Consider the following 143,621-nt stretch of genomic DNA (forward strand, 5'->3'; position numbering starts at 1 on the left):
TTCAGCAATACGGTGGAGGAGGATTTCCTGGACTGTATTCAGGATGGTTTTCTAGACCAATATGTCGAGGAACCAACTAGAGAGCTGGCCATCCTAGACTGGGTGTTGTGTAATGAGAGAGGATTAATTAGCAATCTTGTTGTGCGAGGCCCCTTGGGGCAGAGTGACCATAATATGGTAGAATTTTTCATTAAGACGGAGAGTGACACAGTTAATTCAGAGACTAGGATCCTGATCTTAAAGAAAGGTAACTTCGATGGTATGAGACATGAATTGGCTAGGATAGACTGGCGAATGATACTTAAAGGGTTGACGGTGGATAGGCAATGGCAAACATTTAAAGATCACATGGATGAACTTCAACAATTGTATATCCGTGTCTGGTGTAAAAATAAAACGGGAAAGGTGACTCAACTGTGGCTAACAAGGGAAATTAAAGATAGTGTTAAATCCAAGGAAGAGGCATATAAATTGGCCAGAAAAAGCAGCAAACCTGAGGACTGGTTTTAGCAGAGGAGGACAAAGGGTTTAATTAGGAGGGGGAAAATAGAGTATGAGAGTAAGCTTGCAGGGAACATAAAAACTGACTGCAAAAGCTTCTATAGATATGTGAAGAGAAAAAAATTAGTGAAGACAAATGTAGGTTCCTTGCAGTCAGAATCAGGTGAATTTATAATGGGGAACAAAGAAATGGCAGACCAATTGAACAAATACTTTGGTTCTGTCTTCACTAAGGAAGACACAAATAACCTTCCGGGAATATTAGGAGATCGAGGGTCTAGCGAGAAGGAGGAACTGAAGGAAATTCTTATTAGTCAGGAAATTGTGTTAGGGAAATTGATGGGATTGAGGGCTGATAAATCCCCAAGGCCTGATAGTCTGCATCCCAGACTACTTTAGGAAGTGGCCCTAGAAATAGTGGATGCATTGGTGGTCATTTTCCAACATTCTATAGACTCTGGATCATTTCCTGTGGATTGGAGGGTAGCTAATGTAACCTCACTTTTTAAAAAAGGAGGGAGAGAGAAAACAGGGAATTATAGACCGGTTAGCCTGACATCGGTAGTAGGGAAAATGTTGGAATCAATTATTAAAGATGTAATAGCAGCGCATTTGGAAAGCAGTGACAGGATCGGTCCAAGTCAACATGGATTTATGAAAGGGAAATCATGCTTGACAAATCTTCTAAAATTTTTTGAGGATGTAACTAGTAGAGTGGACAAGGGAGAACCAGTGGATGTGGTGTATTTGGACTTTTAAAAGGCTTTTGACAAGGTACCACACAAGAGGTTAGTGTGCAAAATTAAAGTACATGGTATTGGGGGTAATGTATTGAGGTGAATAGAGAACTGGTTGGCAGACAGGAAGCAAAGAATCGGAATAAACGGGTCCTTTTCAGAATGACAGGCAGTGACTAGTGTAGTACCGCAAGGTTCAGTGCTGTGACCCCAGCTTTTTACAATATACATCAATGATTTAGACGAAGGAATGGTATGTTGCCTCCCTGGTGCAAGGGTCAAGGATGTCTCGGAGCGGGTGCAGGACATTCTAAAAAGGGAGGGAGAACAGCCAGTTGTCGTGGTGCACATTGGTACCAGCGACATAGGTAAAAAAAGGGATGAGGTCCTACGAAACGAATTTAAGGAGCTAGGAGCTAAATTAAAAAGTAGGACCTCAAAAGTAGTAATCTCGGGATTGCTACCAGTGCCACGTGCTAGTCAGAGTAGGAATCGCAGGATAGCGCAGATGAATACGTGGCTTGAGCAGTGGTGCAGCAGGGAGGGATTCAAATTCCTGGGGCATTGGAACAGGTTCTGGGGGAGGTGGGACCAGTACAAATTGGACGGTCTGCACCTGGGCAGGACCGGAACCAATGTCCTAGGGGGAGTGTTTGCTAGTGCTGTTGGGGAGGAGTTAAACTAATATGGCAGGGGGATGGGAACCAATGCAGGGAGACAGAGGGAAACAAAAAGGAGACAAAAGCAAAAGACAGAAAGGAGATGAGGAAAAGTGGAGGGCAGAGAAACCCAAGGCAAAGAACAAAAAGGGCCACTGTACAGCAAAATTCTAAGAGGACAAAGGGTGTTAAAAAAACAAGCCTGAAGGCTTTGTGTCTTAATGCAAGGAATATCTGTAATAAGGTGGATGAATTAACTGTGCAAATAGATGTTAACAAATATGATGTGATTGGGATTACCGAGACGTGGCTCCAGGATGATCAGGGCTGGGAACTCAACATCCAGGGGTATTCAACATTCAGGAAGGATAGAATAAAAGGAAAAGGAGGTGGGGTAGCATTGCTGGTTAAAGAGGAGATTAATGCAATAGTTAGGAAGGACATTAGCTTGGATGATGTGGAATCTATATGGGTAGAGCTGCAGAATACCAAAGGGCAAAAAACGTTAATGGGAGTTGTGTACAGACCTCCAAACAGTAGTAGTGATGTTGGGGAGGGCATCAAACAGGAAATTAGGGGTGCATGCAATAAAGGTGCAGTAGTTATAATGGGTGACTTTCATATGCACATAGATTGGGCTAACCAAACTGGAAGCAATACGGTGGAGGAGGATTTCCTGGAGTGCATAAGGGATGGTTTTCTAGACCAATATGTCGAGGAACCAACTAGGGGGGTGGCCATCTTAGACTGGGTGTTGTGTAATGAGAGAGGATTAATTAGCAATCTCGTTGTGCGAGGTCCCTTGGGGAAGAGTGACCATAATATGGTGGAATTCTGCATTAGGATGGAGAATGAAACAGTTAATTCAGAGACCATGGTCCAGAACTTAAAGAAGGCTAACTTTGAAGGTATGAGGCGTGAATTGGCTAGGATAGATTGGCGAATGATACTTAAGCGGTTGACTGTGGATGGGCAATGGCAGACATTTAGAGACCGCATGGATGAACTACAACAATTGTACATTCCTGTCTGGCGTAAAAATAAAAAAGGGAAGGTGGCTGAACTGTGGCTACCAAGGGAAATCAGGGATAGTATTAAAGCCAAGGAAGTGGCATACAAATTGGCCAGAAATAGCAGCGAACCCGGGGACTGGGAGAAATTTCGAACTCAGCAGAGGAGGACAAAAGGTTTGATTAGGGCAGGGAAAATGGAGTACGAGAAGAAGCTTGCAGGGAACATTAAGACGGATTGCAAAAGTTTCGAGAGATATGTAAAGAGAAAAAGGTTAGTAAAGACAAACGTAGGTCCCCTGCAGTCAGAATCAGGGGAAGTCATAACGGGGAACAAAGAAATGACGGACCAATTGAACAAGTACTTTGGTTCGGTATTCACTAAGGAGGACACAAACAACCTTCCGGATATAAAAGGGGTCAGAGGGTCTAGTAAGGAGGAGGAACTGAGGGAAATCCTTATTAGTCGGGAAAGTGTGTTGGGGAAATTGATGGGATTGAAGGCCGATAAATCCCCAGGGCCTGATGGACTGCATCCCAGAGTACTTAAGGAGGTGGCCTTGGAAATAGTGGATGCATTGACAGTCATTTTCCAACATTCCATTGACTCTGGATCAGTTCCTATCGAGTAGAGGGTAGCCAATGTAACCCCACTTTTTAAAAAAGGAGGGAGAGAGAAAACAGGGAATTATAGACCGGTCAGCCTGACATCGGTAGTGGGTAAAATGATGGAATCAATTATTAAGGATGTCATAGCAGCGCATTTGGAAAGAGGTGACATGATAGGTCCAAGTCAGCATGGATTTGTGAAAGGGAAATCATGCTTGACAAATCTTCTGGAATTTTTTGATGATGTTTCCAGTAGAGTGGACAAGGGAGAACCAGTTGATGTGGTATATTTGGACTTTCAGAAGGCTTTCGACAAGGTCCCACACAAGAGATTAATGTGCAAAGTTAAAGCACATGGGATTGGGGGTAGTGTGTTGACATGGATTGAGAACTGGTTGTCAGACAGGAAGCAAAGAGTAAGAGTAAATTGGGACTTTTCAGAATGGCAGGCAGTGACTACTGGGGTGCCACAAGGTTCTGTGCTGGGGCCCCAGCTGTTTACACTGTACATTAATGATTTAGACGAGGGGATTAAGTGTAGTATCTCCAAATTTGCGGATGACACTAAGTTGGGTGGCAGTGTGAGGAGGATGCTATGAGGCTGCAGAGCGACTTGGATAAGTTAGGTGAGTGGGCAAATGCATGGCAGATGAAGTATAATGTGGATAAATGTGAGAGACAGACTATTATCTGAATGGTGACAGATTAGGAAAAGGGGAGGTGCAACGAGACCTGGGTGTCATGGTACATCAGTCATTGAAGGTTGGCATGCAGGTACAGCAGGCGGTTAAGAAAGCAAATGGCATGTTGGCCTTCATAGCGAGGGGATTTGAGTACAGGGGCAGGGAGGTGTTGCTACAGTTGTACAGGGCCTTGGTGAGGCCACACCTGGAATATTGTGTACAGTTTTGGTCTCCTAACTTGAGGAAGGACATTCTTGCTATTGAGGGAGTGCAGCGAAGGTTCACCAGGCTGATTCCCGGGATGACTGGACTGACCTATCAAGAAAGACTGGATCGACTGTGCTTGTATTCACTGGAGTTCAGAAGAATGAGAGGGGACCTCATAGAAACGTTTAAAATTCTGATGGGTTTAGACAGGTTAGATGCAGGAAGAATGTTCCCAATGTTGGGGAAGTCCAGAACCAGGGGTCACAGTCTAAGGATAAGGGGTAAGCCATTTAGGACCGAGATGAGGAGAAACTTCTTCACCCAGAGAGTGGTGAACCTGTGGAATTCTCTACCACAGAAAGTTGTTGAGGCCAATTCACTAAATATATTCAAAAAGGAGTTAGATGAAGTCCTTACTACTAGGGGGATCAAGGGGTATGGCGAGAAAGCAGGAATGGGGTACTGAAGTTGCATGTTCAGCCATGAACTCATTGAATGGCGGTGCAGGCTCGAAGGGCCGAATGGCCTACTCCTGCACCTATTTTCTATGTTTCTATGTTTCTATGTTTCTATGTAATATCTCCAAGTTTGCAGAAGACACTAAACTGGGTGGCAGTGTGAGCTGTGAGGAGGATGCTAAAAGGTTGCAGGGTGACTTGGACAGGTTAGGTGAGTGGGCAAATGCATGGCAGATGCAGTATAATGTAGATAAATGTGAGGTTATCCACTTTGGTGGCAAAAACAGGAAGGCAGAATATTAACTGAATGGTGACAGATTAAGAAAAGGGGAGGTGCAACAAGACCTGGGTGTCATAGTACATCAGTCATTGAACATTGGCATGCAGGTACAACAGGCAGTGAAGAAGGCAAATGGCATGTTGGCCTTCATAGCGAGAGGATTTGAGTATAGGAGCAGGGAGGTCTTACTGCAGTTGTACAGGGCCTTGGTGAGCCACATCTTGAATATTGTGTACAGTTTTGGTCTCCTAATCTGAGGAAGGACATTCTTGCTATTGAGGGAGTGCAGTGAAGGTTCACTAGACTGATTCCCGGGATGGCAGGCCTGACATATGAAGAAAGACTGGATCGACTAAGCTTATATTCACTGGAATTTAGAAGAATAAGAGGGGATCTCATAGAAACATATAAAATTCTGACGGGATTGGACAAGTTAGATGCAGGAAGAATGTTCCCGATGTTGGGGAAGTCCAGAACCAGGAGGTCACAATCTAAGGGTAAGGGGTAAGCCATTTCGGACCGAGATGAGGAGAAACTTCTTCACTCAGAGAATTGGGAACCTGTGGAATTCTCGACCACAGAATGTTTTTGAGGCCAGTTGGTTAGATATATTCAAAAGGGAGTTAGATGTGGCCCTTATGGCTAAAGGGATCAAGGGATATGAAGAGAAAGCAGGAATGGGATACTGAAGTTGCATGATCAGCCATGATCATATTGAATGGGGTACAGGCTCGAAGTGCCGAATGGCCTACTCCTGCACCTACTTTCTATATTTCTATGTAACATGAGGAGGAAGAGGAGGAGAAACCTGAGGTGCAGATGGCATCAGCATTGCTGCTCGGGACACCAGGCATGGCCTGATAATGGCCATTTTTACTTGATGCACCAGTGCACCCATACATCTTCCAGATGGCATACTACCACCTCCCCCCCCCCCCCACTCCCGCTCTCATCCCCCTACCCTGCCAACAACACCACAAAGCAGTCCTACAATGACCAAGCCATTCCTGTCACTCAAACTCTCATGGCTCAAGGTTAAGTCATGTCTCACCATTCACTCCGAGTGACAAATCCACTTCCCAGGCGGGAAAGTTGGGCAAGGATTTAAATTGGTGTGTGTCATAAATATAATTGAAACTTAACATTAACATTTTTTCTTGCACCCATGTGCATACCCTTGTGCATCTAGGAATGTGCTTCTACAGGTGCAACCCCTTTGGTTTCAGCAGAGGTAGAGGCAGGCTGCTCACTTCCCTGCTGCGACTGCATAGACACTTTTGGTCGACGTCCTCTGGGACCCCTTTCTCCCCACCTCGCCCCAAATCATTACGCATCAAATCCCATCAATGGCAAATATATTTCATGAAAACCTATGTACCTCCCTACTCTTCATGCCCTTTTAATCATAAACTCTTGTCCTCACTGCTATCTCAGTGGCTCTATTGTGCTTGCAACACCTGCTTTTTCTAGGTGGTCTCAAATACTAACTAGACCTAACTTCAAGGACACCCTCAAAGCCTCCTGGACAAAGTGCAACATCCCCACTGACTCCTGGGAATCCCTGGCCCAAGAAGCATCCGGGATGGTGCCGAACACCTTGAGTCTTTTCGCCGGAAGCACCCAGAAGCCAAGTGCAAACGGTGAAAGGAGAGTACGTCAACCCAGGCTCCCCAACCACCCTTTCCTTCAACCACTGTCTGCCCCACCTGTGACAGAGACTATAGGACCTACATTGGACTCCTCAGTCACCTGAGAACTCACTTTTAGAGTGGAAGCAAGTCATCCTCGACTCCGAGGGACTGCCTATGATGATGATGATGATGATGAGACCTGACTAACTTCCAAGATTAGGTGCATCCACAACAGTGCAGTTGGGGACACTCTTAGTAGCAGAAGCTTCTGAGATGATTGACGCTTTCTCTCAGAAGCCTTGGAGAACTGAGTATCTTTGGTTGTCACCAAGGCTGTTTTCCCTTTCAAGAAGAGTGTGATGACATTCTGCAGGTCAACATTTCGAATGCAACCCAGGTGTGAGTAAGCATTCCTCAATGGCATAATGACAGGTGTAGGAAATGAGCAACTGCACATTGTATGAGGTTTTGACTGCCTCACTAAGTGTGAGGGAAGGAACACGTGCGGAGGACAGAAGGTATTGCGTTACCTACTGCACATTGCTAGTATATTTTAGATAGTGTTCAAGACAATGAGGGGAAGGTGGCTGGAAATCAGAAACATGCATACTAGATGCATTGTCACAAGGTTTGACTGCCTCGTGTTACCTTGGCTGCCCTGGAAAGGTTAGTGAACTACTTCTGGGATTGAGTAGCCATGTGCTAAAAGTGGCACTCACTGCCAGGCCCACCTCCTTCTAGTGAGCCTGGATCGTGCCCCTTATGGACGACATTCCCTCGGTGCCAAAAAGTTGGGTCCTCCTTTGCTGGATTTCTATCTGTAGCAGCTCAGCTGAAAACTCTGCAAATGTCGTGGCTTTGAAGAAGCACCAGGCTCAGCCCTTGCGGTGATTGAAATTGCTTCAGGCACAAACTGACTGCCATGTCCCTTTAAACTGCTGCAGCAAGCAGTTAGACCCTGCAGGATCACAGAGTTCCCCTCCAACACCTCTTTGCCAAGAGTTCAGCTGACAATAGAGGGCGCAGATAACGCTAGCAGTCCACCCATAATATTAAGATCAGGTTGACCAAGGAAAATAGGATGGGGGTCAATACTTATGGGTGGAAGTGCAGTTCCATGGGATCAAAGGTGATAGAGGAGAACAAAAGCTGAGTGTCACTGCAATATGTTTGAAAATTGGCCATGCGTACTGATGATGTGTCCGAGGGGTAACATTGATGCGAAAGAGGCCAAGGGTGGAACCTGGAACGGATCATTGAGGTACTGGAGGAGAAGCCATTGCAGGAGGTGTACTGACTGGTCAGAAGGGCAATGCTGTGAAATTCCATTCACGGATAGTTTGGATTGCGGGAGAGCAGAATCCAAGTGCTGACTTCCCATGTTTACATTGCTAAACCAAGCATCCTGATCCAAGTGGCAGAATCATAGGTCCACCTTTTGGTGGTTCTTCCCAGTCAGTTCCAGCCAATGTTTAAAAAAAAACGCAGTATGATAATTCTTTGAAATTGTTAGTTTCTTATAAAGGACTACTGATGATGAGGCCCACTCATTAAACATGTACAAAATACTGTTTAGAAGTATTTTAGAAACTTATAAATGAGATATTCTTTTGTTCCCAGATTACTTCTATCGGTTTTCAACTAGATTGCCATCGGTGGCCGGGCTGTTATATGAGGACCTCAGCAATTGCTGGTGAACATTGTTTGGAAGAACTGTTAGGACAATTTTTTTACAGTGGATCAGTGCAACTACTTCAGCTGTTGTTAAAATAATGGAAGGCAAAAGAAAGAGAATGACCATATCTATACCAAAAGTGTAATTCTGAATTTATATGATTATTCAGTTTCTCATTGTATTCTGGGTTGCACTGTTGAAAAGTTCTTTTCATTTTACCAATTCCTTATTGAAGCGAGCAAGTCTTGGCAAAACTGATGGAGTTTTTGTTTTATCTGCAAAAAAAATCCACGGGTTGTTGTAACAGCTTTAAATCTATTCTTCGGATGAGCTAGACTTGGAAAAATGCTAATTAGCAATTTTTTATTTTTAATTGATTTGAATTTATTGAAGGGTAATACTTTTATTTACATCATGCCTTATAACATTAAAAGTGCTTCTCACAATTAATTACTTTGAAATGTAGAGACCGTTATGTAGGTAAATATGGCAGCCATGATCTGCACTGGTAATGTCGCACAAACAGCAATGAGATCAATGTTTTATTGGTTGAAGGAGGCGTGACCTTTAACATCGACAAGCACATGTAAGTGGGACCTCACTTGAACACCTCATGCGACTGATGGCATTTGTAATAATGTGACCATCACTAATGCGCTGGGCAGTCAGTCTAGGTTATATGTTCAAGCTCTGTATAGGGTTTAAACCTAGGACTTGCTGATGCAGAAATGGATTGCTGTCAAACGAGCCGACCTGTGCATTGCTTCCAACTTTAAAAAATAATTAAAGCAAAAAGTAAACAGAAAACGTTGACCATATTGAGGAGTTCTGATAAAGGGTTGCAGCTGAAACACTAGGCTCAGTTTTCCCGAATGCCGTTTTTTGGCGTATTTCAAGAATTACGCCCGACGACTCCAAAATAATAACTTGCAAGTTTCCCCTGATGTCGGCGCCAAAAAAAGGATGCCCCCCCCCCTTCTGTGCATGCTATGGGCGCGCATGCCCAGTACACCTCCCGGTCTGCATTTAGCCATTTTTAAAGAGCCACTTGTGTGAACTGTGTGGGAACTTTCCTTCTCAGTGGAAAAATCGGAGCTGCAATATGCAACGTGGCTCATGGACCAAGAATTTCTCATGAGGAAGTGGAAGCACAAGTTATTGTAATTGAGGCCAGATGGCACGAGCTGGACACCAGCAGAGGTCACATAAAAGTTTCACCAAAAGAAATGAAGAAACACTGGAACCAACTTGCAGGAGATTACTGTGCAATGGTGACCATCCCGAGGTCTGGAGGGCAGTGCAAAAAGAAGAGCCAGGACCTGTGTAAGTGATATTTTCATTTATTCAATGGAATTGCAATTGTAAATGTGACCATCTGTATACGTCCCACCCAGCAGAAAGGCAACATCTCTAAAAAGTTATATTTGCATCTTTGCAGAGGAAGGTGGCACACAACAAATAAGAGCGAGCTCGAACAGGAGGAGGCCCAACAAATCTGCACTCATTGACACCCTTGGAAGACAACGTCGCTGCTTTGACGGGTCCTGCCTGGAGAAAAGCAACCACGACTGCACAAGCTGGTTCCACACTCGAGGGAGAGGGTAAGTCCTGCAAGTTCCACAGTCTGGTTTTGCTAAAAGTTAAGTACTGCGCGGGCTAGCCATGCTTCAGTTCATGGGGATGTCACCATCAGCTACGCTTCAGTTGATGCAATGTGCTATCATTCATTGTGGTCCTTCAAATCAGCCTGCTGCCTGCGCTGTGTGAGCCTACTCATGCCACCCTGCCCTCTCCCCTGCTGCTAACCATTTGTCTGTTCTGTTATATTTTGCAGAATTTGAGGCCAACACTGACAAGTCTGAAGCCGATGCAGAAGAAGATTCAGACGCGGATGAGCCTGAAGAGGAGAACATCTTCCAATCCCATCTTCCAGACCAAGAGCATGGGGATGAGGGTGAGGGGGAGTGATAGATGAAGCCCCCGCTGTTGTACGCACTCTGGAGGAGGTGCAAATGCCGCTCATTGAGGTGCCAGGTGCTTTCCTGAGTGGTACAAGTGTTGGGACATTCCATGGTTTCGCACAGTCCGAGGCTGGGGGTTCCAGTGGGGTGCAGCGAGCCACACCCAGTGTGAAGAGGGGAAGGAGAGCTCGACAACGCTCTCCTATGGTAGGATGTAACAGATGTGGTTCAGATGATGGCAATGAGTGCGGAGAGCATTGACCTTACTCCTGGACACCATCAGTGGGGTGGGTGATGAGGTATCAGGACTATCGGGAGAAGTAACAACACTCTCACGAGAAATGGGAACACTGTCCGGGCACATGAGGGAGGGAATGTCGCAGGTAGCTGATACACTGTCGGTGAACATGAGGGAGGGAATTTTGCAGGTAGTTGAGACACTGTCAGGGCATATAAGAGAGGGAATGTCGGAAGTAGCTGCTGCAATAAGGGAACACACCGAAACTTCGCGGCCATTAACAGAATCAACTGCCACTACCACTCCAATACCCAGATCAGCCTCTGAAGAGGCCCAAGCCGGGCCTTCCACATTACCACCTGCCCACGCTCCCCATGAAGAAGTGCGCATTGCCCCTGATGCTCGAAAGAATAAGCTTGGTACCAACCTGAGAAACGCTACGCCACTGCCCGCGGGCAGGGATGAAATCACCCAGACCAAGTGCAACGGGCGATCTTAGAATAAGATGTAGAGAGATGGATGCAGACTTTCTTTGCTGCTGTTGTTGTTGTTGTTGTTGTTATTTTTATTGTTGTTACTGTTGTAACTTTTCTCAAATTAAAAGTTTTTTGTAAATGATGTAAATTTGCAAGTTTAAAAGTTTGTAAGTGATCTTAAAGTTTGTAAGTGATCTTAAGTAAAAACTTTAAAGTTTGATACAAGAATGTTTTTATTAAAATTAAATTAAGTACAAACAAATGTTAAACTTTTGAATAAAATATATTTTAAATTATAACTGAATCATTTCCATTATTTGTCCATTATTAACACAACATTTTGAACTAAAGAAGAATAATTTCCATTATTTGTTCCATTAACACAAAGAACATTACAGAACAGCTCCAAGCAATAAACATGGTACATGTGGAATAGTTGCCGCTGAGCCTTCAGGCAGCAAAGTGTTCACGGATGAGCTGCTGGCGCAAGGCTCGAGCAATCATCAAAGGCCCACCTTCCTCCGCCGTTGTGCTCAGGGTTCAGGTAGTTGCATGGCTTCCTCCTCCTCCTCATCATCATCATTTGCATCTTCCTCCTCATCATCAACCACTCTCACCTCAGGTGGGTCTTCTACTACCAGCTGCTGCTGCCTCATGATGACTAAGCTAGACAGCATGCAGCACACAACAGTGAACTGACCGACAATCTCAGGGGAGTATTGCAACTAGCCTCCAGAATGGTCCAGGCATCGGAAACACAGTTTCAACATGCCAATGGTCCTCTCTATTATGCTGCACATTGCAATATATGACATGATGACATGTTGTATTCCCGGTCAGCTTCTGTCCGGGTTACGCGTAGGGGCGTCATGAGCCAGGTGGCGAGGCCATACTTTTTGTTCCCCAGCAGCCAGCTCTGCTTTTCTGGCTGCTGTTGAAACATGACAGATATAACGCTCTCACATAGGATGAACGCATCATGGGTACTCCCAGGGTATCTTGTATCAACTGCCATGATATGATGCATGTCGTCACAGACGAACTGCACATTCATGGAGTGGAAGCCTTTTCTGTTCCTGTACATCTTGGAATCCTACAAAGGCGCTCGCAAGATGATGTGGGTACAATCAGTGCAGCCCTATACCTTTGGGAAGCCAGCAATCCTGGAGAAGTCCACAGCCCTGACACACATTGCCTGGATAGTCATGGGGAACTTTATGTAGTCATTCCTCCGGGCATATAGTGCAGCTGTCACCTGCTGCATGCAGATACGTGTTGCATGTTGAGAAATGGCGCACACATCCCCTGTTGTGGCCTGAAATGATCCCGATGCATAAAATGAAAGTGCAACTGTAACCTTCACTTCAACTGACAAAGCAGTCCTGCTGACACTTCTAGGGTGCAGGTCTGCTTATATTAACTCACAGATCTCGGTTACAACTTCTTTGTGGAAACGCAGCCTTCTCACACAGTCTGCATCACTCAGGTGCAGGTATGAACGCCGGTCTCGATATACCCAATGTGGGTAAGGCCACCTGCCCATCACCCTACATGCTCTTAGGTTCCTCAGGTGATGCTGCCTAAACAATCTTCTCCTCCACAGCACAATCATACAGTAGCCTTGCACGAGGTATGGCATTGTCAATATTGCCCCCATAATTTAATTGTAGCTTTGCAACAAGCTCAAAATAGCAGGAGAAATGACAGCACTCAAACCTTCTTTCCTCTCTCTCTCCCCAAGGTCGACGCCCTAGTATGGACCACACGCTGGTCTGCGCATGCGCAATAGGCTTGCTTAGAACGGGAAGCTACGCATTCAATGAAGGAACAAAGTCTAATACAATTCTTTAATTTTTGATTTTTTTTAAAGTACCACCCCGTCACCAACTGAATGTCTCCTCACTGGACTTGAGGGTCGGCCGGCTGTATTGCTCCCTTGCCCGGACACAGGGGCTCGGCATCTATCCTCCGGGCTTTTTTTTTAAGCTGCTGTATAGTCTATGGGTTCTCATCCCTTCAGTTCGGTTTCCACCCCATCCCTCCCTGCCCAGGCTTCTTTTGAAGCTGAGCCCCGAGCCCCTGTGTCCGGGTGAGGGAGCGATTCTGCCGGCCGACGCTCCGACCTTTGAGCCCGATGAGGTGATGTTCGGTGGTGGCATGGTACTTGAAAAAAATCAAAAATTAACGAATTGCATTGACTTCCATTTTCTCCCTTTTGACGTTGAAAAAATTAAACTTCATGATGCATATTCTCTGCCTTCTTGACTCCCTCCAAAACTTTGCCTAAAAACAATGGTGTCTTTCGGTGCCGATTTTTTAATGTGCGCTGGTTTTTCTTAAGTGTCCAGAAGGTTATTGGGAGTGGTCACATACGCCATCCTAGGAAAAATGTAAGTTGGTCAAACTTGCTTAAATGGGAAAAACCGGCGCAGACATCGGGTTACGCCCCCTATGACGCAAAAAAATACTTACCTAAAATAATCGTAACTGAGTTACGTTGGTGCAGAAACTTTGGGGAAATTAGGAGATTTTAAATTATGCCAAAAAAAGCGGCGCGTGCCAAAAAAACGGCACAGATAACTGGGGAAAATTGAGCACCTAAATTTGACTTACCTCTTTATAGATGTTCAGCTGTGTAATTCTAGCATTTTATTTCAGATACCCAGCCTTTCGAGTTTTTTTTTCCTTAGATGAACAGTCAGGAATTTTCCCTTTACGTATACATATACATTATAATATATATACAAACTGTAATGATTCCATGATCTGGCACTCCTACGGAGAGTGTTGGATCACAAAATCACCCCCTATATCCTCTGTCAAATAGAAGTGCAAATGCTTGAAAGGTTTTCCTCAGAACTGATATATGATGATGTAAAGCTTTTGGCTGATGTTTGGTTCTGCTCAGGGCAGTAATGGCGGCGGGGCGGTAAAGTTTATGCCCAGGAACAGTTTGCGCCTCAGTCATCAAAATTCATCAGCTAGGGCCCAAGTGTGGGGCAGAGTGCTCTCTTAGGGCGCTAGGCCGGATGAGCAAGTGAAAATCCCGAGCTAAACAGCAGGCCTCGAGCACTCTAAGAGAGGCCTGGGGGGGGATGTGGGGGGATGGGGAGGGGGGGGGGGTGGGGTGGGGGGGGGTGGGAAATAAAAACCTGAAAAAAACCCACCGAAAACGTTCCCAATAAATAACTCACACCACCACAACATAAATCGCAAACAAAATAAAATAATTAACAATCACACTTACCTCAGACGGACATTACTTACCTCACTGCGGCTGCGACAGTTCGGACCGCCATCTTTCACAGGCGTTCCCAGCAGGGGGGCGCTACAGATCGGGCAGCAGACCAAAAACGAGCCGGTGTCACAACCAGGGGTGTTGCACACCAGCTCACCTCTTCCGGACGGTAGTGCTCCACACCCCCTCGAGACTGACACTGAAAGTCCCGGCAGGACGCTGGAAGCTGGCCGCCCACCGCAGCTTACCGCAGCCATTGCTGCTCCACCGGGGTGCTAACAGGAGCGACCTTGGGCAAAAATCCAGCCCTTTGTGTTACTTAATGTTGTGATCTTGTGAAATTTTATATAGTACAGAGATTTCTGCCCTTACAAACACAATTTTTCATTGACACAGAACTGTTGAGCAGATTATTTTTAAGAGTTTTGCCTTCAAACTGAAATCCACAAAGGCTTTTTGAACATTTTCTTTCAGCCGTACATTTGGAATGTGAACAGTAGATGGCAGCACTGACTTGCGCTATGGAAATTATGGTGCTTCAAAGAGGCACCGCCCCTGTGCTGAACTCTAAATCTTTCAGCCCTGCTGCTCACATTCTGGTGGATGCCTCTGCATAGTTAGCGTTCACTACTTGTCTCGTTTAAACTTGACTTACACTAATAATTAAAAAAATACAGTGATTGCCACAGGATCTTTTAATAACAGCATTGTACAAGCTTTTACACTGTTTGCGAAAATTGAAGAAAATTCCCTTTTGAAGTATCTGAATTGGGTTGAGATGAATAATGAGATTGTTTTTAATAACCTTAAAGTGCAACCTTTGCAAATTTAAGAGTGAGTTATGAGCTAGTAAAGAGTGGGAGTGAGGAATATTGGATGATGACATAAACCGCAAGGGTGCCTCAAGGTCAGTTTGTAAATCCCATCCAAACCTACAGATAGAATCTGTGCTTTTTAAGTGAAAGGTAATTGTCAGGGTAAGCACTGTGAATTGCCAGGGTAAGCACTGTGAGTTGTCAGGGTAAACACCGTGAGTTGTCAGGGTAAGCACTGTGAGTTGTCAGGGTAAACACCGTGAGTTGTCAGGGTAAGCACTGTGCATTATCTGACCATCCCACACAGGTAAATATAATTTACAATTACAAGGATAGTTAGCTTAAAGACTTCAGTTGCAGCTCGTGAAGTTGCAAATTCTATCAGCTATCTTGGCCTTGGCTTGCTATCGGAGCATGGGGAGGGGTAATGAGCGGGTGTAAATGGTTCAATGCAAACCACTTTCACCCAAATCTGTTCCTGCGTAGGTTTTTAGCCTGTTAGAGGAAGAGGAATGATGAAGCGATAGGCGTAGTTGGGAGCGATAGCTGTGGATCTTTATGTAGGCTGTACCATAGTATGGTTATGCAGTGTTGCATATTGAGGATGCAATATGGTTCAGCAGCATCCTGGATGACTAAGGAATCATATTTATGGCTAGTATTATTCACCGAATGTGGGTTGGGGGTTAGAAAAAATGCACTAAACATTTTTAGCCCACCAGTTGACCCCGCTTGGTAGAAAAGGCAGTAACAGAAGGGGCAATGCACAGGAACACGAGCTGACTCATTAATAGCAATACCGCTGCACTGAGCCAGAGCAGTTTGGCTGGTAAAGGACAACTAATAGGGGAGCAGCTGGAAGGTGATGGCCCTACCTCTTTCTGGTGTAGTTGGGAGAATTTGGCTTCTTGCCTTAGCCCCGTACTTATAACTTTGGAGGGGATTATAATTGTAACAGAATTATCCAAGGCTTTTAACACAGTCAGTGACTGCGGCAGTGACAGTCAGTGGGAACTCCTCTCTAAGTTTGGGTGCCCAGAGAAATTTGTCTGGATTCTGCGTCATCTCCATAATGACATGCTTGGCTGAGTGGGGTTCTGTCTGAGCTTCTTGCCATCAACAGTGAAGGCTGTGTGCTTGTATCTAGCCTCTTCAGACTCCTTTTTTGTGGCTTTGATTGATGACGCAACTAGGTGCCAAAAATGGATAGTAATCTGGTTACAAAACAGAAAAAAAAACAGAGGAGGGGTTAAAGATCGTTACTTAGACAAGTGGTGCTTCACAAGGATCGTTGCTGGGACCTCTGTTGTTCACCATTTACATAAACGATTTGCAGAAGTACAATTTCAAAATTTGCAGATGACCCAAATTGGGAGTTATCGTTAATACTGAGGAAGGCTGCGACAAAATACATGAAGACTTAAATAAACTTTCAGAATGGGAGTGCAAATGGCAAATTAATTTCAATTTGGAAAAGTATGAGGTGCTGCATTCTGGTAGCAGGAAAAAGGAGGCCACATACTCCTTGGAGAATCAGAGTCTAAATGGGGTAGAGGAGCAGAAGGATCTGGGGATACACATTGACAAATCATTAGATATAGCAACGCAGGTTAACAAGGCCATTAAAAATGCAAACAAAGCACTGGGGTTCATTTCTAGAGGAATAGAATCGAAAAGCAGAGAAGTTATGTTAAACTGTATAGAACCTTGGTAAGACCACACTTAGATTTTGCCCCCATATTACAAAAAGGATATAGAGCCACTGGAGACAGTGCACAATTATTTACGAGGATAATACTAGAACTGAGAGGTTATAACTATCAGGAAAGAGTGACCAGGCTAAGGCTCTTTTCACTAGAAAAGGGAAAGCTGAGAGTCAATCTAATAGAGGTCTTTGAAATTATGAAGGGGTTCGATAGGATAAACGTAGAGAAGATGTTCCCACTAGAGGCCATAAATATAAGATTGTCACTAATAAATCCAATAGGGAACGCAGGAGAAACCTATTTACCCAAAGAGTGGGTAGAATATAGAGCTCGCTACCACAAGGAGCAGTTGAGGTGACTGGCATAGATGCCTTTAAGGAGAAGATAGATAAAGACATGAGGGAGAAAGGGATGGAAAATTATGCTGATCGGGTTAGATGAAGAACAGTGGGATGAGACGGGTGTAGCGCATGGACCAATTGGACCGAATGGCCTGTTTCTGTGCTGTACATTCTAAGTAATTCTATGTAATTCTATGTGGATGTTCACATCCATCCCACCTACTTGGGCAACCCCTCAACTTTAGTCGACAATGAGCCTTGACAAACAGCACAGAGGAGGCGAGCTTTTTATTTGTAGATAACGGTGTTCTAGAGGTGCATAGCTAGGAGGATCTGCAGGGCCCAGCAGCAAATGGCTGTGGCTTTATCATAAGTTTGAAGAAAACTAAAGCCAGGTATCAGGTAGCCACAGGAAAACAATAAGCCAAACCAACATCGGTGGGAGTGAAGTAAATGTTTTATCGGTTCACGTATTTGCGTAGCGTGGTATCAGACGGTGTGCTGATTGATGACGATGTGCAGTCTTGCACCGGAAAATGCAGCACCTCATTCAGAAGACTGAACAAGTGTTTGTAGAACCTGCCTAGGACCCAGCTCACAGCAGCGCTCAAAGAGTGCAGGGTTGTTGTCATTAGTACATATGGATGTGAATCCTGGACTCAGCAGCTTGTCAGGTTCAACCTCCAACAGCAAAGGCCCAACACGTGGCAGTACAAAATTGCCAACTGCGAGAGCCTCGGGCATGCTAAGACCAAAATGTTGAAGGACTCTGCACTGCAAGCTGAAAAAAGGGGGCAGAGCGACAGCCAAGATACGTACGAGGATGGACACAGAGGACATTCAGGCTACACAGACGTGGCAAAGATTAGGATAGATATTTCCTGGCTGTAAACGGAGAATACGGAGAAGACAATAGGAGAAAGGTAAAAGTTAAATCAGAGGTCCCCTGGTGGGATGAGGTTGACTTGCAGATAGGGTCGAGTCAGCTTGGAGCGCCGATGAACTTATGTCAAGGTGCAGAGACTGTGTGGCGGGTGAATGATTCCAGGAGCTATTTGAGGGGCAGAATATGAGAGGTATTCCCGTGGAAAATGAAATGCCAAGGATGTCCTATGTAATGTGCAAGAGAATATCTCTCATTCGCTTTATTAGTTAGTGCAATCATCAAGGCTGATCTATTTGCAACAAGATTGTTATCTTTGAGTACAACGGACTACTACAATCTTCTGGGTGGGAAAAGTTCCTAAATTTGAACTTCGTATTTGAACCCTTCTCCAAAGTGAATAATTTACCTGGAAAAATGTTGTTACTTCCCTTCTTAACACTGAAGGGCTTGATTGGATCCTCTTTGCAGCAGTCAGTTTGCTGGGCGCATTTGAAAAAAAAAATAGACTTACCATTTATATAGCGCCTTTCACTGTCTCAGGACATCCCAAAGTGCTTTATTGCTAATGAAGTACTTTTGAAGTGTAGTCACTTTAGTAATGAAGGAAACGCGGCAGCCAAGGTTCCACAACAGAATAAATGACAAGTTAATCTGTTTTAGTTGTTGGTTGAGGCTTAAGTGTTGGCCAGAACACCGGGAGAGCTCATCTGCTTTTCATTGAATAGTGCCATGGGATCTTTTACATCCACCTTCCTCGCATCTCACTTTTAACCAAATCTGTGTGTACCACCTCACCGTTAACATTAAAATGCAGAACCCTGGCCAATTTCGACTTACTAACTATCTTCACCTCTCGAGGATCCCTCCTCACACGCAACAATTCTCTTTTTACTGATCTATTTGTAGAATGCTTTACTGTTCTCTCCTCGTACTCCCTCCTTGCTTGCCTTATCTCTCTCATTCCTTATTTCCTCATATTCTCTGTTATTTTCTCTTGACTTTTACGTTCTCTACAATTTTATTTCTCACCTCCACAGCATTCTGAAACATGTAGCAGTCTCTTTTGTAACGGTATGCATATAAAATACAGGATATCCTTTACATTAGCATTAGAAATTAAATCATTGTTGCTGCCTTGGCTGGTTTTTTATCTCATTAGTCATGTGGCTGCCATAAACTCAATGAACTGGACATGTGAACCATGTAAACATATGTTCACTAGAGCCATTGCAGAATTACGGATTAAATGCATTTGGCAAAGATAGTTTGAAGTCCAAAGTGTAATCAATTTTGAGGAGGTGGGATTGTGTTTTAATACCACACCTAATCCCTCACAGAATAAGCTCCGCTACTCTGACCTTAAGAAAATAATTCACTGCATCTAACCCCTGTGATGTAGTGGGCTTCCTCGCCAGCCCTGGGATGAAGGAGTTGGGTCCGATCAATAACTTCACAGCAGACTTCTTGTAATCTCCTGCTGGTAAAACTGCTGCTCCCTGCTCCTTTCACAGAAGGGTCCCTTGAGCTTGCACAGGAATGTTTCCCATTCTTCATCTGGATTGCAAGGAGGTCTGATTGGTTTATACTTGTCCCATTTGCTGAGGTTATTGCACCATGAAAGACAATTCTTAAGTAACATTAAAGCGCAGTCAGCCTCTGTTGCTTGTGAAACTGGCTTGCTATGAATTTAGAAAAAGATTGAGTAGACTAGGCCTGTATTCTCTAGAGTTTAGAAGAATGAGAGGTGAACCCAATGGAACATACAAAATTCTACAGGGCTTGAGAGGGTAGGAGAAGGGAGGATGTTTCCCCTGGCTGGGGAATCTAGAACCAGGGGTCACAGTCTCAGAATAAGGGGACGGCCATTTAGGATTGAGATGAGGAGAAACTTCTTCACTCAGAGGCTGGTGAATCTTTGGAATTCTCTATCCCAGAGGGCTGTGGAGGCTTAGTCTTTGAGTATATTCAAGACAGAGAGTGATAGATTTTTGAATATGATATGGGATATGGGGATAGAGCAGGAAAGTGGAGTTGAGGTACAAGATCAGACATGATCTCATTGAATGGCAGAGCAGGCTTGACGGGCTGAATGGCCGACTCCTGCTTCTAATTCTTATGTTCTTTTGTACAACAGGCACCTCAAAACACAGGAGAAGCACCACCAACGCTGCCTCCGCAAAATCCTGCAAATCCATTGGCAGGATAGGCACACCAACATCAGTGTTCTTGCTTAGGCCAACATCCCCAGCATCGAAGCACTGACCACGCTCGATCAACTCCACTGGATGGGCCACATCGCCCGATGCCTGACACGAGACGCCCAAAGAGCTCTACTTGGAGCTCCAACACAGCAAGCGAGCCCCAGGTGGGCAGAGGAAACGCTTCAAGGACACCCTCAAAGCCGTCTTGAAAAAATGTAACAGCCCCACTGACACCTGGGAATCCCTGGCCCAAGACCGCCCAAAGTGGAGGAAAAGCATCCGGGAAGGCGTTGAACACCTCGAGTCTCTTCGCCGAGAGCGAGCTGAAGCCAAGTGTCAACAGTGGAAGGAGCGCGTGGCAACCCAGGCCCCCCACCCACCCATTCCTTCAACCATTGTCTGCCCCACCTGTGACAGAGATTGTAGGTCCCACATTGGACTCTTCAGTCACCTGAGAGCTAATTTCTAGTGTGGAAGCAAGTCATTCTCGACATCAAGGGACTGCCTATGATGATGATTTACAGATGTTAAGTGGCTAAAGTTAAGTTTTAAATAGACAAAATCTTGATTAAACACTCAACAGATCTCTCACAGCTTTACAGTCAGTCATATTTTACGCTGTTACAGCTGGGGTGGGGGGAGTGGTGGGGGCGACGCAGATAATATAGTCCTGGGGTTTGGAAGTGGTGCAACCTTCTACTGAAAGAATTCAGAAAGAAGTTTGTAAAAGATCTTCTCAGAGACGGTGACATAACTATTTCTGATTGGTTGCTGGAAAATGAATCGGCCTAGATTTTCCGTATAACCACTAGGGTTTTTTTTTTGCTCACAACACGTGACCTGCCACATTCTCCGCTTCACCCAGCCATTTCCTGGCGGGTGGATCTGATGCCCTAAGATATGCCTCCCGCCCATACATGGATGGGCATGTGCAAATTAAATAAAAATGAGATTCAGTTCTGATGTTAATATTTAGTGTAGTTTCCTGTTCAGTGATTTTGTTGGGAGGTCAAGCTAATGTGAAATTGTGGCAATATGCGCAGAAAATTGTCAGGTTATCTTGTAACCATTTGACAGTGAAAGTTTGCAAACTGCATCCAGATGTTTGCGAGACATCCAAGTGTCTCATACGTTTGTCGGCCTTTAAGTGAGCCTGGTGGTGCCGTAAATCTGTGCAGGTAGTTAAAACGCAAGATGGGAACCTAAAATGCCCGCCGAATGCATTTAATTATCTCACCTTTTCGAGCTGTGCTCAGGAAGCACCAGGGCCATTGGTTGTCTCCTTCTTGCATTGATGGCAAGCTCATATTATTCTCCTCCTTGGAGCGTTGGAACTGAAGATTTCATTATGGGCCTTGAAATTATGTTGTGGGACACTAGCAGATGAATAGCTATTCGGGATAATTTGAAATTCCTCTCTCCACTGTTATTTGTGGGTGTTAAAAGTCTGTTCATACCCGTGTGAATGTAGCAGAATTTCAGATGAACATGTGCAAAAACAGATTATTTCGAAGTAGTTTTTGAGGCCCTCACAGTTGACACAGTATCAAGTTCAACATGATTATTTTTGCTCACTGCTGTAGTTCAAAAGTCTATTACTGTATTTAGACCATAATTTATTCATCCACTGGCCGTTGATATGTTTTATTTTGAATTGTGTAGAATCTGCAAAACAGAAGCAGGCTGTTCAGCCTATCTGCTCTCTGCGATATTTATACTCCACACAAGCCCCCTTCCATTCAATTATCTCTTCCCACCCTGCCCCCTTTGCCTCCTATTCCCTTCTCCCTCGGGTGTGCATTAAGCAACAATGCTCTCTGCTTCAACCACTCCATGTGGCAGCAGGTTCCACATCCTCACCACTCTCCCTGTAAAGAATGCACTCCGATTGTATTCTAACATTTTTAAATGTTTCTTTGAGGTTATAATGAATAGAACAATCTTTAGGTCCTTGAATAAAGACTTGGAAGAAGGGACTGAGTGTAACGTAACCAAGTTTGCTGACGATACAAAGATGGGAGGAAAAGCAATGTGTGAGGAGGACACAAAAAATCTGCAAAAGGACATCGACAGGCTAAGTGAGTGGGCAAGAATTTGGCAGATGGAGTATAATGTCAGAAAGCGTGAGGTCATGCACTTTGGCAGAAAAAAAATCAAAGAGCAAGTTATTATTTAAATGGAGAAAGGTTGCAAAGTGCCACAGTACAGTGGGATCTGGGAGAACTTATGCATGAAACACAAAAGGATAGTATGCAGGTACAGCAAGTGATCAGGAAGGCCAATAATATCTTGGCCTTTATTACAAAGCGGATGGATTATAAAAGCAGGGAAGTCTTGCTATAGCTATATAAGGTATTGGTGAGGCCACACCTGGAATACTACGTGCAGTGTTGGTTTCCATTTTTAAGAAAGGATATACTTGCTTTGGAGGCAGTTCAGAGAAGGTTTACTAGGTTAATTCCGAGGATGAGGAGGTTGACTTATGAGGAAAGGTTGAGTAGGTTGGGCCTCTACTCATTGGAATTCAGAAGAATGAGAGGTGATCTTATCGAAACGTATAAGATTATGAGGGGACAAGGTGGATGCAGAGAGGATGTTTCCACTGATGGAGGAGACTAGAACAAGAGGGCATGATCTTAGAATAAGGGGCCCCCCATTTTAAACAGAGATGAGGAGAAATTTCTTCTCTCAGACGGTTGTAAATCTGTGGAATTCGCCTCAGAGAGCTGTGGAAGCTGGGACATTGAATAAATTTAAGATAGAAATAGTTTCTTAAACGATAAGGGGATAAGGGGTTATGGGGAGCGGGCAGGGAAGTGGAGCTGAGTTCATGATCGGATCAGCCATGATCTTATTGAATGGTGGAGCAGGCTCGAGGGGCCGTATGGCCTACTCCTGCTCCTATTTCTTATGTTCTTATGTTCTTATGTAATATTGCAGAACCATACTGGAAAAGCTTACACCAAATGGATTGAACCAGAAACCTCAGTCAGCTTTAAGACCCGTATCCCAGCATTAAAACTCCTTGAATGATGCACTAGAATTGTCAGTAGATAAAACCTGCACAATCCCACTTTTGAAACTTTCTTTTAAAGCAAGAAAGATTTGCATTTATATAGCGCCTTTCACAACCTCAGGACATCCCAAAGTGCTTTAAAGTCAATGAAGTTCTTTTGAAGTGTAGTCACTGTTGTAATTCATTGGCTGTAAAGCGCTTTGAGACGTCCGGTGGTCGTGAAAGGCACTATATAAATGCAAGTCTTTTCGTTTTAATGAAGGAAATGTGGCAGCCAATTTGCTCACAGCAAACTCCCACAAACAATATTATGATAATGACCAGATCATTTATTTTAGGTGTTGGTTGAGGGATAAATATTGACCAGGTAGTCCCAGAAGCCTCCTGTTCCAGCTTCTGCAAGACAGTGTCCTCAAAAGGAAAACCATGATATAGTTGCAGAAAACATGTTTTGTTAGTTTACAGAAATAATACATTAATAAATTGACAAAGAAAATGTTCGAGATCTAAAGACCTGTGGGCCCTCGAGCCTCCCTTGCAGAATCCGCCATGGTCTGGTTGGCTGCTGATTGTAGGGTAGTTGTCTTCATATCTTCTTTAATTACAAATGTATCTACTCACTTTTACTGCACTCCTCTTGCCATGGTGCAAACATCAGTTGTGCTCAGGAAAAGAAAAAAAAATTACCTCATCCCAAATGAACTTTTATTTAATGGCTTAAACATTAGGGGCCGAAATTGCCCCTACCGATGAGGCCTCTGGCAGCGCGGAATGGCCGCGGAGGGGCCGCCATTTTGGAAATTGCCCTTTTGTTTACTTTTGGAGTGGTGTAGGGGACCGCTCCACCTGTTTTCCATCGCTGCATGCATGCACTGACCCCATACCGACTGGCGGGGTCCCCTTCGCGGAATTGGCCCTTGGGAAATTGCCCTTTTCCTGGTATTGCCCCGCGGGAGCGGCCCGACCGCAGGACGATGCCCCCGACAGCTTTTGCTGTTGGTACACTCTCTGTGCCATGGCGGCTCGGCAGCCCTTAAAGGGGAGGGTGCACTGTCGCGGCCACCATGTTATTTTTTTTGTCGGCCGACTGCCAGTTTGGGCCAACAATTATGGCCGCGGGTTTGGCCGGGCTGCCAACAGGCCCTCTCTTGGATGCCAGGCCGCTGGCCCAGCCGAAACCCTCCCTGGTGGCCCAGTGTCTGCCACTAAAGTTGCTGCAGAGTTCGCAGCGGCCCTCCCCTTTAACTCAAGGGGAGGGACATTGTGACGCGCCAGCGCGAGGATGTCATCAGAGGGGCGCTGATGGCTGACAGTGTCGGCTACTCCGCCCCGCCCCCACTTCCGCCCCCATGATGAGGCCACTTCCACCCTGCTCCAAAAAAGTCCCCAAAGTGCTGAATTTTGACGGTTTGGAGCGGCCAGAACACATGGAAAATGGTAGGTGCACCTCATTGTAGTTCCAAGGCAGAAGGGTGAAAATTGTTAGTCCTACATCCCTGTGTCTCTCTTTCTCCACAGGCGCTAAGTGCTCCGATCCCATCTATCTGTTTCTCATGTGACGTTGCTTGTCTGGGTGTCCTGGAGGTCTTGAAGCTCCACAAAAGCAGGGTGGGCCGCATTCCCGCTGGGCATGTCTCTCACACGCACATGCACACTTTATCAACATCAGATGCAAGGCCCAACCAGAGGAAATTTGTGGCTCAAACTCACAGCACCAGAATGAAAGGCAAGCCTGTCTGAAGGAAACTTCTTGCAGACATTTCCAGCATTAATTGAACAATTTTATGCATAAGCTTGGTGGGGGGGCTTTTGTGGGGTTTTTTTGCCTGTATGTAATAAATGCTATTTCTATTTTATACTCTCACCTGAGTGAAGACAAAAATATTGTTTCAGCAATTTGATCGACTCTGTGACAGTCCCAGTTTGTTAGATTTTTAAAAATTGATCAAATTTTTGAAAAATTAACAATTGTTCCTTTTTTTTCTGCAGCTTACTCTAACTGATGACCAACTGAATCGAAGTGCTTCTGATCTGTTCACATACAGGCAAGTGACTATTGGGCGATTTAGCAGATCAGTTCCCATTCCGGTCAATCACTGATTCTGCCTTAGACATGATGCCCCAAAATGTGACACTTTCATGTATGCACTGGATACAAAACTGTTAATGATATGGACCGGTAGTGTTTCTTGTGCAATATCTTGTTGCAGGTGTGTGTTTTCAGCTGGCCTCGTTTGTCTTGCAATAGATTATTTTTTTCCCGGCCACATATCCACAGCATAACTAAAACCTCCGTAACATTGCCCACTTCCGCCCCTGCCTCAGCTCATCTGCTGCTGAAACTCTCATCCATGCCTTTGTTACCTCTAGACTTGACTACTCCAACGCAGTCGTGGCTGGCCTCCCACATCCTACCCTATGTAAACTTGAGGCCATCCAAAACTCGGCAGCACGTGTCCTAACTCGCACCAAGTCCCGCTCACCCATCATCCCTGTGCTCGTTGACCTACATTGGCTTCCGGTTAAGCAACGCCTTGATTTCCAAATTCTCATCCTTGCTTACAAATCCCTCCATGGCCCCGCCCCTCCCTATCTCTGTAATCTCTTTCAGCCTCACAACCCCTCGAGATGTCTATGTTCCTCAAATTCTGTCCTCTTGAACATCCCTGATTATAATCGCTCAACCATTGGTGGCCGTGCCTTCTGTTGCCTAGGCCCCAAGCTCTGGAACTCCCTCCCTAAACCTCACCAGCTCTCTTTCTCTTTCTTCCTTTAAGATGCTCCTTAAAACATACCTCTTTGATCAAGCTTTTGGTCACCTGCCGTAATTTCTTCTTATGTGGCTCGGTGTCAAATGTATCTGTTTTGTCTTATAACACTGCTGTGAAACGCCTTGGGACGTTTTACTACGTTAAAAGCGCTTTACAAATAAAAGTTGTTGTTGTTGTTGTTGTTGTTGTTGTTGTGATTTGTCAATATTTTTAGACTTGCCCTTTTTCTTTAATAAGGTAACAAACGAGGGACAATTGTGCACTAGGTTCAGTAGACCATTATTTAAGCTGGTAAACTGCTCGTGCGAAGTTTTCTATAGAGCTCTGTAAACATTGCTGGCTTTACCCTAGGGTTTATTGCACTTCAAAACTGATTTGCTTTGCAACATTTAACATTCTTGATTTAACTCTTATTGCACACAAGGAATGTTGCATTTTTTTTTATTTTCCAATAAAAACTGTGGGTGGTCTGACAACTCAAGTGGATTCCCAAGTAGGCAGTCTTAACTTTTGAATTCTCACCTTGAATGACCACTTGAACCTGACTGTTCCTAATGAGTGACCCTCCCTATTTATGAAGCTGGACTGCTCGAACAAAGGAAGAACTATTGGGACCAGTCCAGCACATGGGACAGCAGCACTGATTGTAGGTGTGGAAAATCGTGGCCTTCCAGTCAGCTCCACCCTCACAGGTAAAGGACGGAATGTAAGGATAATAGATGGGGACAGACTCAGCTGACGTTCTTTTCCTTTTTTATTTTAGCGGATGCATTAACTTGTTTAAAATAAACAGCAGAGCAATGAATTTCATGGGCAAAGCTTGTCCTCATTAACCTCCAGCCGTCAAGGCCATGGAGGCCATGCCATTTTACAAGAGACGCAAATTGTACAGATAATGCAGTCTGCTCTGTCCAACAAGTTAAATAGCTTGTTGAACTGATGTTGTTCATTAATTATTGCCAAAATTACAGTTGGGTAAATTGTAGCATGTTAAATCATCCAGCAAAAAGCTCTTGATTTCATGCCTCATAAGTAAAGGGGATAAAATAGTCATTCTCTGCACTTCTTGCATATGTAATGTTGCCAAAACATGCAATAAAGCTGTCCCTCAGATTCTCCATAAAGAACCTTGTGAATCGCACGTGGGTAATAGTTCAGACCCACAATAAACGGCAATTAAAAGTTAATATAATGTTTTTCACCTAGATGTCACAGCGCGCACCCCTCACATTGTGCTCACTGAGGCCACAGTTAGCTGTTCCCACCAGGATGTGGAGCACTTCTGATACACAGGTCCTTCAGCAGGCTGCAGTGTTATCTGTTCTGTGTGTGTGTATTGATGGCCCAGATTTTGTGGTGGTAATGACGGCAAAACTGTCAGCGTTCGCCGTCATTAACCTTCTGAAAATTACCCTAACTTCAGGATTTAGGATATGCGCAGATAAACGCAGAAACCCTGCAGTTGCGGTCAGTCATTCCCTGCTCCGCTACAGGCTACGTTGTGGAGTCCCCCAGAGCCAGCAATCAGTGAAATCAGTTGAACTGACAAAAACCTAAGCTTTTCCACTTTAATAGCACTGTTGAACGACCCATAAAAAGTTGAGCCTTGTTGGATTAGGTCTAACTGGGATTTTGACTGTGTAACAACCGTTCTAGCCCTGAAGTACTAATTTTATATTTGTGGAATATCAAATTTCTCCATTATGATAAAAATTACTAGATTTTTAAAAAAAATGAAAAATATATGGGCTCAAATTTCCCCAGGAGTTGACCTGCTTTTTTTGGAGCAAGTAGCTTTTTTTGGAGTAACTTAAAAATTGCAAATTTCCCCATTTAGCTTGCTCCAGTGTAAGTCAGTTAGTTAGGTTTTGTTTTAAGTTTCTTTTTTTTTCTCCAAAAGGCGGCGTGACCAGCCACTTACTCCTGTTTTGGCCGTAGAAACAAATTTTGTCAGCTGAAAGTTACTCCAAACTAACTTAGGCCAGTGTATGTGACCACTTTTGTAGGCACAGAAAAACCTTACCTACATTAAGAAATCAGCGCAGGTAGCCAGAGATAGGGGTGTGGGAGGGTATGGGTGGGGCCGGGGGGGGGGGGGGGGAAGGTGAGTTAGAGGATTCCAAAGCTCTAAAGACCTTCACAACATCAGCACAACATTACAACATCTTCAGCACAACAACTGCACAACATCACAAATAAATGAAAGATAAATCAGCTACTGAAAATAGAGCAGTCCTACCTTGCCGACTGCAGAATAGCTTTCCCGCCAGGGCTAGGGCGGCAGGCAAGCATGTCTGTAGGGGTGAGGGATTTTTACTTTTTATAGTTGATCCTAAATGACCCTAATGGAGGATGATCCAGTTTTGATGCAAAATATCTTTTATTGTGAATTTTACAGTGCACTTCAACGATACAAACAACAATAACAACAGCCACAGCAGGAAAGAAATTCTGCACCCATCTCTCACCCACATCTCGGGGAAAGTGAACTTCCTTACAGGGTCGGTGATGGTGGTGCGGGGGGGGCTGTTAGGGGCCCGGCTTGGGTCTGATCGGTGGCTGGTGCATGGAGTGAAGTGGGAGTGAAATTTGAGTATCCAGCCTTTGTACCCTAATTGCAGAAGCCAGCTCCCTCATGACATCTGCCATCGGCTCCGCACCCTCTGAAATGCCCGCCCTGACTTCCCGTCTTAGTGCAGAGATTTCACCCGATAGTGTGACCACCTCATCATGCACCCCACTGACGGCCGCCACGAGTGATCTTGTGAGGGCATTGGTCTCCTCACCCAATGAAAAAACCTGATTTACTTCTGCTGAGGGCTGCCTCACAGGAGAGACTAGTCGGCTTCTCCTTCCCCTCGTCTACCTAGTGGCACCCCTCCAGTGCGAGGTGCAGGCTGAGACAGTGGGGGACTGGGTGTCCCAAGATGCATTTCCCAACCGCCACTCGGACCTGCGACCTCGGAAGGTGTGAATCCATGGAAGGTTGCCGAGGAGCTAAAGGAGGGTTCTGGCTGTGTGATGCTCTGTGACATGTCCTGATCGATATCGCGGTCAGCATTCTCCTTAGATCCCTCCTCCCCCCACCCGCCTGGGTCTGCAGCGCACACATCTGCATCCTCAGGATCTTGAGGAGTGTCGTCTTCTTCTGCAAAAGACAACACAACAGTCAAATGGTTAGCAGCACAGGAGGGGGCAGGATGGGTGGCATGAGTAGTCTCAGGTGTAGCAGGCCAGTCAGCAGGTTGATTTTAATGACTCACCCTCACCCTCACCCTCGCGTGTGAGTCCAGTTTGTGCAGAGCTGATTCTTTTTCTGCCGGTGCGAATCGGCAAGACAGCAACCCTCTGTTCCAGGGGTGTCAGCTGGTGCAGATTTGGCGGACCTCCTCCTGTTCTAGTTCTCTCCCTCTTGTTGTGGGACAATTTCTTCTGTAAAGATGAAAATATTAATTATCAGACATGATGCACTTCTGATAGATGGGACACATACAGATGGTCACATTTTCCATTGCAATTCAATTTAAAGATGAAGATATTACTTACACTCACTACTTGACCAATGTCCTGCCATTTCATCTTGCACTGACTTCTAGATCTTGCGGTGTTAACCCCAGCGGAGAATTCTTCGGCAATGAGGTTCCATCTTTTCCTCATTTCCTTGGGGGATACCTTTGACGGACCACTCTTGCCGATATCCAGCTCCAGCCATTTCTCCTCAATAACCATTACTAATTTCTCCCCTTCCTCATGGAGGAAATTCTTGGTTCCTCTTGCACGCTCTTGCGCCATTCGTCTATTGGACTCAAACGCAGGTAACGTTCAAAGATCATACTTACACCTCTCTTACACCTATCCAGCACTCTTTTGCACTCCCTCAACCACACAAGCATCAATATTCAGACCTCACCTTTATATATGCTCCATAGCCACTTATTCTGAGGATGCTCTCCCTTTAATTGGCCGATTGCCAAGCTTCCTGTTACACTGCACATGCACGCAGACTGAAGCACCCGTTGCGCATGTGCGCACACTCAAATGGTCATGCGTGCCCTTGCCGGCACTGCACGACACGCTGGGCCCAAGCCCTGCCTCCCTGCCGGCTGCGCTGAGCAAGCACGGCCGAAGCGCCACCCCCATTCAGACTCTGCAGAGCGACGCCAATGGATCCCGACGACGAGGGAGCGGCCAAATTGCAAGGTAGATTTTTGGCACTTTTTTTCCTCCAGGAAGTCAGCACACCACATCGAGATACGCCGCTCTCAGCGGTTGGGGAAATTTGGGGCTTATATTTTTAAGTTTGTTTATGATATTTCAGCTTCTAACTTAACCCCATGTGTATATCCCAATCTTTATTTTACTCTCTAAATATTTGAAATAGTGAATTGAATCAGTGCCTTTTATTTCCTGGTTTGCTGTCTGTGAGAATTCTTCAATGTGATTGCTTAGACAGCTTGATTACATCACTGCTGCTCTATGCTGAGAATCTCCTTTTGACAGCACTGCAATCAAATTAAGGTCGAGAAAGCTAAAATTTTCACCACAGAAACTGAGATCTTTGTGGGCAGCTTTCTTCAAGGTCAGTAGCAATTGCCGTCGCCACTGACTGCAAATTCTGGGCCAATGTGTCTATTGGGGGCAAAACTTTTAGTCTGTAGTATTGTACATTGCAGGGAGAATTTGTGTCAGAAACGGGACTCAATGCATTATGGGAAAGAAAGAATAGTCAAACTGAAATTAGCTGCATAAGCATGTTCAGACTCCAAGGTCTGCTGACTTTGATTAACAAGATAAGGGAAATAAGACAATGGATGATTGAGCCGGCAAACAGGAATATGCTGCTTTTACTGATAACAAGAAACTGGCCACTGTTTTTCTGCTGATAAAGGGGAACTGACTCCGCGTACATGTACACTTGTAATGTAAGTTCATGCTGTATTCCCGTGTAAGAATGAAGCTTGCAGATCGCGGCCATGTAAGGCAAAGATGTGCCCTAACCTGAGATAATTGGATATTTAATGTATGGAGGCGGGGACGCCCCTAAGAGTATAATTGTAACCTAAAAGCTACGCTCGGGGAGAAGATGCTCACGGGGTTGTGGAACCTCTGTCTCTTCTCCCAGAGCGCTCTGTATAATAAACTGTGCATTTTCTTCACTGTACTTGGACTCGTGTGGAAAGTTATTCCCAACAGTATCCATATTTAACCTTGAACCATGTGTGTTATTAAGATTCTTTTTCCATGCGGAAAGTGGTGAGCCAGTATAAAAAGGTTGAATGTATACACACACAGGAAGAATTACTTTGGTAGAGATATCGGTCCTGAATTTGCAGTCGGAGGCTTCCCGCGGGGAAATGCATCCGTTCCGCCAATAAAATGCCCGCGTATCCGGTAGTCCGGGAGATATGGAGATTCGCGGTCCTGGGCCTCTCTGGGTACCTACGTATCCCAGGAGCGCACGGAGTTAACAAGTGCCCATGGGATCACGTGGACCGGCCCAACCAATAAAAGAAGGGAATCTCCATTCATGCTTATGGGTATAAGTATGGAAACCCCATAAGCATGAATGGGAATACTCCCAAAAAGGCATCAACACATCAAATAAATAAAAGAAAACAACATTACAATATTTACAATTAATTAAAATATCATTTAATTAAATATATAAAACAAAAATTTAATTTTTTGAAAAATTATATTAATGTTTTAAAGTGGCTAAAAATAAACTTACATTATTGTACAGATTTTTTAATGTATAAATGATTGAAAAAAATTATTTAAATGTTTTTTAAAACTCTTACACTGGTAAAAGCCGGCCTTACGCCTTTTACCAGGTGTCAGAATTTCACGGGCATTCGCTGGGCAAAAGTTGCCACTCGCAAGTGCTCTTTCCCCGGGGACGGGTTGGATCTGTTACGAAAATTCTTAACAGATCACATGTACGGGTTTTTGTGCCTTGCGTGTGAAAACCTGGAACTTATGCGGCCTTTACGGACATGAAGGCACCTCGACGCACCAGTAAGGGCCGCAAATTACGGGCCAACATAAACAAATTATTTTTGAATGCATTTACCGTGGCCCTACACATAATAAGCAGAACAATTCTTCCTCTGGGGTGCATTATGGACATTTTCCCACATTACAACAGTGACTACACTCCAAAAGTACTTCATTGGCTGTAAAGCGTCTCGAGGCGTCTGATGGTCGTGAAAGGCGCTATATAAATCCAAATCTTTCTTTTTTATTTCTGATGGTGCAATCACCTGCTGAAGACCTGATGTAGACTTGTGAAGTTTGAGGTGACAGTGGATATTAAAGACACCAGTGTTTTAATTCAAACACTGCTCCTTTTCTTTTTTGCTGCTTTCTGGCAAGAACCGAAGCTGAGTTTGCTGGCAGAAGTGTGATGAGATTAACTGCCGCTTCAATGTGCTGAGCCTGGTGAATTTTACAAGGTCAAAGCTCACATTTTAAATATTTTTGCCAGAGATATTCCTGCCTGTGCCTGAGAGCTCACCACTGGGGGAAAGGCGATGGGAAATTATGGCTTTAAGAGCCGTGCAGCATTCCCAGCTGCCAAGTAAAATTACACCCCAAATTCCTGCATTAACGGTATTAAATTCCTGCAGGCCTCTCTATTAAAGCGCCTGTGCCAATTCAGATTTACTTATGGCCTCCAACATGGGATACTGCTTGTACCAGTGTTAATGAGGTGGTGTTGATGGGGATATATAAATCATAGAATAGTAACAGCACAGAAGGAGGCCATTCGGCCTGTCGAGCCCGTGCTGGCTCTCTGCAAGAGCACCTCAGCTAATCCCACTCCCCAACCCTTTTCCCATAGCCCTGCAAATTTTTTTCCTTCAGGTACTTGTCCAGTTCCCGATTGAACCTGCATTCCAGATCCTAACCGCTTGCTGCATAAAAAAGTTTTTCCTCGTGTCGCCTTTGGTTCTTTTGCCAATCACCTTAAATCTGTGTCCTCTTGTTCTCGACCCTTCCACCAATGGGAACAGTTTCTCTCTATCTACTCTGTCTAGATCCCTCATGATTTTGAAGACCTCTATCAAATCTCCTCTCAACCTCTTCTGCCTTTCGGAGGTCCATGTACACCACATCAATTGCATTCCCTTATCAACCCTCTCTGTTACCTCATCAAAAAACTCAATCAAGTTAGTTAAACATGATTTGCCTTTAACTAATCTGTGCTGGCTTTCCTTAATAAATCCACACTTGTCCAAATGACTTAATTTTGTCCCAGATTATTGTTTCTAAAAGCTTCCCCATTACCAAGGTTAAACTGACTGGCCTGTAGTTGCTGAGTTTATCCTTACTTGTTTTTTTGAACAAGGCTGTAATATTTGCAATTCTCCAGTCCTCTGGTACCACCTCCGTATCTAAGAAAGATTGGAAGATTATGGCCAGTACCAAAGCAATTTCCACCTTTACTTCCCTCAGCATCCTAGGATGTATTTCATCCGGTCCTGGTGACTTATTTTCTTCAAGTACATCCAGCCTTTCTAGTACCTCCTCTTTATCAATTTTTATCTCAGTCAGTATCTCAACTACCTCCTCTTTCACTGACACTCATCTACCTCCTCTTTCACTATGACAAACTACAATATTACACCATTGTCACTGCTTCATCTTAATATATCCAATCATGTTTCAGTGGGCGCTTTCAACATTTGACAAAAGTGAGGTTGGAAAATTTGGATGAATTTCAGGTAAAAAATGAGCAATGAGTCTCCACTGGAATACTGCCTGAGATTTGGCCAGTATTCAGCGTAAAATCCTGCCTTATGTTTCAAGTATGTAGAGATTATTAATGAATTCTGTCTATCTTAATCACAAATGTTACTAAAGTTCAGACCGATTTAGAATGTTCTAAATCTACACATACACATATATATATACACATACATATATATATTCACATACATATATATACACATACATATACATATATATACATAATATATATACATATACACACACACACACACACACACACACATATATAATATATATATATATATACACATACATATACTTATGTGTATATATATATTAGAGGCACTCCACCTCAGAGGAGAATAAAAATAAGCAGGATCCTTTCCATTGGCAGGCACCATCCATCAGGGCATTAATAACAATTAGGACTGAAATCATGACTAAGGTCAGAGCATTTGGACTCTGGGTCAGGCAGCAGAATGGATAGCAAGCTGGCTACAAAACAAAAAACAGAGGGTTAGGCCATGATTTTGCCCGTGCTCAGCGGACCCAATTGGTGGCAGGTCAGCCTTAAAATGTAAAATGATTGACAGTGGGTTGGGAACCCACTGTCAAAACACGGCTGCATTTCCTGATGTTGGGTCTGCCAGTGCTGAGCAGACCCGACAGGCAGCGGCGAGGGACACACTTCGCATTATTAGTGGCTTGTTTACAGCCACTTAACAATGCTTTTTTTCCAGCTTTTTAACTTTCACAGGTCTCCCATGGGTTTCCCGTTGTACATAGACCACATCAGTGAAGCTGAGGCAGGAGGTCAGTGGCCATTGAATTAGCTGATGAGTTGACAGCTTCAAATGTCAACTCAAAGTTCCCAGCTGATTCAGATATCTTCCCTTAAGCACCAGCATTTCTAAACTGCAATTCCACTACAGATTCAGGATTCTGCAAGTCTTTACACAAGTCTCTATGCAGTCTGACCTTATTACCTCTCCCTCCATTGACAGATCGCTTCTGTCATCTCTACTTCACCTGCCATTGATTCCATCTGCATAGGTGCACTTTATACTCTCTCAGTTGGTCCTCAGAATCCCACCATGATCATCCCCAACACCAGCAGCATCAGGCACACCAGCAGCACCAACAACAACACCAACCTTCTCCGCAATCACCTGATGCTGCACAAGACAGAGGGCATCAGCACCTGACCACATTGCTATCCGGGACACCGGACGTGACCTCACCAAGGCCACATTTACTTCACTTGACGCTGCATACTCTGGCTGCCACATGGTACACCAGGGTTGGCACCACCCCACACCAACACCATAAAGCATACAATGCCCAAGCCATTCCTTTCACACTCATTGCGGGGTTACCGTTATGTATCACCATTCACTGCAACTCACTAAGCCACTTCCAAAGGTGCATGCAAATCTGTCCTAGATAGCAAAGTCTTGAAAATAAAAAATTTCAATGTTTGACAGCACATTAACAGAAACTTCACATGAACATTGGCTAAAACACCCAAGTGCCTAACCTTGTGTGTTGTTAGTTGGTATAATTGGGCTAGGATGAGGGTGAGTGTGAGGAGTGGTTAGTGAGATGGGGATGTGATAATATAGATAGAGGGATGGGTGGAGGTACAAGGTAAGTTGGTGTGAGTAAAGATGTGCAGGAGTCGGGTAGGGAAGGCAGAGTGATGCGGATGTGATGAGTGGCATAGCAGGATGAGGTTGAGTGTGGCTTTGCAGTAATGTTTTGTGATCCACTGAGATCATTAAAAGGTTTGCGCCACTGCAGACTGGTCCTCCTCATGACATCCCTTGTGCCCTCCTGTGCAATGTGCAACCAGGCTGTGTTGGTCTTCTGGGGAGGTCTCTTCTGCCCACTGGAAGGGAAGAGAACTTCCCTGTGTGCTGTGACTCCCTCCAGAACCATATGGGAGAGCGTGGGTGCAGCCGTGCACCTCTGTGCAGTGTTTGTCAGTGTTTGCAGCACCTCAATGCTGCAGAACACTGACAGCATAAATGTCAAATTAAAGTTAGCCATGGTCCCTTTATGACATCACCAGACCCGCTTCCTCAAATTGGCCGGGAAACGCGCTGGGTGGGCTTACCAAGCCCAATCATGGGAAAGTCATGTTGGAGGCCAGGATGGAGCCAGCAGCAGGGCCGAGAACCGTCATCGACATCGCCCACTATGGACCCGCCGAGGTCGGGAAAATCGGGGCCTTAGGGTTAAGGGCAGCTACTCAGACAGGCAAAAGGTGGAAGTGCTGTTCCACAGGGATCAGTGCTAGACCCACTATTGTTCATCATTTACATTAACTATTTGGGCTCGGGAATCGGAAGTATAATTTCTAAATTTGCGGATGGCACCAAATTGAGGGGGCGGGAGGTGGTGGTGCAGTAGTTCATACAAAAGAATTAAGTGACAAAATGCATGAAGGTGTTCATAAATTTGCAGAATGGGCATATAGTTGGCAAATGAATGTCAATATAAATAAGTGTGAGGTGGTGAATTTTGGTAGGAAGAATAAGGAGGCCACATACTGCTTGGATAATAAGTCTAAATGAGGAAGAGGAGCAGGGGGATCTGGGGTTACAGATACACAAATCACTAAAAGTTGTGACGCAGGCTGATAGGTCCATTTCCAAAAAAAAAAGCACTGGGGTAGTTATTTCTAGAGGGACAGAATTGAAAAGCAGAGAAGTTATGTTAAACTTGTATAGAGCCTTGGTTAGACTGCACTTGGAGAACTTGCATAGTTGTGGTCTCCATATTATATAAAGGATATGGAGGCATTGGTGAAAGTGCAAAAAAAGATTCACAAGGGTGATACCAGAACTGAGAGGTTATGCCCATCAGGAAAAATTGAACAGGCTGGGGCTCTTTTCTCTAGTCTCAAGAGTGATCTAATAGAGGTCTTTAAGATAATTAAAGGGTTTGATAGGGTAGATGTGGAGAAAATGTTGAAAATATAGAAAGAAAGAAAGAAAGCCTTTCACAACCACTGGACAACTCAAATTACCATTTTCACTGCGCTACCATTTTTAGGCCTAAATTTCGGCCATTACTTCGCATCGGTAAACGCGGCGTTGCATGAGAATTCAGGGCGCAAACCACGAGTTTCGGCAACTTCAGTCTGAGGCTGGTAGTGCTGCAAGAGAGGCCTTGGGAGGTGGAAAAACAAACAAAAACATTCACAAAACTCTTACCTAGTAAATCACTGAAAAATAATTAAAAAATAAAAACGTAAACTTACTTTTTTTTGCAGGTTTTCATACTTACCGCTGCTGGCAGGGCTGCCCCACAGGTTTGACCCGTCGGTATTCTGGGCGCGGTGGAGAGCAACGAAAATACGACAGTAACGCAATCGGCGGCATTGCACGTCGTTTCACGTTGGCGCACCTCTCCCCGGCGGTAAGTGGAAGTGCCACCGCAAAAAAGTGCCCGCTAACTGGTTTTTCGCCGTGGAGGGTCAAATCGTGGTGAAAACCCAGTCGCAAAGTCGGCGAAATTCTAGCCCTTTAAAGAGTGGTAAGAGTGTGGAATGCAGTACCACATGGAGTAGTTGAGGCAAATAGCATAGATGCTAGATAAGTTCAAAAGGGAGACAGGGATAGAAGGGTGTGCTGATGGGGTCAGATGAAGAGAGATAGAAGGAAGCTCTTGTGGAGCATAAATGCCAGCATCAACCAGTTGTGCCGAGTGGCCTGTTTGTGTGATGTAGACTCGTTGTAGATCTCCACTTGCCCCTCCCAGTCGCTATAATCTCCTCTGACCCTCCTAGAACTCTACGTTTCCTCTTGTCCATCCCCCGCCCCCCCCCCACTCTGACTTCCTTCACCCCACCATTGACGGCCGTGCTTTTGGCTGTCTAGCTCCTAAGCTCTGAATTTCCCTCCTGAAACGTCTCCAACTCTCGCTCCTACTTTAGGAATCGGCTTCAAACTTACCTCTGACCAAGCTTTCGATCACCTGTTCTAATCTCTCCTTCTTTGGATCGGTGTCAATTTTTGTCTGCTGTGAAGCACCTTGGAATGTTTTACTCTGTTAAAGGCGCTATATAAATGCAAGTTGTTGTTGTTGGCGTTAATCCGTTCACCTGAGGAAGAAAAGGTGACCGTGAACTTTTTATCAGGGTGCATACATATAAACAAATGTTGGAATGTAATTGTCACATTTCAGGACTTTTCGATTATGTTTCCACAAAAGGGATTTGAAAAAATTACTACTTAAAAAAAATATGTTTGAGGTTTTAAAGCAGGGTATTCACACTCGTTTAAAAAAAATACTGAGGTGAAAGGTGGTTACTATGCAAATGAGCTAGATCAGAGCTTTTTCCCAAAATTGTAAACGATAAGCATTTTGCTAGCCCAGATTGATATACGGTAAACGCCTCACACACATTGGGCCTGAAATTCCGGCCTCCCTGGGTCCATACGGAGCGTGTACAGACCCGGGAAGGCATTGCAAAAGCCGGTTTTCGGGGTGCGATGCACATGCGCTGAAAACCGGCTTTTCCGATTTGTCAAGTTCTGGCTTGACAGATCCAATGCATCTCGGCAGCAAGGACATTCGCGCGGGCGAGATTGGACTATTTGCCCATCTCTTGCCCAGCGAATGTCCTTAAAACTCTTGCACCTGGTAACAGCAGGTACATAGCCTACTTTTACCAGGGTAAGAGTTTTAAAACATATAAAAAACATATAAAAATAAAATTTAAAAACACAGTTTTATATTAAAAACCCTGCCCACTAAGGTAAGTTTATTTTAAACCCTAATTACAAAACGTAGGAAAAAAATATTTTTTGAATTTTTTAAAACATATTTATTAACTTTAATTTTAATTCATGTTAAATATGTGAGGTGTGTTTTTTATTTTTTATCTTGTGTTTAGTGTGTTTGCGTTTTTTTTTCTCATTATTAGCAATAAGAATTTCTAGATGCGGAGTTCTCATTGCTATTAATGAGAATATTGTACCTGATTGGTTGTGCAGTCACATGTGATTGTACATTCTGCGTCGGAACATTGAGGATGGGGGTACACTCCGAAGCGCGCCACCCCACCGGAATCGCAGGTGCCTCCGAGACCACGAGGTAAATTTGTTAAAAATTCCCGGGTCGGAAGTGTCCGTCGAAAGAAGCCTCCGACCGGAATTTCAGGCCCAATGTGTTTGGAAACCTCTGGTCCTGCGCACTTGGGAAGGATTGTCAGGCAGTACTTTGCCTTCTGGCTGTGACCACAGAGAAATAAAAACTGAGCCAAAATCATTTACTGACAATCCGATTCAGCAAAGGCTGCAAAGTAATTCAGATTTTAAGTAGCAAATTGCAGGGCAAGCTTTGGTCAGGATCAGAAAGAGAATGCAGGGACTCAGTTGGTTATTCAAGTCGAGCAAGACTGGCCACTGTTGTGGGAAGGTGCAGTGTGTTCGTTTTTTTTTATGATTACGCATATTCACTTGCTGTGAATAAAGTAACTTGGGGCATATGCGAAAGATACGAATACCTGGTTCAAATCACAAAGGGGTACAATTGTTACACCCCTGTGTTAGGCTATCGTATAGGTGCGCATCAACTCCTGCATGTGAGCGTGTGGGATCCACCTTTGGGAGCAATTGGCACGGCTGAATTCCAAATAATATTTGAAGCTTACCCCAGCCTCCTGGAAATTAAAACAATTCTTGGTATTGTAATATATATATATATATATTTATAGCTTCACCCAGTGGACTACTGTGGTAATGCAGCCATTGCTGTTTACAACAATAAAGAGGGAACAGGACACTTGACAGGTTCCTGAAGTTAGCAGCCATATTAAAGCCTGTGTGCTTGTGAGGTCACACCGAAAACATAACACTGGCGATGAAGGACAGGATTGCTGGATAATCTAGCTGAAATTTTTATTGGTGGATGATTCAGCCAACCGATGGAGAGACTTTGAGAGCTTCTTTGTTTTGATTAACAGCTAAAAATCCAAGGTAAATTACAAGCACACTTGACTGAACTGCCAAAGTCCAGATAGCCGCACCTATGGGAATAATAGGGCGCTTGGGTGAGTTTCAACGGGACCGTGAGACTTTCGGAGCGTATGTGGAGTGGCTAGAAATGTTTTTCACCGCGAATAGTATCATCGAAGTCCCTGAAGATGAAAACCATAATCGGATGATGTTGGAAAGAAAACGGGCTATTTTCTTAACTGAAGCAGGCCCCGAGGTGTATGAAACCCTGAAAAATGTGCTTGTTCCTGTCAAGTCAAAGGACATATCACTTAAGCAGAATTAGAACAGCACTTCAGTCCTGAGCCCCTGGAAATTGCTGCAAGTTATCATTTTGGAATATGAGATCAGTTAACTGATGAGGGTATCAGTGAGTACATTGTAGCATTAAAAAAGTTATCAATTTACTGTCATTTTGGAAACTTTCAGGACCGAGCATTGCGCAAACGCTTTGTTTGTGGGATTGAAAATACAGCGATCAGAAGAAAGTTGTTGACAACCCCTAACTTGACTTCTGATTTAGCTTGTCAGACAGCTATATCAATGGACATGGCTGACCAATATTCCTGAGAATTTCGAACCATTTCCAGTCATCAGACAACCGAGGTGAATCGCCTGCAGGTTAAAAGTAAAAGGCAGTTGGGCCCCAAGGCCTCAGTAACTGGCCAAGGTAACAATACATTGAAATCATGTTATTGGTGTCTGGGACAACACATTGCTCAAAGTTGTCCATATGTGAAGGCAGAGTGGTTTCTTCTGCAGGAAAACTGGGCATCTTGCAAAGGCATGCTGACTGAAGAGTAAACCAACTTTCAAGGCTATAAGTAGAAATTCCTAGAGACTACATAGCATGGAGGAAAAGCAACAGGATGAAGAGATACATATCATCAGGAGCACGAGCGCATTTAACTGTGATTCGAAAAGTATCATCATCCAAGTAGATTTTGCAGGAAACAAGATACCCATGAAAATCGACACTGGTGCATCCATGAGCGTAGTACCGGAATCACTATATCTCGACAATATGCGTGATTTCCCAATGGAGAAATCCAAGATAGAGCTGTGAGGCTACTCATGAGAGAACATTCCTGTGGTAGGGTGTATCACTGTACCGGCGAAATACAAGGATCAATTTCAGAGCTTGCCTCTCTTAGTAGTAGTGGCAGAAGACAAGCCTGCCTTACCAGGAAGAAATTGGTTGGGATCACTGAAACTGGATTGGAGTGAGATATTTTGTGTTGAAATGAGAGTTGCATCGAAGGATGTTGTCATCAAGAAATATCCGAAGGTGTTCTGTGAAACTGGCAGTCCAATCCAAGGATTCAAGTCAGGGTACAGAGGAGGCTAGACCAGTTAACTTCAAGCCACGTTCCGTGCCATATGCACTCAAGGAGAAAGTTGAGCAAGAACTCAAAAGACTAGAGATTGAGAACATAATCTCTAAAATAGATCTATGTAATTGGGCTACACCCATTGTTGCTGCACCTAAGTCAGATGGTTAGGAAAGGTTGTGTGGCGATTATAAAATAATTGTAAACCAGGTTCTAGAGGGTAATCTCCCCAATACATTGCCAAATGTAAAAGATTTGTTCACAACACTGACAGGTGGTCAGATCTTCTCAAAGTTGGATCTTACAAATGCCTACTTTCAACTTGAACTAGATGAGGAAACATAGAAACAGAAAAAATAGGTGCAGGAGTAGGCCATTCGGTCCTTCGAGCCTACACCACCATTCAATATGATCACGGCTGATCATGCACTTCAGTATCCCATTCCTGCTTTCTCTCCATGCCCCTTGATCCCTTTAGCTGTAAGGGCCACATCTAACTCCCTTTTGAATATACCTAACGAACTGGCCTCAACAACTTACTGGGGTAGAGAATTCCACATGCTCACAACTCTCTGAGTGAAGAAGTTTCTCCTCATCTCGGTCCTAAATGGCTTACCCCTTATCCTTAGACTGTGACCCCTGGTTCTGGACTTCCCCAACATCGGGAACATTCTTCCTGCATCTAACCTGTCCAATCCCGTCAGAATTTTATATATTTCTATGAGATCCCCTCTCATTCTTCTAAATTCCATTGAATAAAAGTCTAGTCGATCCAGTCTTTCTTCATATATCAGTCCTGTCATCCCAGGAATCAGTCTGGTTAACCTTCGTTGCACTCCCTCAATAGCAAGAATGTCCTTTCTCAGATTAGGAGACCAAAACTGCACACAATATTCAAGGTGTGGCCTCACCAAGGCCCTGTACAACTGTAATAAGACCTCCCTGCTCCTATATTCAAATCCTCTCGCTATGAAGGCCAACATGCCATTTGCCTTCTTCAACACCTGCTGTACCTGTATGTCAACTTTCAATGACTGATGTACCATGACACCCATGGAGTGTTGCACCTCCCCTTTTACTAATCTGTCACCATTCAGATAATAATCTGTCTTCCTGTTTTTGCCACCAAATGGATAACCTCACATTTATCTGCATTATACCGCATCTGCCATGTATTTGCCCACTCACTTAACCTGTCCAAGTCACCCTGCAGCCTCTTAGCATCCTCCTCACAGCTCACACTGCCACCCAGCTTAGTGTCATCTGCAAACTTGGAGATATTATATTCAATTCCTTCGTCTAAATCATTAATGTATATTGTATATAGCTGGGGTCCCAGCACTGAACCTTGCGGTATCCCGCTAGTCACTGCCTGCCATTCTGAAAAGGACCCGTTTATTCCTTCTCTTTGCTTCCTGTCTGCCAACCAATTCTCTATCCATGTCAGTACATTAACCCCAATACCATGTGCTTTAATTTTGCACACTAATCTTTTGTGTGGAACCTTTTCAAAAGCCTTTTGAAAGTCTAAATACACCACCTCCACAATTTGCTGACTAATAAGGATTTCCTTTAGTTCCTCCTTCTCGCTAGACCCTCGGTCCCCTCGTATTTCTGGAAGGTTATTTGTGTCTTCCTTCGTGAAGCTAGAACCAAAGTATTTGTTCAATTGGTCTGCCATTTCTTTGTTCCGCATTATAAATTCACCTGATTCTGACTGTAAGGGACCTACATTTGTCTTCACTAATCTTTTTCTCTTCACCTATCAATAGAAGCTTTTGCAGTCAGTTTTTATGTTCCCTGCAAGCATACTCTCGTATTCTATTTCCCCCCTCCTAATTAAACCCTTTGTCCTCCTCTGCTGAATTCTAAATTTCTCCCAGTCTTCAGGTATGCTGCTTTTTTTGGCCAATTTATATGCCTCGTCCTTGGATTTAACACTATCCCTAATTTCCCTTTTAAGCCACGGTTGAGCCATCTTTCCTGTTTTATTTTTACGCCAGACAGGGATGTACAATTGTTGAAGTTCATCCATGTGATCTTTAAATGTCTACCATTGCCTATCCACCGTCAACCCTTTAAGTAGCATTCGCCAGTCTATCCTAGCCAAATCATGTCTCATACCGTTGAAGTTACCTTTCTTTAAGTTCAGGTCTCTGAATTAATTGTGTCACTCTCCATCCTAATAAAGAATTCTACCATATTATGATCACTCTTCCCCAAGGGGCCTCACACAACAAGATTGCTAATTAATCCTCTCTCATTACACAACACCCAGTCTAGGATGGCCAGCTCTCTAGTTGATTCCTCAACATATTGGTCTAGAAAACCATCCCTTATACACTCCAGGAAATCCTCCTCCACTGTATTGCTACCAGTTTGTTTAGCCCAATCTGTATGTAGATTAAAGTCACCCATGATAACTGCTGTATCTTTATTGCACGCATCCCTAATTTCCTGTTTGATGCCATCCCCAACCTCACTATGACTGTTTGGTGGTCTATACACAACTTCCACTAGCATTTTCTGCCCTTTGGTGTTCTGCAGCTCTACCCATACAGATTCCACCTCATCCAAGCTAATGTCCTTCCTTACTATTGTGTGAATCTCCTCTTTAACCAGCAATGCTACCCCACCTCCTTTTCCTTTCAGTCTATCTTTCCTGAATATTGAATACCCTTGGATGTTGTTCCCAGCCTTGGTCACCCTGGAGCCATGTCTCCGTAATCCCAAGTCCAAGTCATGCTTGACTAAAAATACCCATCTGGGCCTATATCAATTTAATAGTCTACCATTTGGAGTGTCTTCCGCCCCTGCCATATTTCAAGGAGTGATGAACCAGATTTTGCAAGGCATTGAAGGGGTAGTATGTTATTTAGATGATACACTAATTTCAGCATGAAACAGGCAAATTCATAATATATTGAATGCAGTCCTCAAATGGCTGGAGAAGGACAGAGTACGAGTGACTGCTTGCAAGTGTGAGTTATTTCAAAACTCAGTGGTGTACTTAGGGCACAGGGTAGACAAAGATGGTTTACATCCAACAAAGGAAAACTGGATGCAATCAGAAATGCGCCCATTCCCAAGAATGTCACTGAACTTCGATCATTGTTGGGTCTTTTGAACTATTATGGGAAATTCCTACCAAATTTAGCTACAGTGTTACATCCACTGAATGAGCTGTTGAAAAAACAGGTCCATTGGAAGTGGTCAGAAGAATGCAACGCAGCATTCAAGGAGTGTAAATGCCAGTTGGTCGAGAGCACCATGTTAGTTCACTATGACGTATCTAAGGAGATCAAGCTAGCATGTGATGCCTCTCCGAATGGAGTTGGGGTAGTGATCTCTCATGTACTACTTAGTCGGGAGGAGGGACCAATTGCTTTTGCTTAATGCATTCTCAGTGCCAGTAAGCATAATTATGCACAAATGGAAAGGGAAGCTTTGACATTAATTTTTGGGGTTAAGAAGTTCCACAAATACTTGTATGGTCGTAAGTTTACCATCATTACGGACCATAAGCCCCTGACAGCAATCCTCCATCCAAAGTCCCTCAGTTCCAACATTAGCTGCAGCCCGAATGCAGAGATGGGCTTTGATTTTGTCAGCATATATATATATGATATTAAATACAGATGATCAGCTGATTACAGTAATGTTGATGCTATCTATAGATTGCCTTATCCATCACAAGTTACACCTGATAGGGAAGAAATGTGCTATTTTTCATACATTGATGAACTGCCAGTCACAGCTGAAGAGATTGGTAGAGCAACCAAACGTGACCCAGTTCTGTCAAAGATGTATGATTACATAGCAAATGGCTGGCCAAACCAGGTATCAAAGAACATAAGAACATAAGAACATAAGAACATAAGAACATAAGAACATAAGAACATAAGAACATAAGAACATAAGAACATAAGAACATAAGAACATAAGAATTAGGAACAGGAGTAGGCCATCTAGCCCCTCGAGCCTGCTCCGCCATTCAATAAGATCATGGCTGATCTGGCCGTGGACTCAGCTCCACTTACCCGCCCTCTCCCCGTAACCCTTAATTCCCTTATTGGTTAAAAATCTATCTATCTGTGACTTGAATACATTCAATGAGCTAGCCTCAATTGCTTCCTTGGGCAGAGAATTCCACAGATTCACAACCCTCTGGGAGAAGAAATTCCTTCTCAACTCGGTTCTAAATTGACTCCCCCGTATTTTGTAGCTGTGCCCCCTAGATCTAGTCTCCCCTACCAGTGGAAACAACCTTTCTGCCTCTATCTTGTCTATCCCTTTCATTATTTTAAATGTTTCTATAAGATCACCCCTCATCCTTCAGAACTCCAACGAGTAAAGACCCAGTCTACTCAATCTATCATCATAAGGTAACCCCCTCAGCTCCGTTATCAGCCTAGTGAATCGTCTCTGTACCGACTCCAAAGCCAGTATATCCTTCCTTAAGTAAGGTGACCAAAACTGCACGCAGTACTCCAGGTGCGGCCTTACCAATACCCTATACAGTTGCAGCAGGACCTCCCTGCTTTTGTACTCCATCCCTCGCAATGAAGGCCAACATTCCATTCGCCTTCCTGATTACCTGCTGCACCTGCAAACTAACTTTTTGGGATTCATGTACAAGGACCCCCAGGTCCCTCTGCACCTCAGCATGTTGTAATTTCTCCCCATTCAAATAATATTCCCTTTACTGTTTTTTTTCCCAAGGTGGATGACCTCACACTTTCCGACATTGTATTCCATCTGCCAAACCTTAGCCCATTCGCTTAACCTATCCAAATCTCTTTGCAGCCTCTCTGTGTCCTCTACACAACCCGCTTTCCCACTAATCTTTGTGTCATCTGCAAATTTTGTTACACTACACTATGTCCCCTCTTCCAGGTCATCTATGTATATTGTAAGCAGTTGTGGTCCCAGCACCGATCCCTGTGGCACACCACTAACCACTGATTTCCAACCCGAAAAGGACCCATTTATCCCGAATCTCTTCTTTCTGTTAGCCAACCAATTCTCGATCCATGCTAATACATTTCCTCTGACTTTGTGTACCTTTATCTTCTGCAGTAACCTTTTGTGAGGCACCTTATCGAATGCCTTTTGGAAATCTAAATACACCACATCCATCGGTACATCTCTATCCACCATGCTCGTTATATCCTCAAAGAATTCCAGTAAATTAGTTAAACATGATTTCCCCTTCATGAATCCATGTTGCGTCTGCTGATTGCACTATTCCTATCTAGATGTCCCGCTATTTCTTCCTTAATGATAGTTTCAAGCATTTTCCCCACTACAGATGTTAAACTAACCGGCCTATAGTTACCTGCCTTTTGTCTGCCCCCTTTTTTAAACAGAGGCGTTACATTAGCTGCTTTCCAATCCGCTGGTACCTCCCCAGAGTCCAGAGAATTTTGGTAGATTATAACGAATGCATCTGATATAACTACCGCCATCTCTTTTAATACCCTGGGATACATTTCATCAGGACCTGGGGACTTGTCTACCTTGAGTCCCATTAGCCTGTCCAGCACTACCCCCCTAATGCAGTGATTTTCTCAAGGTCCTCCCTTCCCACATTCCCGTGACCAGCAATTTTTGGCATGGTTTTTGTGTCTTCCACTGTGAAGACCGAAGCAAAATAATTGTTTAAGGTCTCAGCCATTTCCACATTTCCCATTATTAAATCCCCCTTCTCATCTTCTAAGGGACCAATATTTACTTTAGTCACACTTTTCCGTTTTATGTATCTGTAAAAGCTTTTATGTTTTATGCAAGTTTACTTTCGTAATCTATCTTTCCTTTCTTTATTGCTTTTTTAGTCATTCTTTGCTGTTGTTTAAAATTTTCCCAATCCTCTAGTTTCCCACTAACCTTGGCAACCTTATACGCATTGGTCTTTGATTTGATACTCTCCTTTATTTCCTTGGTTATCCACGGCTGGTTATCCCTTCTCTTACCGCCCTTCTTTTTCACTGGAATATATTTTTGTTGCGCACTATGAAAGAACTCCTTAAAAGTCCTCCACTGTTCCTCAATTGTGCCACCGTTTAGTCTGTGTTCCCAGTCTACTTTAGCCAACTCTGCCCTCATCCCACTGTAGTCTCCTTTGTTTAAGCATGGTACGCTCATTTGAGACACTACTTCCTCACCCTCAATCTGTATTACAAATTCAACCATACTGTTATCACTCATTCCGAGAGGATCTTTTACTAGGAGATCGTTTATTTTTCCTGTCTCATTACACAGGACCAGACCTAAGATAGCTTGCTCCCTTGTAGGTTCTGTAACATACTGTTCTAAGAAACAATCCCGTATGCATTCTATGAATTCCTCCTCCAGGCTACCCCGTGCGATTTGATTTGACCAATCGATATGTAGGTTAAAATCCCCCATGACTACTGCTGTTCCTTTTTCACATGCCTCCATTATTCCCTTGATTATTGCCCGCCCCACCGTGAAGTTATTATTTGGGGGCCTACAAACTACACCCACCAGTGACTTTTTCCCCTTCCTATCTCTAATCTCCATCCACAATGATTCAACATTTTGTTCATTGGAGCCAATATCGTTTCTCACAACTGCCCTGATATCATCCTTTATTAACAGAGCTACCCCACCTCCTTTCCCTTCTTGTCTAACTTTCCGAATCGTCAGATACCCCTGTATGTTTAATTCCCAGTCTTGGCCACCCTGCAACCATGTTTCTGTAATGGCCACCAAATCATACCCATTTGTAATGATTTGTGCCGTCAACTCATTTACTTTATTTCGAATGCTGCGTGCGTTTAGGTCGAGTGTTTTAATACTAGTTTTTAAACCATGATTTTTAGTTTTGACCCCTCCTGCAGCCTATTTATATTCAGTGGCCCTTTATGTTTTTTGCCTTGGGTTTCTCTGCCCTCCACTTTTACTCATCTCCTTTCTGTCTTTTGCTTTTGTCTCCTTTTTGTTTCCCTCTGTCTCCCTGCATTGGTTTCCATCCCTCTGTCATATTAGTTTAACTCCTCCCCAACAGCACTAGCAAACACTCCCCCTCGGACATTGATTCCGGTCCTGCCCAGGTGCAGACTGTCCGGTTTGTACTGGTCCTACCTCCCCCAGAACCGGTTCCAATGCCCCACGAATTTGAATCCCTCCCTGCTGCACCACTGCTCAAGCCACGTATTCTTCTGCGCTATCCTGCGATTCCTACTCTGACTAGCACGTGGCACTGGTAGCAATCCCGAGATTACTACTTTTGAGGTCCTACTTTTTAATTTAGCTCCTAGCTCCTTAAATTCGTCTCGTAGGACCTCATCCCTTTTTTTACCTATGTCGTTGGTACCAATATGCACCACGACAACTGACTGTTCTCCCTCACTTTTGAGAATGTCCTGCACCCGCTCCGAGACATCCTTGACCCTTGCATCAGGGAGGCTGCATACCATCCTGGAGTCTCGGTTGCGGCCGCAGAAACGCCTATCTATTCCCCTTACAATTGAATCTCCTATTACTATCGCTCTCCCACTCTTTTTCCTGCGCTCCTGTGCAACAGAGCCAGCCACGCTGCCATGAACTTGGCTGCTGCTGCCCTCCCCTGATGAATCATCCCCCTCAACAGTACTCAAAGCGGTGTATCTGTTTTGCAGGGGGATGACCGCAGGGGACCCCTGCACTACCTTCCTTGCACTGCTCTTCCTGCTGGTCGTCCATTCCCTAGCTAGCTGTGGACCCTTCACCTGCGGTAAGACCAACTCGCTACACGTGCTACTCACGTCATTCTCAGCATTGTGGATGCTCCAGAGTGAATCCACCCTCAGCTCCATTTCCGCAACGCGGTCCGTCAGGAACTGGAGGCGGATACACTTCCCGCACACGTAGTCATCAGGGACACCAGAAGTGTCCCTGAGTTCCCACATGGTACAGGAGGAGCATATCACGTGACCAAGCTCTCCTGCCATGACTTAACCCTTAGATACCCTTAAATTGGCAACAACAATGTTAACAGGTTACTTACTGATATAAAAAAGAAAAAGAAAAGCTACTTACCAATCACCAGCCAATCACTTACCCCCTTGGCTGTGACGTCACCTTTTGATTTCTTTCTACTTCTTTTTTGCCTTCTCTCCCCGCTGCAGCTGCACCGGCTGGGCCTTTATAGGCCTCACCAACCACAAACTCCCGCCTCTCGGACTGCCGCCGCCTCTCGCTGCTGCTGGGCCTTTATAGGCCTCACCAACCACGAACTCCCGCCTCTCGGACTGCCGCCACCTCTCGCTGACGCTGGGCCTTTATAGGCCTCACCAACCACGAACTCCCACCTCTCGGACTGCCGCTGCCTCTCTGCCGCTGAGAAAGATATTCATCCATTCTTCATTCATAGGAATGAACTTCCAGTCTATAAAGATTGTATCATGTGAGGTGCAAGAGTAGTTAAACCAAATAAATATAGGTCCAAATTATTAGGAGACCTCCATGACCAGCACCTGGGAATGTGCTTGACCAAGAGTTTTGCATGCAGTTACTTATGGTGGCCAGATCTAAATAAAGATATAGAATACATCGTTAGTCAGTGTACAACATGTCTGTAATCGGTAAGCAAGAAATCACTATCGGTGCCATTACAGCCATGGAAATGGCCTCCCAGGGTGTGGCAAAGGTTACATATTGATTTTGCTGAGCTAGAAGAACAGCAATTGTTCATTGTGATTGATAGCCGTTCGAAGTGGGTCAAGGTGTTTCCAATGCGGAAAATAATTTAAAACATTAAACATGTTGTGGATTGTTTTCTTCATTTGGCCTCCCAGAAGAAATTGTTTCTGATAATGGACTACAATATTTTTCAGAAGAATTTGCACAGTTCATGAGCAAAAATGATGTGAAACATACCACCCTGCTTCAAATGGTGCAGCAGAGCTCACAGTACAAATTGTAAAATGTGCCCTCATCGACCAGATGCTGGATCCCAATCCAATGAAACGATAGTTATCATTGGACTACAAATGGGCTAATTTTCTAATTATGTATTGTAATAATCCTCATACAACTGCTGGTAGAACACCAGCAGAGTTGTTTCTCAAACGACAACCACGAACCAGATTCTCATTGTTAAAACCAAACTTGGCACAGTCAGTAGAAGAGAAACAATTAAGTCTGAAGGAGAATCATGATAGCAGGAGAGTAAAAGAAAAAAGTGTGAAATTAAATCAGAAGATGAGAATGAAGAACCATCACCATAAATGGTTAAATTGGTTACTAGGAAGAATGGTGAAGACATGTGGTCCTTGCACATATTTGGTCAAGATGTTTGATCATGGACAGGTTAGGTTTGTTCACATTGATCATATTTTACCTGCAGATGTGGAAACAGTTGAAAGTTGGAATGTTTTGATTATGTCTGACTCATCAGATAGTCTTATTATAAGTATGGTTTCAGTAGAATATCCTATATCAAATGTACTAGAAACAGTTCCAAGAGAAAGTCAGAATTTAAGTCTGAGTCCGAGTCAGGCAGACAAACAGTCTGAAGTTGTAGAGAGTTCAAATGTAAATCAAGGTCATCCCTTGGAGGAAAACTTTCCTCAGGATCAGCCTAGAATGAGTCTAAGTTTGACACCATGTTTGGGAAGTTCTGTCGAAAGCAAAGTTATCCTCTTCGAAACAGAAAATAAGTTGTTAAACTTGATTTGTAAATATCGCAAAATAAGTCCATATCCTTTGTTATGTATAACCATGCAAGCTATGTATGCTAATTGTTTGTTATAATTACTTCTTCATTAAGGAGGGAGAAGTATAATATATATAGCTCCATCCAGTGGAATACTGTGGTAATGCAGCCATTTCTGTTTTCATTAATGAGGGAAAAAGTCACCTGACAGGATCCTGAAGTTGTCAGCCATTTTAAAGCCTCTGTGTTTGTGAATCAACTCAGGTATCAACTCGGAAAGTTTGTTTGATGGTAAATGCACTTTAATTTGTTTTCAACAATGAATTGACTTGCACGTACTTAGAAGAAGAAACCTTGGGGTATTGGAAGATTTGTCATGTGACCATTAGGCAGCTACCTTCCTTTGGTATTAATGATAATGATGGAGTCAATCCACAAGTGATTGGTCCCCTTTGTAGTAACCTTTCGACTTTGCGCTATTGGTGGGGACTCATTCTCAAGTTTTCAAATCAGTTTGGTCAGAAATTATGTACAGTTATGCTGTTCACTCCCAGTGGGTGAGGCACCCCACCAGCAGTACAATGTCAGGAGAGTGCCCCTTATATTTCAGACACCGTATTACTGCTCAAGCAGAAATCAGTTTGAGCATCTTTCAACATAGGACACTTGTCGGGTGGACATTGTATCCTGTCCTTTTGATCCTGTCTTTTTGTAGTTGGGCTACTGATCCTGACTGACTGAAAAAAGAGCTCTTATTTGTGTTTTGTGTATACCTTTGAACTGTGTAACCAAAGCTTCCAGTGCCCTAAGGTTTAATCTTTTAAGTACCAAAATTGTGGCTTGCGTACTTAACTCTTATCACAGAATTTGTTTCCACTTTATTAACAGAATGCTATCTCGACAGGATGCCGTTTGAATGCCATCCTGATCTCATTCTTTAATGATGCCTGTATGATGCTTTAGCAGGAACTCACAGTTTAGATATGCGCATGGCATTATCTGTAGAAATCCCCAGAAAATTCTGGTATTTAATGTTGTGTGTATAAAATTCTTCTCCACGTAGCCCTTGTTTAGAGGTATTGTCAGTATCTCGGCCACCTTCAGGTGTGGCTGAAAATTGGGTTTCAAGACTAATTTAAAAAAAATGTTTAAACGTCCAGAATTTTAAAATTGAGCTTGTGAGCATTGCTGTCCTAGTTCTCACAAAATGTACGTTTTGTATGTTTAAACCTTACCTCCTTGCTGTCCGGTGACCATTTGACAAAAAAAACAGAAATTGGTTTAGACAATAGCATGTTAGTTTGTCAGTAGTAGGACTATAGTTTATGGGTAATTTGCTGTTATTCCTAATAAATTGGCCTTGTGAAGCAATTTTAAGATTTAAGTTTTGGTTAGCGTGTAGAGAATGGATGGTTTTAAGGATGATGGATGGTCTTCCTGTCCATCCACGGAGTAGAGGAGGCCTGTACTTCATCAGACCTACAGTACATGCTGAGGTTTGTTTCTGTCCAGATGTACACCTTTGATAGGATTTTCTTCAGATGAAAATAGGATTTGTCCAGCTTTGTCTTGTGGACGGATCCCATTATAGTTCCCAAGAATTTCTTTACATCCAACATTCACCCAAGTTCTTCGGTAATCTAAATAGGTACGAGTCTATTTAAACTCCATTCTCTCTTTGATACTTCTTGAGTTCTTTTTTGGAACATTTTGTTACAGTTCAGACTTTATCCCAACACTTTTAACTTGTGCTTATGGCAGAAACATAGTTTCTGTGAACAGGCTGAGTGTCCCCTGAACTGAAACTTGCACATGTATGCCTGCATTATACAGGACTAACGATGGCCGACCTACTAATTGAACTATACCTAAACAAAGCATTGTGAGACTAGGACAAGTTGTGACTATCTATATGCTGTACCAAAGACCATTTTTTCCTGTGTACTCCTAATATTTGTAAATACCACAATCAGACCTTTACATTCAGGCTAAAACTAATGGTCAAATGTATTTGCAACAAAGATAATGGCTGTAATTGTCCCCTAAAAAAAAATGGGTGAGTTTGGAGCGTGGCGGCAGTTAAAGTGTAAAAATGGGATTCCCGACCTCCAACGCCTCCAACCCGCCCACTTCCGGTTTTAACGGCAGCGGGACTGGGGGTGGGGGGGTGCGGGGAGCCCACTCCCCTGGGGCAGTACGTAAATTTAAATATTGTAATGAGGCTGGAAACATTTTTTCACCTCCATTTTGAATCTAACTACATGAGGACAACTTTTACACAATTCGTGAAAACCGACAGTTAAACCAGGCGTCGAAGTGGTTTTTTTCTACCTCCTGGAACCCTACTTAACCTACCGTCATGATTAAAGAACCCACCATGAGGCCTCTGATCCCCATCCCAGGCCTCCGATCCCCAGCGATGATACTGAGGCCGGCCACAATCATCCGGTGGCCGGTCCTGATCCTCGCTCCCCACTGCCCCACCTCCCCGATCCCCCCCTGCCCCCCATCCCTGATCCTCTCCTGCTAATCCCCGATCCTCCCCTGCTGTTCCCCAAATCTAATCCCCCGCGATCCCTGATCGAGCCAGTCATCCTCCAACGCTCCCGCGATGCCCGACCTAGCCCCGAATGCTCCCACCGCTGAACCCTCTGCGGACCGACCCCTCGCTCCCTCTCCGCAACTGAGGCCTACCTGCCCGCAGCCAACCAGCCTCTCAATCTGGCTGGCTGCGGGCAGGAAACCAAGGCCTCACATGAAAATCAGACCCTGCAGTTAAAGTCGGCAGGGCCTGCGAGAAACCCAGCCTCCCGGGTTTCCCGCCTGCCTCGGAGGCCCCCCATCCCTCCCCAACCCCCCACACCTCTCCCTGCCCATCCCCAAGCCGTCTAACTGGACAAAATTCTGGCCAATTACACAGAAACAGCAAGACAGAAAGTTACTGATGGTACAAATACTTAGAAAGAAAGGTGGAAGCAATGCATAAAGGATTTCTAGATTATATTTCTTACAGTTTGTTACATGACAAGAATTTGGAAGAACCAGTCATGTAGAAAGAAGGAAAGAAAGATTTTCATTTATATAGCACCTTTCACAACCACTGGGTGTCTTAAAGCGCTTTACAGCCAATGAAGTACTTTTGGAGTGTAGTCACTGTTGTAATGTGGGAAACGCGGCAGCCAATTTGCGCACAGCAAACTCCCACAAACAGCAATGTGATAATGACCAGATAATCTGATTTTTTGTTATGTTGATTGAGGGCTAAATATTGGCTAGGGCACCAGGGATAACTCTCCTGCTCTTCTTCAAAATAGTGCAATGGGATCTTTCATGTCCACCTGAGAGGTTTAACATCTCATCCGAAAGACAGCACCTCCGACAGTGCAGCGCTCCCTCAGCACTGCACTGGAGTGTCAGCCTAGATGTAGGTGAACCTTCTGCTCCCCAAATGAAATGCAGCTGACTGTACTGAAAACAAAGACATGAGAAATCTCCAATTATTCTCAGCCTGAATATCTCTAAATAAGGAGTTGTCAATCAGTCGAATTCAAAGATATATTGAAGCATCCTGTACAGCAAGAAGGAATGATAAACACTTCCTCAGATTTTGCATTGGCCTCTCTTTATGCTTTTACCATTTAATGTTTTATTAGTACGTCACACGGAGCTAATCTTGGCTAATTTATAGATCAAACAACTTAGACAAATTTTCTGCAGGCCTCAATCTTGAAATTGAGCACAGGAAGTTAGCTTCCATTTTAACTTTGGTTCATTTCTTGTATGCAGCTACATAAAGTATGTAAAACAGAGTCAAGGAGATTCCCTTTCCATTATCGTCAGCCGAAACCTCTGGATTGAATGTATGCTGTCCATGTGAAGTTTTAACAATATATTACAGAAATGTCCTTATTTGATACAGGAGGACAACACTCCTTTCACCACATGACTCCCCCCCCCAGGCAAATGGTTAACCCCTGGTTCCACTTGCTTGTACTTGAGAATCGGTTTGGTGTCAAGCTCTGATGACCTACTCTGAAGAATGTTGACAAGTCTTTTCAGTTAAAGTGCTCCACAGGTAGAGTGAAAGGAGTGGGGGATGTGCAAGAGGCCAGAATTGGAGGAAGGCAAAGTTCTCTGAGGGTTGTCAGACTGGAGGAGGTTACAGAGATAGGGAGAGGCGAGGCCGTGGAGGGATTTGAACACAGGGATGAGAATTTTAAAATTGAAGTCCAAAGTAAGTCAGCAAGTACAGGGTGGGCAGGTCTTGAGTGGAGGTTAGAATTTGGGTGGCAGAGTTTTGGATGAGCTCAAGTTTATGTAGAGTCAAAGATGGGAGGCCGACCAGAAGTGCATTAGAATAGTCGAGATTAGAGATAACAAAAGCATGGATGAATATTTCAACAGTGTGATCTTCCTTACGACATCATAAACACACATTTTACAACTCTGGAACTTGTATACAGCATTAGTTGCATTACCACTGTAGTCCACTAGGTGGAGCAGTAGTCCATTAGCTGGAGCTTTATATTACACTTCTCTCTCCCTAATAAAGAAGTAATTATAACAAACAATTATCATACATAACTTGCCATATTTACAAATCAAACTTAATCACTTGCTTTCTGTTTCGAAGAGGATACCTTCACTTTCGAACAGAATCTTCCAAACATGGTATCGAACCTAGATTCATTCTCGGCAGATCCTGAGGAAAGTTTTCCACCAAGGGATAACCTTGATTTACATTTGAACTCTCTACAACTTCAGACTGTGTGTCTGCCTGACTTGGACTCAGACTTTAATTCTGACTTTCTCTTGGACCTGTTTCTAGTACATTCGATGTAGGATATGCTACTGGTGCTGTCCTTGTAATACGACTATCTGATGAGTCAGAAATAAATCAAATCATTCCAACTTTCAACTGTTTCCACATCTGCAGGTAAAATATGATCAATCTGAACAAACCTAACCTGTCCATGATCAAACATCTTGAACAAATATGTGCGAGGACCACATATCTTCACCACTCTTCCTGGTAACCACTTTAACCATTTATGGTGATGGTTCTTCACTCTAACTTTCTGATTTAATTTCACATTTCTCTCTCTTACTCCACCTCTATCATGATTCTCTTTCAGACTTAATTGTTTCTCTTCTACTGACTGTGCCAAGTTTGGTTTTAATAACGAGAATCTGGTTCGGTGCTGTCATTTGAGAAACAACTCTGCTGGTGTTCTACCAGTAGTTGTACGAGGGGTATTACAATATGTAATCTGAAAATTTGCCAATTGTCGTCATTTTGGATTTGGATCCAACATTTGTTTGTTGAGGGCACGTTTTACAAAATTTGTACAGTGTGCTCTGCTGCACCATTTGAAGCAGGGTGGTACGGTGGAACCTTGGTATGTTTCACACTGTGAACTGTTCGTGAACTGTTTCTGCTTGTGAACTGTGCAAATTCTTCTTAACAAAATTGTGGCCCATTATCAGACACGATCTCTTCTGGGAGGCCATATGAAGAAAATAATCTTCGCAAGTTGTTTTACTTGTTATTTTCCACATTGGAAACACCTCTACCCATTTCAAATGGCTATCAGCCACAATGAACAATTGTTGTCCTACTAGCTCAGCAAAATTGATACATAACCTTTGCCACACCCTGGGAAGCCATTTCCATGGCTGTAATGGTACTGATGGTGGTTCCTTGCTTACCAATTAACATGTTGTACACTGACTAACAATGTACTGTATATCTTTATCTAGACTTGGCCACCATAAGTAACTGCGTGCAAACTCTTGATCAAGCACATTCACAAGGTGCTGGTAATGAAGAACTCCTAATATTTTGGACCTGAATTTATTTGGTATAGCCACTCATCCACCCGACATGATACAATCTTTATCCACGGAAAATTAATTTCTATGAATGAAGAATGGATGAATGGGCCTGAAATTCGGGTCGGAGGCTTCCTTCGGACGAACGCCTCTACCTGAGAATTTTTAATGAAATTACCTGGTGGTCCCGGCGGTGCCTGCGATTCCTGTGTGGGGCCTTCTCTTCCTGTGCTTCGGAGCACGCTCCCATCCTTGAGGTTCGGACGCAGAAGGTGGAGTCACGTGTGACTCAGGTACAGTATTCTCATTGATAGCAATGACAGCTCTGTATCTCCGAGTTCTTATTGCTATCAATGGGAAAAAACAAACACATTAAACACAACATAAAAAATAAAAAACACACCTCACATAATTAAAATTTATTGAAATTAAAGTTCATTCAATATTTTAGAAAAAAATATATTTTTTGGATTTTTTAAAAGGGTTTAAAATAAACTTATCTGAGTGGATAGTGAACATAAAAATGAGTGGTTACAATTTTTTATATGTTTTAAAACTCCTATGCTGGTAGAAGTAGGCTATGCGCCTGCTTTTACCAGGCCCAAGACTTTAAGGACATTCGCCGGCAAATGTCGAGGCTGCGGGAATGCGGAGGATCGAAAAATGATCGAATTTCAGTGACATTCTTGGGAGTGGGTGCATTTCTAATTGCATCCAGCTTTCCCTTGGTTGGATGTAAACCATCTTTGTCTACTTTGTGTTCGAAGTACTCCACGGAGTTTTGAAATAACTCACACTTACAAGCAGTCACTCGTACTCTCTGCTTCTCTAGCCATTTGAGCACTTCATTCAATATGTTATTATGGATTTGCCTGTTTTGATGCTGAAATTAGTATGCCATCTAAATAACATACTACCCCTCCAATACCTTGCAAAATCTGGTTCATCACCCCTTGAAATATGGCAGGGGCAGAAGACACTCCAAATGGTACCCTATTAAATTGATATAGGCCTAGATGAGTATTTTTGGTCAAGCATGACTTGGACTCCTCATCTAGTTCCAGTTGTAAGTAGGCATTTGCAACTTTGAGAAGATCTGACCACCTATCAGCGTTGTGAACAAATCTTCTACATTTGGCAATGTATTGGGGACATTACCCTCTGGAACGTGGTTTACGGTTACTTTATAATCACCACACAACCTTTCCTTACCATCCGACTTAGGTACAACACCATTGGGTGTAGCCCATTTACATAAATCTATCTTAGAGATATTGGGCTAGAGTTTCCAAAAAATCCGCCACTGCTGGATTGCTGCCCAAATTACCGAAAGATTTTAAAATTACCGCGGATGAAAGATTCCACAAAAAAAAAGAAAAATTCCACCTGGCAGAAAAATTGAACCTTACACCCTGATTCTCGGTGGAAAACGCGATCCTGGACCGATTGGGTGGAACTTAATCTAATGGGGCGGTACTCACTAAAATTTAGACCGGGACGACAGGTTGTATTTCAAAATACAAAAAATAACTAACAACAACACATTCTCAGGATCCTTTTACACATAATCGCTGAAAAAGAAAGTAAAAGTCGACTTTAACTCATCCCTTTTTGCAGGGCTTCATATGCACTGCCCAGCTCCGGCTGGTTTCTCGTGGGCTACAGGTCACCGCTGGGACAAAAATCAGGCAATAGCGGTTTTTGGACAGTGTACGCCAGCAGTCCGCTCCCCAGCAGTATTTCGAGACCGCTGGCGGAACTGTTTTCCGCAATTTCCGGCGGGTGGTTTTCATAGAAACATAGAAAATAGGAGCAGTAGTAGGCCATTCAGCCCTTCGAGTCTGCATAGCCATTCAATATGATCTACCTCAACACCATATTCCCGCTTTTTCCCCACACCCCTTGATGCCTTTTTTTTTTCCAGAAATCTCCCTCTTAAATATATTCAGTGACTTGGCCTCCACAACCTTCTGTGGTAGAGAATTCCACAGGTTCACCACCCTCTGAGTGAAAAAGTTTCTCCTCATCTCGGTCCTAAATTTCCAATCCCAGCCAGGGGAAACATCCTCCCCGCATCCAGGCTATACAACCCAGTCAGAATTTTATACGTTTTAATGAGATCCCCTCTCATTCTTTTAAACTCGAGTGAATACAGGCCTAGTTGACCCAATCTCTCCTCATACGACAGTCCTGCCATCCCAGGAATCAGTCTGGTGAACCTTTGTTGCACTCCCTCTATGGCAAGTATATCCGTTCTTAGGTAAGGAGACCAAAACTGCACACAATACTCCAGGTGCGGTCTCACCAAGGCCCTGTATAACTATAGTAAGACATCCTTGCTCCTGTAGTCAAATCCTCTTGCAATGAAGCCAAAATACCAGTTGTCTTCCTAACTGCTTGCTGCACCTGCATGTTTGCTTTCAATGACTGGTGTACAAGGACACCCAGATCCCTCTGTACATCGACACTCTCCAAGCCATCATCATTTAAATAATACATTGTCCTTATGTTTTTCCTACCAAAGTGAATAACTTCACATTTATCCACGTTATACTGCATCTGCCATGTGTTTTCCCACTCAAACCTATCTAAGTCGCCCAGCTATTCACAATATATATAATCATTTGTATATATTGTGAATAGCTGAGGCCCAAGCACTGATCCCTGTGGTACCCCACTAGTCATTGCCCGCCACCCTGAAAAAGACACGTTTATTCCTACTCTCTGTTTCCTGTCAGTTAACCAATTTTCAATCCATGCCAATACATTATCCCCAAACCTATGTGCTTTAATCTTGCACACTAACCTCTTATGTGGGACTTTACCAAAGGCCTTCTGAAAATCCAAATACACTACATCCACTGGTTCTCCCTTATCTATTCTAATCAGTTACATCCTCAAAAAAACTCCAGTAGGTTTGTCAAACATGATTTTCCGTTCATAAATCCATGTTGACTTTGTTTAATCCCGTTGAAATTATCTAAGTGTGCCATTATCACATCCTTTATAATAGACTCCAGCATTTTCCCTAAATACTGATGTCAGGCTACCGATCTGTAGTTCCCTGTTTTCTCTCTCCCTCCGTTTTTAAATAGTGGGGTTACATTTGCCACCCTCCAATCTGCAGGAACTGTTCCATAATCTATAGAATTTTGGAAGATGACAGCCAATGCATTTACTATTTCCATGGCTACCTCTTTTAGTACTCTGGGATGCAGTTCATCAGGCCCTGTGAATTTATCTGCCTTCAGTCCCATTAGTTTCTCCAGCACTATTTTCTTACGAATCATCATTTCCTTTAATTCCTCGTGTTCATTAAACCCTTGGTTCCCTAGCATTTCTGGGACATTATTTGTGTCCTCTTCCGTGAAGACAGAACCGAAGTATTTATTTAATTGTTCTGCCATTTCCTTGTTCCCCATTACAAATTCTCCCATTTCTGTCTGTAAAGGACCTACATTTGTCTTCACTAATCTTTTTCTTTTTACGTACTTGTAGAAACTTTTGCAGTCGGTTTTTATGTTCCTTGCAAGTTTACTCTCATACTCTATTTTTCCCCTTTTAATCAATCTCTTGGTCTTTTTTTGCTGAATTCTAAACTGCTCTCAATCCTCAGGCTTGTTACTTTTTCTGGCAACTTTGTACAACTCCTCTTTGGGTCTAATACTACTCTTAATTTATTTTGTTAGCCATGGTTGGGCCATTTTTCCTTTTGTGTTTTTACGCCAAAAAGGAATGTATAACTGTTGCAATTCGTTCCTTAAATATTAGTCATTGTCTATCCACCATCATGCCTTTTAATGAATCTTCCCAATCTATCATAACCAATTTTTTCCTCATACCTTCGTGGTTTCCTTTGTTTAGATTTAGGACCCTAGTTTCAGATTGGACTACTTCACTTTCCATCTCAATAAGAAATTCAATCATGTTATGGTCACTCTTCCCTAAAAGACCCTGCACAACAAGACTGTTAATTAACCCCTTTTCATTACACAATACCCAATCTAGGATAGTCTGTTCCCTAGTAGGCTCTTCAACATACTGGTCTAAAGAACCATCTCGTACACACTCCAGGAATTCATCCTCCACAGTATTATTACTAATTTGGTTTGGCCAGTCTATATGTAGATTAAAGTCACCTACAATTACTGTAGTACCCTTGCTACATGCATCTCTAATTTCCTGTTTGATGCCATCTCCTACATTACCACTTTATAGACAACTCCCACCAATGTTTTCTGCCCCTTGGTGCTCCTTAGGTCCACCCAGACTGATTCTACATCTTGATTTTCTGAGCCAATATCCTTTCTCACTATTGCTCTGATTTCATCCTTTACTAACAATGCCACACCACCCCCTCTTCCTTTTTGCCTGTACTTCCTAAATATCGAATATTCTTGGATATTCAGTTCCCAACCCTGGTCACCCTGCAACCATGTCTTCGGAATTTCAACTATATCGTATCCGTTTACATCTATTTGCGCTGTTAATTCGTCTACCTTATTACAGATGCTTCGTGTATTCAAATACAATGCTTTTAAATTTGTCTTTAACATTATTAGACATCTTAAAATTATTTTGTACTATAGCCCTATTTGTTTTAGCGCTACTTTTTCTTACCTGGACCCTATTTGTTAGTGCACTCTTTTGTTTATATGCTCTGTCCCTTCCTGACATAATCTGGTTATCCTTACCACAATCACTTTCCTGCATTGCTTCCTTTTCTTTTCTATTTAGCATTCTAGATTGCTCTCTACTGCGACCGTCCTCCCCCCTCCTGTCCCTGACCACGTGTCAATGTATTTAATCTAGAGGATGTGGCTGCCTCCTGGAGCAAAAGGTCCAGCTAACTTTCTCCCTCCCTGATGTCTCGCAATGTCTGCAGCTCGGACCCCAGCTCCTCAACTCAGAGCCGAAGTTCATCGAACCGCAGACACTTTCGCAGATGTAGTCACCCTGGACTAAAACGTCCGGAAGTTTCCACATATTGCAGCAGCAACACATCTCCCGTTCTCCCATTAGTTAATTTAATTAATTAGTTTAGCGTTAATCAAGTATTTACCCTATATACTGTAGTTTATTAAATTAGTTAAACAAATAAAGGTTCGTTTTTAGTATTTAGTTATACGCTATATGTTAATTTAAAGAAAAACTGAGTCCACAATCACTACCAATCACTTACCTGCCTTACCTGTGATGTATCACAGCAGAGTTCTCCTCACCCAGAGCCGTGCGATCTCCTGGGAAAGGCAAACCAGATAAAAACCCAGGCCAATTGGGGAAAAAAATCTGGGAAACTTCCTCTCCATCCCAACCAGGCAATCGAAACTAGTCCAGGAGAGCACACTGGCCGTATGCTGTGGTCTGCTGTGGCCTCTATCCCCGCTCTCGGGACTCGGTCTGCTCCCGCTCAGGTACACCGCCGTTCAGCGGAAAAAGTTAGAAAAACAAAGCAATGCAACACCTCCCACCCCCACCCCGTCACCGAACTCTCCCACTGACCAAACTCTTGTTTTCTCACTCTGAGCTGAAGCACTCCGAGCTACCAGCACTAGCTTTGGGTTTTTAAACTGCTTGTGGCTCAGATGAGTTACCGCTGGTCAGATGTTTAAAGAACCGATTTGAACTAGTTTTAATTAACTGGCTATTTAGCAAGCTGCTGGACAGCGAGCTAGCTAGTTTGTCTCGACTTCAGCCTGAAAGAATCCTAAATATTTAACTGTTAATTTTACTTAGAAGCTACGAGCAATTGCCACTAGCCACCAAATGGTTTAAAAGAGATTAACCCTGAAGACTATCCCACTTACCAAACTCCTGTTTTCTCACTCCTACTGGGAGTTGGGCCCTGTCCCCTCACACTGGGAGTTGGGCCATGTCCCCTCACACTGGGAGTTGGGCCCTGTCCCCTCACACTGGGAGTTGGGCCCTGTCCCCTCACACTGGGAGCTGGGCCCGGTCCCCTCACACTGGGAGCTGGGCCCTGTCCCCTCACACTGGGAGCTGGGCCCTGTCCCCTCACACTGGGAGTTGGGCCCTGTCCCCTCACACTGGGAGTTGGGCCTTGTCCCCTCACACTGGGAGCTGGGACCTGTCCCCTCACACTGGGAGTTGGGCCCTGTCCCCTCACACTGGGAGTTGGGCCCTGTCCCCTCACACTGGGAGCTGGGCCCTGTGTTCTCACACTGGGAGTTGGGCCCTGTCCCCTCACACTGGGAGTTGGGCCCTGTCCCCTCACACTGGGAGTTCGGCCCTGTCCCCTCACACTGGGAGTTGGGCCCTGTCCCCTCACACTGGGAGTTGGGCCCTGTCCCCTCACACTGGGAGTTGGGCCCTGTCCCCTCACACTGGGAGTCGGGCCCTGTCCCCTCACACTGGGAGTTGGGCCCTGTCCCCTCACACTGGGAGCTGGGCCCTGTCCCCTCACACTGGGAGCTGGGCCCTGTCCCCTCACACTGGGAGTTGGGCCCTGTCCCCTCACACTGGGAGTTGGGCCCTGTCCCCTCACACTGGGAGTTGGGCCCTGTCCCTTCACATTGGGAGTTCGGCCCTGACCCCTCACACTGGGAGTTGGGCCCTGTCCCCTCACACTGGATGTTGGGCCCTGCCCCTCACACTGGGAGTTGGGCCCTGTCCCCTCACACTGGGAGTTGGGCCCTGTCCCCTCACACTGGGAGCTGGGCCCTGTCCCATCACACTGGGAGTTGGGCCCTGTCCCCTCACACTGGGAGTTGGGCCCTGTCCCCTCACACTGGGAGTTGGGCCCTGTCCCCTCACACTGGGAGCTGGGCCCTGTCCCCTCACACTGGGAGCTGGGCCCTGTCCCCTCACACTGGGAGTTGGGCCCTGTCACCTCACACTGGGAGTTGGGCCCTGTCCCCTCACATTGGGAGTTCGGCCCTGTCCCCTCACACTGGGAGTTGGGCCCTGTGTCCTCACACTGGGAGTTGGGCCCTGTCCCCTCACACTGGGAGCTGGGCCCTGTCCCCTCACACTGGGAGCTGTGCCCTGTCCCCTCACACTGGGAGCTGGGCCCTGTCCCCTCACACTGGGAGTTGGGCCCTGTCCCCTCACACTGGGAGTTGGGCCCTGTCCCCTCACACTGGGAGTTGGGCCCTGTCCCCTCACATTGGGAGTTCGGCCCTGTCCCCTCACACTGGGAGTTGGGCCCTGTCCCCTCACACTGGATGTTGGGCCCTGCCCCTCACACTGGGAGTTGGGCCCTGTCCCCTCACACTGGGAGTTGGGCCCTGTCCCCTCACACTGGGAGCTGGGCCCTGTCCCATCACACTGGGAGTTGGGCCCTGTCCCCTCACACTTGGAGCTGGGCCCTGTCCCCTCACACTGGTAGCTGGGCCCTGTCCCCTCACACTGGGAGTTGGGCCCTGTCACCTCACACTGGGAGTTGGGCCCTGTCCCCTCACATTGGGAGTTCGGCCCTGTCCCCTCACACTGGGAGTTGGGCCCTGTGTCCTCACACTGGGTGTTGGGCCCTTTCCCCTCACACTGGGAGTTGGGCCTTGTGTCCTCACACTGGGAGCTGGGCCCTGTCCGCTCACACTGGGAGTTGGGCCCTGTCCCCTCACACTGGGAGTTGGGCCCTGTCCCCTCACACTGGGAGCTGGGCCCTGCCCCTCACACTGGGAGTTGGGCCTTGTCCCCTCACACTGGGAGTTGGGCACTGTCCCCTCACACTGGGAGTTGGGCCCTGTCCCTCACACTGGATGTTGGGCCCTGTCCCCTCACACTGGATGTTGGGCCCTGCCCCTCACACTGGGAGTTGGGCCCTGACCCCTCACACTGGGAATTGGGCCCTGTCCCCTCACACTGGGTGCTGGGCCCTGTCCCATCACACTGGGAGTTGGGCCCTGTCCCCTCACACTGGGAGTTGGGCCCTGTCCCCTCACACTGGGAGTTGGGCCCTGTCCCCTCACACTGGGAGTTGGGCCCTGTCCCCTCACACTGGGAGTTGGGCCCTGTCCCCTCACACTGGGAGTTGGGCCCTGTCCCCTCACACTGGGAGTTGGGCCCTGTGTCCTCACACGGGGAGTTGGGCCCTGTGTCCTCACACTGGGAGCTGGGCCCTGTCCCCTCACACTGGGAGTTGGGCCCTGTCCCCTCACACTGGGAGTTGGGCCCTGTCCCCTCACACTGGGAGTTGGGCCCTGTCCCCTCACACTGGGAGTTGGGCCCTGTCCCCTCACACTGGGAGTTGGGCCCTGTCCCCTCACACTTTGAGTTGGGCCCTGTCCCCTCACACTGGGAGTTGGGCTCTGTCCCCTCACACTGGGAGTTGGGCCCTGTCCCCTCAAACTGGGAGCTGGGCACTGTGTCCTCTCACACTGGGAGTTGGGCCCTGTCCCCTCACACTGGGAGTTGGGCCCTGTCCCCTCACACTGGGAGTTGAGCCCTGTGTCCTCACACTGAGAGTTTGGCTCTGTCAGCTCACACTGGGAGTTGGGCTCTGTCCCCTCACACTGGGAGTTGGGTTCTGTCCCCTCACACTGGGAGTTGATCTCTGTCGGCTCACACTGGGAGTTGGGCTCTGTCGCCTCACACTGGGAGTTGGGCTCTGCCCCTCACACTGGGATTTGGGCCCTGTCCCCTCACACAGTGAGTTGGGCCCTGTCCCCTCACACAGTGAGTTGGGCCCTGTCCCCTCACACAGTGAGTTGGGCCCTGTCCCCTCACACAGTGAGTTGGGCTCTGTCCCCTCACACTGGGAGTTGGGCCCTGTCCCCTCACACTGGGAGTTGGGCCCTGTCCCCTCACACTGGGAGTTGGGCCCTGTCCCCTCACACTGGGAGTTGGGCCCTGTCCCCTCACACTGGGAGTTGGGCCCTGTCCCCTCACACTGGGAGTTGGGCCCTGTCCCCTCACACTGGGAGTTGGGCCCTGTCCCCTCACACTGGGAGTTGGGCCCTGTCCCCTCACACTGGGAGTTGGACCCTGTCCCCTCACACTGGGAGTTGGGACCTGTCCCCTCACACTGGGAGTTGGGCCCTGTCGCCTCACACTGGGAGCTGGGCACTGTCCCTCACACTGGGAGTTGGGCCCAGTCCCCTCAAACTGGGAGCTGGGCCCTGTCCCCTCAAACTGGGAGCTGGGCCCTGTCCCCTCACACTGGGAGTTGGGCCCTGTCCCCTCACACTGGGCGTTGGGCCCTGTCCCCTCACACTGGGCGTTGGGCCCTGTCCCCTCACACTGGGAGCTGGGCCCTGTCCCCTCACACTGGGAGCTGGGCCCTGTCCCCTCACACTGGGAGTTGGGCCCTGTGTCCTCACACTGGGTGTTGGGCCCTTTCCCCTCACACTGGGAGTTGGGCCTTGTGTCCTCACACTGGGAGCTGGGCCCTGTCCGCTCACACTGGGAGTTGGGCCCTGTCCCCTCACACTGGGAGTTGGGCCCTGTCCCCTCACACTGGGAGCTGGGCCCTGCCCCTCACACTGGGAGTTGGGCCTTGTCCCCTCACACTGGGAGTTGGGCACTGTCCCCTCACACTGGGAGTTGGGCCCTGTCCCTCACACTGGATGTTGGGCCCTGTCCCCTCACACTGGATGTTGGGCCCTGCCCCTCACACTGGGAGTTGGGCCCTGACCCCTCACACTGGGAATTGGGCCCTGTCCCCTCACACTGGGTGCTGGGCCCTGTCCCATCACACTGGGTGCTGGGCCCTGTCCCATCACACTGGGAGTTGGGCCCTGTCCCCTCACACTGGGAGTTGGGCCCTGTCCCCTCACACTGGGAGTTGGGCCCTGTCCCCTCACACTGGGAGTTGGGCCCTGTCCCCTCACACTGGGAGTTGGGCCCTGTCCCCTCACACTGGGAGTTGGGCCCTGTGTCCTCACACGGGGAGTTGGGCCCTGTGTCCTCACACTGGGAGCTGGGCCCTGTCCCCTCACACTGGGAGTTGGGCCCTGTCCCCTCACACTGGGAGTTGGGCCCTGTCCCCTCACACTGGGAGTTGGGCCCTGTCCCCTCACACTGGGAGTTGGGCCCTGTCCCCTCACACTGGGAGTTGGGCCCTGTCCCCTCACACTTTGAGTTGGGCCCTGTCCCCTCACACTGGGAGTTGGGCTCTGTCCCCTCACACTGGGAGTTGGGCCCTGTCCCCTCAAACTGGGAGCTGGGCACTGTGTCCTCTCACACTGGGAGTTGGGCCCAGTCCCCTCAAACTGGGAGCTGGGCCCTGTCCCCTCAAACTGGGAGCTGGGCCCTGTCCCCTCACACTGGGAGTTGGGCCCTGTCCCCTCACACTGGGCGTTGGGCCCTGTCCCCTCACACTGGGCGTTGGGCCCTGTCCCCTCACACTGGGAGCTGGGCCCTGTCCCCTCACACTGGGAGCTGGGCCCTGTCCCCTCACACTGGGAGTTGGACCCTGTCCCCTCACACTGGGAGTTGGGACCTGTCCCCTCACACTGGGAGTTGGGCCCTGTCGCCTCACACTGGGAGCTGGGCACTGTCCCTCACACTGGGAGTTGGGCCCAGTCCCCTCAAACTGGGAGCTGGGCCCTGTCCCCTCAAACTGGGAGCTGGGCCCTGTCCCCTCACACTGGGAGTTGGGCTCTGTCCCCTCACACTGGGCGTTGGGCCCTGTCCCCTCACACTGGGCGTTGGGCCCTGTCCCCTCACACTGGGAGCTGGGCCCTGTCCCCTCACACTGGGAGCTGGGCCCTGTCCCCTCACACTGGGAGTTGGGCCCTGTCGCCTCACACTGGGAGTTGGGCCCTGTCCCCTCACACTGGGAGTTCGGCCCTGTCCGGTCACACTGGGAGTTGGGCCCTGTGTCCTCACAATGGGTGTTGGGCCCTTTCCCCTCACACTGGGAGTTGGGCCTTGTGTCCTCACACTGGGAGCTGGGCCCTGTCCGCTCACACTGGGAGTTGGGCTCTGTCCCCTCACACTGGGAGTTGGGCCCTGTCCCCTCACACTGGGAGTTGGGCTCTGTCCCCTCACACTGGGAGCTGGGCCCTGCCCCTCACACTGGGAGTTGGGCCCTGTCCCCTCACACTGGGAGTTGGGCCTTGTCCCCTCACACTGGGAGTTGGGCCCTGTCCCCTCACACTGTGAAGTGGGCCCTGTCCCCTCACACTGGGAGTTGGGCCCTGTCCCCTCACACTGGATGTTGGGCCCTGCCCCTCACACTGGGAGTTGGGCCCTGTCCCCTCACACTGGGAGTTGGGCCCTGTCCCCTCACACTGGGAGCTGGGCCCTGTCCCCTCACACTGGGAGCTGGGCCCTGTCCCCTCACACTGGGAGTTGGGCCCTGTCCCCTCACACTGGGAGTTGGGCCCTGTCCCCTCACACTGGGAGTTGGGCCCTGTCCCCTCACACTGGGAGTTGGGCCCTGTCCCCTCAAAGTGGGAGTTGGGCCCTGTGTCCTCACACGGGGAGTTGGGCCCTGTGTTCTCACACTGGGAGCTGGGCCCTGTCCCCTCACACTGGGAGTTGGGCCTTGTGTCCTCACACTGGGAGCTGGGACCCGTCCCCTCACACTGGGAGTTGGGCTCCGTCCCCGCACACTGGGAGTTGGGCCCTGTCCCCTCACACTGGGAGCTGGGCCCTGTCACCTCACACTGGGAGTTGGGCCCTGCCCCTCACACTGGGAGTTGGGCCCTGTCCCCTCACACTGGGAGTTGCGCTCTGTCCCCTCACACTGGGTGTTGGGCCCTGTCCCCTCACACTGGGAGTTGCGCTCTGTCCCCTCACACTGGGTGTTGGGCCCTGTCCCCTCATACTGGGAGTTGGGCCCTGTCCCCTCACACTGGGAGCTGGGCCCGGTCCCCTCACACTGGGAGCTGGGCCCTGTCCCCTCACACTGGGAGTTGGGCTCTGCCCCTCACACTGGGATTTGGGCCCTGTCCCCTCACACAGTGAGTTGGGCCCTGTCCCCTCACACAGTGAGTTGGGCCCTGTCCCCTCACACAGTGAGTTGGGCCCTGTCCCCTCACACATTGAGTTGGGCTCTGTCCCCTCACACTGGGAGTTGGGCCCTGTGTCCTCACACTGGGAGTTGGGCCCTGTCCCCTCACACTGGGAGTTGGGCCCTGTCCGCTCACACTGGGAGTTGGGACCTGTCCCCTCACACTGGGAGTTGGGCCCTGTCGCCTCACACTGGGAGCTGGGCCCTGTCCCATCAAACTGGGAGCTGGGCCCTGTCCCCTCACACTGGGAGTTGGGCTCTGTCCCCTCACACTGTGCGTTGGGCCCTGTCCCCTCACACTGGGCGTTGGGCCCTGTCCCCTCACACTGGGAGCTGGGCCCTGTCCCCTCACACTGGGAGCTGGGACCTGTCCCCTCACACTGGCAGTTGGGCCCTGTCGCCTCACACTGGGAGTTGGGCCCTGTCCCCTCACACTGGGAGTTCGGCCCTGTCCCCTCACACTGGGAGTTGGGCCCTGTGTCCTCACAATGGGTGTTGGGCCCTTTCCCCTCACACTGGGAGTTGGGCCTTGTGTCCTCACACTGGGAGCTGGGCCCTGTCCGCTCACACTGGGAGTTGGGCTCTGTCCCCTCACACTGGGAGTTGGGCCCTGTCCCCTCACACTGGGAGTTGGGCTCTGTCCCCTCACACTGGGAGCTGGGCCCTGCCCCTCACACTGGGAGTTGGGCCCTGTCCCCTCACACTGGGAGTTGGGCCTTGTCCCCTCACACTGGGAGTTGGGCCCTGTCCCCTCACACTGTGAAGTGGGCCCTGTCCCATCACACTGGGAGTTGGGCCCTGTCCCCTCACACTGGATGTTGGGCCCTGCCCCTCACACTGGGAGTTGGGCCCTGTCCCCTCACACTGGGAGTTGGGCCCTGTCCCCTCACACTGGGAGCTGGGCCCTGTCCCCTCACACTGGGAGCTGGGCCCTGTCCCCTCACACTGGGAGTTGGGCCCTGTCCCCTCACACTTGGAGTTGGGCCCTGTCCCCTCACACTGGGAGTTGGGCCCTGTCCCCTCACACTGGGAGTTGGGCCCTGTCCCCTCAAACTGGGAGTTGGGCCCTGTGTCCTCACACGGGGAGTTGGGCCCTGTGTCCTCACACTGGGAGCTGGGCCCTGTCCCCTCACACTGGGAGTTGGGCCTTGTGTCCTCACACTGGGAGCTGGGACCCGTCCCCTCACACTGGGAGTTGGGCTCCGTCCCCGCACACTGGGAGTTGGGCCCTGTCCCCTCACACTGGGAGCTGGGCCCTGTCACCTCACACTGGGAGTTGGGCCCTGCCCCTCACACTGGGAGTTGGGCCCTGTCCCCTCACACTGGGAGTTGCGCTCTGTCCCCTCACACTGGGAGTTGGGCCCTGTCCCCTCACACTGGGAGTTGCGCTCTGTCCCCTCACACTGGGAGTTGGGCCCTGTCCCCTAACACTGGGAGTTGGGCCCTGTCCCCTCACACTGGGAGTTGGGCCCTGTCCCCTCACACTGGGTGTTGGGCCCTGTCCCCTCACACTGGGAGTTGGGCCCTGTCCCCTCACACTGGGAGCTGGGCCCGGTCCCCTCACACTGGGAGCTGGGCCCTGTCCCCTCACACTGTGAGTTGGGCCCTGTCCCCTCACACTGTGAGTTGGGCCCTGTCCCCTCACACTGAGAGTTGTGCCCTGTCCCCGCACACTGGGAGTTGGGCCATGTCCCCTCACACTGGGAGCTGGGCCCTGTCCCCTCACACTGGGAGTTGTGATCTGTCCCCTCACACTGGGAGTTGGGCCCTGTCCCCTCACACTGCGAGTTGGGCCCTGTCCCCTCACACTGGGAGTTGGGCCCTGTCCCCTCACACTGGGAGTTGTGCCCTGTCCCCTCACACTGGGAGTTGTGCCCTGTCCCCTCATACTGAGAGTTGGGCCCTGTCCCCTCACACTGGGAGTTGGGCCCTGTCCCCTCACACTGGGAGTTGGGCCCTGTCCCCTCACACTGGGAGTTGGGCCCTGTCCCCTCACACTGGGAGTTGGGCCCTGTCCCCTCACACTGGGAGTTGGACCCTGTCCCCTCACACTGGGAGTTGGGCCCTGACCCCTCACACTGGGAGTTGGGCCCTGTCCCCTCACACTGGATGTTGGGCCCTGCCCCTCACACTGGGAGGTGGGCCCTGTCCCCTCACACTGGGAGTTGGGCCCTGTCACCTCACACTGGGAGCTGGGCCCTGTCCCCTCACACTGGGAGCTGGGCCCTGTCCCCTCACACTGGGAGTTGGGCCCTGTCCCCTCACACTGGGAGTTGGGCCCTGTCCCCTCACACTGGGAGTTGGGCCCTGTCCCCTCACACTGGGAGTTGGGCCCAGTCCCCTCAAAGTGGGAGTTGGGCCCTGTGTCCTCACACGGGGAGTTGGGCCCTGTGTCCTCACACTGGGAGCTGGGCCCTGTCCCCTCACACTGGGAGTTGGGCCTTGTGTCCTCACACTGGGAGCTGGGACCCGTCCCCTCACACTGGGAGTTGGGCTCCGTCCCCGCACACTGGGAGTTGGGCCCTGTCCCCTCACACTGGGAGCTGGGCCCTGTCACCTCACACTGGGAGTTGGGCCCTGTCCCCTCACACTGGGAGTTGAGCCCTGTGTCCTCACACTGAGAGTTTGGCTCTGTCAGCTCACACTGGGAGTTGGGCTCTGTCCCCTCACACTGGGAGTTGGGTTCTGTCCCCTCACACTGGGAGTTGATCTCTGTCGGCTCACACTGGGAGTTGGGCTCTGTCGCCTCACACTGGGAGTTGGGCTCTGCCCCTCACACTGGGATTTGGGCCCTGTCCCCTCACACAGTGAGTTGGGCCCTGTCCCCTCACACAGTGAGTTGGGCCCTGTCCCCTCACACAGTGAGTTGGGCCCTGTCCCCTCACACAGTGAGTTGGGCTCTGTCCCCTCACACTGGGAGTTGGGCCCTGTCCCCTCACACTGGGAGTTGGGCCCTGTCCCCTCACACTGGATGTTGGGCCCTGCCCCTCACACTGGGAGGTGGGCCCTGTCCCCTCACACTGGGAGTTGGGCCCTGTCACCTCACACTGGGAGCTGGGCCCTGTCCCCTCACACTGGGAGCTGGGCCCTGTCCCCTCACACTGGGAGTTGGGCCCTGTCCCCTCACACTGGGAGTTGGGCCCTGTCCCCTCACACTGGGAGTTGGGCCCTGTCCCCTCACACTGGGAGTTGGGCCCAGTCCCCTCAAAGTGGGAGTTGGGCCCTGTGTCCTCACACGGGGAGTTGGGCCCTGTGTCCTCACACTGGGAGCTGGGCCCTGTCCCCTCACACTGGGAGTTGGGCCTTGTGTCCTCACACTGGGAGCTGGGACCCGTCCCCTCACACTGGGAGTTGGGCTCCGTCCCCGCACACTGGGAGTTGGGCCCTGTCCCCTCACACTGGGAGCTGGGCCCTGTCACCTCACACTGGGAGTTGGGCCCTGTCCCCTCACACTGGGAGTTGAGCCCTGTGTCCTCACACTGAGAGTTTGGCTCTGTCAGCTCACACTGGGAGTTGGGCTCTGTCCCCTCACACTGGGAGTTGGGTTCTGTCCCCTCACACTGGGAGTTGATCTCTGTCGGCTCACACTGGGAGTTGGGCTCTGTCGCCTCACACTGGGAGTTGGGCTCTGCCCCTCACACTGGGATTTGGGCCCTGTCCCCTCACACAGTGAGTTGGGCCCTGTCCCCTCACACAGTGAGTTGGGCCCTGTCCCCTCACACAGTGAGTTGGGCCCTGTCCCCTCACACAGTGAGTTGGGCTCTGTCCCCTCACACTGGGAGTTGGGCCCTGTCCCCTCACACTGGGAGTTGGGCCCTGTCCCCTCACACTGGGAGTTGGGCCCTGTCCCCTCACACTGGGAGTTGGGCCCTGTCCCCTCACACTGGGAGTTGGGCCCTGTCCCCTCACACTGGGAGTTGGGCCCTGTCCCCTCACACTGGGAGTTGGGCCCTGTCCCCTCACACTGGGAGTTGGGCCCTGTCCCCTCACACTGGGAGTTGGACCCTGTCCCCTCACACTGGGAGTTGGGACCTGTCCCCTCACACTGGGAGTTGGGCCCTGTCGCCTCACACTGGGAGCTGGGCACTGTCCCTCACACTGGGAGTTGGGCCCAGTCCCCTCAAACTGGGAGCTGGGCCCTGTCCCCTCAAACTGGGAGCTGGGCCCTGTCCCCTCACACTGGGAGTTGGGCCCTGTCCCCTCACACTGGGCGTTGGGCCCTGTCCCCTCACACTGGGCGTTGGGCCCTGTCCCCTCACACTGGGAGCTGGGCCCTGTCCCCTCACACTGGGAGCTGGGCCCTGTCCCCTCACACTGGGAATTGGACCCTGTCCCCTCACACTGGGAGTTGGGACCTGTCCCCTCACACTGGGAGTTGGGCCCTGTCGCCTCACACTGGGAGCTGGGCACTGTCCCTCACACTGGGAGTTGGGCCCAGTCCCCTCAAACTGGGAGCTGGGCCCTGTCCCCTCAAACTGGGAGCTGGGCCCTGTCCCCTCACACTGGGAGTTGGGCTCTGTCCCCTCACACTGGGCGTTGGGCCCTGTCCCCTCACACTGGGCGTTGGGCCCTGTCCCCTCACACTGGGAGCTGGGCCCTGTCCCCTCACACTGGGAGCTGGGCCCTGTCCCCTCACACTGGGAGTTGGGCCCTGTCGCCTCACACTGGGAGTTGGGCCCTGTCCCCTCACACTGGGAGTTCGGCCCTGTCCGGTCACACTGGGAGTTGGGCCCTGTGTCCTCACAATGGGTGTTGGGCCCTTTCCCCTCACACTGGGAGTTGGGCCTTGTGTCCTCACACTGGGAGCTGGGCCCTGTCCGCTCACACTGGGAGTTGGGCTCTGTCCCCTCACACTGGGAGTTGGGCCCTGTCCCCTCACACTGGGAGTTGGGCTCTGTCCCCTCACACTGGGAGCTGGGCCCTGCCCCTCACACTGGGAGTTGGGCCCTGTCCCCTCACACTGGGAGTTGGGCCTTGTCCCCTCACACTGGGAGTTGGGCCCTGTCCCCTCACACTGTGAAGTGGGCCCTGTCCCCTCACACTGGGAGTTGGGCCCTGTCCCCTCACACTGGATGTTGGGCCCTGCCCCTCACACTGGGAGTTGGGCCCTGTCCCCTCACACTGGGAGTTGGGCCCTGTCCCCTCACACTGGGAGCTGGGCCCTGTCCCCTCACACTGGGAGCTGGGCCCTGTCCCCTCACACTGGGAGTTGGGCCCTGTCCCCTCACACTGGGAGTTGGGCCCTGTCCCCTCACACTGGGAGTTGGGCCCTGTCCCCTCACACTGGGAGTTGGGCCCTGTCCCCTCAAAGTGGGAGTTGGGCCCTGTGTCCTCACACGGGGAGTTGGGCCCTGTGTTCTCACACTGGGAGCTGGGCCCTGTCCCCTCACACTGGGAGTTGGGCCTTGTGTCCTCACACTGGGAGCTGGGACCCGTCCCCTCACACTGGGAGTTGGGCTCCGTCCCCGCACACTGGGAGTTGGGCCCTGTCCCCTCACACTGGGAGCTGGGCCCTGTCACCTCACACTGGGAGTTGGGCCCTGCCCCTCACACTGGGAGTTGGGCCCTGTCCCCTCACACTGGGAGTTGCGCTCTGTCCCCTCACACTGGGTGTTGGGCCCTGTCCCCTCACACTGGGAGTTGCGCTCTGTCCCCTCACACTGGGTGTTGGGCCCTGTCCCCTCATACTGGGAGTTGGGCCCTGTCCCCTCACACTGGGAGCTGGGCCCGGTCCCCTCACACTGGGAGCTGGGCCCTGTCCCCTCACACTGGGAGTTGGGCTCTGCCCCTCACACTGGGATTTGGGCCCTGTCCCCTCACACAGTGAGTTGGGCCCTGTCCCCTCACACAGTGAGTTGGGCCCTGTCCCCTCACACAGTGAGTTGGGCCCTGTCCCCTCACACATTGAGTTGGGCTCTGTCCCCTCACACTGGGAGTTGGGCCCTGTGTCCTCACACTGGGAGTTGGGCCCTGTCCCCTCACACTGGGAGTTGGGCCCTGTCCGCTCACACTGGGAGTTGGGCCCTGTCCCCTCACACTGGGAGTTGGACCCTGTCCCCTCACACTGGGAGTTGGGACCTGTCCCCTCACACTGGGAGTTGGGCCCTGTCGCCTCACACTGGGAGCTGGGCCCTGTCCCATCAAACTGGGAGCTGGGCCCTGTCCCCTCACACTGGGAGTTGGGCTCTGTCCCCTCACACTGTGCGTTGGGCCCTGTCCCCTCACACTGGGCGTTGGGCCCTGTCCCCTCACACTGGGAGCTGGGCCCTGTCCCCTCACACTGGGAGCTGGGCCCTGTCCCCTCACACTGGCAGTTGGGCCCTGTCGCCTCACACTGGGAGTTGGGCCCTGTCCCCTCACACTGGGAGTTCGGCCCTGTCCCCTCACACTGGGAGTTGGGCCCTGTGTCCTCACAATGGGTGTTGGGCCCTTTCCCCTCACACTGGGAGTTGGGCCTTGTGTCCTCACACTGGGAGCTGGGCCCTGTCCGCTCACACTGGGAGTTGGGCTCTGTCCCCTCACACTGGGAGTTGGGCCCTGTCCCCTCACACTGGGAGTTGGGCTCTGTCCCCTCACACTGGGAGCTGGGCCCTGCCCCTCACACTGGGAGTTGGGCCCTGTCCCCTCACACTGGGAGTTGGGCCTTGTCCCCTCACACTGGGAGTTGGGCCCTGTCCCCTCACACTGTGAAGTGGGCCCTGTCCCCTCACACTGGGAGTTGGGCCCTGTCCCCTCACACTGGATGTTGGGCCCTGCCCCTCACACTGGGAGTTGGGCCCTGTCCCCTCACACTGGGAGTTGGGCCCTGTCCCCTCACACTGGGAGCTGGGCCCTGTCCCCTCACACTGGGAGCTGGGCCCTGTCCCCTCACACTGGGAGTTGGGCCCTGTCCCCTCACACTTGGAGTTGGGCCCTGTCCCCTCACACTGGGAGTTGGGCCCTGTCCCCTCACACTGGGAGTTGGGCCCTGTCCCCTCAAACTGGGAGTTGGGCCCTGTGTCCTCACACGGGGAGTTGGGCCCTGTGTCCTCACACTGGGAGCTGGGCCCTGTCCCCTCACACTGGGAGTTGGGCCTTGTGTCCTCACACTGGGAGCTGGGACCCGTCCCCTCACACTGGGAGTTGGGCTCCGTCCCCGCACACTGGGAGTTGGGCCCTGTCCCCTCACACTGGGAGCTGGGCCCTGTCACCTCACACTGGGAGTTGGGCCCTGCCCCTCACACTGGGAGTTGGGCCCTGTCCCCTCACACTGGGAGTTGCGCTCTGTCCCCTCACACTGGGAGTTGGGCCCTGTCCCCTCACACTGGGAGTTGCGCTCTGTCCCCTCACACTGGGAGTTGGGCCCTGTCCCCTAACACTGGGAGTTGGGCCCTGTCCCCTCACACTGGGAGTTGGGCCCTGTCCCCTCACACTGGGTGTTGGGCCCTGTCCCCTCACACTGGGAGTTGGGCCCTGTCCCCTCACACTGGGAGCTGGGCCCGGTCCCCTCACACTGGGAGCTGGGCCCTGTCCCCTCACACTGTGAGTTGGGCCCTGTCCCCTCACACTGTGAGTTGGGCCCTGTCCCCTCACACTGAGAGTTGTGCCCTGTCCCCGCACACTGGGAGTTGGGCCATGTCCCCTCACACTGGGAGCTGGGCCCTGTCCCCTCACACTGGGAGTTGTGATCTGTCCCCTCACACTGGGAGTTGGGCCCTGTCCCCTCACACTGCGAGTTGGGCCCTGTCCCCTCACACTGGGAGTTGGGCCCTGTCCCCTCACACTGGGAGTTGTGCCCTGTCCCCTCACACTGGGAGTTGTGCCCTGTCCCCTCATACTGAGAGTTGGGCCCTGTCCCCTCACACTGTGAGTTGGGCCCTGTCCCCTCACACTGGGAGTTGGGCCCTGTCCCCTCACACTGGGAGTTGGGCCCTGTCCCCTCACACTGGGAGTTGGGCCCTGTCCCCTCACACTGGGAGTTGGACCCTGTCCCCTCACACTGGGAGTTGGGCCCTGACCCCTCACACTGGGAGTTGGGCCCTGTCCCCTCACACTGGATGTTGGGCCCTGCCCCTCACACTGGGAGGTGGGCCCTGTCCCCTCACACTGGGAGTTGGGCCCTGTCACCTCACACTGGGAGCTGGGCCCTGTCCCCTCACACTGGGAGCTGGGCCCTGTCCCCTCACACTGGGAGTTGGGCCCTGTCCCCTCACACTGGGAGTTGGGCCCTGTCCCCTCACACTGGGAGTTGGGCCCTGTCCCCTCACACTGGGAGTTGGGCCCAGTCCCCTCAAAGTGGGAGTTGGGCCCTGTGTCCTCACACGGGGAGTTGGGCCCTGTGTCCTCACACTGGGAGCTGGGCCCTGTCCCCTCACACTGGGAGTTGGGCCTTGTGTCCTCACACTGGGAGCTGGGACCCGTCCCCTCACACTGGGAGTTGGGCTCCGTCCCCGCACACTGGGAGTTGGGCCCTGTCCCCTCACACTGGGAGCTGGGCCCTGTCACCTCACACTGGGAGTTGGGCCCTGCCCCTCACACTGGGAGTTGGGCCCTGTCCCCTCACACTGGGAGTTGCGCTCTGTCCCCTCACACTGGGAGTTGGGCGCTGTCCCCTCACACTGGGAGTTGCGCTCTGTCCCCTCACACTGGGAGTTGGGCCCTGTCCCCTAACACTGGGAGTTGGGCCCTGTCCCCTCACACTGGGAGTTGGGCCCTGTCCCCTCACACTGGGTGTTGGGCCCTGTCCCCTCACACTGGGAGTTGGGCCCTGTCCCCTCACACTGGGAGTTGGGCCCTGTCCCCTCACACTGGGAGCTGGGCCCGGTCCCCTCACACTGGGAGCTGGGCCCTGTCCCCTCACACTGTGAGTTGGGCTCTGTCCCCTCACACTGGGAGTTGGGACCTGTCCCCTCACACTGGGAGCTGGGCCCTGTCCCCTCACACTGGGAGTTGGGCCCTGTCGCCTCACACTGGGAGTTGGGCCCTGTCCCCTCACACTGGGAGTTCGGCCCTGTCCGGTCACACTGGGAGTTGGGCCCTGTGTCCTCACAATGGGTGTTGGGCCCTTTCCCCTCACACTGGGAGTTGGGCCTTGTGTCCTCACACTGGGAGCTGGGCCCTGTCCGCTCACACTGGGAGTTGGGCTCTGTCCCCTCACACTGGGAGTTGGGCCCTGTCCCCTCACACTGGGAGTTGGGCTCTGTCCCCTCACACTGGGAGCTGGGCCCTGCCCCTCACACTGGGAGTTGGGCCCTGTCCCCTCACACTGGGAGTTGGGCCTTGTCCCCTCACACTGGGAGTTGGGCCCTGTCCCCTCACACTGTGAAGTGGGCCCTGTCCCCTCACACTGGGAGTTGGGCCCTGTCCCCTCACACTGGATGTTGGGCCCTGCCCCTCACACTGGGAGTTGGGCCCTGTCCCCTCACACTGGGAGTTGGGCCCTGTCCCCTCACACTGGGAGCTGGGCCCTGTCCCCTCACACTGGGAGCTGGGCCCTGTCCCCTCACACTGGGAGTTGGGCCCTGTCCCCTCACACTGGGAGTTGGGCCCTGTCCCCTCACACTGGGAGTTGGGCCCTGTCCCCTCACACTGGGAGTTGGGCCCTGTCCCCTCAAAGTGGGAGTTGGGCCCTGTGTCCTCACACGGGGAGTTGGGCCCTGTGTTCTCACACTGGGAGCTGGGCCCTGTCCCCTCACACTGGGAGTTGGGCCTTGTGTCCTCACACTGGGAGCTGGGACCCGTCCCCTCACACTGGGAGTTGGGCTCCGTCCCCGCACACTGGGAGTTGGGCCCTGTCCCCTCACACTGGGAGCTGGGCCCTGTCACCTCACACTGGGAGTTGGGCCCTGCCCCTCACACTGGGAGTTGGGCCCTGTCCCCTCACACTGGGAGTTGCGCTCTGTCCCCTCACACTGGGAGTTGGGCCCTGTCCCCTCACACTGGGAGTTGGGCCCTGTCCCCTCACACTGGGAGTTGGGCCCTGTCCCCTCACACTGGGAGTTGGGCCCTGTCCCCTCACACTGGGAGTTGGGCCCTGTCCCCTCACACTGGGAGTTGGGCCCTGTGTCCTCACACGGGGAGTTGGGCCCTGTGTCCTCACACTGGGAGCTGGGCCCTGTCCCCTCACACTGGGAGTTGGGCCCTGTCCCCTCACACTGGGAGTTGGGCCCTGTCCCCTCACACTGGGAGTTGGGCCCTGTCCCCTCACACTGGGAGTTGGGCCCTGTCCCCTCACACTGGGAGTTGGGCCCTGTCCCCTCACACTTTGAGTTGGGCCCTGTCCCCTCACACTGGGAGTTGGGCTCTGTCCCCTCACACTGGGAGTTGGGCCCTGTCCCCTCAAACTGGGAGCTGGGCACTGTGTCCTCTCACACTGGGAGTTGGGCCCAGTCCCCTCAAACTGGGAGCTGGGCCCTGTCCCCTCAAACTGGGAGCTGGGCCCTGTCCCCTCACACTGGGAGTTGGGCCCTGTCCCCTCACACTGGGCGTTGGGCCCTGTCCCCTCACACTGGGCGTTGGGCCCTGTCCCCTCACACTGGGAGCTGGGCCCTGTCCCCTCACACTGGGAGCTGGGCCCTGTCCCCTCACACTGGGAGTTGGACCCTGTCCCCTCACACTGGGAGTTGGGACCTGTCCCCTCACACTGGGAGTTGGGCCCTGTCGCCTCACACTGGGAGCTGGGCACTGTCCCTCACACTGGGAGTTGGGCCCAGTCCCCTCAAACTGGGAGCTGGGCCCTGTCCCCTCAAACTGGGAGCTGGGCCCTGTCCCCTCACACTGGGAGTTGGGCTCTGTCCCCTCACACTGGGCGTTGGGCCCTGTCCCCTCACACTGGGCGTTGGGCCCTGTCCCCTCACACTGGGAGCTGGGCCCTGTCCCCTCACACTGGGAGCTGGGCCCTGTCCCCTCACACTGGGAGTTGGGCCCTGTCGCCTCACACTGGGAGTTGGGCCCTGTCCCCTCACACTGGGAGTTCGGCCCTGTCCGGTCACACTGGGAGTTGGGCCCTGTGTCCTCACAATGGGTGTTGGGCCCTTTCCCCTCACACTGGGAGTTGGGCCTTGTGTCCTCACACTGGGAGCTGGGCCCTGTCCGCTCACACTGGGAGTTGGGCTCTGTCCCCTCACACTGGGAGTTGGGCCCTGTCCCCTCACACTGGGAGTTGGGCTCTGTCCCCTCACACTGGGAGCTGGGCCCTGCCCCTCACACTGGGAGTTGGGCCCTGTCCCCTCACACTGGGAGTTGGGCCTTGTCCCCTCACACTGGGAGTTGGGCCCTGTCCCCTCACACTGTGAAGTGGGCCCTGTCCCCTCACACTGGGAGTTGGGCCCTGTCCCCTCACACTGGATGTTGGGCCCTGCCCCTCACACTGGGAGTTGGGCCCTGTCCCCTCACACTGGGAGTTGGGCCCTGTCCCCTCACACTGGGAGCTGGGCCCTGTCCCCTCACACTGGGAGCTGGGCCCTGTCCCCTCACACTGGGAGTTGGGCCCTGTCCCCTCACACTGGGAGTTGGGCCCTGTCCCCTCACACTGGGAGTTGGGCCCTGTCCCCTCACACTGGGAGTTGGGCCCTGTCCCCTCAAAGTGGGAGTTGGGCCCTGTGTCCTCACACGGGGAGTTGGGCCCTGTGTTCTCACACTGGGAGCTGGGCCCTGTCCCCTCACACTGGGAGTTGGGCCTTGTGTCCTCACACTGGGAGCTGGGACCCGTCCCCTCACACTGGGAGTTGGGCTCCGTCCCCGCACACTGGGAGTTGGGCCCTGTCCCCTCACACTGGGAGCTGGGCCCTGTCACCTCACACTGGGAGTTGGGCCCTGCCCCTCACACTGGGAGTTGGGCCCTGTCCCCTCACACTGGGAGTTGCGCTCTGTCCCCTCACACTGGGTGTTGGGCCCTGTCCCCTCACACTGGGAGTTGCGCTCTGTCCCCTCACACTGGGTGTTGGGCCCTGTCCCCTCATACTGGGAGTTGGGCCCTGTCCCCTCACACTGGGAGCTGGGCCCGGTCCCCTCACACTGGGAGCTGGGCCCTGTCCCCTCACACTGGGAGTTGGGCTCTGCCCCTCACACTGGGATTTGGGCCCTGTCCCCTCACACAGTGAGTTGGGCCCTGTCCCCTCACACAGTGAGTTGGGCCCTGTCCCCTCACACAGTGAGTTGGGCCCTGTCCCCTCACACATTGAGTTGGGCTCTGTCCCCTCACACTGGGAGTTGGGCCCTGTGTCCTCACACTGGGAGTTGGGCCCTGTCCCCTCACACTGGGAGTTGGGCCCTGTCCGCTCACACTGGGAGTTGGGACCTGTCCCCTCACACTGGGAGTTGGGCCCTGTCGCCTCACACTGGGAGCTGGGCCCTGTCCCATCAAACTGGGAGCTGGGCCCTGTCCCCTCACACTGGGAGTTGGGCTCTGTCCCCTCACACTGTGCGTTGGGCCCTGTCCCCTCACACTGGGCGTTGGGCCCTGTCCCCTCACACTGGGAGCTGGGCCCTGTCCCCTCACACTGGGAGCTGGGACCTGTCCCCTCACACTGGCAGTTGGGCCCTGTCGCCTCACACTGGGAGTTGGGCCCTGTCCCCTCACACTGGGAGTTCGGCCCTGTCCCCTCACACTGGGAGTTGGGCCCTGTGTCCTCACAATGGGTGTTGGGCCCTTTCCCCTCACACTGGGAGTTGGGCCTTGTGTCCTCACACTGGGAGCTGGGCCCTGTCCGCTCACACTGGGAGTTGGGCTCTGTCCCCTCACACTGGGAGTTGGGCCCTGTCCCCTCACACTGGGAGTTGGGCTCTGTCCCCTCACACTGGGAGCTGGGCCCTGCCCCTCACACTGGGAGTTGGGCCCTGTCCCCTCACACTGGGAGTTGGGCCTTGTCCCCTCACACTGGGAGTTGGGCCCTGTCCCCTCACACTGTGAAGTGGGCCCTGTCCCATCACACTGGGAGTTGGGCCCTGTCCCCTCACACTGGATGTTGGGCCCTGCCCCTCACACTGGGAGTTGGGCCCTGTCCCCTCACACTGGGAGTTGGGCCCTGTCCCCTCACACTGGGAGCTGGGCCCTGTCCCCTCACACTGGGAGCTGGGCCCTGTCCCCTCACACTGGGAGTTGGGCCCTGTCCCCTCACACTTGGAGTTGGGCCCTGTCCCCTCACACTGGGAGTTGGGCCCTGTCCCCTCACACTGGGAGTTGGGCCCTGTCCCCTCAAACTGGGAGTTGGGCCCTGTGTCCTCACACGGGGAGTTGGGCCCTGTGTCCTCACACTGGGAGCTGGGCCCTGTCCCCTCACACTGGGAGTTGGGCCTTGTGTCCTCACACTGGGAGCTGGGACCCGTCCCCTCACACTGGGAGTTGGGCTCCGTCCCCGCACACTGGGAGTTGGGCCCTGTCCCCTCACACTGGGAGCTGGGCCCTGTCACCTCACACTGGGAGTTGGGCCCTGCCCCTCACACTGGGAGTTGGGCCCTGTCCCCTCACACTGGGAGTTGCGCTCTGTCCCCTCACACTGGGAGTTGGGCCCTGTCCCCTCACACTGGGAGTTGCGCTCTGTCCCCTCACACTGGGAGTTGGGCCCTGTCCCCTAACACTGGGAGTTGGGCCCTGTCCCCTCACACTGGGAGTTGGGCCCTGTCCCCTCACACTGGGTGTTGGGCCCTGTCCCCTCACACTGGGAGTTGGGCCCTGTCCCCTCACACTGGGAGCTGGGCCCGGTCCCCTCACACTGGGAGCTGGGCCCTGTCCCCTCACACTGTGAGTTGGGCCCTGTCCCCTCACACTGTGAGTTGGGCCCTGTCCCCTCACACTGAGAGTTGTGCCCTGTCCCCGCACACTGGGAGTTGGGCCATGTCCCCTCACACTGGGAGCTGGGCCCTGTCCCCTCACACTGGGAGTTGTGATCTGTCCCCTCACACTGGGAGTTGGGCCCTGTCCCCTCACACTGCGAGTTGGGCCCTGTCCCCTCACACTGGGAGTTGGGCCCTGTCCCCTCACACTGGGAGTTGTGCCCTGTCCCCTCACACTGGGAGTTGTGCCCTGTCCCCTCATACTGAGAGTTGGGCCCTGTCCCCTCACACTGGGAGTTGGGCCCTGTCCCCTCACACTGGGAGTTGGGCCCTGTCCCCTCACACTGGGAGTTGGGCCCTGTCCCCTCACACTGGGAGTTGGGCCCTGTCCCCTCACACTGGGAGTTGGACCCTGTCCCCTCACACTGGGAGTTGGGCCCTGACCCCTCACACTGGGAGTTGGGCCCTGTCCCCTCACACTGGATGTTGGGCCCTGCCCCTCACACTGGGAGGTGGGCCCTGTCCCCTCACACTGGGAGTTGGGCCCTGTCACCTCACACTGGGAGCTGGGCCCTGTCCCCTCACACTGGGAGCTGGGCCCTGTCCCCTCACACTGGGAGTTGGGCCCTGTCCCCTCACACTGGGAGTTGGGCCCTGTCCCCTCACACTGGGAGTTGGGCCCTGTCCCCTCACACTGGGAGTTGGGCCCAGTCCCCTCAAAGTGGGAGTTGGGCCCTGTGTCCTCACACGGGGAGTTGGGCCCTGTGTCCTCACACTGGGAGCTGGGCCCTGTCCCCTCACACTGGGAGTTGGGCCTTGTGTCCTCACACTGGGAGCTGGGACCCGTCCCCTCACACTGGGAGTTGGGCTCCGTCCCCGCACACTGGGAGTTGGGCCCTGTCCCCTCACACTGGGAGCTGGGCCCTGTCACCTCACACTGGGAGTTGGGCCCTGTCCCCTCACACTGGGAGTTGAGCCCTGTGTCCTCACACTGAGAGTTTGGCTCTGTCAGCTCACACTGGGAGTTGGGCTCTGTCCCCTCACACTGGGAGTTGGGTTCTGTCCCCTCACACTGGGAGTTGATCTCTGTCGGCTCACACTGGGAGTTGGGCTCTGTCGCCTCACACTGGGAGTTGGGCTCTGCCCCTCACACTGGGATTTGGGCCCTGTCCCCTCACACAGTGAGTTGGGCCCTGTCCCCTCACACAGTGAGTTGGGCCCTGTCCCCTCACACAGTGAGTTGGGCCCTGTCCCCTCACACAGTGAGTTGGGCTCTGTCCCCTCACACTGGGAGTTGGGCCCTGTCCCCTCACACTGGGAGTTGGGCCCTGTCCCCTCACACTGGATGTTGGGCCCTGCCCCTCACACTGGGAGGTGGGCCCTGTCCCCTCACACTGGGAGTTGGGCCCTGTCACCTCACACTGGGAGCTGGGCCCTGTCCCCTCACACTGGGAGCTGGGCCCTGTCCCCTCACACTGGGAGTTGGGCCCTGTCCCCTCACACTGGGAGTTGGGCCCTGTCCCCTCACACTGGGAGTTGGGCCCTGTCCCCTCACACTGGGAGTTGGGCCCAGTCCCCTCAAAGTGGGAGTTGGGCCCTGTGTCCTCACACGGGGAGTTGGGCCCTGTGTCCTCACACTGGGAGCTGGGCCCTGTCCCCTCACACTGGGAGTTGGGCCTTGTGTCCTCACACTGGGAGCTGGGACCCGTCCCCTCACACTGGGAGTTGGGCTCCGTCCCCGCACACTGGGAGTTGGGCCCTGTCCCCTCACACTGGGAGCTGGGCCCTGTCACCTCACACTGGGAGTTGGGCCCTGTCCCCTCACACTGGGAGTTGAGCCCTGTGTCCTCACACTGAGAGTTTGGCTCTGTCAGCTCACACTGGGAGTTGGGCTCTGTCCCCTCACACTGGGAGTTGGGTTCTGTCCCCTCACACTGGGAGTTGATCTCTGTCGGCTCACACTGGGAGTTGGGCTCTGTCGCCTCACACTGGGAGTTGGGCTCTGCCCCTCACACTGGGATTTGGGCCCTGTCCCCTCACACAGTGAGTTGGGCCCTGTCCCCTCACACAGTGAGTTGGGCCCTGTCCCCTCACACAGTGAGTTGGGCCCTGTCCCCTCACACAGTGAGTTGGGCTCTGTCCCCTCACACTGGGAGTTGGGCCCTGTCCCCTCACACTGGGAGTTGGGCCCTGTCCCCTCACACTGGGAGTTGGGCCCTGTCCCCTCACACTGGGAGTTGGGCCCTGTCCCCTCACACTGGGAGTTGGGCCCTGTCCCCTCACACTGGGAGTTGGGCCCTGTCCCCTCACACTGGGAGTTGGGCCCTGTCCCCTCACACTGGGAGTTGGGCCCTGTCCCCTCACACTGGGAGTTGGACCCTGTCCCCTCACACTGGGAGTTGGGACCTGTCCCCTCACACTGGGAGTTGGGCCCTGTCGCCTCACACTGGGAGCTGGGCACTGTCCCTCACACTGGGAGTTGGGCCCAGTCCCCTCAAACTGGGAGCTGGGCCCTGTCCCCTCAAACTGGGAGCTGGGCCCTGTCCCCTCACACTGGGAGTTGGGCCCTGTCCCCTCACACTGGGCGTTGGGCCCTGTCCCCTCACACTGGGCGTTGGGCCCTGTCCCCTCACACTGGGAGCTGGGCCCTGTCCCCTCACACTGGGAGCTGGGCCCTGTCCCCTCACACTGGGAATTGGACCCTGTCCCCTCACACTGGGAGTTGGGACCTGTCCCCTCACACTGGGAGTTGGGCCCTGTCGCCTCACACTGGGAGCTGGGCACTGTCCCTCACACTGGGAGTTGGGCCCAGTCCCCTCAAACTGGGAGCTGGGCCCTGTCCCCTCAAACTGGGAGCTGGGCCCTGTCCCCTCACACTGGGAGTTGGGCTCTGTCCCCTCACACTGGGCGTTGGGCCCTGTCCCCTCACACTGGGCGTTGGGCCCTGTCCCCTCACACTGGGAGCTGGGCCCTGTCCCCTCACACTGGGAGCTGGGCCCTGTCCCCTCACACTGGGAGTTGGGCCCTGTCGCCTCACACTGGGAGTTGGGCCCTGTCCCCTCACACTGGGAGTTCGGCCCTGTCCGGTCACACTGGGAGTTGGGCCCTGTGTCCTCACAATGGGTGTTGGGCCCTTTCCCCTCACACTGGGAGTTGGGCCTTGTGTCCTCACACTGGGAGCTGGGCCCTGTCCGCTCACACTGGGAGTTGGGCTCTGTCCCCTCACACTGGGAGTTGGGCCCTGTCCCCTCACACTGGGAGTTGGGCTCTGTCCCCTCACACTGGGAGCTGGGCCCTGCCCCTCACACTGGGAGTTGGGCCCTGTCCCCTCACACTGGGAGTTGGGCCTTGTCCCCTCACACTGGGAGTTGGGCCCTGTCCCCTCACACTGTGAAGTGGGCCCTGTCCCCTCACACTGGGAGTTGGGCCCTGTCCCCTCACACTGGATGTTGGGCCCTGCCCCTCACACTGGGAGTTGGGCCCTGTCCCCTCACACTGGGAGTTGGGCCCTGTCCCCTCACACTGGGAGCTGGGCCCTGTCCCCTCACACTGGGAGCTGGGCCCTGTCCCCTCACACTGGGAGTTGGGCCCTGTCCCCTCACACTGGGAGTTGGGCCCTGTCCCCTCACACTGGGAGTTGGGCCCTGTCCCCTCACACTGGGAGTTGGGCCCTGTCCCCTCAAAGTGGGAGTTGGGCCCTGTGTCCTCACACGGGGAGTTGGGCCCTGTGTTCTCACACTGGGAGCTGGGCCCTGTCCCCTCACACTGGGAGTTGGGCCTTGTGTCCTCACACTGGGAGCTGGGACCCGTCCCCTCACACTGGGAGTTGGGCTCCGTCCCCGCACACTGGGAGTTGGGCCCTGTCCCCTCACACTGGGAGCTGGGCCCTGTCACCTCACACTGGGAGTTGGGCCCTGCCCCTCACACTGGGAGTTGGGCCCTGTCCCCTCACACTGGGAGTTGCGCTCTGTCCCCTCACACTGGGTGTTGGGCCCTGTCCCCTCACACTGGGAGTTGCGCTCTGTCCCCTCACACTGGGTGTTGGGCCCTGTCCCCTCATACTGGGAGTTGGGCCCTGTCCCCTCACACTGGGAGCTGGGCCCGGTCCCCTCACACTGGGAGCTGGGCCCTGTCCCCTCACACTGGGAGTTGGGCTCTGCCCCTCACACTGGGATTTGGGCCCTGTCCCCTCACACAGTGAGTTGGGCCCTGTCCCCTCACACAGTGAGTTGGGCCCTGTCCCCTCACACAGTGAGTTGGGCCCTGTCCCCTCACACATTGAGTTGGGCTCTGTCCCCTCACACTGGGAGTTGGGCCCTGTGTCCTCACACTGGGAGTTGGGCCCTGTCCCCTCACACTGGGAGTTGGGCCCTGTCCGCTCACACTGGGAGTTGGGCCCTGTCCCCTCACACTGGGAGTTGGACCCTGTCCCCTCACACTGGGAGTTGGGACCTGTCCCCTCACACTGGGAGTTGGGCCCTGTCGCCTCACACTGGGAGCTGGGCCCTGTCCCATCAAACTGGGAGCTGGGCCCTGTCCCCTCACACTGGGAGTTGGGCTCTGTCCCCTCACACTGTGCGTTGGGCCCTGTCCCCTCACACTGGGCGTTGGGCCCTGTCCCCTCACACTGGGAGCTGGGCCCTGTCCCCTCACACTGGGAGCTGGGCCCTGTCCCCTCACACTGGCAGTTGGGCCCTGTCGCCTCACACTGGGAGTTGGGCCCTGTCCCCTCACACTGGGAGTTCGGCCCTGTCCCCTCACACTGGGAGTTGGGCCCTGTGTCCTCACAATGGGTGTTGGGCCCTTTCCCCTCACACTGGGAGTTGGGCCTTGTGTCCTCACACTGGGAGCTGGGCCCTGTCCGCTCACACTGGGAGTTGGGCTCTGTCCCCTCACACTGGGAGTTGGGCCCTGTCCCCTCACACTGGGAGTTGGGCTCTGTCCCCTCACACTGGGAGCTGGGCCCTGCCCCTCACACTGGGAGTTGGGCCCTGTCCCCTCACACTGGGAGTTGGGCCTTGTCCCCTCACACTGGGAGTTGGGCCCTGTCCCCTCACACTGTGAAGTGGGCCCTGTCCCCTCACACTGGGAGTTGGGCCCTGTCCCCTCACACTGGATGTTGGGCCCTGCCCCTCACACTGGGAGTTGGGCCCTGTCCCCTCACACTGGGAGTTGGGCCCTGTCCCCTCACACTGGGAGCTGGGCCCTGTCCCCTCACACTGGGAGCTGGGCCCTGTCCCCTCACACTGGGAGTTGGGCCCTGTCCCCTCACACTTGGAGTTGGGCCCTGTCCCCTCACACTGGGAGTTGGGCCCTGTCCCCTCACACTGGGAGTTGGGCCCTGTCCCCTCAAACTGGGAGTTGGGCCCTGTGTCCTCACACGGGGAGTTGGGCCCTGTGTCCTCACACTGGGAGCTGGGCCCTGTCCCCTCACACTGGGAGTTGGGCCTTGTGTCCTCACACTGGGAGCTGGGACCCGTCCCCTCACACTGGGAGTTGGGCTCCGTCCCCGCACACTGGGAGTTGGGCCCTGTCCCCTCACACTGGGAGCTGGGCCCTGTCACCTCACACTGGGAGTTGGGCCCTGCCCCTCACACTGGGAGTTGGGCCCTGTCCCCTCACACTGGGAGTTGCGCTCTGTCCCCTCACACTGGGAGTTGGGCCCTGTCCCCTCACACTGGGAGTTGCGCTCTGTCCCCTCACACTGGGAGTTGGGCCCTGTCCCCTAACACTGGGAGTTGGGCCCTGTCCCCTCACACTGGGAGTTGGGCCCTGTCCCCTCACACTGGGTGTTGGGCCCTGTCCCCTCACACTGGGAGTTGGGCCCTGTCCCCTCACACTGGGAGCTGGGCCCGGTCCCCTCACACTGGGAGCTGGGCCCTGTCCCCTCACACTGTGAGTTGGGCCCTGTCCCCTCACACTGTGAGTTGGGCCCTGTCCCCTCACACTGAGAGTTGTGCCCTGTCCCCGCACACTGGGAGTTGGGCCATGTCCCCTCACACTGGGAGCTGGGCCCTGTCCCCTCACACTGGGAGTTGTGATCTGTCCCCTCACACTGGGAGTTGGGCCCTGTCCCCTCACACTGCGAGTTGGGCCCTGTCCCCTCACACTGGGAGTTGGGCCCTGTCCCCTCACACTGGGAGTTGTGCCCTGTCCCCTCACACTGGGAGTTGTGCCCTGTCCCCTCATACTGAGAGTTGGGCCCTGTCCCCTCACACTGTGAGTTGGGCCCTGTCCCCTCACACTGGGAGTTGGGCCCTGTCCCCTCACACTGGGAGTTGGGCCCTGTCCCCTCACACTGGGAGTTGGGCCCTGTCCCCTCACACTGGGAGTTGGACCCTGTCCCCTCACACTGGGAGTTGGGCCCTGACCCCTCACACTGGGAGTTGGGCCCTGTCCCCTCACACTGGATGTTGGGCCCTGCCCCTCACACTGGGAGGTGGGCCCTGTCCCCTCACACTGGGAGTTGGGCCCTGTCACCTCACACTGGGAGCTGGGCCCTGTCCCCTCACACTGGGAGCTGGGCCCTGTCCCCTCACACTGGGAGTTGGGCCCTGTCCCCTCACACTGGGAGTTGGGCCCTGTCCCCTCACACTGGGAGTTGGGCCCTGTCCCCTCACACTGGGAGTTGGGCCCAGTCCCCTCAAAGTGGGAGTTGGGCCCTGTGTCCTCACACGGGGAGTTGGGCCCTGTGTCCTCACACTGGGAGCTGGGCCCTGTCCCCTCACACTGGGAGTTGGGCCTTGTGTCCTCACACTGGGAGCTGGGACCCGTCCCCTCACACTGGGAGTTGGGCTCCGTCCCCGCACACTGGGAGTTGGGCCCTGTCCCCTCACACTGGGAGCTGGGCCCTGTCACCTCACACTGGGAGTTGGGCCCTGCCCCTCACACTGGGAGTTGGGCCCTGTCCCCTCACACTGGGAGTTGCGCTCTGTCCCCTCACACTGGGAGTTGGGCGCTGTCCCCTCACACTGGGAGTTGCGCTCTGTCCCCTCACACTGGGAGTTGGGCCCTGTCCCCTAACACTGGGAGTTGGGCCCTGTCCCCTCACACTGGGAGTTGGGCCCTGTCCCCTCACACTGGGTGTTGGGCCCTGTCCCCTCACACTGGGAGTTGGGCCCTGTCCCCTCACACTGGGAGTTGGGCCCTGTCCCCTCACACTGGGAGCTGGGCCCGGTCCCCTCACACTGGGAGCTGGGCCCTGTCCCCTCACACTGTGAGTTGGGCTCTGTCCCCTCACACTGTGAGTTGGGCCCTGTCCCCTCACACTGGGAGTTGTGCCCTGTTCCCGCACACTGGGAGTTGGGCCATGTCCCCTCACACTGGGAGCTGGGCCCTGTCCCCTCACACTGGGAGTTGTGATCTGTCCCCTCACACTGGGAGTTGGGCCCTGTCCCCTCACACTGGGAGTTGGGCCCTGTCCCCTCACACTGGGAGTTGGGCCCTGTCCCCTCACACTGGGAGTTGTGCCCTGTCCCCTCACACTGGGAGTTGGGCCCTGTCCCCTCATACTGAGAGTTGGGCGCTGTCCCCTCACACTGGGAGTTGGGCCCTGTCCCCTCACACTGGGAGTTGGGCCCTGTCCCCTCACACTGGGAGTTGGGCCCTGTCCCCTCACACTGGGAGTTGGGCCCTGTCCCCTCACACTGGGAGTTGGACCCTGTCCCCTCACACTGGGAGTTGGGCCCTGTCCCCTCACACTGGGAGTTGGGCCCTGTCCCCTCACACTGGGAGCTGGGCACTGTCCCTCACACTGGGAGTTGGGCCCTGTCCCCTCAAACTGGGAGCTGGGCCCTGTCCCCTCACACTGGGAGTTGGGCCCTGTCACGTCACACTGGGAGTTAGGCTCTCTACCCTCACACTGGGAGTTGGGCCCTGTCCCCTCACAGTGGGAGTTGGGCCCTGTCCCCTCACACTGGGAGCTGGGCCCTGTCCCCTCACACTGGATGTTGGGCCCTGTCCCCTCACACTGGGAGTTGGGCCCTGTCCCCTCACACTGGGAGTTGGGCCCTGTCCCCTCACACTGGGAGCTGGGCCCTGTCCCCTCACACTGGTAGTTGGGCCCTGTCCCCTCACACTGGGAGGTGGGCCATGTCCCCTCACACTGGGAGTTGGGCCCTGTCCCCTCACACTGGGAGTTGGGCCCTGTGTCCCCTCACACTGGTAGTTGGGCCCTGTGTACTCACATGGGGAGTTGGGCCCTGTTTCCTCACACTGGGAGCTGGGCCCTGTCCCCTCAGACTGGGAGTTGGGCCTTGTGTCCTCACACTGGGAGCTGGGCCCCGTCCCCTCACACTGGGAGTTGGGCTCCGTCCCCGCACACTGGGAGTTGGGCCCTGTCCCCTCACACTGGGCGTTGGGCCCTGTCCCCTCACACTGGGCGTTGGGCCCTGTCCCCTCACACTGGGAGCTGGGCCCTGTCCCCTCACACTGGGAGTTGGGCCCTGTCCCCTCACACTGGGAGTTGGGCTCTGTCCCCTCACACTGGGAGCTGGGCCCTGCCCCTCACACTGGGAGTTGGGCCCTGTCCCCTCACACTGGGAGTTGGGCCTTGTCCCCTCACACTGGGAGTTGGGCCCTGTCCCCTCACACTGTGAAGTGGGCCCTGTCCCCTCACACTGGGAGTTGGGCCCTGTCCCCTCACACTGGATGTTGGGCCCTGCCCCTCACACTGGGAGTTGGGCCCTGTCCCCTCACACTGGGAGTTGGGCCCTGTCCCCTCACACTGGGAGCTGGGCCCTGTCCCCTCACACTGGGAGCTGGGCCCTGTCCCCTCACACTGGGAGTTGGGCCCTGTCCCCTCACACTGGGAGTTGGGCCCTGTCCCCTCACACTGGGAGTTGGGCCCTGTCCCCTCACACTGGGAGTTGGGCCCTGTCCCCTCAAACTGGGAGTTGGGCCCTGTGTCCTCACACGGGGAGTTGGGCCCTGTGTCCTCATACTGGGAGCTGGGCCCTGTCCCCTCACACTGGGAGTTGGGCCTTGTGTCCTCACACTGGGAGCTGGGACCCGTCCCCTCACACTGGGAGTTGGGCTCCGTCCCCGCACACTGGGAGTTGGGCCCTGTCCCCTCACACTGGGAGCTGGGCCCTGTCACCTCACACTGGGAGTTGGGCCCTGCCCCTCACACTGGGAGTTGGGCCCTGTCCCCTCACACTGGGAGTTGCGCTCTGTCCCCTCACACTGGGAGTTGGGCCCTGTCCCCTCACACTGGGAGTTGCGCTCTGTCCCCTCACACTGGGAGTTGGGCCCTGTCCCCTAACACTGGGAGTTGGGCCCTGTCCCCTCACACTGGGAGTTGGGCCCTGTCCCCTCACACTGGGTGTTGGGCCCTGTCCCCTCACACTGGGAGTTGGGCCCTGTCCCCTCACACTGGGAGCTGGGCCCGGTCCCCTCACACTGGGAGCTGGGCCCTGTCCCCTCACACTGGGAGTTGGGCTCTGCCCCTCACACTGGGATTTGGGCCCTGTCCCCTCACACAGTGAGTTGGGCCCTGTCCCCTCACACAGTGAGTTGGGCCCTGTCCCCTCACACAGTGAGTTGGGCCCTGTCCCCTCACACAGTGAGTTGGGCTCTGTCCCCTCACACTGGGAGTTGGGCCCTGTGTCCTCACACTGGGAGTTGGGCCCTGTCCCCTCACACTGGGAGTTGGGCCCTGTCCCCTCACACTGGGAGTTGGGCCCTGTCCCCTCACACTGGGAGTTGGGCCCTGTCCCCTCAGACTGGGAGTTGGGCCCTGTCCCCTCACACTGGGAGTTGGGCCCTGTCCCCTCACACTGGGAGTTGGACCCTGTCCCCTCACACTGGGAGTTGGGACCTGTCCCCTCACACTGGGAGTTGGGCCCTGTCGCCTCACACTGGGAGCTGGGCACTGTCCCTCACACTGGGAGTTGGGCCCTGTCCCCTCACACTGGGAGTTGGGCCCTGTCCCCTCACACTGGGAGTTGGACCCTGTCCCCTCACACTGGGAGTTGGGCCCTGTCCCCTCACACTGGGAGTTGGGCCCTGTCCCCTCACACTGGGAGATGGGCACTGTCCCTCACACTGGGAGTTGGGCCCTGTCCCCTCAAACTGGGAGCTGGGCCCTGTCCCCTCACACTGGGAGTTGGGCCCTGTCACGTCACACTGGGAGTTAGGCTCTCTACCCTCACACTGGGAGTTGGGCCCTGTCCCCTCACACTGGGAGTTGGGCCCTGTCCCCTCACACTGGGAGCTGGGCCCTGTCCCCTCACACTGGATGTTGGGCCCTGCCCCTCACACTGGGAGTTGGGCCCTGTCCCCTCACACTGGGAGTTGGGCCCTGTCCCCTCACACTGGGAGTTGGGCCCTGTCCCCACACACTGGTAGTTGGGCCCTGTGTCCTCACATGGGGAGTTGGGCCCTGTTTCCTCACACTGGGAGCTGGGCCCTGTCCCCTCAGACTGGGAGTTGGGCCTTGTGTCCTCACACTGGGAGCTGGGCCCCGTCCCCTCACACTGGGAGTTGGGCTCCGTCCCCGCACACTGGGAGTTGGGCCCTGTCCCCTCACACTGGGCGTTGGGCCCTGTCCCCTCACACTGGGCGTTGGGCCCTGTCCCCTCACACTGGGAGCTGGGCCCTGTCCCCTCACACTGGGAGTTGTGCCCTGTCCCCTCACACTGGGAGTTGGGCTCTGTCCCCTCACACTGGGAGCTGGGCCCTGCCCCTCACACTGGGAGTTGGGCCCTGTCCCCTCACACTGGGAGTTGGGCCTTGTCCCCTCACACTGGGAGTTGGGCCCTGTCCCCTCACACTGTGAAGTGGGCCCTGCCCCTCACACTGGGAGTTGGGCCCTGTCCCCTCACACTGGATGTTGGGCCCTGCCCCTCACACTGGGAGTTGGGCCCTGTCCCCTCACACTGGGAGTTGGGCCCTGTCCCCTCACACTGGGAGCTGGGCCCTGTCCCCTCACACTGGGAGCTGGGCCCTGTCCCCTCACACTGGGAGTTGGGCCCTGTACCCTCACACTGGGAGTTGGGCCCTGTCCCCTCACACTGGGAGTTGGGCCCTGTCCCCTCACACTGGGAGTTGGGCCCTGTCCCCTCACACTGGGAGTTGGGCCTTGTCCCCTCACACTGGGAGTTGGGCCCTGTCCCCTCACACTGTGAAGTGGGCCCTGTCCCCTCACACTGGGAGTTGGGCCCTGTCCCCTCACACTGGATGTTGGGCCCTGCCCCTCACACTGGGAGCTGGGCCCTGTCCCCTCACACTGGGAGCTGGGCCCTGTCCCCTCACACTGGGAGCTGGGCCCTGTCCCCTCACACTGGGAGTTGGGCCCTGTCCCCTCACACTGGGAGTTGGGCCCTGTCCCCTCACACTGGGAGTTGGGCCCTGTCCCCTCACACTGGGAGTTGGGCCCTGTCCCCTCACACTGGGAGCTGGGCCCGGTCCCCTCACACTGGGAGCTGGGCCCTGTCCCCTCACACTGGGAGTTGGGCTCTGCCCCTCACACTGGGATTTGGGCCCTGTCCCCTCACACAGTGAGTTGGGCCCTGTCCCCTCACACAGTGAGTTGGGCCCTGTCCCCTCACACAGTGAGTTGGGCCCTGTCCCCTCACACAGTGAGTTGGGCTCTGTCCCCTCACACTGGGAGTTGGGCCCTGTGTCCTCACACTGGGAGTTGGGCCCTGTCCCCTCACACTGGGAGTTGGGCCCTGTCCCCTCACACTGGGAGTTGGGCCCTGTCCCCTCACACTGGGAGTTGGGCCCTGTCCCCTCACACTGGGAGTTGGACCCTGTCCCCTCACACTGGGAGTTGGGACCTGTCCCCTCACACTGGGAGTTGGGCCCTGTCCCCTCACACTGGGAGTTGGGCCCTGTCCCCTCACACTGGGAGTTGGACCCTGTCCCCTCACACTGGGAGTTGGGCCCTGTCCCCTCACACTGGGAGTTGGGCCCTGTCCCCTCACACTGGGAGCTGGGCATTGTCCCTCACACTGGGAGTTGGGCCCTGTCCCCTCAAACTGGGAGCTGGGCCCTGTCCCCTCACACTGGGAGTTGGGCCCTGTCACGTCACACTGGGAGTTAGGCTCTCTACCCTCACACTGGGAGTTGGGCCCTGTCCCCTCACACTGGGAGTTGGGCCCTGTCCCCTCACACTGGGAGCTGGGCCCTGTCCCCTCACACTGGATGTTGGGCCCTGCCCCTCACACTGGGAGTTGGGCCCTGTCCCCTCACACTGGGAGTTGGGCCCTGTCCCCTCACACTGGGAGCTGGGCCCTGTCCCCTCACACTGGTAGTTGGGCCCTGTCCCCTCACACTGGGAGGTGGGCCATGTCCCCTCACACTGGGAGTTGGGCCCTGTCCCCTCACACTGGGAGTTGGGCCCTGTCCCCTCACACTGGTAGTTGGGCCCTGTGTCCTCACATGGGGAGTTGGGCCCTGTTTCCTCACACTGGGAGCTGGGCCCTGTCCCCTCAGACTGGGAGTTGGGCCTTGTGTCCTCACACTGGGAGCTGGGCCCCGTCCCCTCACACTGGGAGTTGGGCTCCGTCCCCGCACACTGGGAGTTGGGCCCTGTCCCCTCACACTGGGCGTTGGGCCCTGTCCCCTCACACTGGGCGTTGGGCCCTGTCCCCTCACACTGGGAGCTGGGCCCTGTCCCCTCACACTGGGAGTTGGGCCCTGTCCCCTCACACTGGGAGTTGGGCTCTGTCCCCTCACACTGGGAGCTGGGCCCTGCCCCTCACACTGGGAGTTGGGCCCTGTCCCCTCACACTGGGAGTTGGGCCTTGTCCCCTCACACTGGGAGTTGGGCCCTGTCCCCTCACACTGTGAAGTGGGCCCTGTCCCCTCACACTGGGAGTTGGGCCCTGTCCCCTCACACTGGATGTTGGGCCCTGCCCCTCACACTGGGAGTTGGGCCCTGTCCCCTCACACTGGGAGTTGGGCCCTGTCCCCTCACACTGGGAGCTGGGCCCTGTCCCCTCACACTGGGAGCTGGGCCCTGTCCCCTCACACTGGGAGTTGGGCCCTGTCCCCTCACACTGGGAGTTGGGCCCTGTCCCCTCACACTGGGAGTTGGGCCCTGTCCCCTCACACTGGGAGTTGGGCCCTGTCCCCTCAAACTGGGAGTTGGGCCCTGTGTCCTCACACGGGGAGTTGGGCCCTGTGTCCTCACACTGGGAGCTGGGCCCTGTCCCCTCACACTGGGAGTTGGGCCTTGTGTCCTCACACTGGGAGCTGGGACCCGTCCCCTCACAGTGGGAGTTGGGCTCCGTCCCCGCACACTGGGAGTTGGGCCCTGTCCCCTCACACTGGGAGCTGGGCCCTGTCACCTCACACTGGGAGTTGGGCCCTGCCCCTCACACTGGGAGTTGCGCTCTGTCCCCTCACACTGGGAGTTGCGCTCTGTCCCCTCACACTGGGAGTTGGGCCCTGTCCCCTCACACTGGGAGTTGCGCTCTGTCCCCTCACACTGGGAGTTGGGCCCTGTCCCCTAACACTGGGAGTTGGGCCCTGTCCCCTCACACTGGGAGTTGGGCCCTGTCCCCTCACACTGGGTGTTGGGCCCTGTCCCCTCACACTGGGAGTTGGGCCCTGTCCCCTCACACTGGGAGCTGGGCCCGGTCCCCTCACACTGGGAGCTGGGCCCTGTCCCCTCACACTGGGAGTTGGGCTCTGCCCCTCACACTGGGATTTGGGCCCTGTCCCCTCACACAGTGAGTTGGGCCCTGTCCCCTCACACAGTGAGTTGGGCCCTGTCCCCTCACACAGTGAGTTGGGCCCTGTCCCCTCACACAGTGAGTTGGGCTCTGTCCCCTCACACTGGGAGTTGGGCCCTGTGTCCTCACACTGGGAGTTGGGCCCTGTCCCCTCACACTGGGAGTTGGGCCCTGTCCCCTCACACTGGGAGTTGGGCCCTGTCTCCTCACACTGGGAGTTGGGCCCTGTCCCCTCACACTGGGAGTTGGGCCCTGTCCCCTCACACTGGGAGTTGGGCCCTGTCCCCTCACACTGGGAGTTGGGCCCTGTCCCCTCACACTAGGAGTTGGACCCTGTCCCCTCACACTGGGAGTTGGGACCTGTCCCCTCACACTGGGAGTTGGGCCCTGTCGCCTCACACTGGGAGCTGGGCACTGTCCCTCACACTGGGAGTTGGGCCCAGTCCCCTCAAACTGGGAGCTGGGCCCTGTCCCCTCAAACTGGGAGCTGGGCCCTGTCCCCTCACACTGGGAGTTGGGCTCTGTCCCCTCACACTGGGCGTTGGGCCCTGTCCCCTCACACTGGGCGTTGGGCCCTGTCCCCTCACACTGGGAGCTGGGCCCTGTCCCCTCACACTGGGAGCTGGGCCCTGTCCCCTCACACTGGGAGTTGGGCCCTGTCGCCTCACACTGGGAGTTGGGCCCTGTCCCCTCACACTGGGAGTTCGGCCCTGTCCCCTCACACTGTGAGTTGGGCCCTGTGTCCTCACAATGGGTGTTGGGCCCTTTCCCCTCACACTGGGAGTTGGGCCTTGTGTCCTCACACTGGGAGCTGGGCCCTGTCCGCTCACACTGGGAGTTGGGCTCTGTCCCCTCACACTGGGAGTTGGGCCCTGTCCCCTCACACTGGGAGTTGGGCTCTGTCCCCTCACACTGGGAGCTGGGCCCTGCCCCTCACACTGGGAGTTGGGCCCTGTCCCCTCACACTGGGAGTTGGGCCTTGTCCCCTCACACTGGGAGTTGGGCCCTGTCCCCTCACACTGTGAAGTGGGCCCTGTCCCCTCACACTGGGAGTTGGGCCCTGTCCCCTCACACTGGGAGTTGGGCCCTGTCCCCTCACACTGGGAGTTGGGCCCTGTCCCCTCACACTGGGAGCTGGGCCCTGTCCCCTCACACTGGGAGCTGGGCCCTGTCCCCTCACACTGGGAGTTGGGCCCTGTCCCCGCACACTGGGAGTTGGGCCCTGTCCCCTCACACTGGGAGTTGGGCCCTGTCCCCTCACACTGGGAGTTGGGCCCTGTCCCCTCAAACTGGGAGTTGGGCCCTGTGTCCTCACACGGGGAGTTGTGCCCTGTGTCCTCACACTGGGAGCTGGGCCCTGTCCCCTCACACTGGGAGTTGGGCCTTGTGTCCTCACACTGGGAGCTGGGACCCGTCCCCTCACACTGGGAGTTGGGCTCCGTCCCCGCACACTGGGAGTTGGGCCCTGTCCCCTCACACTGGGAGCTGGGCCCTGTCACCTCACACTGGGAGTTGGGCCCTGCCCCTCACACTGGGAGTTGGGCCCTGTCCCCTCACACTGGGAGTTGCGCTCTGTCCCCTCACACTGGGAGTTGGGCCCTGTCCCCTCACACTGGGAGTTGCGCTCTGTCCCCTCACACTGGGAGTTGGGCCCTGTCCCCTCACACTGGGAGTTGGGCCCTGTCCCCTCACACTGGGAGTTGGGCCCTGTCCCCTCACACTGGGTGTTGGGCCCTGTCCCCTCACACTGGGAGTTGGGCCCTGTCCCCTCACACTGGGAGCTGGGCCCGGTCCCCTCACACTGGGAGCTGGGCCCTGTCCACTCACACTGTGAGTTGGGCCCTGTCCCCTCACACTGTGAGTTGGGCCCTGTCCCCTCACACTGGGAGTTGTGCCCTGTCCCCGCACACTGGGAGTTGGGCCATGTCCCCTCACACTGGGAGCTGGGCCCTGTCCCCTCACACTGGGAGTTGTGATCTGTCCCCTCACACTGGGAGTTGGGCCCTGTCCCCTCACACTGCGAGTTGGGCCCTGTCCCCTCACACTGGGAGTTGGGCCCTGTCCCCTCACACTGGGAGTTGTGCCCTGTCCCCTCACACTGGGAGTTGTGCCCTGTCCCCTCATACTGAGAGTTGGGCCCTGTCCCCTCACACTGGGAGTTGGGCCCTGTCCCCTCACACTGGGAGTTGGGCCCTGTCCCCTCACACTGAGAGTTGGGCCCTGTCCCCTCACACTGGGAGTTGGGCCCTGTCCCCTCACACAGGGAGTTGGGCCCTGTCCCCTCACACTGGGAGTTGGACCCTGTCCCCTCACACTGGGAGTTGGGCCCTGTCCACTCACACTGGGAGTTGGGCCCTGTCCCCTCACACTGGGAGTTGGGCCCTGTCCCCTCACACTGGATGTTGGGCCCTGCCCCTCACACTGGGAGTTGGGCCCTGTCCCCTCACACTGGGAGTTGGGCCCTGTCCCCTCACACTGGGAGCTGGGCCCTGTCCCCTCACACTGAGAGCTGGGCCCTGTCCCCTCACACTGGGAGTTGGGCCCTGTCCCCTCACACTGGGAGTTGGGCCCTGTCCCCTCACACTGGGAGTTGGGCCCTGTCCCCTCAAACTGGGAGTTGGGCCCTGTGTCCTCACACGGGGAGTTGGGCGCTGTGTCCTCACACTGGGAGCTGGGCCCTGTCCCCTCACACTGGGAGTTGGGCCTTGTGTCCTCACACTGGGAGTTGGGCCCTGTGTCCTCACACGGGGAGTTGGGCCCTGTGTCCTCACACTGGGAGCTGGGCCCTGTCCCCTCACACTGGGAGTTGGGCCTTGTGTCCTCACACTGGGAGCTGGGACCCGTCCCCTCACACTGGGAGTTGGGCCCTGTCCCCTCACACTGGGCGTTGGGCCCTGTCCCCTCACACTGGGCGTTGGGCCCTGTCCCCTCACACTGGGAGCTGGGCCCTGTCCCCTCACACTGGGAGTTGGGCCCTGTCCCCTCACACTGGGAGTTGGGCTCTGTCCCCTCACACTGGGAGCTGGGCCCTGCCCCTCACACTGGGAGTTGGGCCCTGTCCCCTCACACTGGGAGTTGGGCCTTGTCCCCTCACACTGGGAGTTGGGCCCTGTCCCCTCACACTGTGAAGTGGGCCCTGTCCCCTCACACTGGGAGTTGGGCCCTGTCCCCTCACACTGGATGTTGGGCCCTGCCCCTCACACTGGGAGTTGGGCCCTGTCCCCTCACACTGGGAGTTGGGCCCTGTCCCCTCACACTGGGAGCTGGGCCCTGTCCCCTCACACTGGGAGCTGGGCCCTGTCCCCTCACACTGGGAGTTGGGCCCTGTCCCCTCACACTGGGAGTTGGGCCCTGTCCCCTCAGACTGGGAGTTGGGCCCTGTCCCCTCACACTGGGAGTTGGGCCCTGTCCCCTCAAACTGGGAGTTGGGCCCTGTGTCCTCACACGGGGAGTTGGGCCCTGTGTCCTCACACTGGGAGCTGGGCCCTGTCCCCTCACACTGGGAGTTGGGCCTTGTGTCCTCACACTGGGAGCTGGGACCCGTCCCCTCACACTGGGAGTTGGGCTCCGTCCCCGCACACTGGGAGTTGGGCCCTGTCCCCTCACACTGGGAGTTGGGCCCTGTCACCTCACACTGGGAGTTGGGCCCTGCCCCTCACACTGGGAGTTGCGCTCTGTCCCCTCACACTGGGAGTTGCGCTCTGTCCCCTCACACTGGGAGTTGGGCCCTGTCCCCTCACACTGGGAGTTGCGCTCTGTCCCCTCACACTGGGAGTTGGGCCCTGTCCCCTAACACTGGGAGTTGGGCCCTGTCCCCTCACACTGGGAGTTGGGCCCTGTCCCCTCACACTGGGTGTTGGGCCCTGTCCCCTCACACTGGGAGTTGGGCCCTGTCCCCTCACACTGGGAGCTGGGCCCGGTCCCCTCACACTGGGAGCTGGGCCCTGTCCCCTCACACTGGGAGTTGGGCTCTGCCCCTCACACTGGGATTTGGGCCCTGTCCCCTCACACAGTGAGTTGGGCCCTGTCCCCTCATACAGTGAGTTGGGCCCTGTCCCCTCACACAGTGAGTTGGGCCCTGTCCCCTCACACAGTGAGTTGGGCTCTGTCCCCTCACACTGGGAGTTGGGCCCTGTGTCCTCACACTGGGAGTTGGGCCCTGTCCCCTCACACTGGGAGTTGGGCCCTGTCCCCTCACACTGGGAGTTGGGCCCTGTCTCCTCACACTGGGAGTTGGGCCCTGTCCCCTCACACTGGGAGTTGGGCCCTGTCCCCTCACACTGGGAGTTGGGCCCTGTCCCCTCACACTGGGAGTTGGGCCCTGTCCCCTCACACTAGGAGTTGGACCCTGTCCCCTCACACTGGGAGTTGGGACCTGTCCCCTCACACTGGGAGTTGGGCCCTGTCGCCTCACACTGGGAGCTGGGCACTGTCCCTCACACTGGGAGTTGGGCCCAGTCCCCTCAAACTGGGAGCTGGGCCCTGTCCCCTCAAACTGGGAGCTGGGCCCTGTCCCCTCACACTGGGAGTTGGGCTCTGTCCCCTCACACTGGGCGTTGGGCCCTGTCCCCTCACACTGGGCGTTGGGCCCTGTCCCCTCACACTGGGAGCTGGGCCCTGTCCCCTCACACTGGGAGCTGGGCCCTGTCCCCTCACACTGGGAGTTGGGCCCTGTCGCCTCACACTGGGAGTTGGGCCCTGTCCCCTCACACTGGGAGTTCGGCCCTGTCCCCTCACACTGTGAGTTGGGCCCTGTGTCCTCACAATGGGTGTTGGGCCCTTTCCCCTCACACTGGGAGTTGGGCCTTGTGTCCTCACACTGGGAGCTGGGCCCTGTCCGCTCACACTGGGAGTTGGGCTCTGTCCCCTCACACTGGGAGTTGGGCCCTGTCCCCTCACACTGGGAGTTGGGCTCTGTCCCCTCACACTGGGAGCTGGGCCCTGCCCCTCACACTGGGAGTTGGGCCCTGTCCCCTCACACTGGGAGTTGGGCCTTGTCCCCTCACACTGGGAGTTGGGCCCTGTCCCCTCACACTGTGAAGTGGGCCCTGTCCCCTCACACTGGGAGTTGGGCCCTGTCCCCTCACACTGGGAGTTGGGCCCTGTCCCCTCACACTGGGAGTTGGGCCCTGTCCCCTCACACTGAGAGCTGGGCCCTGTCCCCTCACACTGGGAGCTGGGCCCTGTCCCCTCACACTGGGAGTTGGGCCCTGTCCCCTCACACTGGGAGTTGGGCCCTGTCCCCTCACACTGGGAGTTGGGCCCTGTCCCCTCACACTGGGAGTTGGGCCCTGTCCCCTCAAACTGGGAGTTGGGCCCTGTGTCCTCACACGGGGAGTTGGGCCCTGTGTCCTCACACTGGGAGCTGGGCCCTGTCCCCTCACACTGGGAGTTGGGCCTTGTGTCCTCACACTGGGAGCTGGGACCCGTCCCCTCACACTGGGAGTTGGGCTCCGTCCCCGCACACTGGGAGTTGGGCCCTGTCCCCTCACACTGGGAGCTGGGCCCTGTCACCTCACACTGGGAGTTGGGCCCTGCCCCTCACACTGGGAGTTGGGCCCTGTCCCCTCACACTGGGAGTTGCGCTCTGTCCCCTCACACTGGGAGTTGGGCCCTGTCCCCTCACACTGGGAGTTGCGCTCTGTCCCCTCACACTGGGAGTTGGGCCCTGTCCCCTAACACTGGGAGTTGGGCCCTGTCCCCTCACACTGGGAGTTGGGCCCTGTCCCCTCACACTGGGTGTTGGGCCCTGTCCCCTCACACTGGGAGTTGGGCCCTGTCCCCTCACACTGGGAGCTGGGCCCGGTCCCCTCACACTGGGAGCTGGGCCCTGTCCCCTCACACTGTGAGTTGGGCCCTGTCCCCTCACACTGTGAGTTGGGCCCTGTCCCCTCACACTGGGAGTTGTGCCCTGTCCCCGCACACTGGGAGTTGGGCCATGTCCCCTCACACTGGGAGCTGGGCCCTGTCCCCTCACACTGGGAGTTGTGATCTGTCCCCTCACACTGGGAGTTGGGCCCTGTCCCCTCACACTGCGAGTTGGGCCCTGTCCCCTCACACTGGGAGTTGGGCCCTGTCCCCTCACACTGGGAGTTGTGCCCTGTCCCCTCACACTGGGAGTTGTGCCCTGTCCCCTCATACTGAGAGTTGGGCCCTGTCCCCTCACACTGGGAGTTGGGCCCTGTCCCCTCACACTTGGAGTTGGGCCCTGTCCCCTCACACTGAGAGTTGGGCCCTGTCCCCTCACACTGGGAGTTGGGCCCTGTCCCCTCACACAGGGAGTTGGGCCCTGTCCCCTCACACTGGGAGTTGGACCCTGTCCCCTCACACTGGGAGTTGGGCCCTGTCCACTCACACTGGGAGTTGGGCCCTGTCCCCTCACACTGGGAGTTGGGCCCTGTCCCCTCACACTGGATGTTGGGCCCTGCCCCTCACACTGGGAGTTGGGCCCTGTCCCCTCACACTGGGAGTTGGGCCCTGTCCCCTCACACTGGGAGCTGGGCCCTGTCCCCTCACACTGAGAGCTGGGCCCTGTCCCCTCACACTGGGAGTTGGGCCCTGTCCCCTCACACTGGGAGTTGGGCCCTGTCCCCTCACACTGGGAGTTGGGCCCTGTCCCCTCAAACTGGGAGTTGGGCCCTGTGTCCTCACACGGGGAGTTGGGCGCTGTGTCCTCACACTGGGAGCTGGGCCCTGTCCCCTCACACTGGGAGTTGGGCCTTGTGTCCTCACACTGGGAGTTGGGCCCTGTGTCCTCACACGGGGAGTTGGGCCCTGTGTCCTCACACTGGGAGCTGGGCCCTGTCCCCTCACACTGGGAGTTGGGCCTTGTGTCCTCACACTGGGAGCTGGGACCCGTCCCCTCACACTGGGAGTTGGGCTCCGTCCCCGCACACTGGGAGTTGGGCCCTGTCCCCTCACACTGGGAGCTGGGCCCTGTCACCTCACACTGGGAGTTGGGCCCTGCCCCTCACACTGGGAGTTGGGCCCTGTCCCCTCACACTGGGAGTTGCGCTCTGTCCACTCACACTGGGAGTTGGGCCCTGTCCCCTCACACTGGGAGTTGCGCTCTGTCCCCTCACACTGGGAGTTGGACCCTGTCCCCTAACACTGGGAGTTGGGCCCTGTCCCCTCACACTGGGAGTTGGGCCCTGTCCCCTCACACTGGGTGTTGGGCCCTGTCCCCTCACACTGGGAGTTGGGCCCTGTCCCCTCACACTGGGAGCTGGGCCCGGTCCCCTCACACTGGGAGCTGGGCCCTGTCCCCTCACACTGGGAGTTGGGCTCTGCCCCTCACACTGGGATTTGGGCCCTGTCCCCTCACACAGTGAGTTGGGCCCTGTCCCCTCACACAGTGAGTTGGGCCCTGTCCCCTCACACAGTGAGTTGGGCCCTGTCCCCTCACACAGTGAGTTGGGCTCTGTCCCCTCACACTGGGAGTTGGGCGCTGTGTCCTCACACTGGGAGTTGGGCCCTGTCCCCTCACACTGGGAGTTGGGCCCTGTCCCCTCACACTGGGAGTTGGGCCCTGTCCCCTCACACTGGGAGTTGGGCCCTGTCCCCTCACACTGGGAGTTGGGCCCTGTCCCCTCACACTGGGAGTTGGGCCCTGTCCCCTCACACTGGGAGTTGGGCCCTGTCCCCTCACACTGGGAGTTGGACCCTGTCCCCTCACACTGGGAGTTGGGACCTGTCCCCTCACACTGGGAGTTGGGCCCTGTCGCCTCACACTGGGAGCTGGGCACTGTCCCTCACACTGGGAGTTGGGCCCAGTCCCCTCAAACTGGGAGCTGGGCCCTGTCCCCTCAAACTGGGAGCTGGGCCCTGTCCCCTCACACTGGGAGTTGGGCTCTGTCCCCTCACACTGGGCGTTGGGCCCTGTCCCCTCACACTGGGCGTTGGGCCCTGTCCCCTCACACTGGGAGCTGGGCCCTGTCCCCTCACACTGGGAGCTGGGCCCTGTCCCCTCACACTGGGAGTTGGGCCCTGTCGCCTCACACTGGGAGTTGGGCCCTGTCCCCTCACACTGGGAGTTCGGCCCTGTCCCCTCACACTGGGAGTTGGGCCCTGTGTCCTCACAATGGGTGTTGGGCCCTTTCCCCTCACACTGGGAGTTGGGCCTTGTGTCCTCACACTGGGAGCTGGGCCCTGTCCGCTCACACTGGGAGTTGGGCTCTGTCCCCTCACACTGGGAGTTGGGCCCTGTCCCCTCACACTGGGAGTTGGGCTCTGTCCCCTCACACTGGGAGCTGGGCCCTGCCCCTCACACTGGGAGTTGGGCCCTGTCCCCTCACACTGGGAGTTGGGCCTTGTCCCCTCACACTGGGAGTTGGGCCCTGTCCCCTCACACTGTGAAGTGGGCCCTGTCCCCTCACACTGGGAGTTGGGCCCTGTCCCCTCACACTGGGAGTTGGGCCCTGTCCCCTCACACTGGGAGTTGGGCCCTGTCCCCTCACACTGGGAGCTGGGCCCTGTCCCCTCACACTGGGAGCTGGGCCCTGTCCCCTCACACTGGGAGTTGGGCCCTGTCCCCTCACACTGGGAGTTGGGCCCTGTCCCCTCACACTGGGAGTTGGGCCCTGTCCCCTCACACTGGGAGTTGGGCCCTGTCCCCTCAAACTGGGAGTTGGGCCCTGTGTCCTCACACGGGGAGTTGGGCCCTGTGTCCTCACACTGGGAGCTGGGCCCTGTCCCCTCACACTGGGAGTTGGGCCTTGTGTCCTCACACTGGGAGCTGGGACCCGTCCCCTCACACTGGGAGTTGGGCTCCGTCCCCGCACACTGGGAGTTGGGCCCTGTCCCCTCACACTGGGAGCTGGGCCCTGTCACCTCACACTGGGAGTTGGGCCCTGCCCCTCACACTGGGAGTTGGGCCCTGTCCCCTCACACTGGGAGTTGCGCTCTGTCCCCTCACACTGGGAGTTGGGCCCTGTCCCCTCACACTGGGAGTTGCGCTCTGTCCCCTCACACTGGGAGTTGGGCCCTGTCCCCTAACACTGGGAGTTGGGCCCTGTCCCCTCACACTGGGAGTTGGGCCCTGTCCCCTCACACTGGGTGTTGGGCCCTGTCCCCTCACACTGGGAGTTGGGCCCTGTCCCCTCACACTGGGAGCTGGGCCCGGTCCCCTCACACTGGGAGCTGGGCCCTGTCCCCTCACACTGTGAGTTGGGCCCTGTCCCCTCACACTGGGAGTTGTGCCCTGTCCCCGCACACTGGGAGTTGGGCCATGTCCCCTCACACTGGGAGCTGGGCTCTGTCCCCTCACACTGGGAGTTGTGAACTGTCCCCTCACACTGGGAGTTGGGCCCTGTCCCCTCACACTGCGAGTTGGGCCCTGTCCCCTCACACTGGGAGTTGTGCCCTGTCCCCTCACACTGGGAGTTGTGCCCTGTCCCCTCACACTGGGAGTTGTGCCCTGTCCCCTCACACTGGGAGTTGGGCCCTGTCCCCTCACACTGGGAGTTGGGCCCTGTCCCCTCACACTGGGAGTTGGGCCCTGTCCCCTCACACTGGGAGTTGGGCCCTGTCCCCTCACACTGGGAGTTGGGCCCTGTCCCCTCACACTGGGAGTTGGGCCCTGTCCCCTCACACTGGGAGTTGGACCCTGTCCCCTCACACTGGGAGTTGGGCCCTGTCCCCTCACACTGGGAGTTGGGCCCTGTCCCCTCACACTGGGAGTTGGGCCCTGTCCCCTCACACTGGATGTTGGGCCCTGCCCCTCACACTGGGAGTTGGGCCCTGTCCCCTCACACTGGGAGTTGGGCCCTGTCCCCTCACACTGGGAGCTGGGCCCTGTCCCCTCACACTGAGAGCTGGGCCCTGTCCCCTCACACTGGGAGTTGGGCCCTGTCCCCTCACACTGGGAGTTGGGCCCTGTCCCCTCACACTGGGAGTTGGGCCCTGTCCCCTCAAACTGGGAGTTGGGCCCTGTGTCCTCACACGGGGAGTTGGGCCCTGTGTCCTCACACTGGGAGCTGGGCCCTGTCCCCTCACACTGGGAGTTGGGCCTTGTGTCCTCACACTTGGAGCTGGGACCTGTCCCCTCACACTGGGAGTTGGGCTCCATCCCCGCACACTGGGAGTTGGGCCCTGTACCCTCACACTGGGAGCTGGGCCCTGTCACCTCACACTGGGAGTTGGGCCCTGCCCCTCACATTGGGAGTTGGGCCCTGTCCCCTCACACTGGGAGTTGCGCTCTGTCCCCTCACACTGGGAGTTGGGCCCTGTCCCCTCACACTGGGAGTTGCGCTCTGTCCCCTCACACTGGGAGTTGGGCCCTGTCCCCTAACACTGGGAGTTGGGCCATGTCCCCTAACACTGGGAGTTGGGCCCTGTCCCCTCACACTGGGAGTTGGGCCCTGTCCCCTCACACTGGGAGTTGGGCCCTGTCCCCTCACACTGGGAGTTGGGCCCTGTCCCCTCACACTGGGAGCTGGGCCCGGTCCCCTCACACTGGGAGTTGGGCCCTGTCCCCTCACACTGTGAGTTGGGCCCTGTCCCCTCACACTGGGAGTTGGGCCCTGTCCCCTCACACTGGGAGTTGGGCCCTGTCCCCTCACACTGGGAGTTGGGCCCTGTCCCCTCACACTGGGAGTTGGGCCCTGTCCCCTCACACTGGGAGTTGGACCCTGTCCCCTCACACTGGGAGTTGGGCCCTGTCCCCTCACACTGGGAGTTGGGCCCTGTCCCCTCACACTGGGAGCTGGGCACTGTCCCTCACACTGGGAGTTGGGCCCTGTCCCCTCAAACTGGGAGCTGGGCCCTGTCCCCTCACACTGGGAGTTGGGCCCTGTCACGTCACACTGGGAGTTAGGCTCTCTACTCTCACACTGGGAGTTGGGCCCTGTCCCCTCACACTGGGAGTTGGGCCCTGTCCCCTCACACTGGGAGCTGGGCCCTGTCCCCTCACACTGGATGTTGGGCCCTGCCCCTCACACTGGGAGTTGGGCCCTGTCCCCTCACACTGGGAGTTGGGCCCTGTCCCCTCACACTGGGAGCTGGGCCCTGTCCCCTCACACTGGGAGTTGGGCCCTGTCCACTCACACTGGGAGGTGGGCCATGTCCCCTCACACTGGGAGTTGGGCCCTGTCCCCTCACACTGGGAGTTGGGCCCTGTGTCCTCACATGGGGAGTTGGGCCCTGTGTCCTCACATGGGGAGTTGGGCCCTGTTTCCTCACACTGGGAGCTGGGCCCTGTCCCCTCACACTGGGAGTTGGGCCTTGTGTCCTCACACTGGGAGCTGGGCCCCGTCCCCTCACACTGGGAGTTGGGCTCCGTCCCCGCACACTGGGAGTTGGGCCCTGTCCCCTCACACTGGGAGCTGGGCCCTGTTACTTCACACTGGGAGTTGGGCCCTGCCACTCACACTGGGAGTTGGGCCCTGTCCCCTCACACTGGGAGTTGGGCCCTGTCCCCTCACACTGGGAGTTGCGCCCTGTCCCCTCACACTGGGAGTTGGGCCCTGACCCCTTACACTGGGAGCTGGGCCCTGTCCCCTCACACTGGGAGTTGGGCCCTGTCCCCTCACACTGGGAGTTGGGCCCTGTCCCCTCACACTGGAAGTTGGGCCTTGTCCCCTCACACTCGGAGTTGGGCTCTGTCCCCTCACACTGGGAGTTGCGCTCTGTCCCCTCACACTGGGAGTTGGGCCCTGTCCCCTCACACTGGGAGCTGGGCCCTATCCCCTCACGCTGGGAGTTGGGCCCTGTCCCCTCACGCTGGGAGTTGGGCCTTGTCCCCTCACACTGGGAGTTGTGCCCTGTCCCCGCACACTGGGAGTTGGGCCATGTCCCCTCACACTGGGAGCTGGGCCCTGTCCCCACACACTGGGAGTTGTGATCTGTCCCCTCACACTGGGAGTTGGGCCCTGTCCCCTCACACTGGGAGTTGGGCCCTGTCCCCTCACACTGGGAGTTGGGCCCTGTCCCCTCACACTGGGAGTTGTGCCCTGTCCCCTCACATTGGGAGTTGGGCCCTGTCCCCTCATACTGAGAGTTGGGCCCTGTCCCCTCACACTGGGAGTTGGGCCCTGTCCCCTCACACTGGGAGTTGGGCCCTGTCCCCTCACACTGGGAGTTGGGCCCTGTCCCCTCACACTGGGAGTTGGGCCCTGTCCCCTCACACTGGGAGTTGGGCCCTGTCCCCTCACACTGGGAGTTGGGCCCTGTCCCCTCACACTGGGAGTTGGACCCTGTCCCCTCACACTGGGAGTTGGGCCCTGTCCCCTCACACTGGGAGTTGGGCCCTGTCCCCTCACACTGGGAGCTGAGCACTGTCCCTCACACTGGGCGTTGGGCCCTGTCCCCTCAAACTGGGAGCTGGGCCCTGTCCCCTCACACTGGGAGTTGGGCCCTGTCACGTCACACTGGGAGTTAGGCTCTCTACCCTCACACTGGGAGTTGGGCCCTGTCCCCTCACACTGGGAGTTGGGCCCTGTCCCCTCAAACTGGGAGCTGGGCCCTGTCCCCTCACACTGGATTTTGGGCCCTGCCCCTCACACTGGGAGTTGGGCCCTGTCCCCTCACACTGGGAGCTGGGCCCTGTCACGTCACACTGGGAGTTAGGCTCTCTACCCTCACACTGGGAGTTGGGCCCTGTCCCCTCACACTGGGAGTTGGGCCCTGTCCCCTCAAACTGGGAGCTGGGCCCTGTCCCCTCACACTGGATTTTGGGCCCTGCCCCTCACACTGGGAGTTGGGCCCTGTCCCCTCACACTGGGAGCTGGGCCCCGTCCCCTCACACTGGGAGCTGGGCCCTGTCCCCTCACACTGGGAGTTGGGCCCTGTCCCCTCACACTGGGAGTTGGGCCATGTCCCCTCACACTGGGAGTTGGGCCCTGTCCCCTCACACTGGGAGTTGGGCCCTGTCCCCTCACACTGGGAGTTGGGCCCTGTGTCCTCACATGGGGAGTTGGGCCCTGTTTCCTCACACTGGGAGCTGGGCCCTGTCCCCTCAGACTGGGAGTTGGGCCTTGTGTCCTCACACTGGGAGCTGGGCCCCGTCCCCTCACACTGGGAGTTGGGCTCCGTCCCCGCACACTGGGAGTTGGGCCCTGTCCCCTCACACTGGGAGCTGGGCCCTGTCACTTCACACTGGGAGTTGGGCCCTGCCACTCACACTGGGAGTTGGGCCCTGTCCCCTCACACTGGGAGTTGGGCCCTGTCCCCTCACACTGGGAGTTGCGTCCTGTCCCCTCACACTGGGAGTTGGGCCCTGACCCCTCACACTGGGAGCTGGGCCCTGTCCCCTCACACTGGGAGTTGGGCCCTGTCCCCTCACACTGGGAGTTGGGCCCTGTCCCCTCACACTGGAAGTTGGGCCTTGTCCCCTCACACTCGGAGTTGGGCTCTGTCCCCTCACACTGGGAGTTGCGCTCTGTCCCCTCACACTGGGAGTTGGGCCCTGTCCCCTCACACTGGGAGCTGGGCCCTATCCCCTCACACTGGGAGTTGGGCCCTGTCCCCTCACGCTGGGAGTTGGGCCCTGTCCCCTCACACTGGGAGTTGGGCCCTGTCCCCTCACACTGGGAGTTGGGACCTGTCCCTGCACACTGGGAGTTGGGCCCTGTCCCCTCACACTGGGAGCTGGGCCCTGTCCCCTCACACTGGGAGTTGAGCTGTGTCCCCTCACACTGGGAGTTGGGCCTGTCCCCTCACACTGGGAGTTGGGCCCTGCCCCTCACACTGAGACTTGGGCCCTGTCCCCTCACACAGGGATTTGGGCCTTGTCCCCTCACACTGGGAGTTGGGCACTGTCCCCTCACACTGGGAGCTGGGCCCTGTCACCTCACACTGGGAGTTGTGCCCTGTCCCCTCACACTGGGAGTTGGGCCCTGTCCCCACACACTGGGAGTTGGGCCCTGTCCCCTCACACTGGGAGTTGGGCCCTGTCCCCACACACTGGGAGTTGGGCTGTGTCCCCTCACACTGGGAGTTGGGCCCTGTCCCCTCACACTGGGAGTTGGGCCCTGTCCCCTCACACTGGGAGTTGGGCCCTGTCCCCTCACACTGCGAGTTGGACCCTGTGTCCTCACACTGAGAGTTGGGCTCTGTCACCTCACACTGGGAGTTGGGCTCTGTCCCCTCACACTGGGAGTTGGGCCCTGTCACCTCACACTGGGAGTTAGTCTCTGTAACCTCACACTGGGAGTTGGGCCCTGTCCCCTCACACTGGGAGTTGGGCCCTGTCCCCTCACACTGGGAGCTGGGCCCTGTCCCCTCACACTGGGAGTTGGGCCCTGTATCCTCACACTGGGAGTTGGGCCCTGTGTCCTCACACTGGGTGTTGGGCCCTTTCCCCTCACACTGGGAGTTGGGCCTTGTGTCCTCACACTGGGAGCTGGGCCCTGTCCCCTCACACTGGGAGTTGGGCTCTGTCTCCTCACATTGGGAGTTGGGCCCTGTCCCCTCACACTGGGAGTTGAGACCTGTCCCCTCACACTGGGAGTTGGGCCCTGTCCCCTCACACTGGGAGTTGCGCTCTGTCCCCTCACACTGGGAGTTGGGCCCTGTCCCCTCACACTGGGAGTTGCGCTCTGTCCCCTCACACTGGGAGTTGGGCCCTGTCCCCTAACACTGGGAGTTGGGCCCTGTCCCCTCACACTGGGAGTTGGGCCCTGTCCCCTCACACTGGGAGTTGGGCCCTGTCCCCTCACACTGGGAGTTGGGCCCTGTCCCCTCACACTGGGAGTTGGGCCCTGTCCCCTCACACTGGGAGCTGGGCCCGGTCCCCTCACACTGGGAGCTGGGCCCTGTCCCCTCACACTGTGAGTTGGGCCCTGTCCCCTCACACTGTGAGTTGGGCCCTGTCCCCTCACACTGGGAGTTGTGCCCTGTCCCCGCACACTGGGAGTTGGGCCCTGTGTCCTCACACTGGGAGCTGGGCCCTGTCCCCTCACACTGGGAGTTGTGATCTGTCCCCTCACACTGGGAGTTGGGCCCTGTCCCCTCACACTGGGAGTTGGGCCCTGTCCCCTCACACTGGGAGTTGGGCCTTGTCCCCTCACACTGGGAGTTGTGCCCTGTCCCCTCACACTGGGAGTTGGGCCCTGTCCCCTCATACTGAGAGTTGGGCCCTGTCCCCTCACACTGGGAGTTGGGCCCTGTCCCCTCACACTGGGAGTTGGGCCCTGCCCCCTCACACTGGGAGTTGGGCCCTGTCCCCTCACACTGGGAGTTGGGCCCTGTCCCCTCACACTGGGAGTTGGGCCCTGTCCCCTCACACTGGGAGTTGGGCCCTGTCCCCTCACACTGGGAGTTGGACCCTGTCCCCTCACACTAGGAGTTGGGCCCTGTCCCCTCACACTGGGAGTTGGGCCCTGTCCCCTCACACTGGGAGTTGGGCCCTGTCCCCTGAAACTGGATGTTGGGCCCTGCCCCTCACACTGGGAGTTGGGCCCTGTCCCCTCACACTGGGAGTTGGGCCCTGTCCCCTCACACTGGGAGCTGGGCCCTGTCCCCTCACACTGGGAGTTGGGCCCTGTCCCCTCACACTGGGAGTTGGGCCCTGTCCCCTCACACTGGGAGTTGGGCCCTGTCCCCTCACACTGGGAGTTGGGCCCTGTCCCCTCACACTGGGAGTTGGGCACTGTCCCCTCACACTGGGAGTTGGGCCCTGTGTCCTCACACGGGGATTTGGGCCCTGTGTCCTCACACTGGGAGCTGGGCCCCGTCCCCTCACACTGGGAGTTGGGCTCCGTCCCCGCACACTGGGAGTTGGGCCCTGTCCCCTCACACTGGGAGCTGGGCCCTGTCACCTCACACTGGGAGTTGGGCCCTGCCCCTCACACTGGGAGTTGGGCTCTGTCCCCTCACACTGGGAGCTGGGCCCTGCCCCTCACACTGGGAGTTGGGCCCTGTCCCCTCACACTGGGAGTTGGGCCTTGTCCCCTCACACTGGGAGTTGGGCCCTGTCCCCTCACACTGTGAAGTGGGCCCTGTCCCCTCACACTGGGAGTTGGGCCCTGTCCCCTCACACTGGATGTTGGGCCCTGTCCCCTCACACTGGGAGTTGGGCCCTGTCCCCTCACACTGGGAGCTGGGCCCTGTCCCCTCACACTGGGAGCTGGGCCCTGTCCCCTCACACTGGGAGTTGGGCCCTGTCCCCTCACACTGGGAGTTGGGCCCTGTCCCCTCACACTGGGAGTTGGGCCCTGTCCCCTCACACTGGGAGTTGGGCCCTGTCCCCTCAAACTGGGAGTTGGGCCCTGTGTCCTCACACGGGGAGTTGGGCCCTGTGTCCTCACACTGGGAGCTGGGCCCTGTCCCCTCACACTGGGAGTTGGGCCTTGTGTCCTCACACTGGGAGCTGGGACCCGTCCCCTCACACTGGGAGTTGGGCTCCGTCCCCGCACACTGGGAGTTGGGCCCTGTCACCTCACACTGGGAGCTGGGCCCTGTCACCTCACACTGGGAGTTGGGCCCTGCCCCTCACACTGGGAGTTGGGCCCTGTCCCCTCACACTGGGAGTTGCGCTCTGTCCCCTCACACTGGGAGTTGGGCCCTGTCCCCTCACACTGGGAGTTGCGCTCTGTCCCCTCACACTGGGAGTTGGGCCCTGTCCCCTAACACTGGGAGTTGGGCCCTGTCCCCTCACACTGGGAGTTGGGCCCTGTCCCCTCACACTGGGTGTTGGGCCCTGTCCCCTCACACTGGGAGTTGGGCCCTGTCCCCTCACACTGGGCGCTGGGCCCGGTCCCCTCACTGGGAGCTGGGCCCTGTCCCCTCACACTGGGAGTTGGGCTCTGCCCCTCACACTGGGATTTGGGCCCTGTCCCCTCACACAGTGAGTTGGGCCCTGTCCCCTCACACAGTGAGTTGGGCCCTGTCCCCTCACACAGTGAGTTGGGCCCTGTCCTCTCACATAGTGAGTTGGGCTCTGTCCCCTCACACTGGGAGTTGGGCCCTGTGTCCTCACACTGGGAGTTGGGCCCTGTCCCCTCACACTGGGAGTTGGGCCCTGTCCCCTCACACTGGGAGTTGGGCCCTGTCCCCTCACACTGGGAGTTGGGCCCTGTCCCCTCACACTGGGAGTTGGGCCCTGTCCCCTCACACTGGGAGTTGGGCCCTGTCCCCTCACACTGGGTGTTGGTCCCTGTCCCCTCACACTGGGAGTTGGGCCCTGTCCCCTCACACTGGGAGTTGGACCCTGTCCCCTCACACTGGGAGTTGGGACCTGTCCCCTCACACTGGGAGTTGGGCCCTGTCGCCTCACACTGGGAGCTGGGCACTGTCCCTCACACTGGGAGTTGGGCCCAGTCCCCTCAAACTGGGAGCTGGGCCCTGTCCCCTCAAACTGGGAGCTGGGCCCTGTCCCCTCACACTGGGAGTTGGGCTCTGTCCCCTCACACTGGGCGTTGGGCCCTGTCCCCTCACACTGGGCGTTGGGCCCTGTCCCCTCACACTGGGAGCTGGGCCCTGTCCCCTCACACTGGGAGCTGGGCCCTGTCCCCTCACACTGGGAGTTGGGCCCTGTCGCCTCACACTGGGAGTTGGGCCCTGTGTCCTCACAATGGGTGTTGGGCCCTTTCCCCTCACACTGGGAGTTGGGCCTTGTGTCCTCACACTGGGAGCTGGGCCCTGTCCGCTCACACTGGGAGTTGGGCTCTGTCCCCTCACACTGGGAGTTGGGCCCTGTCCCCTCACACTGGGAGTTGGGCTCTGTCCCCTCACACTGGGAGCTGGGCCCTGCCCCTCACACTGGGAGTTGGGCCCTGTCCCCTCACACTGGGAGTTGGGCCTTGTCCCCTCACACTGGGAGTTGGGCCCTGTCCCCTCACACTGTGAAGTGGGCCCTGTCCCCTCACACTGGGAGTTGGGCCCTGTCCCCTCACACTGCGAGTTGGGCCCTGTCCCCTCACACTGGGAGTTGGGCCCTGTCCCCTCACACTGGGAGCTGGGCCCTGTCCCCTCACACTGGGAGCTGGGCCCTGTCCCCTCACACTGGGAGTTGGGCCCTGTCCCCTCACACTGGGAGTTGGGCCCTGTCCCCTCACACTGGGAGTTGGGCCCTGTCCCCTCACACTGGGAGTTGGGCCCTGTCCCCTCAAACTGGGAGTTGGGCCCTGTGTCCTCACACGGGGAGTTGGGCCCTGTGACCTCACACTGGGAGCTGGGCCCTGTCCCCTCACACTGGGAGTTGGGCCTTGTGTCCTCACACTGGGAGCTGGGACCCGTCCCCTCACACTGGGAGTTGGGCTCCGTCCCCGCACACTGGGAGTTGGGCCCTGTCCCCTCACACTGGGAGCTGGGCCCTGTCACCTCACACTGGGAGTTGGGCCCTGCCCCTCACACTGGGAGTTGGGCCCTGTCCCCTCACACTGGGAGTTGGGCCCTGTCCCCTCACACTGGGAGTTGGGCCCTGTCCCCTCACACTGGGAGTTGGGCCCTGTCCCCTCACACTGGGTGTTGGTCCCTGTCCCCTCACACTGGGAGTTGGGCCCTGTCCCCTCACACTGGGAGTTGGACCCTGTCCCCTCACACTGGGAGTTGGGACCTGTCCCCTCACACTGGGAGTTGGGCCCTGTCGCCTCACACTGGGAGCTGGGCACTGTCCCTCACACTGGGAGTTGGGCCCAGTCCCCTCAAACTGGGAGCTGGGCCCTGTCCCCTCAAACTGGGAGCTGGGCCCTGTCCCCTCACACTGGGAGTTGGGCTCTGTCCCCTCACACTGGGCGTTGGGCCCTGTCCCCTCACACTGGGCGTTGGGCCCTGTCCCCTCACACTGGGAGCTGGGCCCTGTCCCCTCACACTGGGAGCTGGGCCCTGTCCCCTCACACTGGGAGTTGGGCCCTGTCGCCTCACACTGGGAGTTGGGCCCTGTCCCCTCACACTGGGAGTTCGGCCCTGTCCCCTCACACTGGGAGTTGGGCCCTGTGTCCTCACAATGGGTGTTGGGCCCTTTCCCCTCACACTGGGAGTTGGGCCTTGTGTCCTCACACTGGGAGCTGGGCCCTGTCCGCTCACACTGGGAGTTGGGCTCTGTCCCCTCACACTGGGATTTGGGCCCTGTCCCCTCACACTGGGAGTTGGGCTCTGTCCCCTCACACTGGGAGCTGGGCCCTGCCCCTCACACTGGGAGTTGGGCCCTGTCCCCTCACACTGGGAGTTGGGCCTTGTCCCCTCACACTGGGAGTTGGGCCCTGTCCCCTCACACTGTGAAGTGGGCCCTGTCCCCTCACACTGGGAGTTGGGCCCTGTCCCCTCACACTGGGAGTTGGGCCCTGTCCCCTCACACTGGGAGTTGGGCCCTGTCCCCTCACACTGGGAGCTGGGCCCTGTCCCCTCACACTGGGAGCTGGGCCCTGTCCCCTCACACTGGGAGTTGGGCCCTGTCCCCTCACACTGGGAGTTGGGCCCTGTCCCCTCACACTGGGAGTTGGGCCCTGTCCCCTCACACTGGGAGTTGGGCCCTGTCCCCTCAAACTGGGAGTTGGGCCCTGTGTCCTCACACGGGGAGTTGGGCCCTGTGACCTCACACTGGGAGCTGGGCCCTGTCCCCTCACACTGGGAGTTGGGCCTTGTGTCCTCACACTGGGAGCTGGGACCCGTCCCCTCACACTGGGAGTTGGGCTCCGTCCCCGCACACTGGGAGTTGGGCCCTGTCCCCTCACACTGGGAGCTGGGCCCTGTCACCTCACACTGGGAGTTGGGCCCTGCCCCTCACACTGGGAGTTGGGCCCTGTCCCCTCACACTGGGAGTTGCGCTCTGTCCCCTCACACTGGGAGTTGGGCCCTGTCCCCTCACACTGGGAGTTGGGCCCTGTCCCCTCACACTGGGAGTTGGGCCCTGTCCCCTCACACTGGGAGTTGGGCCCTGTCCCCTCACACTGGGAGTTGGGCCCTGTCCCCTCACACTGGGAGTTGGGCCCTGTCCCCTCACACTGGGAGCTGGGCCCGGTCCCCTCACACTGGGAGCTGGGCCCTGTCCCCTCACACTGTGAGTTGGGCCCTGTCCCCTCACACTGTGAGTTGGGCCCTGTCCCCTCACACTGGGAGTTGTGCCCTGTCCCCGCACACTGGGAGTTGGGCCATGTCCCCTCACACTGGGAGCTGGGCCCTGTCCCCTCACACTGGGAGTTGTGATCTGTCCCCTCACACTGGGAGTTGGGCCCTGTCCCCTCACACTGCGAGTTGGGCCCTGTCCCCTCACACTGGGAGTTGGGCCCTGTCCCCTCACACTGGGAGTTGTGCCCTGTCCCCTCACACTGGGAGTTGTGCCCTGTCCCCTCATACTGAGAGTTGGGCCCTGTCCCCTCACACTGGGAGTTGGGCCCTGTCCCCTCACACTGGGAGTTGGGCCCTGTCCCCTCACACTGGGATTTGGGCCCTGTCCCCTCACACTGGGAGTTGGGCCCTGTCCCCTCATACTGGGAGTTGGGCCCTGTCCCCTCACACTGGGAGTTGGACCCTGTCCCCTCACACTGGGAGTTGGGCCCTGTCCCCTCACACTGGGAGTTGGGCCCTGTCCCCTCACACTGGGAGTTGGGCCCTGTCCCCTCACACTGGATGTTGGGCCCTGCCCCTCACACTGGGAGTTGGGCCCTGTCCCCTCACACTGGGAGTTGGGCCCTGTCCCCTCACACTGGGAGCTGGGCCCTGTCCCCTCACACTGGGAGCTGGGCCCTGTCCCCTCACACTGGGAGTTGGGCCCTGTCCCCTCACACTGGGAGTTGGGCCCTGTCCCCTCACACTGGGAGTTGGGCCCTGTCCCCTCAAACTGGGAGTTGGGCCCTGTGTCCTCACACGGGGAGTTGGGCCCTGTGTCCTCACACTGGGAGCTGGGCCCTGTCCCCTCACACTGGGAGTTGGGCCTTGTGTCCTCACACTGGGAGCTGGGACCTGTCCCCTCACACTGGGAGTTGGGCTCCGTCCCCGCACACTGGGAGTTGGGCCCTGTCCCCTCACACTGGGAGCTGGGCCCTGTCACCTCACACTGGGAGTTGGGCCCTGCCCCTCACACTGGGAGTTGGGCCCTGTCCCCTCACACTGGGAGTTGCGCTCTGTCCCCTCACACTGGGAGTTGGGCCCTGTCCCCTCACACTGGGAGTTGCGCTCTGTCCCCTCACACTGGGAGTTGGGCCCTGTCCCCTAACACTGGGAGTTGGGCCCTGTCCCCTAACACTGGGAGTTGGGCCCTGTCCCCTCACACTGGGAGTTGGGCCCTGTCCCCTCACACTGGGAGTTGGGCCCTGTCCCCTCACACTGGGAGTTGGGCCCTGTCCCCTCACACTGGGAGCTGGGCCCGGTCCCCTCACACTGTGAGTTGGGCCCTGTCCCCTCACACTGGGAGTTGGGCCCTGTCCCCTCACACTGGGAGTTGGGCCCTGTCCCCTCACACTGGGAGTTGGGCCCTGTCCCCTCACACTGGGAGTTGGGCCCTGTCCGCTCACACTGGGAGTTGGACCCTGTCCCCTCACACTGGGAGTTGGGCCCTGTCCCCTCACACTGGGAGTTGGGCCCTGTCCCCTCACACTGGGAGCTGGGCACTGTCCCTCACACTGGGAGTTGGGCCCTGTCCCCTCAAACTGGGAGCTGGGCCCTGTCCCCTCACACTGGGAGTTGGGCCCTGTCACGTCACACTGGGAGTTAGGCTCTCTACTCTCACACTGGGAGTTGGGCCCTGTCCCCTCACACTGGGAGTTGGGCCCTGTCCCCTCACACTGGGAGCTGGGCCCTGTCCCCTCACACTGGATGTTGGGCCCTGCCCCTCACACTGGGAGTTGGGCCCTGTCCCCTCACACTGGGAGTTGGGCCCTGTCCCCTCACACTGGGAGCTGGGCCCTGTCCACTCACACTGGGAGTTGGGCCCTGTCCACTCACACTGGGAGGTGGGCCATGTCCCCTCACACTGGGAGTTGGGCCCTGTCCCCTCACACTGGGAGTTGGGCCCTGTCCCCTCACACTGGTAGTTGGGCCCTGTGTCCTCACATGGGGAGTTGGGCCCTGTTTCCTCACACTGGGAGCTGGGCCCTGTCCCCTCAGACTGGGAGTTGGACCTTGTGTCCTCACACTGGGAGCTGGGCCCCGTCCCCTCACACTGGGAGTTGGGCTCCGTCCCCGCACACTGGGAGTTGGGCCCTGTCCCCTCACACTGGGAGCTGGGCCCTGTCACTTCACACTGGGAGTTGGGCCCTGCCACTCACACTGGGAGTTGGGCCCTGTCCCCTCACACTGGGAGTTGGGCCCTGTCCCCTCACACTGGGAGTTGCGCCCTGTCCCCTCACACTGGGAGTTGGGCCCTGACCCCTCACACTGGGAGCTGGGCCCTGTCCCCTCACACTGGGAGTTGGGCCCTGTCCCCTCACACTGGGAGTTGGGCCCTGTCCCCTCACACTGGAAGTTGGGCCTTGTCCCCTCACACTCGGAGTTGGGCTCTGTCCCCTCACACTGGGAGTTGCGCTCTGTCCCCTCACACTGGGAGTTGGGCCTTATGTCCTCACACTGGGAGTTGGGCCCTGTCCCCTCACACTGGGAGCTGGGCCCTGTCCCCTCACACTGGGAGTTGGGCCCTGTCCCCTCACACTGGGAGTTGGGCCCTGTCCCCTCACACTGGGAGTTGGGCCCTGTCCCCTCAAACTGGGAGTTGGGCCCTGTGTCCTCACACGGGGAGTTGGGCCCTGTGTCCTCACACTGGGAGCTGGGCCCTGTCCCCTCACACTGGGAGTTGGGCCTTGTGTCCTCACACTGGGAGCTGGGACCTGTCCCCTCACACTGGGAGTTGGGCTCCGTCCCCGCACACTGGGAGTTGGGCCCTGTCCCCTCACACTGGGAGCTGGGCCCTGTCACCTCACACTGGGAGTTGGGCCCTGCCCCTCACACTGGGAGTTGGGCCCTGTCCCCTCACACTGGGAGTTGCGCTCTGTCCCCTCACACTGGGAGTTGGGCCCTGTCCCCTCACACTGGGAGTTGCGCTCTGTCCCCTCACACTGGGAGTTGGGCCCTGTCCTCTAACACTGGGAGTTGGGCCCTGTCCCCTAACACTGGGAGTTGGGCCCTGTCCCCTCACACTGGGAGTTGGGCCCTGTCCCCTCACACTGGGAGTTGGGCCCTGTCCCCTCACACTGGGAGTTGGGCCCTGTCCCCTCACACTGGGAGCTGGGCCCGGTCCCCTCACACTGTGAGTTGGGCCCTGTCCCCTCACACTGTGAGTTGGGCCCTGTCCCCTCACACTGGGAGTTGGGCCCTGTCCCCTCACACTGGGAGTTGGGCCCTGTCCCCTCACACTGGGAGTTGGGCCCTGTCCCCTCACACTGGGAGTTGGGCCCTGTCCGCTCACACTGGGATTTGGACCCTGTCCCCTCACACTGGGAGTTGGGCCCTGTCCCCTCACACTGGGAGTTGGGCCCTGTCCCCTCACACTGGGAGCTGGGCACTGTCCCTCACACTGGGAGTTGGGCCCTGTCCCCTCAAACTGGGAGCTGGGCCCTGTCCCCTCACACTGGGAGTTGGGCCCTGTCACGTCACACTGGGAGTTAGGCTCTCTACTCTCACACTGGGAGTTGGGCCCTGTCCCCTCACACTGGGAGTTGGGCCCTGTCCCCTCACACTGGGAGCTGGGCCCTGTCCCCTCACACTGGATGTTGGGCCCTGCCCCTCACACTGGGAGTTGGGCCCTGTCCCCTCACACTGGGAGTTGGGCCCTGTCCCCTCACACTGGGAGCTGGGCCCTGTCCCCTCACACTGGGAGTTGGGCCCTGTCCACTCACACTGGGAGATGGGCCATGTCCCCTCACACTGGGAGTTGGGCCCTGTCCCCTCACACTGGGAGTTGGGCCCTGTCCCCTCACACTGGTAGTTGGGCCCTGTCCCCTAACACTGGGAGTTGGGCTCTGTCCCCTCACACTGGGAGTTGGGCCCTGTCCCCTCACACTGGGAGTTGGGCCCTGTCCCCTCAAACTGGGAGTTGGGCCCTGTGTCCTCACACGGGGAGTTGGGCGCTGTGTCCTCACACTGGGAGCTGGGCCCTGTCCCCTCACACTGGGAGTTGGGCCTTGTGTCCTCACACTGGGAGTTGGGCCCTGTGTCCTCACACGGGGAGTTGGGCCCTGTGTCCTCACACTGGGAGCTGGGCCCTGTCCCCTCACACTGGGAGTTGGGCCTTGTGTCCTCACACTGGGAGCTGGGACCCGTCCCCTCACACTGGGAGTTGGGCTCCGTCCCCGCACACTGGGAGTTGGGCCCTGTCCCCTCACACTGGGAGCTGGGCCCTGTCACCTCACACTGGGAGTTGGGCCCTGCCCCTCACACTGGGAGTTGGGCCCTGTCCCCTCACACTGGGAGTTGCGCTCTGTCCCCTCACACTGGGAGTTGGGCCCTGTCCCCTCACACTGGGAGTTGCGCTCTGTCCCCTCACACTGGGAGTTGGACCCTGTCCCCTAACACTGGGAGTTGGGCCCTGTCCCCTCACACTGGGAGTTGGGCCCTGTCCCCTCACACTGGGTGTTGGGCCCTGTCCCCTCACACTGGGAGTTGGGCCCTGTCCCCTCACACTGGGAGCTGGGCCCGGTCCCCTCACACTGGGAGCTGGGCCCTCTCCCCTCACACTGGGAGTTGGGCTCTGCCCCTCACACTGGGATTTGGGCCCTGTCCCCTCACACAGTGAGTTGGGCCCTGTCCCCTCACACAGTGAGTTGGGCCCTGTCCCCTCACACAGTGAGTTGGGCCCTGTCCCCTCACACAGTGAGTTGGGCTCTGTCCCCTCACACTGGGAGTTGGGCCCTGTGTCCTCACACTGGGAGTTGGGCCCTGTCCCCTCACACTGGGAGTTGGGCCCTGTCCCCTCACACTGGGAGTTGGGCCCTGTCCCCTCACACTGGGAGTTGGGCCCTGTCCCCTCACACTGGGAGTTGGGCCCTGTCCCCTCACACTGGGAGTTGGGCCCTGTCCCCTCACACTGGGAGTTGGGCCCTGTCCCCTCACACTGGGAGTTGGACCCTGTCCCCTCACACTGGGAGTTGGGACCTGTCCCCTCACACTGGGAGTTGGGCCCTGTCGCCTCACACTGGGAGCTGGGCACTGTCCCTCACACTGGGAGTTGGGCCCAGTCCCCTCAAACTGAGAGCTGGGCCCTGTCCCCTCAAACTGGGAGCTGGGCCCTGTCCCCTCACACTGGGAGTTGGGCTCTGTCCCCTCACACTGGACGTTGGGCCCTGTCCCCTCACACTGGGCGTTGGGCCCTGTCCCCTCACACTGGGAGCTGGGCCCTGTCCCCTCACACTGGGAGCTGGGCCCTGTCCCCTCACACTGGGAGTTGGGCCCTGTCGCCTCACACTGGGAGTTGGGCCCTGTCCCCTCACACTGGGAGTTCGGCCCTGTCCCCTCACACTGTGAGTTGGGCCCTGTGTCCTCACAATGGGTGTTGGGCCCTTTCCCCTCACACTGGGAGTTGGGCCTTGTGTCCTCACACTGGGAGCTGGGCCCTGTCCGCTCACACTGGGAGTTGGGCTCTGTCCCCTCACACTGGGAGTTGGGCCCTGTCCCCTCACACTGGGAGTTGGGCTCTGTCCCCTCACACTGGGAGCTGGTCCCTGCCCCTCACACTGGGAGTTGGGCCCTGTCCCCTCACACTGGGAGTTGGGCCTTGTCCCCTCACACTGGGAGTTGGGCCCTGTCCCCTCACACTGTGAAGTGGGCCCTGTCCCCTCACACTGGGAGTTGGGCCCTGTCCCCTCACACTGGGAGTTGGGCCCTGTCCCCTCACACTGGGAGTTGGGCCCTGTCCCCTCACACTGGGAGCTGGGCCCTGTCCCCTCACACTGGGAGCTGGGCCCTGTCCCCTCACACTGGGAGTTGGGCCCTGTCCCCTCACACTGGGAGTTGGGCCCTGTCCCCTCACACTGGGAGTTGGGCCCTGTCCCCTCACACTGGGAGTTGGGCCCTGTCCCCTCAAACTGGGAGTTGGGCCCTGTGTCCTCACACGGGGAGTTGGGCCCTGTGTCCTCACACTGGGAGCTGGGCCCTGTCCCCTCACACTGGGAGTTGGGCCTTGTGTCCTCACACTGGGAGCTGGGACCCGTCCCCTCACACTGGGAGTTGGGCTCCGTCCCCGCACACTGGGAGTTGGGCCCTGTCCCCTCACACTGGGAGCTGGGCCCTGTCACCTCACACTGGGAGTTGGGCCCTGCCCCTCACACTGGGAGTTGGGCCCTGTCCCCTCACACTGGGAGTTGCGCTCTGTCCCCTCACACTGGGAGTTGGGCCCTGTCCCCTCACACTGGGAGTTGCGCTCTGTCCCCTCACACTGGGAGTTGGGCCCTGTCCCCTAACACTGGGAGTTGGGCCCTGTCCCCTCACACTGGGAGTTGGGCCCTGTCCCCTCACACTGGGTGTTGGGCCCTGTCCCCTCACACTGGGAGTTGGGCCCTGTCCCCTCACACTGGGAGCTGGGCCCGGTCCCCTCACACTGGGAGCTGGGCCCTGTCCCCTCACACTGTGAGTTGGGCCCTGTCCCCTCACACTGGGAGTTGTGCCCTGTCCCCGCACACTGGGAGTTGGGCCATGTCCCCTCACACTGGGAGCTGGGCCCTGTCCCCTCACACTGGGAGTTGTGATCTGTCCCCTCACACTGGGAGTTGGGCCCTGTCCCCTCACACTGCGAGTTGGGCCCTGTCCCCTCACACTGGGAGTTGTGCCCTGTCCCCTCACACTGGGAGTTGTGCCCTGTCCCCTCACACTGGGAGTTGTGCCCTGTCCCCTCATACTGAGAGTTGGGCCCTGTCCCCTCACACTGGGAGTTGGGCCCTGTCCCCTCACACTGGGAGTTGGGCCCTGTCCCCTCACACTGGGAGTTGGGCCCTGTCCCCTCACACTGGGAGTTGGGCCCTGTCCCCTCACACTGGGAGTTGGGCCCTGTCCCCTCACACTGGGAGTTGGACCCTGTCCCCTCACACTGGGAGTTGGGCCCTGTCCCCTCACACTGAGAGCTGGGCCCTGTCCCCTCACACTGGGAGTTGGGCCCTGTCCCCTCACACTGGGAGTTGGGCCCTGTCCCCTCACACTGGGAGTTGGGCCCTGTCCCCTCACACTGGGAGTTGGGCCCTGTCCCCTCAAACTGGGAGTTGGGCCCTGTGTCCTCACACGGGGAGTTGGGCCCTGTGTCCTCACACTGGGAGCTGGGCCCTGTCCCCTCACACTGGGAGTTGGGCCTTGTGTCCTCACACTGGGAGCTGGGACCTGTCCCCTCACACTGGGAGTTGGGCTCCATCCCCGCACACTGGGAGTTGGGCCCTGTCCCCTCACACTGGGAGCTGGGCCCTGTCACCTCACACTGGGAGTTGGGCCCTGCCCCTCACACTGGGAGTTGGGCCCTGTCCCCTCACACTGGGAGTTGCGCTCTGTCCCCTCACACTGGGAGTTGGGCCCTGTCCCCTCACACTGGGAGTTGCGCTCTGTCCCCTCACACTGGGAGTTGGGCCCTGTCCCCTAACACTGGGAGTTGGGCCATGTCCCCTAACACTGGGAGTTGGGCCCTGTCCCCTCACACTGGGAGTTGGGCCCTGTCCCCTCACACTGGGAGTTGGGCCCTGTCCCCTCACACTGGGAGTTGGGCCCTGTCCCCTCACACTGGGAGTTGGGCCCTGTCCCCTCACACTGGGAGTTGGGCCCTGTCCCCTCACACTGGGAGCTGGGCACTGTCCCTCACACTGGGAGTTGGGCCCTGTCCCCTCAAACTGGGAGCTGGGCCCTGTCCCCTCACACTGGGAGTTGGGCCCTGTCACGTCACACTGGGAGTTAGGCTCTCTACTCTCACACTGGGAGTTGGGCCCTGTCCCCTCACACTGGGAGTTGGGCCCTGTCCCCTCACACTGGGAGCTGGGCCCTGTCCTCTCACACTGGATGTTGGGCCCTGCCCCTCACACTGGGAGTTGGGCCCTGTCCCCTCACACTGGGAGTTGGGCCCTGTCCCCTCACACTGGGAGCTGGGCCCTGTCCCCTCACACTGGGAGTTGGGCCCTGTCCACTCACACTGGGAGGTGGGCCATGTCCCCTCACACTGGGAGTTGGGCCCTGTCCCCTCACACTGGGAGTTGGGCCCTGTGTCCTCACATGGGGAGTTGGGCCCTGTGTCCTCACATGGGGAGTTGGGCCCTGTTTCCTCACACTGGGAGCTGGGCCCTGTCCCCTCACACTGGGAGTTGGGCCTTGTGTCCTCACACTGGGAGCTGGGCCCCGTCCCCTCACACTGGGAGTTGGGCTCCGTCCCCGCACACTGGGAGTTGGGCCCTGTCCCCTCACACTGGGAGCTGGGCCCTGTTACTTCACACTGGGAGTTGGGCCCTGCCACTCACACTGGGAGTTGGGCCCTGTCCCCTCACACTGGGAGTTGGGCCCTGTCCCCTCACACTGGGAGTTGCGCCCTGTCCCCTCACACTGGGAGTTGGGCCCTGACCCCTTACACTGGGAGCTGGGCCCTGTCCCCTCACACTGGGAGTTGGGCCCTGTCCCCTCACACTGGGAGTTGGGCCCTGTCCCCTCACACTGGAAGTTGGGCCTTGTCCCCTCACACTCGGAGTTGGGCTCTGTCCCCTCACACTGGGAGTTGCGCTCTGTCCCCTCACACTGGGAGTTGGGCCCTGTCCCCTCACACTGGGAGCTGGGCCCTATCCCCTCACGCTGGGAGTTGGGCCCTGTCCCCTCACGCTGGGAGTTGGGCCTTGTCCCCTCACACTGGGAGTTGTGCCCTGTCCCCGCACACTGGGAGTTGGGCCATGTCCCCTCACACTGGGAGCTGGGCCCTGTCCCCACACACTGGGAGTTGTGATCTGTCCCCTCACACTGGGAGTTGGGCCCTGTCCCCTCACACTGGGAGTTGGGCCCTGTCCCCTCACACTGGGAGTTGGGCCCTGTCCCCTCACACTGGGAGTTGTGCCCTGTCCCCTCACACTGGGAGTTGGGCCCTGTCCCCTCACACTGAGAGTTGGGCCCTGTCCCCTCACACTGGGAGTTGGGCCCTGTCCCCTCACACTGGGAGTTGGGCCCTGTCCCCTCACACTGGGAGTTGGGCCCTGTCCCCTCACACTGGGAGTTGGGCCCTGTCCCCTCACACTGGGAGTTGGGCCCTGTCCCCTCACACTGGGAGTTGGACCCTGTCCCCTCACACTGGGAGTTGGGCCCTGTCCCCTCACACTGGGAGTTGGGCCCTGTCCCCTCACACTGGGAGCTGAGCACTGTCCCTCACACTGGGCGTTGGGCCCTGTCACCTCAAACTGGGAGCTGGGCCCTGTCCCCTCACACTGGGAGTTGGGCCCTGTCACGTCACACTGGGAGTTAGGCTCTCTACCCTCACACTGGGAGTTGGGCCCTGTCCCCTCACACTGGGAGTTGGGCCCTGTCCCCTCAAACTGGGAGCTGGGCCCTGTCCCCTCACACTGGATTTTGGGCCCTGCCCCTCACACTGGGAGTTGGGCCCTGTCCCCTCACACTGGGAGCTGGGCCCTGTCACGTCACACTGGGAGTTAGGCTCTCTACCCTCACACTGGGAGTTGGGCCCTGTCCCCTCACACTGGGAGTTGGGCCCTGTCCCCTCAAACTGGGAGCTGGGCCCTGTCCCCTCACACTGGATTTTGGGCCCTGCCCCTCACACTGGGAGTTGGGCCCTGTCCCCTCACACTGGGAGCTGGGCCCTGTCCCCTCACACTGGGAGCTGGGCCCTGTCCCCTCACACTGGGAGTTGGGCCCTGTCCCCTCACACTGGGAGTTGGGCCATGTCCCCTCACACTGGGAGTTGGGCCCTGTCCCCTCACACTGGGAGTTGGGCCCTGTCCCCTCACACTGGGAGTTGGGCCCTGTGTCCTCACATGGGGAGTTGGGCCCTGTTTCCTCACACTGGGAGCTGGGCCCTGTCCCCTCAGACTGGGAGTTGGGCCTTGTGTCCTCACACTGGGAGCTGGGCCCCGTCCCCTCACACTGGGAGTTGGGCTCCGTCCCCGCACACTGGGAGTTGGGCCCTGTCCCCTCACACTGGGAGCTGGGCCCTGTCACTTCACACTGGGAGTTGGGCCCTGCCACTCACACTGGGAGTTGGGCCCTGTCCCCTCACACTGGGAGTTGGGCCCTGTCCCCTCACACTGGGAGTTGCGTCCTGTCCCCTCACACTGGGAGTTGGGCCCTGACCCCTCACACTGGGAGCTGGGCCCTGTCCCCTCACACTGGGAGTTGGGCCCTGTCCCCTCACACTGGGAGTTGGGCCCTGTCCCCTCACACTGGAAGTTGGGCCTTGTCCCCTCACACTCGGAGTTGGGCTCTGTCCCCTCACACTGGGAGTTGCGCTCTGTCCCCTCACACTGGGAGTTGGGCCCTGTCCCCTCACACTGGGAGCTGGGCCCTATCCCCTCACACTGGGAGTTGGGCCCTGTCCCCTCACGCTGGGAGTTGGGCCCTGTCCCCTCACACTGGGAGTTGGGCCCTGTCCCCTCACACTGGGAGTTGGGCCCTGTCCCCTCACACTGGGAGTTGGGACCTGTCCCTGCACACTGGGAGTTGGGCCCTGTCCCCTCACACTGGGAGCTGGGCCCTGTCCCCTCACACTGGGAGTTGAGCTGTGTCCCCTCACACTGGGAGTTGGGCCTGTCCCCTCACACTGGGAGTTGGGCCCTGTCCCCTCACACTGAGACTTGGGCCCTGTCCCCTCACACAGGGATTTGGGCCTTGTCCCCTCACACTGGGAGTTGGGCACTGTCCCCTCACACTGGGAGCTGGGCCCTGTCACCTCACACTGGGAGTTGTGCCCTGTCCCCTCACACTGGGAGTTGGGCCCTGTCCCCACACACTGGGAGTTGGGCCCTGTCCCCTCACACTGGGAGTTGGGCCCTGTCCCCACACACTGGGAGTTGGGCTGTGTCCACTCACACTGGGAGTTGGGCTGTGTCCCCTCACACTGGGAGTTGGGCCCTGTCCCCTCACACTGGGAGTTGGGCCCTGTCCCCTCACACTGGGAGTTGGGCCCTGTCCCCTCACACTGGGAGTTGGACCCTGTGTCCTCACACTGAGAGTTGGGCTCTGTCACCTCACACTTGGAGTTGGGCTCTGTCCCCTCACACTGGGAGTTGGGCCCTGTCACCTCACACTGGGAGTTAGTCTCTGTAACCTCACACTGGGAGTTGGGCCCTGTCCCCTCACACTGGGATTTGGGCCCTGTCCCCTCACACTGGGAGCTGGGCCCTGTCCCCTCACACTGGGAGTTGGGCCCTGTATCCTCACACTGGGAGTTGGGCCCTGTGTCCTCAGACTGGGTGTTGGGCCCTTTCCCCTCACACTGGGAGTTGGGCCTTGTGTCCTCACACTGGGAGCTGGGCCCTGTCCCCTCACACTGGGAGTTGGGCTCTGTCTCCTCACATTGGGAGTTGGGCCCTGTCCCCTCACACTGGGAGTTGAGGCCTGTCCCCTCACACTGGGAGTTGGGCCCTGTCCCCTCACACTGGGAGTTGCGCTCTGTCCCCTCACACTGGGAGTTGGGCCCTGTCCCCTCACACTGGGAGTTGCGCTCTGTCCCCTCACACTGGGAGTTGGGCCCTGTCCCCTAACACTGGGAGTTGGGCCCTGTCCCCTCACACTGGGAGTTGGGCCCTGTCCCCTCACACTGGGAGTTGGGCCCTGTCCCCTCACACTGGGAGTTGGGCCCTGTCCCCTCACACTGGGAGTTGGGCCCTGTCCCCTCACACTGGGAGCTGGGCCCGGTCCCCTCACACTGGGAGCTGGGCCCTGTCCCCTCACACTGTGAGTTGGGCCCTGTCCCCTCACACTGTGAGTTGGGCCCTGTCCCCTCACACTGGGAGTTGTGCCCTGTCCCCGCACACTGGGAGTTGGGCCCTGTGTCCTCACACTGGGAGCTGGGCCCTGTCCCCTCACACTGGGAGTTGTGATCTGTCCCCTCACACTGGGAGTTGGGCCCTGTCCCCTCACACTGGGAGTTGGGCCCTGTCCCCTCACACTGGGAGTTGGGCCTTGTCCCCTCACACTGGGAGTTGTGCCCTGTCCCCTCACACTGGGAGTTGGGCCCTGTCCCCTCATACTGAGAGTTGGGCCCTGTCCCCTCACACTGGGAGTTGGGCCCTGTCCCCTCACACTGGGAGTTGGGCCCTGTCCCCTCACACTGGGAGTTGGGCCCTGTCCCCTCACACTGGGAGTTGGGCCCTGTCCCCTCACACTGGGAGTTGGGCCCTGTCCCCTCACACTGGGAGTTGGGCCCTGTCCCCTCACACTGGGAGTTGGGCCCTGTCCCCTGAAACTGGATGTTGGGCCCTGCCCCTCACACTGGGAGTTGGGCCCTGTCCCCTCACACTGGGAGTTGGACCCTGTGTCCTCACACTGAGAGTTGGGCTCTGTCACCTCACACTTGGAGTTGGGCTCTGTCCCCTCACACTGGGAGTTGGGCCCTGTCACCTCACACTGGGAGTTAGTCTCTGTAACCTCACACTGGGAGTTGGGCCCTGTCCCCTCACACTGGGATTTGGGCCCTGTCCCCTCACACTGGGAGCTGGGCCCTGTCCCCTCACACTGGGAGTTGGGCCCTGTATCCTCACACTGGGAGTTGGGCCCTGTGTCCTCACACTGGGTGTTGGGCCCTTTCCCCTCACACTGGGAGTTGGGCCTTGTGTCCTCACACTGGGAGCTGGGCCCTGTCCCCTCACACTGGGAGTTGGGCTCTGTCTCCTCACATTGGGAGTTGGGCCCTGTCCCCTCACACTGGGAGTTGAGACCTGTCCCCTCACACTGGGAGTTGGGCCCTGTCCCCTCACACTGGGAGTTGCGCTCTGTCCCCTCACACTGGGAGTTGGGCCCTGTCCCCTCACACTGGGAGTTGCGCTCTGTCCCCTCACACTGGGAGTTGGGCCCTGTCCCCTAACACTGGGAGTTGGGCCCTGTCCCCTCACACTGGGAGTTGGGCCCTGTCCCCTCACACTGGGAGTTGGGCCCTGTCCCCTCACACTGGGAGTTGGGCCCTGTCCCCTCACACTGGGAGTTGGGCCCTGTCCCCTCACACTGGGAGCTGGGCCCGGTCCCCTCACACTGGGAGCTGGGCCCTGTCCCCTCACACTGTGAGTTGGGCCCTGTCCCCTCACACTGTGAGTTGGGCCCTGTCCCCTCACACTGGGAGTTGTGCCCTGTCCCCGCACACTGGGAGTTGGGCCCTGTGTCCTCACACTGGGAGCTGGGCCCTGTCCCCTCACACTGGGAGTTGTGATCTGTCCCCTCACACTGGGAGTTGGGCCCTGTCCCCTCACACTGGGAGTTGGGCCCTGTCCCCTCACACTGGGAGTTGGGCCTTGTCCCCTCACACTGGGAGTTGTGCCCTGTCCCCTCACACTGGGAGTTGGGCCCTGTCCCCTCATACTGAGAGTTGGGCCCTGTCCCCTCACACTGGGAGTTGGGCCCTGTCCCCTCACACTGGGAGTTGGGCCCTGTCCCCTCACACTGGGAGTTGGGCCCTGTCCCCTCACACTGGGAGTTGGGCCCTGTCCCCTCACACTGGGAGTTGGGCCCTGTCCCCTCACACTGGGAGTTGGGCCCTGTCCCCTCACACTGGGAGTTGGACCCTGTCCCCTCACACTAGGAGTTGGGCCCTGTCCCCTCACACTGGGAGTTGGGCCCTGTCCCCTCACACTGGGAGTTGGGCCCTGTCCCCTGAAACTGGATGTTGGGCCCTGCCCCTCACACTGGGAGTTGGGCCCTGTCCCCTCACACTGGGAGCTGGGCCCTGTCCCCTCACACTGGGAGCTGGGCCCTGTCCCCTCACACTGGGAGTTGGGCCCTGTCCCCTCACACTGGGAGTTGGGCCCTGTCCCCTCACACTGGGAGTTGGGCCCTGTCCCCTCACACTGGGAGTTGGGCACTGTCCCCTCACACTGGGAGTTGGGCCCTGTGTCCTCACACGGGGATTTGGGCCCTGTGTCCTCACACTGGGAGCTGGGCCCCGTCCCCTCACACTGGGAGTTGGGCTCCGTCCCCGCACACTGGGAGTTGGGCCCTGTCCCCTCACACTGGGAGCTGGGCCCTGTCACCTCACACTGGGAGTTGGGCCCTGCCCCTCACACTGGGAGTTGGGCTCTGTCCCCTCACACTGGGAGCTGGGCCCTGCCCCTCACACTGGGAGTTGGGCCCTGTCCCCTCACACTGGGAGTTGGGCCTTGTCCCCTCACACTGGGAGTTGGGCCCTGTCCCCTCACACTGTGAAGTGGGCCCTCTCCCCTCACACTGGGAGTTGGGCCCTGTCCCCTCACACTGGATGTTGGGCCCTGCCCCTCACACTGGGAGTTGGGCCCTGTCCCCTCACACTGGGAGTTGGGCCCTGTCCCCTCACACTGGGAGCTGGGCCCTGTCCCCTCACACTGGGAGCTGGGCCCTGTCCCCTCACACTGGGAGTTGGGCCCTGTCCCCTCACACTGTGAGTTGGGCCCTGTCCCCTCACACTGGGAGTTGGGCCCTGTCCCCTCACACTGGGAGTTGGGCCCTGTCCCCTCAAACTGGGAGTTGGGCCCTGTGTCCTCACACGGGGAGTTGGGCCCTGTGTCCTCACACTGGGAGCTGGGCCCTGTCCCCTCACACTGGGAGTTGGGCCTTGTGTCCTCACACTGGGAGCTGGGACCCGTCCCCTCACACTGGGAGTTGGGCTCCGTCCCCGCACACTGGGAGTTGGGCCCTGTCACCTCACACTGGGAGCTGGGCCCTGTCACCTCACACTGGGAGTTGGGCCCTGCCCCTCACACTGGGAGTTGGGCCCTGTCCCCTCACACTGGGAGTTGCGCTCTGTCCCCTCACACTGGGAGTTGGGCCCTGTCCCCTCACACTGGGAGTTGCGCTCTGTCCCCTCACACTGGGAGTTGGGCCCTGTCCCCTAACACTGGGAGTTGGGCCCTGTCCCCTCACACTGGGAGTTGGGCCCTGTCCCCTCACACTAGGTGTTGGGCCCTGTCCCCTCACACTGGGAGTTGGGCCCTGTCCCCTCACACTGGGAGCTGGGCCCGGTCCCCTCACTGGGAGCTGGGCCCTGTCCCCTCACACTGGGAGTTGGGCTCTGCCCCTCACACTGGGATTTGGGCCCTGTCCCCTCACACAGTGAGTTGGGCCCTGTCCCCTCACACAGTGAGTTGGGCCCTGTCCCCTCACACAGTGAGTTGGGCCCTGTCCTCTCACACAGTGAGTTGGGCTCTGTCCCCTCACACTGGGAGTTGGGCCCTGTGTCCTCACACTGGGAGTTGGGCCCTGTCCCCTCACACTGGGAGTTGGGCCCTGTCCCCTCACACTGGGAGTTGGGCCCTGTCCCCTCACACTGGGAGTTGGGCCCTGTCCCCTCACACTGGGAGTTGGGCCCTGTCCCCTCACACTGGGAGTTGGGCCCTGTCCCCTCACACTGGGTGTTGGGCCCTGTCCCCTCACACTGGGAGTTGGGCCCTGTCCCCTCACACTGGGAGTTGGACCCTGTCCCCTCACACTGGGAGTTGGGACCTGTCCCCTCACACTGGGAGTTGGGCCCTGTCGCCTCACACTGGGAGCTGGGCACTGTCCCTCACACTGGGAGTTGGGCCCAGTCCCCTCAAACTGGGAGCTGGGCCCTGTCCCCTCAAACTGGGAGCTGGGCCCTGTCCCCTCACACTGGGAGTTGGGCTCTGTCCCCTCACACTGGGCGTTGGGCCCTGTCCCCTCACACTGGGCGTTGGGCCCTGTCCCCTCACACTGGGAGCTGGGCCCTGTCCCCTCACACTGGGAGCTGGGCCCTGTCCCCTCACACTGGGAGTTGGGCCCTGTCGCCTCACACTGGGAGTTGGGCCCTGTCCCCTCACACTGGGAGTTCGGCCCTGTCCCCTCACACTGGGAGTTGGGCCCTGTGTCCTCACAATGGGTGTTGGGCCCTTTCCCCTCACACTGGGAGTTGGGCCTTGTGTCCTCACACTGGGAGCTGGGCCCTGTCCTCTCACACTGGGAGTTGGGCTCTGTCCCCTCACACTGGGAGTTGGGCCCTGTCCCCTCACACTGGGAGTTGGGCTCTGTCCCCTCACACTGGGAGCTGGGCCCTGCCCCTCACACTGGGAGTTGGGCCCTGTCCCCTCACACTGGGAGTTGGGCCTTGTCCCCTCACACTGGGAGTTGGGCCCTGTCCCCTCACACTGTGAAGTGGGCCCTGTCCCCTCACACTGGGAGTTGGGCCCTGTCCCCTCACACTGGGAGTTGGGCCCTGTCCCCTCACACTGGGAGTTGGGCCCTGTCCCCTCACACTGGGAGTTGGGCCCTGTCCCCTCACACTGGGAGCTGGGCCCTGTCCCCTCACACTGGGAGCTGGGCCCTGTCCCCTCACACTGGGAGTTGGGCCCTGTCCCCTCACACTGGGAGTTGGGCCCTGTCCCCTCACACTGGGAGTTGGGCCCTGTCCCCTCACACTGGGAGTTGGGCCCTGTCCCCTCAAACTGGGAGTTGGGCCCTGTGTCCTCACACGGGGAGTTGGGCCCTGTGTCCTCACACTGGGAGCTGGGCCCTGTCCCCTCACACTGGGAGTTGGGCCTTGTGTCCTCACACTGGGAGCTGGGACCCGTCCCCTCACACTGGGAGTTGGGCTCCGTCCCCGCACACTGGGAGTTGGGCCCTGTCCCCTCACACTGGGAGCTGGGCCCTGTCACCTCACACTGGGAGTTGGGCCCTGCCCCTCACACTGGGAGTTGGGCCCTGTCCCCTCACACTGGGAGTTGCGCTCTGTCCCCTCACACTGGGAGTTGGGCCCTGTCCCCTCACACTGGGAGTTGCGCTCTGTCCCCTCACACTGGGAGTTGGGCCCTGTCCCCTCACACTGGGAGTTGGGCCCTGTCCCCTCACACTGGGAGTTGGGGCCCTGTCCCCTCACACTGGGAGTTGGGCCCTGTCCCCTCACACTGGGAGTTGGGCCCTGTCCCCTCACACTGGGAGCTGGGCCCGGTCCCCTCACACTGGGAGCTGGGCCCTGTCCCCTCACACTGTGAGTTGGGCCCTGTCCCCTCACACTGTGAGTTGGGCCCTGTCCCCTCACACTGGGAGTTGTGCCCTGTCCCCGCACACTGGGAGTTGGGCCATGTCCCCTCACACTGGGAGCTGGGCCCTGTCCCCTCACACTGGGAGTTGTGATCTGTCCCCTCACACTGGGAGTTGGGCCCTGTCCCCTCACACTGCGAGTTGGGCCCTGTCCCCTCACACTGGGAGTGGGGCCCTGTCCCCTCACAGTGGGAGTTGTGCCCTGTCCCCTCACACTGGGAGTTGTGCCCTGTCCCCTCATACTGAGAGTTGGGCCCTGTCCCCTCACACTGGGAGTTGGGCCCTGTCCCCTCACACTGGGAGTTGGGCCCTGTCCCCTCACACTGGGATTTGGGCCCTGTCCCCTCACACTGGGAGTTGGGCCCTGTCCCCTCACACTGGGAGTTGGGCCCTGTCCCCTCACACTGGGAGTTGGACCCTGTCCCCTCACACTGGGAGTTGGGCCCTGTCCCCTCACACTGGGAGTTGGGCCCTGTCCCCTCACACTGGGAGTTGGGCCCTGTCCCCTCACACTGGATGTTGGGCCCTGCCCCTCACACTGGGAGTTGGGCCCTGTCCCCTCACACTGGGAGTTGGGCCCTGTCCCCTCACACTGGGAGCTGGGCCCTGTCCCCTCACACTGGGAGCTGGGCCCTGTCCCCTCACACTGGGAGTTGGGCCCTGTCCCCTCACACTGGGAGTTGGGCCCTGTCCCCTCACACTGGGAGTTGGGCCCTGTCCCCTCAAACTGGGAGTTGGGCCCTGTGTCCTCACACGGGGAGTTGGGCCCTGTGTCCTCACACTGGGAGCTGGGCCCTGTCCCCTCACACTGGGAGTTGGGCCTTGTGTCCTCACACTGGGAGCTGGGACCTGTCCCCTCACACGGGGAGTTGGGCTCCGTCCCCGCACACTGGGAGTTGGGCCCTGTCCCCTCACACTGGGAGCTGGGCCCTGTCACCTCACACTGGGAGTTGGGCCCTGCCCCTCACACTGGGAGTTGGGCCCTGTCCCCTCACACTGGGAGTTGCGCTCTGTCCCCTCACACTGGGAGTTGGGCCCTGTCCCCTCACACTGGGAGTTGCGCTCTGTCCCCTCACACTGGGAGTTGGGCCCTGTCCCCTAACACTGGGAGTTGGGCCCTGTCCCCTAACACTGGGAGTTGGGCCCTGTCCCCTCACACTGGGAGTTGGGCCCTGTCCCCTCACACTGGGAGTTGGGCCCTGTCCCCTCACACTGGGAGTTGGGCCCTGTCCCCTCACACTGGGAGCTGGGCCCGGTCCCCTCACACTGTGAGTTGGGCCCTGTCCCCTCACACTGTGAGTTGGGCCCTGTCCCCTCACACTGGGAGTTGGGCCCTGTCCCCTCACACTGGGAGTTGGGCCCTGTCCCCTCACACTGGGAGTTGGGCCCTGTCCCCTCACACTGGGAGTTGGGCCCTGTCCCCTCACACTGGGAGTTGGGCCCTGTCCGCTCACACTGGGAGTTGGACCCTGTCCCCTCACACTGGGAGTTGGGCCCTGTCCCCTCACACTGGGAGTTGGGCCCTGTCCCCTCACACTGGGAGCTGGGCACTGTCCCTCACACTGGGAGTTGGGCCCTGTCCCCTCAAACTGGGAGCTGGGCCCTGTCCCCTCACACTGGGAGTTGGGCCCTGTCACGTCACACTGGGAGTTAGGCTCTCTACTCTCACACTGGGAGTTGGGCCCTGTCCCCTCACACTGGGAGTTGGGCCCTGTCCCCTCACACTGGGAGCTGGGCCCTGTCCCCTCACACTGGATGTTGGGCCCTGCCCCTCACACTGGGAGTTGGGCCCTGTCCCCTCACACTGGGAGTTGGGCCCTGTCCCCTCACACTGGGAGCTGGGCCCTGTCCACTCACACTGGGAGTTGGGCCCTGTCCACTCACACTGGGAGGTGGGCCATGTCCCCTCACACTGGGAGTTGGGCCCTGTCCCCTCACACTGGGAGTTGGGCCCTGTCCCCTCACACTGGTAGTTGGGCCCTGTGTCCTCACATGGGGAGTTGGGCCCTGTTTCCTCACACTGGGAGCTGGGCCCTGTCCCCTCAGACTGGGAGTTGGACCTTGTGTCCTCACACTGGGAGCTGGGCCCCGTCCCCTCACACTGGGAGTTGGGCTCCGTCCCCGCACACTGGGAGTTGGGCCCTGTCCCCTCACACTGGGAGCTGGGCCCTGTCACTTCACACTGGGAGTTGGGCCCTGCCACTCACACTGGGAGTTGGGCCCTGTCCCCTCACACTGGGAGTTGGGCCCTGTCCCCTCACACTGGGAGTTGCGCCCTGTCCCCTCACACTGGGAGTTGGGCCCTGACCCCTCACACTGGGAGCTGGGCCCTGTCCCCTCACACTGGGAGTTGGGCCCTGTCCCCTCACACTGGGAGTTGGGCCCTGTCCCCTCACACTGGGAGTTGGGCCCTGTCCCCTCAAACTGGGAGTTGGGCCCTGTGTCCTCACACGGGGAGTTGGGCCCTGTGTCCTCACACTGGGAGCTGGGCCCTGTCCCCTCACACTGGGAGTTGGGCCTTGTGTCCTCACACTGGGAGCTGGGACCTGTCCCCTCACACGGGGAGTTGGGCTCCGTCCCCGCACACTGGGAGTTGGGCCCTGTCCCCTCACACTGGGAGCTGGGCCCTGTCACCTCACACTGGGAGTTGGGCCCTGCCCCTCACACTGGGAGTTGGGCCCTGTCCCCTCACACTGGGAGTTGCGCTCTGTCCCCTCACACTGGGAGTTGGGCCCTGTCCCCTCACACTGGGAGTTGCGCTCTGTCCCCTCACACTGGGAGTTGGGCCCTGTCCCCTAACACTGGGAGTTGGGCCCTGTCCCCTAACACTGGGAGTTGGGCCCTGTCCCCTCACACTGGGAGTTGGGCCCTGTCCCCTCACACTGGGAGTTGGGCCCTGTCCCCTCACACTGGGAGTTGGGCCCTGTCCCCTCACACTGGGAGCTGGGCCCGGTCCCCTCACACTGTGAGTTGGGCCCTGTCCCCTCACACTGTGAGTTGGGCCCTGTCCCCTCACACTGGGAGTTGGGCCCTGTCCCCTCACACTGGGAGTTGGGCCCTGTCCCCTCACACTGGGAGTTGGGCCCTGTCCCCTCACACTGGGAGTTGGGCCCTGTCCCCTCACACTGGGAGTTGGGCCCTGTCCGCTCACACTGGGAGTTGGACCCTGTCCCCTCACACTGGGAGTTGGGCCCTGTCCCCTCACACTGGGAGTTGGGCCCTGTCCCCTCACACTGGGAGCTGGGCACTGTCCCTCACACTGGGAGTTGGGCCCTGTCCCCTCAAACTGGGAGCTGGGCCCTGTCCCCTCACACTGGGAGTTGGGCCCTGTCACGTCACACTGGGAGTTAGGCTCTCTACTCTCACACTGGGAGTTGGGCCCTGTCCCCTCACACTGGGAGTTGGGCCCTGTCCCCTCACACTGGGAGCTGGGCCCTGTCCCCTCACACTGGATGTTGGGCCCTGCCCCTCACACTGGGAGTTGGGCCCTGTCCCCTCACACTGGGAGTTGGGCCCTGTCCCCTCACACTGGGAGCTGGGCCCTGTCCACTCACACTGGGAGTTGGGCCCTGTCCACTCACACTGGGAGGTGGGACATGTCCCCTCACACTGGGAGTTGGGCCCTGTCCCCTCACACTGGGAGTTGGGCCCTGTCCCCTCACACTGGTAGTTGGGCCCTGTGTCCTCACATGGGGAGTTGGGCCCTGTTTCCTCACACTGGGAGCTGGGCCCTGTCCCCTCAGACTGGGAGTTGGACCTTGTGTCCTCACACTGGGAGCTGGGCCCCGTCCCCTCACACTGGGAGTTGGGCTCCGTCCCCGCACACTGGGAGTTGGGCCCTGTCCCCTCACACTGGGAGCTGGGCCCTGTCACTTCACACTGGGAGTTGGGCCCTGCCACTCACACTGGGAGTTGGGCCCTGTCCCCTCACACTGGGAGTTGGGCCCTGTCCCCTCACACTGGGAGTTGCGCCCTGTCCCCTCACACTGGGAGTTGGGCCCTGACCCCTCACACTGGGAGCTGGGCCCTGTCCCCTCACACTGGGAGTTGGGCCCTGTCCCCTCACACTGGGAGTTGGGCCCTGTCCCCTCACACTGGAAGTTGGGCCTTGTCCCCTCACACTCGGAGTTGGGCTCTGTCCCCTCACACTGGGAGTTGCGCTCTGTCCCCTCACACTGGGAGTTGGGCCTTATGTCCTCACACTGGGAGCTGGGCCCTGTCCCCTCACACTGGGAGCTGGGCCCTGTCCCCTCACACTGGGAGTTGGGCCCTGTCCCCTCACACTGGGAGTTGGGCCCTGTCCCCTCACACTGGGAGTTGGGCCCTGTCCCCTCAAACTGGGAGTTGGGCCCTGTGTCCTCACACGGGGAATTGGGCCCTGTGTCCTCACACTGGGAGCTGGGCCCTGTCCCCTCACACTGGGAGTTGGGCCTTGTGTCCTCACACTGGGAGCTGGGACCTGTCCCCTCACACTGGGAGTTGGGCTCCGTCCCCGCACACTGGGAGTTGGGCCCTGTCCCCTCACACTGGGAGCTGGGCCCTGTCACCTCACACTGGGAGTTGGGCCCTGCCCCTCACACTGGGAGTTGGGCCCTGTCCCCTCACACTGGGAGTTGCGCTCTGTCCCCTCACACTGGGAGTTGGGCCCTGTCCCCTCACACTGGGAGTTGCGCTCTGTCCCCTCACACTGGGAGTTGGGCCCTGTCCCCTAACACTGGGAGTTGGGCCCTGTCCCCTAACACTGGGAGTTGGGCCCTGTCCCCTCACACTGGGAGTTGGGCCCTGTCCCCTCACACTGGGAGTTGGGCCCTGTCCCCTCACACTGGGAGTTGGGCCCTGTCCCCTCACACTGGGAGCTGGGCCCGGTCCCCTCACACTGTGAGTTGGGCCCTGTCCCCTCACACTGTGAGTTGGGCCCTGTCCCCTCACACTGGGAGTTGGGCCCTGTCCCCTCACACTGGGAGTTGGGCCCTGTCCCCTCACACTGGGAGTTGGGCCCTGTCCCCTCACACTGGGAGTTGGGCCCTGTCCGCTCACACTGGGAGTTGGACCCTGTCCCCTCACACTGGGAGTTGGGCCCTGTCCCCTCACACTGGGAGTTGGGCCCTGTCCCCTCACACTGGGAGCTGGGCACTGTCCCTCACACTGGGAGTTGGGCCCTGTCCCCTCAAACTGGGAGCTGGGCCCTGTCCCCTCACACTGGGAGTTGGGCCCTGTCACGTCACACTGGGAGTTAGGCTCTCTACTCTCACACTGGGAGTTGGGCCCTGTCCCCTCACACTGGGAGTTGGGCCCTGTCCCCTCACACTGGGAGCTGGGCCCTGTCCCCTCACACTGGATGTTGGGCCCTGCCCCTCACACTGGGAGTTGGGCCCTGTCCCCTCACACTGGGAGTTGGGCCCTGTCCCCTCACACTGGGAGCTGGGCCCTGTCCCCTCACACTGGGAGTTGGGCCCTGTCCACTCACACTGGGAGGTGGGCCATGTCCCCTCACACTGGGAGTTGGGCCCTGTCCCCTCACACTGGGAGTTGGGCCCTGTCCCCTCACACTGGTAGTTGGGCCCTGTCCCCTAACACTGGGAGTTGGGCCCTGTCCCCTCACACTGGGAGTTGGGCCCTGTCCCCTCACACTGGGAGTTGGGCCCTGTCCCCTCACACTGGGAGCTGGGCCCCGTCCCCTCACACTGGGAGTTGGGCTCCGTCCCCGCACGCTGGGAGTTGGGCCCTGTCCCCTCACACTGGGAGCTGGGCCCTGTCACTTCACACTGGGAGTTGGGCCCTGCCACTCACACTGGGAGTTGGGCCCTGTCCCCTCACACTGGGAGTTGGGCCCTGTCCCCTCACACTGGGAGTTGCGCCCTGTCCCCTCACACTGGGAGTTGGGCCCTGACCCCTCACACTGGGAGCTGGGCCCTGTCCCCTCACACTGGGAGTTGGGCCCTGTCCCCTCACACTGGGAGTTGGGCCCTGTCCCCTCACACTGGAAGTTGGGCCTTGTCCCCTCACACTCGGAGTTGGGCTCTGTCCCCTCACACTGGGAGTTGCGCTCTGTCCCCTCACACTGGGAGTTGGGCCCTGTCCCCTCACACTGGGAGCTGGGCCCTATCCCCTCACGCTGGGAGTTGGGCCCTGTCCCCTCACGCTGGGAGTTGGGCCTTGTCCCCTCACACTGGGAGTTGTGCCCTGTCCCCGCACACTGGGAGTTGGGCCATGTCCCCTCACACTGGGAGCTGGGCCCTGTCCCCACACACTGGGAGTTGTGATCTGTCCCCTCACACTGGGAGTTGGGCCCTGTCCCCTCACACTGGGAGTTGGGCCCTGTCCCCTCACACTGGGAGTTGGGCCCTGTCCCCTCACACTGGGAGTTGTGCCCTGTCCCCTCACACTGGGAGTTGGGCCCTGTCCCCTCATACTGAGAGTTGGGCCCTGTCCCCTCACACTGGGAGTTGGGCCCTGTCCCCTCACACTGGGAGTTGGGCCCTGTCCCCTCACACTGGGAGTTGGGCCCTGTCCCCTCACACTGGGAGTTGGGCCCTGTCCCCTCACACTGGGAGTTGGGCCCTGTCCCCTCACACTGGGAGTTGGACCCTGTCCCCTCACACTGGGAGTTGGGCCCTGTCCCCTCACACTGGGAGTTGGGCCCTGTCCCCTCACACTGGGAGCTGAGCACTGTCCCTCACACTGGGCGTTGGGCCCTGTCCCCTCAAACTGGGAGTTGGGCCCTGTCCCCTCACACTGGGAGTTGGACCCTGTCCCCTCACACTGGGAGTTGGGCCCTGTCCCCTCACACTGGGAGTTGGGCCCTGTCCCCTCACACTGGGAGCTGAGCACTGTCCCTCACACTGGGCGTTGGGCCCTGTCCCCTCAAACTGGGAGCTGGGCCCTGTCCCCTCACACTGGGAGTTGGGCCCTGTCACGTCACACTGGGAGTTAGGCTCTCTACCCTCACACTGGGAGTCGGGCCCTGTCCCCTCACACTGGGAGTTGGGCCCTGTCCCCTCAAACTGGGAGCTGGGCCCTGTCCCCTCACACTGGATTTTGGGCCCTGCCCCTCACACTGGGAGTTGGGCCCTGTCCCCTCACACTGGGAGCTGGGCCCTGTCCCCTCACACTGGGAGCTGGGCCCTGTCCCCTCACACTGGGAGTTGGGCCCTGTCCCCTCACACTGGGAGTTGGGCCATGTCCCCTCACACTGGGAGTTGGGCCCTGTCCCCTCACACTGGGAGTTGGGCCCTGTCCCCTCACACTGGGAGTTGGGCCCTGTGTCCTCACATGGGGAGTTGGGCCCTGTTTCCTCACACTGGGAGCTGGGCCCTGTCCCCTCAGACTGGGAGTTGGGCCTTGTGTCCTCACACTGGGAGCTGGGCCCCGTCCCCTCACACTGGGAGTTGGGCTCCGTCCCCGCACACTGGGAGTTGGGCCCTGTCCCCTCACACTGGGAGCTGGGCCCTGTCACTTCACACTGGGAGTTGGGCCCTGCCACTCACACTGGGAGTTGGGCCCTGTCCCCTCACACTGGGAGTTGGGCCCTGTCCCCTCACACTGGGAGTTGGGCCCTGTCCCCTCACACTGGGAGTTGGGCCCTGACCCCTCACAATGGGAGCTGGGCCCTGTCCCCTCACACTGGGAGTTGGGCCCTGTCCCCTCACACTGGGAGTTGGGCCCTGTCCCCTCACACTGGAAGTTGGGCCTTGTCCCCTCACACTCGGAGTTGGGCTCTGTCCCCTCACACTGGGAGTTGCGCTCTGTCCCCTCACACTGGGAGTTGGGCCCTGTCCCCTCACACTGGGAGCTGGGCCCTATCCCCTCACGCTGGGAGTTGGGCCCTGTCCCCTCACGCTGGGAGTTGGGCCCTGTCCCCTCACACTGGGAGTTGGGCACTGTCCCCTCACACTGGGAGTTGGGCCCTGTCCCCTCACACTGGGAGTTGGGCCCTGTCCCCTCACACTGGGAGTTGGGACCTGTCCCTGCACACTGGGAGTTGGGCCCTGTCCCCTCACACTGGGAGCTGGGCCCTGTCCCCTCACACTGGGAGTTGAGCTGTGTCCCCTCACACTGGGAGTTGGGCCTGTACCCTCACACTGGGAGTTGGGCCCTGTCCCCTCACACTGAGACTTGGGCCCTGTCCCCTCACACAGGGATTTGGGCCTTGTCCCCTCACACTGGGAGTTGGGCACTGTCCCCTCACACTGGGAGCTGGGCCCTGTCCCCTCACACTGGGAGTTGTGCCCTGTCCCCTCACACTGGGAGTTGGGTCCTGTCCCCACACACTGGGAGTTGGGCCCTGTCCCCTCACACTGGGAGTTGGGCCCTGTCCCCACACACTGGGAGTTGGGCTGTGTCCACTCACACTGGGAGTTGGGCTGTGTCCCCTCACACTGGGAGTTGGGCCCTGTCCCCTCACACTGGGAGTTGGGCCCTGTCCCCTCACACTGGGAGTTGGACCCTGTCCCCTCACACTGGGAGTTGGGCCCTGTGTCCTCACACTGAGAGTTGGGCTCTGTCACCTCACACTGGGAGTTGGGCTCTGTCCCCTCACACTGGGAGTTGGGCCCTGTCACCTCACACTGGGAGTTAGTCTCTGTAACCTCACACTGGGAGTTGGGCCCTGTTCCCTCACACTGGGAGCTGGGCCCTGTCCCCTCACACTGGGAGCTGGGCCCTGTCCCCTCACACTGGGAGTTGGGCCCTGTATCCTCACACTGGGAGTTGGGCCCTGTGTCCTCACACTGGGTGTTGGGCCCTTTCCCCTCACACTGGGAGTTGGGCCTTGTGTCCTCACACTGGGAGCTGGGCCCTGTCCCCTCACACTGGGAGTTGGGCTCTGTCTCCTCACATTGGGAGTTTGGCCCTGTCCCCTCACACTGGGAGTTGAGACCTGTCCCCTCACACTGGGAGTTGGGCCCTGTCCCCTCACACTGGGAGTTGCGCTCTGTCCCCTCACACTGGGAGTTGGGCCCTGTCCCCTCACACTGGGAGTTGCGCTCTGTCCCCTCACACTGGGAGTTGGGCCCTGTCCCCTAACACTGGGAGTTGGGCCCTGTCCCCTCACACTGGGAGTTGGGCCCTGTCCCCTCACACTGGGAGTTGGGCCCTGTCCCCTCACACTGGGAGTTGGGCCCTGTCCCCTCACACTGGGAGTTGGGCCCTGTCCCCTCACACTGGGAGCTGGGCCCGGTCCCCTCACACTGGGAGCTGGGCCCTGTCCCCTCACACTGTGAGTTGGGCCCTGTCCCCTCACACTGTGAATTGGGCCCTGTCCCCTCACACTGGGAGTTGTGCCCTGTCCCCGCACACTGGGAGTTGGGCCCTGTGTCCTCACACTGGGAGCTGGGCCCTGTCCCCTCAAACTGGGAGTTGTGATCTGTCCCCTCACACTGGGAGTTGGGCCCTGTCCCCTCACACTGGGAGTTGGGCCCTGTCCCCTCACACTGGGAGTTGGGCCCTGTCCCCTCACACTGGGAGTTGTGCCCTGTCCCCTCACACTGGGAGTTGGGCCCTGTCCCCTCATACTGAGAGTTGGGCCCTGTCCCCTCACACTGGGAGTTGGGCCCTGTCCCCTCACACTGGGAGTTGGGCCCTGTCCCCTCACACTGGGAGTTGGGCCCTGTCCCCTCACACTGGGAGTTGGGCCCTGTCCCCTCACACTGGGAGTTGGGCCATGTCCCCTCACACTGGGAGTTGGGCCCTGTCCCCTCACACTGGGAGTTGGGCCCTGTCCCCTCACACTGGGAGTTGGGCCCTGTGTCCTCACATGGGGAGTTGGGCCCTGTTTCCTCACACTGGGAGCTGGGCCCTGTCCCCTCAGACTGGGAGTTGGGCCTTGTGTCCTCACACTGGGAGCTGGGCCCCGTCCCCTCACACTGGGAGTTGGGCTCCGTCCCCGCACACTGGGAGTTGGGCCCTGTCCCCTCACACTGGGAGCTGGGCCCTGTCACTTCACACTGGGAGTTGGGCCCTGCCACTCACACTGGGAGTTGAGACCTGTCCCCTCACACTGGGAGTTGGGCCCTGTCCCCTCACACTGGGAGTTGCGCTCTGTCCCCTCACACTGGGAGTTGGGCCCTGTCCCCTCACACTGGGAGTTGCGCTCTGTCCCCTCACACTGGGAGTTGGGCCCTGTCCCCTAACACTGGGAGTTGGGCCCTGTCCCCTCACACTGGGAGTTGGGCCCTGTCCCCTCACACTGGGAGTTGGGCCCTGTCCCCTCACACTGGGAGTTGGGCCCTGTCCCCTCACACTGGGAGTTGGGCCCTGTCCCCTCACACTGGGAGCTGGGCCCGGTCCCCTCACACTGGGAGCTGGGCCCTGTCCCCTCACACTGTGAGTTGGGCCCTGTCCCCTCACACTGTGAATTGGGCCCTGTCCCCTCACACTGGGAGTTGTGCCCTGTCCCCGCACACTGGGAGTTGGGCCCTGTGTCCTCACACTGGGAGCTGGGTCCTGTCCCCTCACACTGGGAGTTGTGATCTGTCCCCTCACACTGGATGTTGGGCCCTGCCCCTCACACTGGGAGTTGGGCCCTGTCCCCTCACACTGGGAGTTGGGCCCTGTCCCCTCACACTGGGAGCTGGGCCCTGTCCCCTCACACTGGGAGTTGGGCCCTGTCCCC

The sequence above is a fragment of the Pristiophorus japonicus genome, chromosome 15 (genome assembly GCF_044704955.1).
Source record: "Pristiophorus japonicus isolate sPriJap1 chromosome 15, sPriJap1.hap1, whole genome shotgun sequence".
NCBI classification, from domain to species: domain Eukaryota; kingdom Metazoa; phylum Chordata; class Chondrichthyes; family Pristiophoridae; genus Pristiophorus; species Pristiophorus japonicus.